The sequence below is a fragment of the Capricornis sumatraensis genome, chromosome 23 (genome assembly GCF_032405125.1).
Source record: "Capricornis sumatraensis isolate serow.1 chromosome 23, serow.2, whole genome shotgun sequence".
In the NCBI taxonomy this organism is placed as follows: domain Eukaryota; kingdom Metazoa; phylum Chordata; class Mammalia; order Artiodactyla; family Bovidae; genus Capricornis; species Capricornis sumatraensis.
The window spans coordinates 14,156,975-14,285,228 of record NC_091091.1 but is presented as its reverse complement, the minus strand read 5'-3'; the positions used below and the strand labels follow the sequence as shown (position 1 = coordinate 14,285,228).

General features: G+C 39.8%; 2 protein-coding genes and 1 non-coding gene across 3 annotated transcripts; 1 reads left to right on the top strand and 2 right to left on the bottom strand.

Moving 5' to 3' along the window:
- The first annotated feature begins 15,552 nt into the window (after nt 1–15,552).
- Nucleotides 15,553–16,329, top strand: FGFBP3 (fibroblast growth factor binding protein 3). The gene has a single exon (XM_068961199.1). The coding sequence runs from the start codon at nt 15,553–15,555 to the stop codon at nt 16,327–16,329; it is 777 nt and encodes a 258-aa protein (XP_068817300.1).
- A 24,737-nt stretch (nt 16,330–41,066) lies between these two features.
- Nucleotides 41,067–104,177, bottom strand: TNKS2 (tankyrase 2). Its single transcript, XM_068961214.1, has 27 exons — nt 103,979–104,177; nt 87,370–87,594; nt 84,575–84,670; nt 82,916–82,952; nt 82,676–82,751; nt 82,215–82,309; nt 80,652–80,718; nt 79,177–79,363; nt 78,018–78,139; nt 75,512–75,603; nt 75,345–75,423; nt 72,241–72,412; nt 70,140–70,219; nt 67,430–67,575; nt 66,561–66,726; nt 65,805–66,024; nt 62,737–62,846; nt 61,860–62,048; nt 59,551–59,803; nt 58,623–58,705; nt 57,891–58,011; nt 54,321–54,418; nt 53,413–53,487; nt 50,975–51,080; nt 46,703–46,889; nt 43,995–44,151; nt 41,067–43,146 (listed from the first exon to the last, which is right to left on the bottom strand). Exons 1-27 carry the CDS (start codon nt 104,175–104,177, stop codon nt 43,084–43,086), a joined length of 3,501 nt encoding a protein of 1,166 aa, XP_068817315.1. The 3' UTR covers nt 41,067–43,083.
- On the bottom strand, nt 46,984–47,126 carry LOC138070604 (small nucleolar RNA SNORA79). The gene has a single exon (XR_011144171.1). It is a non-coding gene; the product is annotated as a small nucleolar RNA SNORA79 (small nucleolar RNA).
- Nucleotides 104,178–128,254: the final 24,077 nt, after the last annotated feature.

Below are 128,254 nucleotides of genomic sequence, written 5' to 3'. Positions count from 1 at the left end.
TCGGCACGCCGGACTGAGCGTCAGCGCGCCGGAAGTGACGTCAGCTCACCGCGAGGTGCTCCGCTCTGCTGTTGAGCCGGAGGAGTACGAGCCGCTGCGGCCTGGCAGCACGAGCTGCCAAAAGGGCTGTTTGTGCTCTTCCGGAGGGGGTCGTTAGTCTTCAAGGACTTCATTTTCATAGAAGCAAAAAAGTCGATCTAGCTGAAACTCTCAGAGTTCAAAACCTTTACTTCTGATTCTTCATCGACCCGATTCTCATCTCACCAGACTGCTCCTAGAGAAAACAGAATCCACAGGGTCCATAAGATGCTCTAGTCCAGATGGCGATCCCAGTGGGAGGGTGAAATCCACAAAGATGTGCAACGGCAGTGAAGACACGGCTCAAATGTTTGCCATGTAACCGCCCTATGTTCTGCATAGGTATTAGAGGGAAGAACTTCTGCCAACCATTTTGCAAAGTTTGGTATCTTAATTGTTTAAGTTGTTGGTACCATCATTTTCTCAACCGTATTTGAAAACTTTCAGCCGTTTGTGCCTTTTTTTGCCCTGTAGCTGTTCAGTCTCTTAATTTGTTAGGTTTTCAAACGTTCTCTGTCACCTAGTGCATGCCCTTATCACCTTAAACTAGATTTTTATGATAGTAGTCAAAGTAATACTTCTCCAGCTTCTTCAATTGAGCCCATCTTAAAGGCCTCCAACAGATGAATCTTCAAGAAACACTGCTTTCATTTAGTCACCCCTCTGCTTGTAAAACTTGTCCATTGGCTTGTCATTACCCGAAGAAGCTTTGCCTCAGCCCCCGAGTCTTTTTCATCCATAAAATAAGACTAATGAGAAGTACTATAGAAATAAAATGAGGTCATGCGGCTAGAAGAGCTTCCCAGAGTTTACAAAGTGTAAAGGGAAAGAAATTTAAAAACCTATGTGCTAGACATTTGGCATGCATTATCTTATATAATTTGTAGGCTAATCCTGTAAAGTAAGTTTTAATCATCACTTTATAGGTTAGAAAACTAAGCTCAGGAAGGTTAAGAAATTTGCCAAAGAGCCAAGCTACTAATAATATATACTGTTCATTCTTAAGTACTAATTTGGCCCCTGTTCTATGCCAAACACTCCGTTACGCACTATTTGTACTATTAGACAAAAACTGATGTTTAAATGCCTTCATATTTCACCAGCTCCTTCCACCTGCCTTCTCAGTTCATCTACCACCACTGAAACTAACAAGCAGCTACATTTACTGATCATACACTACATTAATTTATTCAGCCAAAATTAAGTACCTACCACATGCTAAACTCTATACTAGAGATTAGGACTTCAAAAGAAAGCAAAGCAGATAAGGTGCCCACTGTAGTTGAACTTACATTCTAATGGAAGGAAAGAGAGTGAACAAGTAAATGAAAAAATATAATGTTTATATGCTATGTAAAACAGAATGATAGGATACAGAGCATGATTAGAGACTCCAAACTGGATAATTAGGGAAAAACCAAGGAGGAGCTTAATCTGAGGCCTAACAGGAGGGAGTCAGCTATGTGAAAACCTGGGGAGTCTTCCAGGTAGGGGATACACCTCAGGTAAAAACCTAAAAGAAGCTGGCTGTCTTGGAGAACAAGATGGGAGAGGTAGAAAGGCGCCATTGGAGGAATTTGGATTTTCGTCTAGCAGTAGTGAAGTAGGAGATAGGCTCCAGGTTAGACGTTTACAACTGGCCTCCTGTTTCCATTTCATGGGTTATGAAGAAGTGGGTTTCAGACTGGATATTTAAAACTAGCCTCTTGTGTACATTTCCTGAGACAAGATAGAGGGGCTCTAGTTGAGGAATTTACAATCAGCCTCTCCTTTGCCCTCCAAAATGGAACTAACAACAGAGACAGGGTAAATAACCAGTCTTTCTCTCTTGTAAATACCTTAAGGTAATAGTCGTGGCAATAGCCAAGGTAATAATCATGGCAAGGACAGTTCAGTTCAGTCGCTCAGTTGTGTCCAACTCTGCGACTCCATGGGCTGCAGCACGCCAGGCTTCTGTGTCCATCATCACCTCCCGGAGCTTGCTCAAACTCATGTCCATCGAGTTGGTGGTGCCATCCAACCATCTCATCCTCTGTCTTCCCCTTCTCCTCCTGCCTTCAGTCTTTCCCAGCATCAGCGTCTTTTCCAAGGAGTCAGTTCTTCACATCAAGTGGCCAAAGTCCTGGAACTTTAGCTTCAGCAACAGTCCTTCCAAAGAATATTCAGAACTGATTTCCTTTAGGAGTGACTGGTTTGATCTTGCAGTCTAAGGGGCTCTCAAGAGTCTTCTCCAACACCACAGTTCAAAAGCCTCAATTCTTTGGTGCTCAGCTTTCTTTATAGTCCAACTCTCACATCCATACATGACTACTGGAAAAACTGTAGCTTTGACTATATGGACCTTTGTCAGCAAAGTAATGTCTCTGCTTTTTAGTATGCTGTCTAGGTTAGTCATAGCTTTCTTCGAAGGAGCCAGCGTCTTTTAATTTCATGGATCAGTCACCATCTGCAGTGATTTTGAAGTCCAAGAAAATAAAGTCTGTCACTGTTTCCATTGTTTCCTCATCTATTTGCCATGAAGTGATGGGACCGGATGCCATGATCTTAGTTTTTTGAACGTTGTTTTAAGCCAGCTTTTTCACTCTTCCTCTTTCACTTTCATCAAGAGGCTCTTTAGTTCTTCTTTGCTTTCTGCCATAAGCGTTGTGTCATCTGCATATCTGAGGTTATTGATATTTCTCCTGACAATCTGGATTCCAGCTTGTGCTTCATTCAGCCCATAGCAAGGACAAACAGGGACAAATCTCTGTTTGAGTAAAGGATTAAGGGATCTCCATTCCCCCCTTTTGGGGACAAGGGAAACACTACATATGTGCAGAAAGGCTCACTGGGGTCAAAAGTCAGGGGATAATTCCAGGCCATAATGAGTCTTGCTCCTCCCAGAAGCCTGCACTTTGAGGACCACCTTGGCTGAGGGGTGCATGCACACCTCAGGGGAAGGTCCTGAGACAGATTAATCCATGAGGGGTGGGGGAACAAAGCAAGATGATTGGCCTGAAGGAAGACAAAGACCTGGAAAACTGTCCCCTAAAGGATTTAAACTTCCCAAAGGCATGAATCTCTTCTGAGTTTGATCATACTTTTCTTTTCAAATAAACTTTTAACTTACTCTTTATCTTCTGCCTTCTTGCCTGAATTAATTCTTTATTAGGCAGGCACGGACTAGGGCCTCTAGCCCTAACTGCTGGTCCCTGTGGTCCAGTGGTTAGGACTCCCAGTCTGGGATACTAAGATCTTGCTTCCAGCTACTGCTCGCTGCAAGCTGCCAATTACTGCTGCATGCATTTGAAATCAATAGGAAGTCATAGGAGGGTTTTAAGCATGGGAGTAAAATGATCTGATATGCATTAAAAAAAAAAACTTACTCTTTAATATCCAAGAGGTAATTAGATATGATCTGTAGTTCTAAATGACATATAGAAGAGAGGTGTTACAGACTGGTAAGGCATAGTGTAATAAATATATTGAAGTCAGAATAGCTTGTTTTTAAATCCTTCCTTACCACATTTAATATTTGTGTGTCCAGGGAAGTTGTATAACCTTTCAAAGCTTCAACTGCTTCTTCTGGAAAATGGGGACAATAATAGCACCTTATAGGGTTGTTCAGTTCAGTCGCTCAGTCATGTCTGACTCTTTGCGACCCCATGGACTGTAGCACACCAGGCCTCCCTGTCCATCACCAACTCCCGGAGTTTACTCAAACTCATGTTCACTGAGTCAGTGATGCCATCCAACCATCTCATCCTCTGTCGTCCACTTCTCCTCCTGCCTTCAGTCTTTCCCAACATCAGGGTCTTTTCAGTTGAGTCAGTTCTTCACATCAGGTGGCCAAAGTATTGGAGTTTCAGCTTCAACATCAGTCCTTTAGGACGGACTGGTTGGATCTCCTTGCAGTCCAAGGGACCCTCAAGAGTTTTCTCCCACACCACAGTTCAAAAGCAGCAATTCTTCAGAGCTCAGATTTCTTTATGGTCCAACTCTCACATCCATGCATGTCTACTGGAAAATCCATAGCCTTGACTAGACGGAACTTTGTTGGCAAAGCAATGTCTCTGCTTCTTAATATTCTGTCTAGGTTGGTCATAACTAGACCAAGGAGTAAGCGTCTTTTAATTTCATGGATGCAGTCTGCAGTGACACTGTTTCCATTGTTTCCCCATCTATTTGCCATGAAGTGACGGGACTGGATGCCATGATCTTAGTTTTCTGAATGTTGAGCTTTAAGCCACCTTTTTCACTCTATTCTTTCACTTTCATCAAGAGGCTCTTTAGTTCTTCACTTTCTGCCATAAGGGTGGTGTCATCTGCATATCTGAGGTTATTGGCCAAGGTTTAAAGGAAATAATGGATATAAAGCATTTAACCAAGTGACTATAACTTTAAGCACTCAAAAATGTTATTAACTCCATTGAGTAAACTTTTTGTTAACTATGCAACCTTAAGCAAATGACTTAAATTCTATGTCTCAATTTCCTCAGTTGTGAAATGGGGATAAAAATAGTACTAGTACACAATCTTTGGGGTTTGCCTGGTGGCTCAGTGGTAAAGAATCCGTGTTCCAAGGCAGGAGTTGCCGGTTTGATCCCTGGGTCGGGAAGATACCCTGGAAAAGGAAATGGCAACCCACTCCAGTATTCTTGCCCGGGAAACCCATAGACAGAGGAGCCTGGTGGGCTACAAGTCCACAGGGTTGGAAAAAAACATGACTTAGCAGCGACTAAACAACAACACCACAACCCTTTATCTGAGACCTTGGTTAAATGGTTTTCTGAATTTAGAATGTTTTAGATTTTGAAAAGCAATCCAATGCGTTTACCTTGTTGCACCCCAAAAGCTTCTAGGGCTGCACCCAATAATCAAGAATATTTACAGTTCTGCAGCAAAATGTATGAATAGCCATACTAAGAGGACTAAATAAGAGACTATATATAGCTGCACGGCAGGGACTTTCCTGGTGGGCCAGTGGGTAGACCCTGTGCTTCCAATGCAGAGGGCATGGGTTCCATGGGGAACTAAAATCTCACATCTCACATGCCATAAGGAACAGCCAAATGTAAATAAACAGAAAATATCTTTAAAAAACAACAACATAAATAAATAAATAGCGGCATGGAAGTTTAGGTCAGGTTTTGCTCCCAAATGAATTTTTTTAAAGTATCGTGTTATGTGTTTTTCAATTCCAGAATTGTAAATAATGGATCATGAACCTGTACTTTATAAAGTAGTTGTAAGGATCAAATGAGTTGATACATGATATGCTTAAAAAATACTAAGTGGTAAATAAATTTTAGCTATTATTATTTTTTTTATCACCAGAAAGGTGGCTTCAAAGATCAAAGGCAAAAGAACTATTAAATAAAGAATGTTGGACCACTGGCTCTCCATGTGGAGGGGAAAATCAAATCCCTACTTCATATCGTATTCCCAAATAAATCTTAGATGGATTAATGTTCTGAAATTGAAAGTACAACTTGGAAACTATTAGGAGGCTATGTTGAATATTTTTACCTCAGGGTAGAAAAGGATTTCTTAATGCACAAAAAATCCTTAACATTCAGGAAAAAAAAACATAAACTTGAACTGACTAAACTGTAAAATGTGTATATTGCAAAAGAAAAGTATCCAAGGGAAGGGGGAGGAAGATTGACTTTCCTTGAATCTCTTTTAAGAACAGGGAAAAACTTTCCCAGAAGCTGACTGCAAACATGGACAAAGCATACAGAATTGTGTTACACCTAAAACTAAACCAACCTTTGGCAATGGGGACGGAGTTATCCTTAGACCATCCAGGAGATGAGAGTGGAGTCAGCTTCCCCTGAGATAACAGCTCTACTGGAAAGATGAGCTGGAAAGATGGCTCCTTTGCTACCAGGTGTCATACATCCAGAAAGAAGAAGGAAATGGAGTGGTGCTTGTTTCAAGAAAGCAGAAAGCTTCCACCAATTCTTAACAGAATTATATCTCATGACCAGAACTGTCTTATATGGCCACCATAACTTCAGGGAATTCTAGGAAGATAGTGTAATGATACTTCCATAAACTTTATACTTCTCATAAGATCAAAGAGACTTTGATATGAATATTAGAGTATAAAGTGTCCAGTTGTATTATTTAGACTATTATGTCAAAGTCATTAGATTTACAATTACATTGTTGTCTCATGCTAAAAACAAAAGTATATTTTAGATAAATAGGTTAAATTTTCAAAATAAAAATTTAATATAAAACACATAAATATTAAATTGTATGCATAAAGCAGCAAATGAAAGGTGATATGGATGAGAACTACGCTTTTCTGTAGTCAGGTGAGAGAAGGGCAATTGTGAATGGAGGTGGAAAAGGACAACCTACACAGCATCCAACCACAGGCCTAGACCCAGGACTGCTTGAAATAAACATATGGAGGAAAGCACACATATGGAGGTTGAAGATCTTGAAATTGAGTTTTAAAAATATCAACTTAGGCCTAAAAACTTCTTGAAAAGTTTTTGGTATTCTCAGGAGTACACACACTGCAGTTTAAAGATCACCACTCTAGGGAACACTCCTGTACACAAGATCTTGTTCACTGCAGCGTTATTTATTCAGAAAACCTGTGTTCTAAGTCGCTTCAGTCATGTCCGACTCTCTGCGATCCTATGGACTGTAGCCCGCCAGGCTCCTCTGTCCATGGGATTCTCCAGGCAAGAATACTGGTTGCCATACCCTCCTCCAGGGGATCTTCCCAACTTAGGGATCAAACCCTCATCTCTTATGTCTCCTGCACTGGCACGAGCACCACCTGGGAAGCCCATTCTTTGTAGAGTGGTATCCAAATCACTTGGAAAGCTAATCTGCTTTGAATGTCTCATTAATTATCACCAGGCAATTGTTTTGACTTTTGAGGAACACATATGCTGCTTCCAAGAGTCTCCTCTGCTTCTTTTCTTTCTTTATCCTCCTAATACAGTCTGTATATCTTGTCAAGAAAGATTTATAGTAAGCAGAGTCTGTTGCATAAAACTGTATTGATAATAATATTCATGGAAATGACCTAAATGTCCATCAGCAGAGTGATGGCTAAATTGCATGTGATATAGTTGTATGACTGGATACCAAGAACAGCAATTAGATAACCAGATCTGTATATACCAATATGGACAAAACTTAAAACCATAAGCTGAATTTTAAAAAGCATGCTGCAGAACATTTACACTATCATATGATTTCTATAAATTCTAAAAACTATATTTACAAAGCTATACTGTTGTATTTTCAAATTATGAATTATTTCTAACATACAGAAAAATACAACAAATAAATCCCCATAGGTACTCACTGCTCAAGTTGAACAAATGTTAATGTTTTACCATATTTGCATCAAATAAATTTTCAAAAACTAAAGGTGTGACTGAGGTCTTTTACTCCTTTCTAATCACATTCCCCTCCCTACCTTCCCAGAAATGACTGTTGCTGTAAAGTTTGTGTGTGTACTTCCCGCCCATGTTTTTATGTGTATCCATTAACAATAAAAGTATAATTTATAAGCTTGCTTTCATTAATTAACATTGTTTCCAAGATCGATTGCATCATATGAAAACCCATAGCTTATTCATTTCTCCACTGATTGACATTTAGGTTTTTCCAATTTTTCATTATTATAAATGAAGACACAATGACTGTACTTGACATTAGCTTTACATACATGCATAGACAAGTATAAAATTTTTACAAGTGGATTGTAAGAATACACTCCAAACTTATGATAAAATGCTGATTACCCCTGGGTGGAAGTAGGGTGGGGAGCAAAATGAAATTTGTGAAGGGTAATGGAAATTTAAGAATTACATGACCTTTGTTTCGTTTAAAAAATTATGTAACGCAAATCTGAAAAGATACTAATATACATTAACTATAGGAATGATAGTTAATTTTAATGGTAATTTCAAAATAGTTTTATTTTCTATTTCTATTTTTTCCAACATTTATCATGGAATTTTTTTTTAAATACAGAAAAGTTGAAGAAAATTATGCAGTCAACACTCATATAACTACCACCTAGATTCTACAATTAATATTTTACTATATTTGCTTTATCATATAACTCTAATACTCATTTCTGTCTATTCATATCATCCATATTAATTTTTTACATGTTTGAAAATAAGTTGCAAATATAAGTATCAGTTCAGTTCAGTCGCTCAGTCGTGTCCAACTCTTTGCAACCCCATGAATCGCAGCACGTCAGGCCTCCCTGTCCATCACCAACTCCCGGAGTTCACTCAGACTCGCGTCCATCGAGTCCGTGATGCCATCCACCCATCTCATCCTCTGTCGTCCCCTTCTCCTCCTGCCCCCAATCCCTCCCAGCATCAGAGTCTTTTCCAATGAGTCAACTCTTCACATGAGGTGGCCAAAGTACTGGAGTTTCAGCTCTAGCATCAGTCCTTCCAAAGAACACCCAGGACTGATCTCCTTCAGAATGGACTGGTTGGATCTCCTTGCAGTCCAAGGGACTCTCAAGAGTCTCCTCCAACACCACAGTTCAAAAGCATCAATTCTTTGGCGCTCAGCCTTCTTCACAGTCCAACTCTCACATCCATACATGACCACTGGAAAAACCATAGCCTTGACTAGATGGACCTTAGTCGGCAAAGTAATGTCTCTGTTTTTGAATATGCTATCTAGGTTGGTCATAACTTTTCCTCCAAGGAGTAAGCCTCTTTTAATATCATGGCTGCAGTCACCATCTGCAGTGATTTTGGAGCCCCAAAATATAAAATCTGACACTGTTTCCACTGTTTCCCCGTCTATTTCCCATGAAGTGATGGGACCAGATGCCATGATCTTAATTTTCTGAATGTTGAGCTTTAAGCCAACTTTTTCACTCTCCACTTGCACTTTCATCAAGAGGCTTTTTAGTTCCTCTTCACTTTCTGCCATAAGGGTGTTGTCATCTGCATATCTGAGGTTATTGATATTTCTCCCGGCAATCTGGATTTCAGCTTGTGTTTCTTCCAGTCCAGTGTTTCTCATGATGTACTCTGTATACTTCACCCCTAAACACGTTAGCATGGATATAAACAACTTGGGTTTAATAATTGTTTAGAGGCTTGGGGTTGTTCTTTGGGAAATTTTTCATACAATGAAATATACAAATCTTAAATGTAACCCAAGCCTCTATCAAGATATAGTATATTGCCATAACCCCTAGAAGTTTTTTTTAATCCCTTCCTGGTTAATGCAAGCGTCACTCATGCCCTAGAGGCAGCCCTGTTCTGATCTTTTCCCATCATTGATTAGTTTTGCTTGTTCCTGAAATTTATATAGATATAGAACTTAAAATAGATATGGTGGCTCAGCCGGGAAAGAATGTGCCTGCAATTTGGGAGACCTGGGTTCGATCCCTGGGTTGGGAAGATCCCCTGGAGAAGGCAAAAGCTACCCACCCCAGTATTCTGACCTGGAGAATTCCATGGACTGTGTAGTCCATGGGGTCACAAAGAGTCAGACAGACATGACTGAGCAACGTTCACTTTTAATATGGGCTCTTTTGTGTTTGGCTTCATTTGCTCAGCATTATAGTTTTGAGATTAATCTGCTTAAAAATCCCTTTTGTGCATCAAAAGATACTATGAACAGAGTAAAAATGCAAGCCACAAAATGGGAGAAAATATTTGCATAATGCATCTATAAGAGGTTAATATCTAGAATATATAAGGAACTCCTATAACTCGATAACAACAAAAAACAACCTAATTGAAAAACAAAGGATTTGAATAGACATTTCTACAAAGAAGATACACACAGATGGCCAAGAAGCACATGGAAAGATGCTCAACATCGCTAATCATCAGAGAAATGTAAATTAAAATTACTTCACTCCCAGCAGAGTGGCTATTATAAGACACACATGCAAACACACACAAGATAACAAACAAACAAAAAAAGTAAATAACAAGTATTGGAAAAGATTTGGAGAAATTGGGACCCTTGTGCCCTGTTGGTTGCAATGTAAAATGGTGCAGCCACTATAGGAAACAGTTCAGAGTTTCCTAAAAAAGCTTAAAAAAAAAATTAACCTATGATCCAGGAATTCCACTTCTGGGTAGATGACCAAAAGAACTGAAAGCAGAAATTCAAACAAATATTTGTACACACATATTCATAGCAGCATTATTCACGATAGTGAAAAGGTGGAAGCAACTGAAGTGTCCATCAGCTGATGAATGCATAAGCAAAACGTGGATTATACATGCCATGGAATATTACTCAGCCTTAAAAAGGAAGGACATCTTGACACACGCTACTACATCGATGAAACCTGAAGAAGTTAGACTAAGTGAAATATGCTAGTCACAAAAGGACAAATGCCTCTGAGCCACAACTAGAGAAGCGCACATACCACAGCGAAGGCCCAGCGGAGCCAAAACAAGAACAAAACCCAACAAACTAAAGGACGAATGCTGTACGACTCCACCTGCATGAAGTACCTACAGTAGGCAGTTCATGGAGACGGAGAGTAGAATGAAGGTTGCAGGGGAGGAGGAAGGGAAGAATGAAGAGTTAGCATTTGATGGGTACAGAATTTCAGTTTTGGAAGAAGAGGAAAGTCCTGGGGCTGGATGATGGTGATGATTGCACAACAATGTGAATGTACCTAATGTCACTGAATTGTACACTTAAAATGGTTTAAATCATTAAATTTTGTGTTTTGTGTATTTAATGACAATTTACAAGAAATTACCCCTTTCTGACATGGCAGAGCACATCTATGTGCCCCCTCTGTTCTGCAGGCAAAGTTTCTGACAGGAAGAGTGGTCGCAGATATCTATCTCCCTTAATAATTAGGACTTTTCAGTAACAAACTTTTCATTGTAATTAGTGAAAAATGTCACAAGATGTCACTCTTTAGCTGAAAAATTATTCCTATTTGGTTCAGTAGCCAGTAACTATAAGTAATACCAGAGCATCAGGTAAAATCCTGTATATAGTACTTTGCTTGTACAAATAAGGTTTTCTGGGAAAGAGAATCCATTTTACATCTGTGAAATGGATTAATAAGCTACTATTTATAAAATCTATATTAATATTTCTTAACTTCATTGGTACTGTTTAAATTGAATTGATGTAATCAAGACCTAACTAACTTTGCAAGTGATAGCAGTGAAATCTAAAGGTGAAATGTAAAGATCTTTGATCATTTTAAAGTCAGGTGGCTTCTGGCTTTAACACTAAATGATGTGTGACATTGGGTAAGTCCTTTAATCTCTCTCATTTCACCAGAGTGGTAGAAATGTCCTTCCTTGGGTCAACATACACTATTGGATGTTTACTTTGTGCAAAAACATATTTAAATACATTCTAATACTAAAATATTCTGATTTTTATAGTAGTAATCAAATTGCAACTGTTGAGATATAATACCAGTGGAGTTCAGCAACAGAAAATACTGTCCACAAGAAGACATTAGGAAGTACATTGAGACTTCTTGACCTCCTGAAGGAGTATTTCAGGAAAATACGTACTTGTATCAATTAGTCAGAGGCATAAACTCTTGAATTAAAAAATATCACATGTATTACTGAGAACAGTTTTAAAAAGATAATGGAGTATCCTGAAATGTAGAAAAAAGTGCTTTGTTTAAATGTAAATATTTTTAAGATTCAATAACATGTTAATTCTTAATATGTATACCTACAGCTGATTCATGTAGAGGTTTGGCAGAAAACAACAAAATTCTACAAAGCAATTGTCCTTCAATTAAAAAATCAATAAATTAAAAAAATTAAGATTGGAGAAAGAAAAAAAAAGAACATGTTAATTCTTAAAGATTAATCATTTGAATTAGTAATATTATACTATAATAACAATTTTTTAAACTTAAATGCAAAAAAGCAAAATGGCTGTCTGAGGAGGCCTTACAAATAGCTGTGAAAAGAAGAGAAGCCAAAAGCAAAGGAGAAAAGGAAAGATATAAGCATCTGAATGCAGAGTTCCAAAGAATAGCAAGGAGAGATAAGAAAGCCTTCCTCAGTGATCAATGCAAAGAAATAGAGGAAAACAACAGAATGGGAAAGACTAGAGATCTCTTCAAGAAAATTAGAGATACCAAGGGAACATTTCATGCAAAGATGGGCTCGATAAAGGACAGAAATGGTATGGACCTAACAGAAGCAGAAGATATTAAGAAGAGGTGGCAAGAATACACAGAAGAACCGTACAAAAAAGATCTTCAAGACCAAGATAATCACAACAGTGTAATCACTCACTGGAAAACTCAGCAGTAGCTGCAACAATAAAGAGGTCAGTTTTCATTCCAATCCCAAAGAAAGGCAATGCCAAAGAATGCTCAAACTACTGCACAATTGAACTCATCTCACACACTAGTAAAGTAATGCTCAAAAGTCTCCAAGCCAGGCCTCAGCAATACATGAACCATGAGCTTCTAGATGTTCAAGCTGGTTTTAGAAAGGGCAGAGGAACCAGAGATCAAATCGCCAACATCTGCTGGATCATCGAAAAAGCAAGAGAGTTCCAGGAAAACATCTATTTCTGCTTTCTTGACTATGCCAAAGCCTTTGACTGTGTGGATCACAATAAACTGTGGAAAATTCTGAAAGAGATGGGAATACCAGACCACCTGACTTGCCTCTTGAGAAACCTGTATGCAGGTCAGGAAGGAACAGTTAGAACTGGACATGGAACAACAGACTGGTTCCAAATAGGAAAAGGAGTATGTCAAGGCTGTATATTGCCACCCTGCTTATTTAACTTCTATGCAGAGTACATCATGAGAAACGTTGGGCTGGAAGAAGCACAAGCTGGAATCAAGATTGCCGGGAGAAATATCAATAACCTCAGATATGCAGATGACACCACTCTTATGGAAGAAAGTGAAGAGGAACTAAAAAGCCTCTTGATGAAAGTGAAAGAGGAGAGTGAAAAAGTTGGCTTAAAGCTCAACATTCAGAAAACAAAGATCATGGCATCTGGTCCCATCTCTTCATGGGAAATAAATGGGGAAACAGTGAAAACAGTGTCAGATTTTATTTTTTTGGGCTCCAAAATCACTGCAGATGGTGATTACAGCCATGAAATTAAAGTTTCTTACTCCTTGGAAGAAAAGTTATGACCAACCTAGATAGCATATTCAAAAGCAGAGATATTACTTTGTCAACAAAGGTTCATCTAGTCAAGGCTATGGTTTTTCCAGTGGTCATGCATGGATGTGAGAGTTGGACTGTGAAGAAAGCTGAGCGCTGAAGAATTGAGGCTTTTGAACTGTGGTGTTGGAGAAGACTCTTGAGAGTCCCTTGGACTGTAAGGAGATCCAACCAGTCCATCCTAAAGGAGATCAGTCCTGGTTGTTCTTTGGAAGGAGTGATGCTAAAGCTGAAACTCCAGTACTTTGGCCACCTCATGAGAAGGGTTGACTCATTGGAAAAGACTGTGATGCTGGGAGGGATTGGGGGCAGGAGGAAAAGGGGACAGAGGATGAGATGGCTGGATGGCATCACTGACTCAATGGACATGAGTTCGAGTGAACTCCAGGAGTTGGTGATGGACAGGGAGGCCTGGCGTGCTGCGATTCATGGGGTCACCAAGAGTTGGACATGACTGATCTACTGAACTAAACTGAACTGAAACTTCTAATTTCTGTAAGAAGTTAAGTTTGATTTATAATACCTAAAAATAATCAAAAGATCAATGCTCACCCCTGGGTGAAATGCTGGACAATATAATAAGTCAGTAAACTAGGATATTACATTTTTATCAGTAGTAATAGTTATTAGGATTAATATTATTAGGATGAGAAAAATGATTCAAAATGGTGGGTGAAAATAAAGAATTCAGAATGATACAAAAATCAGAGTGTAAACAGTGCCCAGTTTAGGCTATTTACAGTCGTTTTTGCTTCATTTCATTTTATTTAACTCTTAAAACTCAGATCTTTCTGTTTTAACTTTCATTTCCAAATGATTAAATATGTAAAAGGAGAGCGGGTATAATAGCTAAAGGGTACGGGTTGCTTTTTGTGGTCATAAAAATGATCCAAAATTAACTGTAGTGATAGTTGCACCTGTGAATATATTAAAAACCACTGAATTTTACACTTTAAATGGGTGAACTGTGTAAAAGGGCTTCCCTGGTAGCTCAGACAGTAAAGAATCTGCCTGCAGTTTGGGAGACCTGGGTTTGATCTCTGGGGTGGGAAGATCTCCTGGAGGAGGGCATGGCAACCCTCTCTAGTATTCTTGCCTGGAGAATCCCCATGGACAGAGAAGCCTGGCAGTCAGTAGGGTGGCAAAAAGTCGGACACGACTGAGCAACTAAGCACAGCAAAATGGTAAATAAAGCTGTTATTAAAAGATGAAGGAAGCGCTATTCAAACATTTTTTTTCTATTACTGCAAATATAGTTATGAATGCCTATTTTTAAAAGAGTACTGAGAACAACTGATTTGGAGGGAGGGATAAATTGGAAGTATGGGATTAACAGATGCACACTACTGTATATGAAATAGGTATACAACAAGGGTTTACTGTAGATCACAGGGAACTATATTCAATCTCTTGTAATAAACTATAATGGAAAAGAGTTTTTACAAGGAATATCGCTATATATGTATATCTGAGTTACTTTGCTGTACACCTGAAACTAATACAGTATTGTAAATCAACGATAATTCAATTAAAATAAATACAGTTCAAGTAAGAAAAAATATGTAAGAGGAAAGAAAAGAATGACGTTAAAATTCGCGTGATTAAACCCTGGAATCAAAAAAGATTTATATTTCATGTTATATCATCACTTCCATCGTGTGTGTGTGTGTGTGTGTGTGTGTGTGTGTGTGTGTGTGTGTGTGGGTGGGTGGGTGTGTGTGTGGGTGTGTGTGTGGCGCGGTGATGGGAAATCTCCCAGTGAAAGAGAAGTTTGGGAGGGGCGTAGTGGGGGAGGCCCCTTCTGTTCCATTGATAACTCCGTTCATTCACTGGGAGTCGGCTAAAACAGACTAATCCTTCACGCAGTAATTCGTTCTATCTTAATAAGGCCCTGCCACCTCTCCCAGAATTCGGTAAGTTCAAAGTGCAGTAAAAGTGCATTTTTCCAAAGAAAAATTTGAAACGATTTTGTATATAATTACTGGAGGGTGGGAATGGGTGAAGGTGGTAATTACCAGGCGTCGCTTTGCTACAGTATTTGCACTGGGGAGATAACCTCAATGCGCAAATAGTTCCAAGAAGATTGTTTAGATAGTAATTGGCTTTTTCCCAGGAAAACTTTTCAGAAGGGCCTTTAGCAAGCTCCTACTGCCCCCTGGAAACCAGCACCCAGGGAGTCTGGGGAGGCGGGTTGGCAGATGCCTGTACTGTCAGTAGCCGTCTCTGCCTCTGTCCCCAGGACCAAAGGATGCTGCTCTCCTGGCCCCGCTACCGCTGAAGCGCCCAGGGGGTCCCTGGAGAGCCGACCTGAGCGCAGACACCACAAGCCATGAGTCCTCTGAGGTGGCGAGCGTCGCTCTCGCTTCTGCTGCTGCTGGGCGGCTGCCTCCTCGCGGCCGCCGGGAGAAAGCAGGGGGCGGCCGGCGTCGCGGCCGAATCGGCCTCGGGCTCCGCAGGCGGCTCCTCCGGCCGCTTTGTCAGCCCCGAGCGGCACACGTGCAGCTGGCAGCTCCTGCCGCCCGCCCCAGGGCCCGAAGCCGGCAGCGAGCTGGCGCTGCGCTGCGAAGGCCCGGACGGGGCGCGCCACCAATGCGCCTACCGCGGAGAGCCCGGGCGCTGCGCTGTCTACGCCGCCCGCCGCTCGCACTACTGGAAGCAGGTGCTGAGAGGGCTGCGCAAGAAGCGGCGGCCCTGCCACGACCCCGCGCCGCTCAAGGCCCGCCTGTGCGCCGGCAAGAAGGGCCGTGGCGCGGAGCTGCGCCTGGTGCTCCAGGCATTCCCGGTCGTCAACCCCAAAGCGGCGGCGGGCTTAACCCGGGATCCCAAGCCCCGGGCCAGGAGCCGGGGACAGCCCCGAGAGCCCGCGTTCCGCCCGGTGGCAGGGGCCCCGCCTCTCCCGAGCGCACCGCCCAAATTTAGGAAGCCCTCTGAGCAGAAGCCCAAAGGGGGCAAGAGGAAGGCGGCCTGGGACCCAGACGAGGAGCGACCACTGGGGACGGGGCCTGATCCCGATGGGCTGGACGAGAACGCGAAGCTCACGGACACCTACTGTGCTGAGAAGTGGCACTCTCTCTGCAACTTCTTTGTCAATTTCTGGAATGGCTGAGGATGAGGGCCTGGGGAACCCTGGGGAAGAGGGGTGGGGGGCGAGGGAGGGAGGGTCTATGCCCAGCCAGGGAGGGAAGACTAAGGGCATCCTAGGCCAGGAGATGCAGGAGAGTGGGGGAAGAGTACCGGTTCTAGAAGGGGACTGGGGGTAGAGTGGGGGTGGGGGTGGGGGGCTTGGGATGGGAATGTAAAGGGTATGGACAGTCCCTGAGACAGCAGAGAAGTTAAAAACTATTGAGTCGAGCCTGATTAAGAGCAGAAGAAACAGTGGAAACAGACTAAGTAGGCATACCTTAAATGTGCAAAAATTGTAGACTGGGGAGAAAGATGGGTACAGAGAGAGGCTGAAAAAAGGAAGTGGGAAAAAGTGACTAAAATGCTGTGACTCCTGTGGGAAGCAGGATACAACGTACACTATTAAACACATTTATATTACAACTGATGACCTGAGCCAGACTGATTTTCAGTGTCTTCTCATCTACTCATCTATTCGACTGACAAGGTTACCAACTTTTTCTCTCTTTAGGAATTAGAATGAACTTGGGGGCTGTCTCCAGTCATAGATGATCCCTATAGGGATCAAAGCCAATGGGAGCTCAAACTTGACTCCAGTGAAAACATTTTCCAGATGATTTGCCTCTGAATTCTTTTAGAAGTATTGCTTTTAAACAGAGTGATGCCTGGTATTCTGAAACTTCCCCATTAACCTTCCAAATTCAGAAGTGAATTATAGAAGTTGGTTTTAAAAAACAATTCTCTTTGTTTGATCGTGTTTTTAAAAACAGCTAAAATGTAAGCACACATCTCAGAATGGAAGTCATATCTGTTTCATGTAATTGTTAACATATTCCATTTAAAGTAAGACGTAATAATAGACTTTGCACACATTAGGTGCTCAATAGAAATTGTATGGCTAGATTTAAAGAACTGGCAGGACAATGGAAATTTTGATTGCATTTGATCTAGTTCTGACTAAACGTTGAAGTTAAGTTCCGAAAAATATCTTGAATTGCTGGGGGAAGACAAGAAGTCTGCATAAGGGAAAAATCACAAACTGGCAAACTTGGGCCCTATCATTTCTCTGTTTGCCCTACATGTCGTTATAGCATTTTTTTGCTCTTCCTCCCTTCCTCCCAATTGGGATTTGTTGCCAGCATTGAAAATTAAATAATTTCATATAAAAAGCCAGATGTTTGAATTCTTGTGTAAAATTAGATCTGACAACATTCGACACACCTTTCTACATGGCAACGTGATGCTGAAGTTGGCTGCCCTCTTTAGATTAGATATATTTTCCTTAAGATTTATTTATTTCATTACTTTTGGCTGTGGTGGATCTTCGTTGCTGCCCACAAGCCTTCTCTAGTTGTGTCTAGCAGGGGCTACTTTTCATTGTGGTTCAAGGGCTTCTTACTGTAGTGCCTTCTCTTGTTGCAGAGCAGGGGCTCTGGGCTGCAGGAGTGTGGGCTTCAGTAGTTGCTACAAGTGGGCTCAATAGTTTTGGCTCCCAGGCTCTAGAACAAGGGCTCAGTAGTTGTGGCGCCTGGGCTTAGCTGCTCCGCAGCATGTGGGATCTTTCCAGACCAGTGATCAAACCTGGTGTCCCTTGCATTGCAAGGTGGATTCTTAACCACTGGACCACCAGGGAAGCCCTTAGATATATTTTCCTGAGTTTTTCCACTGCTCCTGCACATCTTCTCAGTTGACTTTATTCATTTATATTATAGGGCTCAACCTCTGAGACATTTGAGCCACCACCAGATAGAAGGGTTTTTGGCTGACCTAATTGTGAGAAGAATTGTAAATGCAACAATCTGGCAGATACTGAATATCTCCTGAACTTCTCCCTCCTTGAACAGCCCCTAGAAAATGTAAGCTTTTACCTGTTCTGTACATTCTTCACATAGTTGAACAATCTCAAAACATTGAGATTGATGAGATGTCTTTCAATGACAACAACTTGAAAGGAGATGAGAATGTTTCTGCTTTTGGAGGCTTGGGGACCACAGCTGCCCTCCCAGCTCCATGGCTCTCTTACAACTTCAAAGAGCAGTTCTTACTTCCCACCGGATGCTTATGGACTTCAGAGTTTGATGAACTTACCCCAAGTTCGTCTCTCCTGTGACCTGTGACTCACCACATTCAAACTCTTCCCCATTTCAATCGTTAAAAACAGGCTCCAGAGCTCTCCTTTCCCCTTTGTAAAGCAAGACAGCTGCTTCAGCCATATTAAAATTATTCAGCGGTCATTATATACAGACAAGAGCACAGCTAAGATATGTAAAGTGCCACTAATAATGACTGCTGCTGCTAAGTGGCTTCAGTCGCATCTGACTCTGTGCGACTCCACAGACGGCAGCCCACCAGGCTCCCCCGTCCCTGGGATTCTCCAGGCAATAACACTGGACTGGGTTGCCATTTCCTTCTCCAATGCATGAAAGTGAAAAGTGAAAGCGAAGTCGCTCAGTCGTGTCCGACTCTTCGAGACCCCATGGACTAGAGCCTACCAGGCTCCTCTGTCCATGGGCTTTTCCACGCAAGAGTACTGGAGTGGGGTGCCATTGCCTTCTCCGACTAGCCAAGGCAAAATACCTTGGGCTTCCTTGGTGGCTCAGACAGTGAAGAATCTGCCTGCAGTACAGGAGACTTGGGTTCAGTCTCTGGGTTGGGAAGATTCCCTGGAGAAGGAAATGGCAACCCACTCCAGTATTCTTGCCTGGAGAATCCCATGGACAGAGTAGCCTGGGCGGTTGCAAAGAGTTGGACATGATTAAGTGACTAACACACACACATACGGTAAAATACCAAAGAATAAACTCAAGAAAAAATATGCAAAAGCTACATGTAGAACACAGAAATACACTTGAGGGCAGAAGAGAAAGACCTGAGTAAATTAAAACATATATGGATTGTGATTATGACTATTATTAAAGAAGGCTTAATATTTTAAAAATGTCACCTAATCTACACATTTAAACATGGTAACGACAAAATGCCAAAAGGATTTTGTGGTGTGAGAACTACATAGACTAAAGTTCCAAAGGAAAACCAAAATGAATCTGGGGACTGGACGGGTGCAGGGTTGTATGTTTCAGAGAGGAAGAGAAAAAAAGAATGCTTTCATTAAGGATGCAGCTTGAAATGGCTAAATACAGAATCTCCCAAAGGACTGTCAGCAGCACAGTGCAAAACAGTGTAAATGACGTGAGGGCATGGTTTCTAGGTAACCACAGGGACTCTCCATAAAAGGCCAGAAACTACCAACCAGCACTTCAGTTGACAATTGCCGCCTTTGAGCTGGGCCGTCATGAGATCCTGGCTTGATCCGTATGTTCTCTTGTTCCCACGCATAATGATCACAATGAGGACGATTCTTCTCCACATGGAGACAGGGAGAGGGCCCTTATGCATTGATTTTAAGATGTAGGTAGAGAGGTTGAAGGGAAGATGACTAGTGTGGGATCCCCAGAAGGGTGAGAGGTCACAGTTTACATTTAATCAAGTGTCAGTACTCCTTGGGAGTGTCACAGAATGAAATATTTTCCAGCATTTAGAGGCAGCTCTTTACCTTCTCTCTTTCCTCCCTTCTGATTATTGCTCAAGGCTTGGGAGGGCTCTCAATGATATTTAAAAATGCAAAGCAAAAGAACATACAACTCAAAAGAATACACACACACACAGGATTGGAGTACTTTCACAACTTATTGCTGCAGTGTGCCTCAGAGGAGGAAGCTGGTTAGGACAGTCGCATCTTTTATTCCTGAGCTCACACCAACAGTCTCTACCATGTGGGTAGGCAACCAGCTTCTTAGATGGCTTTGGATATTCCTGCAAAGCCCTGTTAAAATCCACAACATAAACCCTCAGTAAAATCTGGAGGGTGAAATCATTTTGAGTAACTGTGAATGGCTGGCACCTACACCGTTATAAAAACTTTGAGTGAGTCACTGAGAATGAAGGAGGACCTCAGTGCAAGATGACAGCATGCTTGCCTGAAAGCAGGTTGGCTGGCTTAGGAAGGCTGGGGGCGGACTGAAGTTGGGAGAGCTGAAGTTATTTGCAGGAGGGATAATTAGCCTCATGGGACCAGCTGGTAGCATGTAACAGGGCAGGGGCTGGAAGTGGCCAGCAGCGGCATTGGACTGCACCCTCAAAATCTGGCTACTGTTTAATGATAAATTTGTTCAAAATAGTAGAGGAGGCCTTCTCTTTTAATAGCCATGACATTTCATTTGCCATTTAAATAATAACTATAGTTTAATGTCAATGATCTTCTTGAATTTTGAAAATAACTTAGACATAACCATTTAGACAGGCTGCTGCTGCTACTGTTAAGTCGCTTCAGTCGTGTCCAACTCTGTGCAACCCCATAGATGGCAGCCCACCAAGCTCCTCCGTCCCTGGGATTCTCCAGGCAAGGATACTGGAGTGGGTTGCCATTTCCAGGACTGGTGTGTTATTTTGGTAATGAATGCGGTTCACAAAATTCTGTATCAATAGCATAAAAGTTTCTTTGTTTGTCATTCTATTGTTTAATCTCAAAGTTTGCCATTAGATCCTAATTGAAATTCATAGTCTTTCCTGGTCCTTGTTAAATACTGAAAGTGAGAGCTCAGTTCTAAGAGTGAGAAGGGTTAACGAGTTTGTGAACTTGTGTTGGTGGCCTGTTCCCAAGTCTGAACCCAGCATGTGCTGGGGAACAATGGTTGCCTATTAACCTCCCAGGTGAACAGCTGGTGGGGATCAAAGGCATCCTGCACTGTGTGGTTTTTGCTCAAACTGACTTCCCACTTAACCCCCAGGAAAAGGACCCTGCTAGGTCCCCAGGGAGTGGTAGGCTGTGCTAAACCCAGAAGCACATCTGCAGGAAGGTCTGTCCCACTAGGGTTTCTTTGGGAATGTGCCAGGGGAGGCTACGGGGGGTAAAGAACTGGCTCTCAGAGCTGTGAAAACAGGGATGGGAATACGAGGATTATTTAGGCAGAGACATCACACCAAGTAGCACTTCCCTCTTCAGGTCCTCCTCCAACAGTTGCAGAGTCTGGAGCAGGAGTTCCAATGGAGGGAAGTCCACTTATCGTATGTCTGAATAGTAAATAATCATGACACAAGCTAGTAAATAGCCTATCCTCCTGTCTCAACTATACCTTTGAACAACAAATGTTTTTAATATATACATATGGAAACTATAATTTTTATATGATTCAAAGTTGGTAAGTATCAAAGAAAGTGAATTCACATATATGTAGGACTTTCCTGGTGGTCCAGTGGTTAAGACTGTGCTTCCACTGCAGGGACACAGGTTCGATTCCTGATTGGGGGACTAAGATTTCCACATGCCGAATAGCGGGGCTAAGACAAAACAAAACAAAAAGGAACTTCCTTGGTGGTCCAGGAGTTAAGACCCTGTGCTTCCAATGCAAGGGGTGAGGTTCAATCCCTGGTTGGGGAACTAAGATCCTACATGCCATGCCAAGAAAATAATTTTTAAAAAATTAAGTTTAAAAAATGTAATGCAAGGAACATCTTCATGCTGGAAAGATGTAATTGTCATTTTCAAGGATCCTTACTCCCCTACAACCCCAAAAGTTCCAAGGGTCTCCTCTTTTTCATCTAGCTTGCTAACTTCATGGATGTAATTTTCTTTATCAGGTAATAGTCCAAAATAGCATTTGAGGTTTTGATTTGTGATTTAAAAGGGACAATTCTTTAAAATTTTTAATTGGTTTGATTAGTCATTACTTCTGCACTTAGTAGTTAAATATTCATTAAAGAATTTATATATATATATTTTCACATTCTGTATGGTCTTAACCTATAGTTTAGGGTTTAAAAAAATAAAAAGATTGCTCTGAAAATGTTCTATTTCCTTTTTTCCTTCAGTTTTTTTCCTGCTATGAGTTCCATTTGATATTTTCTCTCACAATCTTGACTAGTAATTCATTCTTAGTGAAATGAGGGATTAAAAAATAAAGTGTAATATGGATAAACAACAAGGCCCTACCGCAGAGCATACGGAATTATGGTCAAGATCCACAGTGCACTGTTGGGCACAGTGCACAAATTTAAACTGCAGAAATATGCCAAGGAGGTTGAAAATAACAACAACTGTATAACATAATTACTGTAAAAAGAAAAAGCAAACGCAAAACATGAAATTTTACTGGATTTTGGATTTTTAAAAAATTTAGTTTAAAGGTATTTTGTGAACAATCGAGAAATTTTAAATATGGCCTCTATTTTAAGTGGCATTAGTGAAGCAGAGTTAATTATCTTAGGCGTGATAACAGTATTGTGGTTATGAAGAAAAACGTCCTTATGGCAATTCCTTCATGTGAATTATTTCAGGGCAAAATGTTAGATCTGAAATTGTAAGTAATTCAGGAGAGAGAAACCTCTATGCAGATATAGGATAAAGCTAATGGCAAAATGCTAACAAATGGTAAATGCAGATGAAGGGTAGAGAAACGTTCATTTGTCTTGTATTACCTTTTCAACTTTTCTAACCCTAACCCTAATCTAGCCCCATGATTATCTTAAATGTTTTCTAAATTATTTGAACTGCACTGAGAAAACGTGGTCCTGAGAAATATATCTATGGTGATTAAATGATGAGAGTGGGGGAAAAAGGCGGCAACACTAAAAGAGCCACGAGTATATCTAGAGGAAAATAAATTTAGCAAACTAAAGTACTGTGCATGGTCCTTGGGAGCGAGAGATGCTCCGCACCCCGGGTGCATGTTGTGCGTGTCCGGCGATGCTCCGCGCGCCTGGGAATGCTCCACCGCGGGCGCGCACAGGGTTAACTGCAGGCCGAGAGGCCCGTGCATCCTATGCCCGCCCACATTCCGCCACTGAATGGAGGCCATGGTCTGATTCCGGTGGGGTGATGTCACCGCTCCGCACACAACCTTCCCACTGGCCAGGCCCCCAGCCCCTCCCGGGGCGACCCTGCGCTCCGCAGTCACGTTATCTTCACCACCATTCACGCAGCCCGACGGGGGTTACAAAGCGGGACATTAAGAAGTCTGAGGACGTCCTCGCAGAATCTAGAAATGCTGGGCTAGAGACGTGGAGACAATTACCGGGGTTCTGAAGGCCCCCGTCATCGACCAGCCTAGTAATCTAACCCCTTCCGTGATGTGACAGGGGGTCCTGTGTTTGCAGATCTGTTCCTTTGCCTGAATTTTGGAAAGAAAGCGTGTTACAATTTAAGAAATGTGTGTTTGTGTGTGCTTTCATTAAGTCCCTATGAACCAAACAAAAGAGACCTTTCTCGATTTGCCCTTGTCTAACTTTACAGAGCACATCTCTGCTGCTGCTGCTGCTAAGTCACTTCAGTCGTGTCCGACTCTGTGCGACCCCATAGACAGCAGTCCACCTCATAAAATATAAACTTAAAAAAAAATAATAGAACCGGTTTTTAAGTCTAGAGAGACCTAAATGAAAATAATATATTATGATCATATATCGTGCTCCACCAAATCTAATAATTATTCTTTTTGTAATAACCATATTTTTGATACCATCAGCTGGGTATATTTCCTAAAATATTTTATAGAATATATAAAACATAAAATAATGTGAATGCTTCATTTTTATCACCTATCCAACAACCATGAAAACTAGAGAAAGTGTGATTAAGTGGCAATACAAAGTGACATTTATTATCACTAGAGAAAGTAAACTGGCATGTACAGAATGAGTAAAAGGAAATGTCCAATTCACTCCTTCAATTAATAGAGAACCCACAAGGCCCCAGGCTCTGGCGATTCAAGAGTGTGTGGGACACCCTTGCCCTTCAGAGTATGTCTTGTGCTTCAGAATCTCCCAGTATTCCTGAGGAAGAGCACTGAATGAGGGGGCCAGAAATTAAAGAGTTAAGTACCAGGTGCTGCAGGAGCCCATGGGAGGGACATACAACTGGGTCAGGCTCATGGATGTGTGCGGAGGTGACAGAAAGGGGGAATCAGTGAAGGCTCCCTGGAGGAAGAAATACTGAGCTGAAATCTGAAGAATGAAGTTGGGCCTGTGGGTCCCTAACTTTGTGGACATTAGACTCACCTGGAGAGGGACCTCCTTGGTGGTCCAGAGGCTGACTTCAGCTCCCAATGCAGGGGGCCAGGTTCCATGCCTAGTCAGGAAATTAGAGCATCTAAGTATCTCACATGCCTCAACTAAGACCCAGAGCAGCCTCTGCACGCCCCCTCCCCAGGGGGGAAAAAAAAAAAAGTCATCTGGGGAGCTTCAAAAAATCCCTGTTGTCAAGGTCACACTCCTATTAAATCAGAATGTCTAGGGGTGAGAACCTGGCAACAGTGTTTTTAACAAGTATTTTAAAACCCAGGTAACCCCAACATACAGCAAAGTTGTGGGAATTACTAAAACAAATGGAGGGAAGCTGACATTTTTCAGTTTCCTGAAGGAAAACGTTTGCCCAGCAGGCATGTAGTAGTTGTTACTCATTGTTCTTGCTTCCAGCTTCTCCTCTGTACCGCCTGCCTCTAGTACACATTTCAGGAAATGTTTATTGAAGTTGGAGAAAAAGCCAATCAAAATCTGGATGTATAAGAAAACCAGGCACTCCAAAAGAATGCCAGCTGTCACTCCTTAGGGTCTGAAACTTACAATGGTAGGTCCTCCCCTAAAGACAAGGTAAAATGCAACATTCTGACAACTAGGGGGGGGGGAAATGTGTAATTGTCACTTCATAGGCAAAGGCAACCCACTCCAGTATTCTTGCCTGGAAAATCCCATGGACGGAAGAGCCTGGCAGGCTACAGTCCATGGTGTCATAAAGAATCAGAACGGACTGAGAGACTTCAGGCAGCAGTTGGGCTTCCCTGTGGCTGAGAATCCACGTGCAATGCAGGAGACCTAGGTTTGATCCTTGGGTCAGGAAGATCTCCTGGAGAAGAGCATGGCAACCCACTCCAGTATTCTTGTCTGGAGAACCCCACAGACAGAGAAACCTGGTGGCCTACAATTAGTGGGGTTGCAAAGAGTCAGACACAACCGAGCAACTAACACTTTGACTTCAGACAAGTTACAGGATTACTGTTTCTATCTTGAAAATGGCTGTCCCCTTTTTAAAAAAGCACCACATCTGCTGTTATGGGTACATTAATCATGAACTGTCAAGAAAAACCTGAGGAAGAGGCCACTGGAAAGAATATTCCTCCAAGTGAGTGGAGGTAAACCATGCGGAGCAGAAGCTAGGGCTCTTCCACCCAGGGGCCACTTTCTCTGCCCACTGCTCCAGGAGCAGGATCTGCCCATCAAGCTCTCCTAGTTAAGCATTCTCTGAGATGCTATTCTGCCTGGGCATGAAATAGCCTCTTGGAATTTACCTCTTGTTATATAAATGACTTGGAAACGAGCAGAGATCAAACCAGTCAATTCTAAAGGAAATCAGTCCTGAATATTCATTGGAAGGGCTGATGCTGAAACGCCAATATTTTGGCCACCTGATGTGAAGAACTGACTCATTGGAAGAGACTCTGATGCTGAGAAAGACTGAAGGTGGCAGAAGGGGATGACAGAGGATGAGATGGTTGGATGGCATCACTGACTCAATGGGCATGAGTTTGAGTAAGCTCTGGGAGTTGGTGACAAACAGGGAAGCTTGGTGTGCTACAGTCCGTGGGGTCGAAAACAGTCAGACATGACTGAGCGACTGAACTGACTGACTGATATAAATGGCAGTTCCATGCCTGCATGCTGTGCCCGTGTGCTCAGGTGCGTGGGACTCTCTGCGACTCCACTGTACTGTAGCCTGTCCATGGGATTTCCCAGGCAAGAATACTGGAGTGGGTAGCCATTCCCTTCTCCAGGGGATCTTTCCAACCCAGGGATCGAACCTGGATCTCTTGCATTAGCAGCTGGAATCTTTACTACTGAGCTGCCTAGGGAGCCCAGGGCACTTTAAAAGGCGGGGGGAAAGAAAGTGTCTTGTAATCCAGACTGAGGCAGGCGGCGTTTTCAGTAGATCAGTTACCACAGAATATGAACTTTTTTTTTTTCCTGAGGGGCTGGGTGTTATTCCATTCCCCCACCCATCCCCCCACCAAGCACTGGTTGCAACTGTGACCCCATGGGATTAAAAATCCCTGTGACCTAGATTCAAGCCACAAAGGTGCTCCTCAATCAGGGCTGGGAATGGTCTGGAGAGACAGCACTCTTTTCATTAGTTGTCCCATACGTGATGCAATAAAGAGACCAAGTCTCTGAAACCAACCAATCAGCATAAATCTGTGCAAAGTGGAAGCTGACCTGAAATGAAGCCAGTTCCAGGCAAAGCCCAGGGACAGGGAAGGAGAAGGAATGGAGGAAAACAAGTGTGGATTTTGCAGCAGGCTTCCCAAGGGTAGCCGGGAGCTGTTGCTAAGCCCTGAAAATCAGTCAGTCAGGCTCTTCCAAAGATCTTTTTTCTCTTGAGCACAGTGAGGGAACACCTCCTCCCATCTATATGCAGCCTGTAATTTGCCAAGTGTTTTCACTGACATGACCTCATCTGAGCCTCACAGCCACCCTGTGAGGTTGGCAGGGCACGCATGATCTTCCACCCGCCTCTTCCCTGCCGCCCACAGTTAACATTGTGAGAAACTAAGGCTTAGGGTGAGTGCCCTGTAGGGAGCAGCTGCCCCTGAACCTGACTTACAGTGCTCTTTCTATTCACTGTATTTCTTCAGTACCATTAGTATTGGGTATCAGGCTCACCATCAGTAGCTCTTTTTAAACCACCCTCAGACCTCATGAAAAATACGGATTTTTAGACTTCACTTGGGTCTGGGGCAGCACTAGGAAGACTATTTTTAACCTGCAGATTGCCCCGGTGATTCTGCTAAGAATCACTTTTGGTAGCTTGTCACCCAGACAAGACCCAGGAGGGTTTCACTTTGGTTCGCAGTTCCTGGGAGCTCTTGGGTCTAGTGTTTCCTTAGTCTTGCACCACAAACTAAACAGTTCATGTTTTAAAATGAATGAACCTATAAAAATTACTCCTTGGCTTCCCCCTCCTTTATCCCAGCATGGCCATTATGGTCTTGGTTCTGGGCCAGAACAACTCTTTTAAAGAAGGCAGCCCTTGGGCCTCCCTTCATCCTTTCAAACAGTGATTTGCAGAAAATCCAAGGCAGCGTCTCTTTCCTCTAGCATCCTAGTCTTCAGAATTGTCCCATGCTATTTATCCCTTTCTCTTACCTACCGCCCTTACTCAACTCTCATCAATCTTCCTTGGGCCTTCCCCCAACTGCTGGAGCCACCAGAGCTGATTTACAGCACAATTTCGTGCTTGGAATTATAGGAAACCATAAGCACAGCTCTACACATGGGTGTCTCAACAGCTCCCTAGGCTTGGCCAGCTTCTTTCTCAACTGCAAACTCTTAACTGGCCCCACAACCCACTTCCTTCATACAGATGACATCCCAAGTCCTTCAAGGGATAAATAATTGCCTTTCACATTGAATCATTCTTCTCGAACTCAAGGTTAGCTGAGCCTGCCCCTAATCCTTGTTAAAACCCCCCGATACCCTGGTCACCTATCATGTGCCATCTTCACCTGCTTCCTCCAGGTACCTCCAAACTTGGCTCAAACTGTCCGTCTAGTCAAAGCTATGGTTTTCCCGTAGTCATGTACGGATGTGAGAGTTGGACCATAAAGAAAGCTGAATGCAGAAGAACTGATGCTTCTGAACTGTGGTGCTGGAGAAGACTCCTGAGAGTCCCTTCCTTGGACTGCAAGATAAATGATCCTACAGGAATCAGTGAATCCTAAAGGAAATCAGTCCTGAATATTCACTGGAGGAACTGATGCTGAAACTCCAACACTTTGGCCACCTGATGCGAAGAACTAACATTGGAAAAGACCCTGATGCTGGGTAAGACTGAAGGCAGGAGGGGACGAGAGAGGATGAGATGGTTGGATGGCACCACGGACTTGATGGACATGAGTCTGAGCAAGCTCCAGGAGATGGTGATGTACAGGGAGGTCTGGCGTGCTGCAGTCCATGGAGTCATAAAGAGTCGGATGTGACTGAGCGACTGAACTGTACTGGGTCTCAGAACCTTCAGCATCCCCCCAAAAATCCACTCAGGCCTTGAATCAATGAACTCTCAGGGATATCACTGCACTCATCTCAAACATATGTCCATGGCATTGGGCAGGATGCTGGAAGACAGTCATGAATAACACTGATGTGGTTCCTATCTATATGGAGTTGGTAGCCAATTTGGAAAGGCAGTTAACAAGGGATCAAACATCGTGGCTGTCAACTCCGGATGCACATTAGATCAGGGTTTATCCATGAGATGGGATGAAATATCTTGGTGGCAGTTCTGGGGAATCAGGAAGTATTCTCCAAGCTTCTTAACTCACAGGGTTATTCTCATAGCATTTCTTGCCTTCCATCCATTCCTTAGAGGACTCCTGTGGAATTTCAACTACACAGATAACCTTCTGCCATTCCTTGTCTCTATGGCTGGGGCCTGAATGGGTACGAGGTGCTGCGAAGTTGACTGCAGTCAGTGGGTCTCACAGTGCAGAGTATCACTCCCCGCACACTCTCACCAGTGGGCAGCTCTGAAGACTTCAGAAGGCAAATGAAGAACTGTGAACAAGGGTTTTCCTTTAAACTTTATTTGGGGGGTGGGGGTGGGGGCTAATGCTTTTATTATCTGTATTGGGGTCTAATCAGGTCAAAAGAAAAAAAACAACACATGGGAACTAGCATCAGAACAATGAAATACATACAGCTGACACATATTTAACTCCCTTTCCTCATCTATAAAATGGGATCATTATAGATAAAACCTCAAGGTCTGCTATGAAAATTAATGGTTACTTCAGTAAAAAGCCGGTTATGTAACACCACACAATAAGCGGCATTTATTATTTCTTTTAATCTCTGAAAAGGCTGGAAAATGCTGTTTTATGATTCACAGATCTACAAATAAATCTCCAGAGAGGTTGTACCAATGCACACTCCCATCTGCAGTCCACAAGAATACCTATTTTTAGCTCCTCCACCACAGAGCATCATTCTTAAAACAAAAGTTGACAATTTGATAGATAAAGCTGATATAAAGTTATTTTAACTTTCATTTTATTCTTTCATTTTATTAATTCTAGTGAACTTTCTCCCATCATATTTCTATTTTGTCTATATTTTGTCTAAATCTATTTTTTACATATAAAATTAAAAATTTTAAACATAATTGTCTTTTGATTTACAACTTTTGCTTTTATGCTTGAGATTATATATTCACCTTTATCACCTTTAGTTCTGTTTCTAAAAAGTATTTTTTAGATCCACATGGAATTTAGACTACGGTGTAAAATATCTAATTTAATTTTTCCTTAGTTAATTTCTACTAGGAAGATATAATTCCTTCTATATAATTCTGTATAATTCATTCTTTCCCTATTGATTGGAAATGCCATTTTTCATTCTTTCGATGACTTTAACCATCTCTTCTTGTAATAACAGCACGTTTAATTATCATAGCCTTGTAGTGTATTTTAGTGTCAGCTAATGTGAATTCACGGGGGAAAATCTTGATACTCCATCTTGTTTGTGTGACACACACTTGTTTGTGCACACTGTCGCCTCAAGTACAACACACTACTTTGGGTAAAGCAACCTAAGTTGAGATACTTTATATGATGAAACAGAATGCAGTCATTAGAAAGCTTTTCCAAGAGGAGTTATCCTTCGGCTATAACATTAAAAGATTCAGGTTAAATAATCTGATCTGACTGTTAAAACCAACAAATTACCTGTCTGTATGCATAGAAAACAGATTGTAAATAAATACACTACAATCTTAGTGGCAAGCTGTTTATAAGTAACAGGACGGCAGACAATTTTTAGCTGTATTTTAGCTGTATCTTTCAGCCTTTCCCAAATTTTCTACAGTGAATGTGCTTTACTGTTACAAGCAAAACAATTAGTAATTAAAATTACTGACATGTTTTAAGGTCCACCCCCAGTACTGGTCAGGAAGGTTGGAGTCGTCAATCCCCCTCACCTCCACTCCCAGATGATACTGGCTCTCTCCCCCAGAGGGAGTCACAGACGGTATCCAGCCCTGAAAGAGCGCAACCTCTCGATCGGAGAGACGCTGCCATTACAACACATTAAATGCCAAATAATAGCATCTAGAATCTCCCCATGATCCTCTGTATTGCCAGCTGGGAGAGGGCTGCGGGTGTCACCTCCTACTCCCCTCTCCGAACCCCACCCAGGAGGGCTAGGCGGACACAGAGATGGTGCACTGCATCAGGGAGGTATGCAAATACTGGCATGCCTCTGACCTTCTAATCCTATCAGGGATGCTTAGGGTGGTAATTTGACCATGTTTCACAGCTCATAAATCTAGTTGGGGGCAAAGCTGAGCTGCCAGATGCCATCAAGCAAAACGCCTTCTGAGGTTGGCAGTTGGGAGTAAAAGAGCCCAGACCGTGCCTCAATAAAGTCCAATAAAGAGCTTTGTATGTGGGGGACTGGAAAGTAGCGTCTCACGTTTTGGTACAAAGGAACAAAACTGTGGGAAATGTGCACTTCTGATTATCTGGACTGGTGGTCTCCCCCATGCCCCGCCTGCCCACTGAGCCATGATCCTCATTCATTCACTATTCTTTGCACACAGATGGATCTATCTTGTTCCCAAACAACTGCTTGCAGAGACTCCTGTCAGATAAAATTTTTTAAATCCCTGTCAGTAAACACGAGCTAATTTCGCTACCAGGGAATCTGCTCGCCTTTTTATATTGAAATCTACTAAACTTCAGGCAGGTCGTTTCTGTCTAGATTCATTCTCCCTTTATTCAGTTTTCAGAACAGAAACATTCTCCTCTTTCTGGGACAGAACACTGCCCCAGAAGAGATCCCCCCATTTTCTCTTTACAAAGGTAGGGAAGAAACTAATAAATCAGTTTCAACCTCCGGATTACAGCTTCATCCAGAATTCATCTGTTCCTCCAACTGGTCAGTTCACAATTGGGCTGATTTGAAATTCTAAGTAAAAACATCCTTTCCAGTGTCTGTCTCAAGAGGGGAGGCAATGAGGCAAGCAGTTAGAATTTCAACTTCCTTCTAGGTCCAAGCCTCTTTGAAGGCATACTGGCACAGTTTTCTGCCTTCAGAGTTATAAAGCTCCTCTGACAGATTCTGCACATCAACTAGGGTGAGGAGGAGAGCTGGTTCCAGGAGAGGCACAAAGCAGTTAATTCCCCTGAAACTTACAAAGTACCAGCAAAGACCTACCCGCTCTGCATCTCCACATGGTAGAAGCAACCAGTGATATTTCCAGAACCTAGATGAGAAACTCCTGTCTCCCCTGGGCTGATTTACTGGCTGCCAAGAGCACAGCACCTTTGGAGGGTTGCAGAAAACAGGCGAAAGGAAATCGGAAAAAACTTACCAGCCATGGTTTTGGGCAAGTTTAACTCTGGAGCTCCAGTTCCCTTCATGTGGGATTATCTGGTTTATGATGCAGACATTTAATACATGGTAACTGTGGTTACTGGTAGAACTGATGGTGAGTTGATAACTGTGATTTCTGGTATTATTATGGGTGGTAAATTTAAAAAATGATAACTATGATTATTGTTGTCAGTAATGGATTTGATATATAACTTGTTATTGTTGCTGCTGATAATGCTACTACTAGCCATTTCTTCATATAATGGTGCATGCTAAGCCACTTATAGTTGGGTCTGACTCTGTGCGGCCCTACAGACTAGTATGCCAGGCTCCTCCGTCCATGGGATTTTCCAGGCAAGAGTACTGGAGTGGGCTGCCATTTCCTTCTCCAGGCAACTCACTCTAGTATTTTTTAAAAATAAAGTCTTTACTGAATTTGTTACATTTTTTTAATGTTTGGTTTTTTGGCCCCAAGGCATGTGGAATCTTAGCTCCACCATCAGGGATCAAAACCTCAACCGCTGCATTGAAGGCAAAATCTTAACCACTGAACCGCCAGGGATGTCCCCACTCCAGTATTCTTGCCTGGAGAATTCCATGGACAGAGGAGCCTGGCAGCCTACAGTCCATAAGGTCAGAGAGAGTCAGAAATGACCGAGCAACTAACGCACATACAATACAGACTTAACAGAATGAGTGAAGATCATATAAGCCAGTTCACTCACTTCGCAACTGTGTTTTGGGCCCATCTATGTGCCAGGGACTGCTGGAGGCACTGGTGCTACACTGACGGAATCCACCCTTGTGAAGTTTACCTTTCAGTGTGCGGAGACCAGGAATAACTGTTAATTACATCATCCAGAATGTCTTAGTTTAACAGGGAAAACTAGAGCAGGGTGAGGAGGATGTGGAGAGAACTGGGGGAGAAGGGGGAGCGTGCAACGGCATTCCAAATAAGGTGGTTCTGGAGACACTTCCTGAGAAGGTGGCATCTGAACCACCAGGAAATAGGGGAAATGAATCATGGGAGAATGCTGGGGAGTTGCAAAACGGCCCCTGCCAAGGATCTGAGGGTGGGGACACCCACGCTAAGAAGGCTGGAGTGGCCAGGAACAGAGTGGGAAACAGCATCACAGGGGTGCAGCAGCAGGCCGCGAAGGGCCAAGCTGGGCATTTCAAGGACTTCAGCTTTTTACTCTCTGTCACATGGGGAGGCACTGCAGTTTTGTGACACAGCTGACTGACGCTTCAACAGGATCACTGAGGCTTCCGAACTGCAAGACTAAGAGATGCGGGGGTGGGGTTAGGGAGAGGTTGCTAGCCGACAAGGGTGAAAAGCAGGGAGGCCAACTGACTTGAAGCAGGCAGTGAGGGGAAGAGGACGCCCGGCTTACAACTAGAACGGAAAGGGCTTTCATTGTGAAGACTGATGGCAGAGCAGGTTTGAGGCATTTTCTAAATTAATTTGTATGGAGCACAGTTGCTTTACAATGCTGTGAGTTCCTGCTGTACAGCAAAGTGAGTCAGTTACACGCACCCATACAGCCCCTCTTCCTTGGCTTTCCCCTCCATTTAGGTCACTGCACAACACCGGGTTCCCTGTACTATACAGCGGTTTCTCATCAGTCGTCTATTTCATACATAGTAGTGTGTATATGTCAATCCCAATCCCCCAATCCATCCCCATGTCTTGGGGGGATTTCCTAGTTCTCTTTTGGCCACACTTTTGCAGACTTACACAGCTTAAAAAAAAAAAAAAAACACTTAGATATTATTTAACTCAAATCTTTAAACAAAATTTTTAAATGAGAGCACAAGTACAAAATTCTAAAATACAAGATGGAAAGTTCACTCTCATTCTACCCCTAAATCTCCTGCCACTCAGATCTCTTCCTCAGCACAAATATGCTTGTGTTAAATATTTCTTCTCTATATTTTACATCAGTAACTTACTACCCACAGAGTTCCGAACCTTTTCTTTTTTCCACTCCATAATCTATCTTGATCAGTTCACGTAGGTCTGGCTCATTCTCTTCATGATTCCAGACATTCTAGTCTACAGATGCGATGTGCTATTTATAACTTTGTCTTTCCAAGTAATGTGGCAATGTATTTCCTTATCACAGGTCCTGTTACTCAAAGGGTATACCCATTTAAAATTTGGACAAGTATTGCTCAACTTTCCTTCTAGATGATGTTTCTCAATGAAGCAAGAGACATGTTCTCCACCACCCATGGAACTCTACTAGTTGCTATCAGCATCCTTCTGTACCCACTGGTAACTAGCTGCTGGCCCCAATCCCAAGGGCTTTTTTCTCACAGAAAAAAGAGAGAAGTTCCTCCACAACTTGCCCAAATCCAGCAACTAAAGGACTAACACCAGGCAGAAGCAGCAGTTTTCAGTCAGTTGACTGGCCAGTGCCTCAGTGTTAAATACTCTGAATATTCTTCGCTGTCTACTAGTAGGAGAGGTGAAAATTGGTCTTGCAGTATATAGTTAAGCTGTATCTCTCTTCTGTAAATGCTGTTTTAATTTTCTTTATACTGCTCATTTTCTATTAGGTTGTTGGTGTTGACTGCTGATTTTCAAACATTTAATGTAAATAAGAAAATTCCTTGTATGTTGTAAACATTTCTTACAGTCTGCCATTTATCTTTTCACTTTGTTTGCAGACAAAACTTTTGTGAAGCTGGACTTCATCTCTCTCTCCAGAACTTCTGGATTTTGTTATAACTGAAAGGCATTACTATATCAACAGTGTTGTATGTTTTTCCTCTTGTAATTTTGCAGTTTCATTTTTCTATCATTATATACTTGACTCAACTGAAGTATTTTGGTGTTTAACAAGGGTCCAACTTTATTTTGTCCAGATGGCCCCTCGCTGGTTGCCAAGACAATTATCTTTCCCAGTTTCACAATATCCTACCTTTACCATATACTGTAGGTTTCAGATCATTTCTGGATTCTGTATTTCATTTCAATGATTAGTTTATGTGCCAGTATTACTGTTTTAATAAGTCTTAAAATATTTTTAATAAGTGATACGGCTAGCAGCCTTTCAGAAATCTTCTCAGCAACTTTTTATAAGAATCCTTGTACATTTCTTTTCCACAGTAGCCTTACAATCAGTGTGCAGTCTCCCACCCTTTCCCTCAAAGGGGTTATGTTATTTTTTAGATTAATTTTGGAGTCTAGTTGATTCACAATGTTGTGTTAGTTTCTGCTGTACAGTGAAGTTAATCAGTTATACATATATGTTAAGTGAAAGTGAAAGTCACTCAGCTGTGTCCGACTCTTTGCAACCCCATGGACTGAAAACCATGGAATTCTCCAGGCCAGAATACTTGAGTGGGTAGCTTCTCCCTTCTCCAGGGGATCTTCCCAACCCAGGCATCGAACCCAGGTCTCCTGCACTGGAGGCGGATTCATCAGCTGAGCCACACAAAAGAAGCCCAAGAATATTGGAGTTGGCATCCATTCTGTTTTTTATTCCATTTCCATATAGGTCATTACAGAGTACTGAGTAGAGGTCCCTGTGTTATAAAGTAGGTTCTTATCATTACTAGTTATCTATTTTATATATAGTAATGTGTATATGTAAATCCAGTATGTTATTGACATTGAAGTCACTCAGTCGTGTCTGACTCTTTGCGACCCCATGGACTGTAGCCTACCAGGCTCCTCTGTCCATGGAATTTTCCAGGCAAGAATACTGGAGTGGGTTGCCATTTCCTTCTCCAGGAGATCTTCCCAACCCAGGGATCGAACCCGGGTCTCCCGCATTGTAGGCAGATGCTTTACTGTCTGAGCCACCAGGGGTCATATGTTATTGCTGCTGCTGCTGCTGCTGCTAAGTCACTTCAGGTGTCGTATTAAATCATGGCAAATGTATATACTTCTTTAAGGAGACCCAAAATCATTATAATACTAAACTTTTCTGCCCAGGAATGGCATATAGCATTCTATTTGTGCCAGTCTTATTTTATCCCTACATAACATTATTTTCAGAGAAGGCGATGACACCCCACTCCAGTACTCTTGCCTGGAAAATCCCATGGACGGAGGAGCCTGGTGGGCTGCAGCCCATGGGGTGGCCAAGAGTTGGACACGACTGAGCGACTTCCCTTTCACTTTTCACTTTCATGCACTGGAGAAGGAAATGGCAACCCATTCCAGTGTTCTTGCCTGGAGAATCCCAGGGACGGGGGGAGCCTGGTGGGCTGCCGTCTATGGGATCACACAGAGTCGGACACGACTAAAGTGACTTAGCAGCAGCAACATTATTTTCTTTTTGTTTCCTCTTCATATACCCAGAAGTAGACTCCTTCATTTTACTGGTAATGTCAAATTGTTTTTCAAAGCTCTCAGACCCACAGCAGTAAGAGATCCACATCCTCTAATACTTGCACTGTCAAATTTTTAATTTTTGTCAATTTCAGCACGTGTAAAATGGTATTACATGTTACCTAATTTGAATTTCCCTGATTACCAATACGTCTAAGCATTTTTTTGACTGCTCAGTAGCCACTAGGGTCTTCCATTTTGAGAAATGCCTGTTTCTAACTCACTTTTTCTGTAGTTTAATATATTCTGGATATGAATCCTTTGCCCTTTAAATGTATTGCAAATATTTTTCTCCCACTTTGTGACTTGCCTCTTTACTTTCTTTACAGAAATCGTTTGATAACAAGGATGTTCTTAATTTTAATATAGTCAAACTTATTATCTTTTCTTTTAGGATGACATCTTTTTTGAAGCTCAATTAAAAGCTCTTTGTTATCCCCAATCAGGAAGTCTTCTATATTTTCTTAACATTTAAAATACTTCGATTTTCGTTATCAAGCCCTATATAAAATCCATCTGGAAGTGATTTTGTGTATGCATCTAGATATACACTTTTTTCACCATATGCATAACCAGTTGTTTCATAACAATTTACTGAACAGTTCCTTCTTCCCACATGATCTGTAATGCTACCTCTGGCGTATACAAAAACCCCATTCATTCTCTGCTCAGTTGGTCGGGTGTGTCCCTGCACCATTATGCTTAATTACTACAGCCTTAAAGTTATTCTTGACCTCTGGTCCTCCTGGTTGTCTTCTTACTCTTCAGGAAGGTCCTGCCTATTCTTAGCCCTTTATAGATTATTTCTTACTCATTCTAGATTCTTTCATGTTTTGGGAGAGGAAAACGTACGTCACTTAAGATCCCCGTTTTTGTTGGAGTGCTCTTTTACCTTTCTTCCCCTGCCTTTCCAGTTCTATTTCTACTTTAAGTGACTATAGTCCTGCTAGAAAACTCAAAAAGAATAAAAGAATATACAGTTAAAAAGTCTCTTTAACAAACTCTCCCCTGGTACCCAGGTGTCCTCCCAATAGTTTGTGTGTATCCTGCAGGCATTTCATGCATAAAGCAGCTAATGTACATTGTACTTTTTCCTATTTTATACAAACGAGAGTAACAAATCAAACACAGTTGCCAACTGCTTGCTTCTTCATTTATTGTATCTTGAAGATTATTCCGTATCAGTTAATAAAGTTCTTCTCGTTTTACACAAGTGTAATTTCAGTCTGTCCACCAATTTCTTTGTTCACCATGCTTCTTGCAGTCCATTCCTTCCTTTCTGGATTCAACTGCCTTTTTTCCTTAACAACAACCCTGAGTTCTTACAGCAAAATCTGAAAATGTGTTTTTCAGCCTCTCTTTTGAATGCTAACTTATCTCTGTATGGAATTCAAGGCTATCACCCATTCTTTTCATCACTTATAACTTATTTTGTTTCCTTCTGGTCCATACTGCTGCCACTGAGAAAGCCTGCTACCAGTGCAACTATTCCTTTGCAGATAATGTCTTTTTAGTTGCTTTTAGATTTTTCTCGTCTTTTGCAATTGTACTATGTTTAGAAGCATACTTGTTTTTATTCACCACTTTAAATATTTGTTATGTCTTTTCATTTGAAGATCTGTATCTCTTTTATAAATTCTGAAAAAAAAAAAAATCTTCAAACCTCTTCTCTCCCCTATTCTTTATGTTGGATCTTCTCATCCTGTTCTCCATGCTTCTTAGCTTTTTCCTATTCCCATCCCCTCCTCTGTTATAACTGGGTACTTTCTTGATTTATCTTCTAGTTTACCAGTTCTCTCTTCACATATGCCCAATTTGTGGTTTAATCTGTCCACCAAGCTCTTTCACTAATCACACATTTTTTAGTTCCAAAAGACTTAGTCTTTCAAATCTACTCTGCCTTTTTTCAGTGTCATCTTTCCTAATGGTTTTTATATTTTCCTCTCCCAGTCAATCATTTTAAATGCTGTTATGACGCTTTTGACCTGTGGTGTTGGAGAAGACTCTTGAGAGTCTCTTAGACTGCAAGGACATCCAACCAGTCCATTCTAAAGGAGATCACCCCTGGGTGTTCTTTGGAAGGCATGACACTAAAGCTGAAACTCCTGTACTTTGGCCACCTCATGGGAAGAGCTGACTCATTGGAAAAAACTCTGATGCTGGGAGGGATTGGGGGCAGGAGAAGGGGACGACAGAGGATGAGATGGCTGGATGGCATCACCGACTCGATGGACGTGAGTCTGAGTGAATTCCGAGAGATGGTGATGGACAGGGAGGCCTGGCACACTGTGATTCATGGGGTCGCAAAGAGTCGGACACGACTGAGCGACTGAACTGAACTGATTCCCTAATTATCCTATATTAAGTTTGTAGAGGGGCTAAACCTCTAAGGTCGTTATCTGCTGACTTGTACTCACAGTGGACTGTTTCGGACTTCTAATCATGTGAGCGGAGTTTGTTTCTTCTGTACTGTAGCAATATGATGCAGTTAAGATTGTGGGTATGTATTCTTTCCCCAACCAGGCTCCTGTACTGTCTGTGTGCTTTTGTGAGTCATTTTCAAATTAAGATCTTCAGCCACCTAGTGACATACATACCTCACACTGTGAGCTTCTTAAGGTTTCATCTGAACAAAGATGAAAAAAAAAGGTTTTCATCTGAACCAGTGGCTAATCAATTTTGTTTGTTTTAAAATTCTATGTTCTGTAGCTCCATGACAAGTGAAAAACCCCAACCAGCGGTCCTGGGAATTCAGGGAAATAATAATAATATAATTACAATAACCAGCTTTTGCCAGTCACAGTACTTACTAGTACATACAGAAAATCATTTAGTTTCCTCAACAAACCTATGCCTGCCTGCCTGCCTGCCAAGTCGCTTCAGTCGTGTCCGACTCCGTGCGACCCCATCCCTGGGATTCTCCAGGCAAGAACAATGGAGTGGGTTGCCATTTCCTTCTCCAATGCAGAAAAGAGAAAGTGAAGTCGCTCAGTTGTATCCGACTCTTCGCGACCCCATGGACTGCAGCCCACCAGGCTCCTCCGTTCATTGGATTTTCCAGGCAAGAGTACTGGAGTGGGGTGCCATTGCCTTCTCCGCAACAAACCTGTAAGTACTGTAATTTGTTCAAGGTTGTACAGCTGGTATGGAATAGGCTAAAATTCAAATCCACATTCATCTGACTCTAGAGCCCAATCACTTAATAACTCTTCACTCAAGTAAAACTTATTTGAGGAACTATTATGTGTCAGCATGTGCTAAGTGATGGGTCTAAGGGGTAAAGCAAACATTATTTTTCTTCTACCTTTCAAATTATCTGTGAGGGACTAGAGTTTCTGTTTTCCTCTTAGTTTCCAGTTTGTTGCAGACCAAAATCTTAGGTAAAGAAATTTAAGGGACTTCCCTGCTGGCCCAGTGGTCGACTCTGTGCTCCCAATGCAGGGGGCATGGGTTCATTCCCTGGTTAGGGAGCTAAGATCTTATATGCTGCATGGCGCGGCCTTGAAGAAAAGAAAAAAGAAAGAAATTTAAAACACTGCATCAGTGTCAAACTGCCATCAAAGTCTCCTCTCAGTTTTTGTTTTCATCTCTGCACGGGCTGGAAACAAACAGTCTGCAGGCCACTTTCACGCAGCACTGCTCTACAGTGTACTGGAAGACCATCTGGAGGGCTCGGTGCAGACTTTGTGATGGTGATGACAACAACTGTGGATGGGTAACAAAGTGGAGAGGACACTTCTGACAATGATGGTTTGTATGTGGACAGCAAGAACCTTCTAAGAAGCTTTAACTGAGATTTTAGGTCACAGTCTTCCTCAGCTAGTAAAGCATGAGGAGGAGGAGGTGGGTACAGATTCAGTAGGCTAACTTTATACAAATCTGACCGTTCTCCTGGTGAAGAATGTATACCACCACTTGCTTCCTCTGTTACTCTACTCCTCTGATAAGACAGGACAGTAGGAAAAGGGCCAGTCAGGAATACTAATCACAAAAGCTTAGGGAAATTTATTGCAAATTTTCTTTCCTCATCAACGTGCAAAGAAAAGGATCGCACATGCTTAGGAACTAGCACGTGGACATGTTAACATTATCCCAACTCAAGCAGTGAGACAGCTGCTGAAAAGCATTTCACAGCTAAATGACTTATGAGTTATTTGCACCACTATTCTCTTACTATCGAAAGCAGGGAACTGATCATACACACAGACATTTAGCGTTTAAGAGTAATAAATACCACTAACTTTAAGGTTTGTAAACTCATAAATTTTCTATATGATACAGAAGACAAAAATATATTCCTATGCCTCTTTTAAAAGTTAAGACAGATTTCCCGGGGGTATTCCCTGGTGGTCCAGGGGTCAGGACTCTGCTCTCTCACTGCTGAGGGCCTGGGTTCAATCCCTGGTCAGAGAATTAAAATCCTGCAAGCTGTACAATGTGGCAAAAAAAAAAAAAAAAGAGAGACAGATTCTCCAGGAAAGAGCTTGAAGGTTTGCCAAAACTTATGCTGGGTGGACTAAATGTCTAAAAGCATATGACAGCTACTTTCATCTTAAAGCATCTGAGGAGGCATGGTCACAGCGTTCAGTATTTCAAATTTTAAACTGCAGTCTCTATCACTAGTAGACTCAAAACTACATTATTTTCCTGCAATTGTGGTTTATTGTAATCTTAATCCATTTTTTTCAAAGACCATTCAATACATTTATACTATTCCAGTAATTACCATGCTACCAAGAAAAACAAGTGAATAGTTTATTAAGAATTAAATGAGGGTATGGAATGTGATACAGTACAAGACACTCAAGATGGATACAATAGTACTACTCACACAAAAAGTTAAATCTCTTAAAAAAAAAATCATGACAGAAGAAAAAGCAATTCCATCATCATAAAGTATTTCATGCAAAAACTTCAAAGAAATCCCCAGTGCCCCCCCCACCCCTAAGCTCCTAACAAAAAGCTATCTGAAATATGCCATGCTAACATATTAACCACAATATAATCATTCATAGAAAAGCAACACACTAATTAAGAAATGAATTAGATGAAACAACACAGGCTGCAAAATCGTAAACTCATAGACCACGATGGTTTTACATGATAAGCAATTCCAGATTCACTCATAAGGTGAGCAATATGAGCTAAATGTTGAGAGAGAAGGTATGTAAATATAAACTCCACTAACTCATCTCATTATCTTCTAATTATAAAACCTGGAAGCTTCCAGAACCTGAAAAATTATATAAAATTTGGCATACTCCATTTGTGTTTCAAGAAACGAGTTTAGGATCATATTTGCAATTATTAGAGAGCTGTATAAAAAGCACTTTATGGTCAGGAATTGACCTCTTAAATAATGATCACAATTTACATCAACAGAAACAACTCCAGATATGCATTTACTGTGAATAACTCTTACGCAAGATAAGAAACATGATTTTCTAGCACTTTATGTACAAATTACTGCAAAGGCCCAGTTAATTTAGAGACTGAATAAAATGTAAAATAAATGTGAATTGGTACAGAGTGTGAATAGGAACAGCCTCATTAACAGAGGTTTAAGTGGGTAACAATCTTGCCTTGACTTCCAAGAGAATGAGAGTCAACAAATGCCAAGCTGTAACTCATGTCTCTATAGCAAGATGCATTAGCATATTTCGTGGAAAAGTAGTTTTCCCTTAAAAAGTAGGAATGGCATTTTATGGGATGGTATTCCCCTCCACAGCTGCCAAACAAGCCTGGTCACCAGGCGATGCACAGAGTGTATTTCCAAGTGGGTGTAACATGTCACAATGAGGCAACCCAGAAGCGGAAGCACCCATCTCATGGCACCTGCCTATTCAGCAGACCAGGAGAGAACTGGGACACCCATGTGTCAGGGTTTTGGGTTGAGCTTACCTATGGTGTATAAACTGGTTATACATGAAACAGTAAGGCCAAAGAAAAAGAACAGGAGAAAAACTGCCCACTCCCAGCTGCTATTTTTTTCCCTTTAAATTTAAGGTAATTAGAACAGATTCAAAAATTTCAGGATTACCCTTCCCACATCTGAAATTCAACCTCCTATTTACATTCCATGAAAACAACACTGTAATTGTTCTCTAAAAGACAGAAGCTGTTGCTCTAATTTTCGCAAAATAACATGAGAAAAATTTTCCATGTGAAACCCAGACTGTGAGGCTTGTAAAGAAGTGTCTGTAATAATCAGGACCGTGATAGTTAAGAGCTCTTTGGAATGTGTGTTATACATACAAAGTTATCACAAATTAAACTCCCAGAGTATTTATGAAACAAGTTCTTAAATGGGAAAGATTATCTATGAGAGATAAATGCTTCCATCAGCAAATTAAATCTGAGGGATCAATCTTTCCAAGTGATAAGGTGTCTGCTAACAATTCAACACAGCCTCTGGAATCAAACATCAAAGATCACTCAATCATGATGATTCAAGATGAAGTACAGATGAGCAGTACATATGAAAAAAATTTGTAAACCGCTGCCATTCTAAAACAGTAGATTTATATTACAAAGCAATGTAAATAAATATTGGGCTAGTACAAAAGCTCTTATTTACAGTTTTACAAATGAAACTGTATTCAGTGTAAATGCTGTGCTTTGAAGAACACAGTACTATATTAGTAAAATGAGTTCTGTTGAGGGGAATAACAGTTTCTGTTAGAATCAATGTATAATGTATAAAAGATTCAAGTTAACTCTGTTTATAATTTAGTACAGACAAACCCAGTTTAACCTGGAATGGCATCTGTTAAAGTGCTGAAAAACAGGAAATATTTAGAAAACACTGTACATTATTAAAGCTTTATCAAGTCAGAATGTTAAAACCCTTTCACATTTTTAACCTTTTGCCACAGGGTTGTGGACAAGATGATTTTTCTCAGCAAAGGAGTAAAACTTACGAGGCCACCAGCTGCTTAGATGATTTTAGGTTCGGTGGTGCTAGTTTCCTAAAACAACTATTTACCCATCAACCATACCTTCAGGCCTTACAATCTGGTAAGTAATTAAATATTCAGGATAAGCCTGGAAGAGAAAGATTAATTCAAAAATTGGTAAATAAAATTTTTGAATGGAGACTTATTCTAAGGATTCCTTATCTTTAGGGAAGAAGCTCTAAATTAGTGGCGTAGATCAGAATCAAAGGGCCTCTTCTCAAAACAGTTTTACGTGACTGCAATCCCTTCGATTCTCAATCAGCAGGTCTAGGATGACTACTGAGCATGTGTTTGTCTTTAGGAATTGAGGTTATCCTGATACATATCCCCAGTACATAATGCTGCTCTAGAGATGCTTCTGACTGCATCTATGCCACTAAGAGCAAGCGGGAGTGACACATTTCTTTGCTACAGAGAGGTTAACTATTAAAATAAATACAGGATTCTAATTAATTATATTTTACAGAAGCTTAAAAAAAATTCAGAATAGCTGGCAAAATCTGAATAAGGTATGTAGGTTAGATTTACTACACCAATGATATTTTCCTGATTTTAACAATTTTAAGACAATGTCCTTAAAATTAAGGTATATTTAGGAAATACATCCTGAAGTATTTAAGTGTAAAGGAAGATGTTTACACCTTACTTCCAAGCAGCTCAGGGAAAAAAAAAAAAAAGGATATACACATACAGTAGGAAGACTATGATAAAGGAGAGAGAATGCTAAAGTACTAACATTTTTAATAACTGGGTAAAGGGTCTACGGGAATTCTCTTTACTATTATTGCAACTTTTAAGTCTGAAATAATTTACAAATAAAAGTTAAAAAGAAATCCAGTTTATAAGGCACTCTACCTTGTTAATTTAAAAGATTAGTAAAAGGTTGAAGTATAGCTCTAAACTATTGCTGAAAATGAACAAATAAAACTGAATTACCTGTTCTCCTCTGTAAATAACATACTCAGCTAATGCCAGGCCATTCACACTAGGCCGACCAGTGACGGAGTGGTGCCCTGGAGGAGAGTGCGCCATTTTCATTGCACTGAACTGCAGGAAAGACTTTCCCAAGGTTACACGGCAGAAGAGCAGCTGCCTATAACACGTGAGAAGGAAAAGATTTCCCTGAGACAAGGCCACACAGGACAGTTTTATTTATGTACACTATATAAGCTTTTGAATGCATTTATACATAAACACAATTGTTTTCATTATTTTACCCTTCAAAGAGTTTTTAAAGAATATTTTCCACTACTCTAATGAAATAATTTGTCACTTTAATTAATCCTCATTGTAACTATAAAATACTATCTTAGAGAGATTATAATAATCTTTAAGTGATACTGACTCTGCCATCCTGCTTGTATCCCGGCAAAAGTACAAATCATAGCCCAAGTGAGGAGGAGGAGGAAGAGGTTTTAAGGGACTTCCATGAAGTGTCTTACAAAGCTGAACATTTATCCAGATAAGTCCTATTGATTCCACTTTCAAAATATACCTTTCCTCTAAATTCTACTGTCGCTATTAAGGCCAAATTGCCCAAATTTTCACCCGGACTATAACAGTGGCCTTTGAGCTACCTTTTCTGTTTTTACTCTAATAAATTATTTTCCATCTAAGCTACTGGTGATTTAGGGAAAAAACAAAACAGCAAAACCGTAAATCAGATGACACTACTTTTCTACTTAAAACCTTTTAGAGACTGTTCACTGTGCCTAAAAGAAAACCCAAATTTCTTATAATGACCCCAAATTCTCCAACTTTACTCCGTGTTCATTACACCTAGACACATTAGTTTTTCTTCCTGCAGGCCAAACTTTCTTGCCCCAAGGCCATCAGACGCGCTGTTTCTTTTACCATCTAGAATGATATGTCCTACCACTCTTCAACTGGCTAACAGTCATGTTTCAAGTTTAGCTGAAATGTTTCTTCTTCAAATATGTCTTTCCTCACCAGAAGTTTAGGTTGTACTACTTTCTCACTCCCCAAGGGCATATGATTGGCCTTCCTTAGGTCCAATGAACTGTTTCTCTAAGCTAATTTACTTTTTACAGGAGAAAAGGGAGATCTGATGGCCTGATGATTCTGTCTCCAAAGAAGATAGGCTATATTTTTTATTCTAAATATGCTCTTTGCAAATTTTCTTAGCATTTCTAATAGAGTTTCTATTATAGTCACAATCAATCCATGATAATTCAGCACACAGAAATCTTAAGTTAATACATTTATTTCCAGACATACAAGCATTGTACTTCAAAGACAACTGAGAAGAGGCACTAGAACACTGCTTACTATTAATAGTCAGAACTATTTAGCCTCCAGATGATATATGACAAGTAAAGATAGCAGTGTCCAATTTACAGACTCTCAAGAAATTACAAGCCTCCTAGCCATTCCAACCTATGATCTTAAGTAGAAGCGGGTGGGAGTCATACCTAGGAGGTCTGGCTTTGGACACCTACATGAGTCTAAGTTTAGGGGGAAAATAGTAAGAACAAAACATAAACAGATAGTCTTTGTCTCCCTTTAGGACTTCAGTCCTTCACTTTGGCAGCCCTTCAGAATCAGCTGGGAAGCTTTTAAAAATCCCATGCGCAGACCAGACCCCCAGGTGAGAATCTCTGGCAGGCAGGACACAGTGAGTAGTTTTAAAGCCCTCAGGTAATGCCAACGTGCTGCCACAGCCAAGAACTACTGCCCAGGTGAGAATCTCTTGCACGCAGGACACAGTGAGTAGTTTTAAGCCCTCAGTAATGCCAACGTGCTGCCACAGCCGAGGACTACTGCTCTGGGGTTTCTAGGCCTGTGACTAGAAGCTTGAGCATCCCCTAGGAACTCGGCAGAAATGCAAGTTCTAGTGCCCTAGCCCCAGACCTACTAAATCTATCAGGAGGCATGGCACAGGAATTTGTGTTTTAGTAAGCTTCTATGTGATTCTGAACTTGCTAATGTTTGATAGCTACTGTTCTAGGTCTTTGTAAGCAGTGCTCTAACCACAGAATAAATCTCAGTAATTAATCTTGATTTTTCAAATGGTGAAGATTATTTACCTACAAGGATTTTATCAACTAGGGCCAAGTCATTTGAATGATTTTAATAACTAAGTTCCACTAGGGTAACTAAAAGTAGGAAAAAAAGAAGTACAAAGTAATTCTTTGATAATGTGCTTTCTAAAAGGACATGCTGATATGCTTTATTATAACTTTTTTCTGGGTAGTAATATCACAAACTGACAATTAAAATCATACCACACTGGAGGAGAGATTCTCTCATCCATTACCATGAAATGATCAGGTGTAGGAAATAATGCCATTTTATTAATAGCATTTGAATACTAGATTTTGAAACAGTCCGCAATAAAATCTCTTTCATGCCCAGCAATATTTTCTACTCCATATTCTGAAAGCACTGTGTTCTAGTGATTGAATGATGTGAACAGATCAAATGCTTATAACTGTGCTTGGCTCTTACAAACCATTTAAAAAACACCAGCTACTATTAGAACCAGTGAGAGTGCCAAAGCAACGTGAACTATACCTCATTTGGATTCCTAGAGTTGTCCAACATAATGTCTTACCCGAAAATTCAATATGAAACCAGTTCTTATCTGATTCTTATCAAAATAAATGAGAAAAGCGATCTCTTACCTGTGGCAGATGTAACAAGATCTGTCTTTATGTACTGGACATCCAGTACCTCCTCCAATTCCATATACATACTGATTGCTTTTGGAAGAGTTTTCAGCAAAATAGATCCCAGCTCCAAACATGCCACCTATGTAGGCATGCCTTTCATCAAAGCCCTTATGGATAATCGCATTCACAAAGGGAGACCCTAAAAATACATATAAATAGGTTAACATTTTTAAATCACAAGTAAAGGAATAAAAGCTAAAGCATCTTAGAAGTTAAATTCTTTTTTTTTTTTCAATTGTTTGACTCCACAAAAATCAGAAGGCACTACAGCCAACCCATTCCCATGGTGCCCCGAGGGAAAACAAGTCAGCTTAGATACGTGATGGACTAAAATCCCACTACCTAAGGCTCCAAGCAGTGAAAGGAACAGACATCAGAAGTTACATTCTGAACTGTCATATATATATCACCACCATGATAAGCAAAACTGAAACACAACTGTCAGCTGGCTCACTACTTTAGAATAGTTATTTAATAAGAATTGGCAATGTGAATGAATGTTTTTAACAGGGTGGTGGTTCAGATGCCAAAGTAAGGACACATACAGATTCAACTAGGAAAAACGTACAGATCACCTGAAAGAAACATCAATGCTAGAGTTATCAAATTCCCGGCTCCAAATTCATACCAACCCAGAATCAAGAGTCTCATAATTGACCTCCCATGGCCAGGCTGAATGCAACTAGGTCATGCAATGACATCCACATCCGTGTACTTTTCTGAGATACCCAAAGTGGCTAAAGTGATCTTTTCAAGTTCATGCTTTTCTTTATACTTCTATCCTATTCTTCCGCTTCTCTGCCTTTTATCACTTGCTAGTACCAGATTCCATCTGCAAATGTGGTGTGTTCCTTCATTCCCTACATGTTGACTTCTTTCTCCTCCTTCTTTGCATACATGCCAAGAAGGAGCTCAGCCAAAGACCAGGAGGTACTAAGCATGGAGATCAGGTCAGGGAATGCAGTGAGGCTGGGGCTTGGGCAAAGTCAATATGACACAGCTAACTGATTCATCAAGATTGGTGTCCCTTTTCATAAAGGGACAAGGGAAATACACTGAATTCCGCTTTAACAGAAATACTAAAGAATAGAATAACTCATTTGAATTAACTTGGAAAAACCATTTCTATTATAAAATAGAAAAAATCATACATTACAACCCTTAAGTCAATACATAAATAAATATCATGTTCCGTGCCAAGAAATTATCATGACAATTATTAGGGTGTTGAAATGAGAAGTACCATTTAGATATTATATACTAATTCAGTCTGCTATAGCCATTCTTCCAGGGGATTGTGGAATTTAAATACTGTGTTCTATAGAAATTTACCAAGTCTCTCAAAATTTTTTGCAATCAAAGCCAATTGAAGGAACAGATTGGAACTATCATGGGTAATGTGCTTAAGACTTAATAAACACTACATTAAAATCTATATTCATCTTTGCTATAAACTGGAAAGATCAACCACCACCACCTGCCATGTTGCAACATAAATAGGAAATTTCAAAAATGACAAGTAATAGTGCTCTCAATAAAACTTCTCAGAAAACTCCACAGGCTCAATGACAGTTATCTTTTTGCACCCTTGACACTTAGAAGCACAGTCACAAGAGGATGTACATATTCTTCTGAGGCAATTTTCAGATCTTCCTTTAATCCGATCAACCAGTTAAAAGTAACACACATCAATTTTCCAGAACAACCCTAACACATAAAATCAACTACATACATAAATACATACATCAGTTCAGTTCAGTTACTCAGTTGTGTCTGACTCTTTGCAACCCCATGAACCCCAGCACGCTGGGCATCCCTGTCCATCACCAACTCCTGGAATACACCCAAACCCATGTCCATTGAGTCAGTGATGCCATCCAACCATCTTACCCTCTGTCATCCCCTTCTCCTCCTGTCCTCAATCTTTCCCAGCATCAGAGTCTTTTCAAATGAGTCAGCTCTTTGCATGAGGTGGCCAAAGTATTGGAGTTTCAGCTTCAACATCATTCCTTCCAATGAACACTCAGGGGTGATCGCCTTTAGGATGGACTGGTTGGATCTCCTTGCAGTCCAAGGGACCCTCAAGAGTCTTCTCCAACACCACAGTTCAAAAGCATCAATTCTTCGGTGCTCAGCTTTCTTTATAGTCCAACACTCACATCCATACATGACTACTGGAAAAACCATCACCTTGACTAGACGGACTTTTGTTGACAAAGTAATGTCTCTGCTTTTTAATATGCTATCTAGGTTGGTCATAACTTTCCTTCCAAGGAGTAAGTGTCTTTTAATTTCATGGCTGCAATCACCATCTGCAGTGATTTTGGATCCCAGAAAAATAAAGTCAGCCACTGTTTCACCATCTATTTGCCATGAAGTGATGAGACCGGATGCCATGATTTTAGTTTTCCTGAATATTGAGCTTTAAGCCAACTTTTTCACTCTCCTCTTTCACTTTCATCAAGAGGCTCTTTAGTTCTTCTTCACTTTCTGCCATAAAGGTGGTGTCATCTGCATATCTGAGGTTATTGATATTTCTCCCAGCAATCTTGATTCCAGCTTGTCCTTCTTCCTCCAGCCCAGCGTTTCTCATCATGTACCCTGCATGTAAGTTAAATAAGCAGGGTGACAATATACAGCCTTGACGTACTCCTTTTCCTATTTGGAACCAGTCTGTTGTTCCATGTCCAGTTCTAACTGTTGCTTCCTGACCTGCATATAGGTTTCTCAAGAGGCAGGTCAGGTGGTCTGGTATTCCCATCTCTTTCAGAATTTTCCACAGTTTATTGTGATCCACACAGTCAAAGGATTTGGCATAGTCAAGAAAGCAGAAACAGATGTTTTTCTGGAACTCTCTTTTTCTATGATCCAGTGGATGTTGGCAATTTGATCTCTGGTTCCTCTGCCTTTTCTAAAACCAGCTTGAACATCAGGGAGTTCACAGTTCACGTATTGCTGAAGCCTGGCTTGGAGAATTTTAAGTATCACTTTACTAGCGTGTGAGATGAGTGCAACTGTGCAGTAGTTTGAGCATTCTTTGGCATTGCCTTTCTTTGAGATTGGAATGAAAACTGAACTCTTCCAGTGCTGTGGCCACTGATGAATTTTCCAAATCTGCTGGCATATTGAGTGCAGCACTTTCACAGCATCATCTTTCAGGATCTGAAACAGCTCAACTGGAATTCCACCACCTCCACTAGCTTTATAGTGATGCTTCCTAAGGCCCACTTGACTTCACATTCCAGGGTGTCTGGCTCTAGGTGAGTGATCACACCATTGTGATTATCTGGGTCGTGAAGACCTTTTTTGTACAGTTCTGTGTATTCTTGCCACCTCTTCTTAATATCGTCTGCTTCTGTTAGGTCCCTACCATTTATGTCCTTTACTTAGCTCATCTTTGCATGAAATACAGTCAGCAAAAACACTAGGAGCTGACTGTGGCTCAGATTATGAACTTCTTATTGCAAATTCAGACTGAAATTGAAGAAAGTGGAGAAAACCACTAGACCATTCAGGTATGACCTAAATCAAATCCCTTATGACGATACAGTGGAAGTGAGAAATAGATTTAAGCGACTAGATCTGATAGACAAGAGTGCCTGATGAACTAAGGATGGAGGTTCATGACACCGTACAGAAGACAGGGAGCAAGACCATCCCCAAGAAAAAGAAATGCAAAAAAGCAAAACGGCTGTCTGAGGAGGCCTTACAAATAGCTGTGAAAAGAAAAGAAGTGAAAAGCAAAGCAGAAAAGGAAATACATACCGATTTGAATGCAGAGTTCCAAAGAATAGCAAAGAGAGATAAGAAAGCCTTCCTCAGTGATCAATGCAAAGAAATAGAGGAAAACAAGAGAATGGGAAAGACTAGAGATCTCTTCAAGAAAATTAGAGATACCAAGGGAACATTTCATGCAAAGATGGGGTCAATAAAGGACATACATACGTACATACATACATACATATATATATATATAAAGAGAAAATATGAATAGTCAGTATTATCATTTCTACACTTTTTCTGTTATGGTAATCTTATTTATAAACTATATCCATTCAAAACATACAAATTCAGAAGATTGAAAACACAAATATAAATGCAAAGATTTACAGAAATAATGTTTGTTTTTTAAAAAATGATATGAGAAATATACAGATTCATTATTATCTCAAACCTGACAAAAAATGTGGAGGATGATGGCAGGTAGGGGGAGGGGAATCTTACCATGAAACAGCATTCTTTCGTTTGCATGGTTGTGGTTTTCTTCAGAAACTTCTTTTCTCCTGTGAGTGTATCTTTCCCATAGCTTCTTGTTACAAACTTTCTGAATCTATAAAAAGAAACCAGCAAAATAAAATCTCTGGATCCCAATACTTACTTACCTACTGGTTAACCTTAACCAAAAACGGGCTACACAGGACCAGAAGAGAGGCAAAACTTCTCTCTGAAATAGATTAACAAACTTTGTCACAACTGTAAAGATGAGAATATATGCATATTTTAGAAATCAAAAACTACAGATGTGAAAAAGTTACATATGGCTATATGTAAAGGTCAAGAGTACTATTAATTGATTAAAATACTTCTATTCTCACTTTAGAATTATTACTAAAACATCTCCAAATCAGACATGCTGAGTTCTGTATGGAAGTGTAAGAAAGAAAATACTGTCTTTCCCCCAACTGCTTTTTCTGGCTCAAAGTACCATCTTTATCTGTTTTTAATTAAAATATTTGAAACAGCCACACCAAACAATCACACACACAGACACACACCCTAACATTTCCTCTATTGTCCCCTATCCCTCCAATTCCTAAAACTTTTGTTTGGAGAAAACTTTTACGACGGATGTTGGTTTCACCAGGAGTTTTTCTAAGGTCAAAACCCAGCCCTAGTGCTGCTTTTCAGCTGTATTTAAGGGTGCTACAGCCCCCTGCTGGTCCTAGAACCCATCTGGGAGCTGACGGTTTTAGTCTAGGTTCAAATTAACTCAAAACACCATCAAAGACATAATCAAAGCACACAGACTGGCATAAACAGAGCTCATTAATGATTTTTTAAAAAGAGAACAAAACCAAAAGTTTTATCAGTGAGAACAGCTGTATTAGATACTGTACTAAAATATCTTTCTAGAGAAAGAAAACAGCATACCTCCCAAATTCAGTAACTCTAGAAATGAAACCCATATTCTGTTCCTTGCCCTCACCCTTAACAAACCTTAGTGCATTTTGTTACTGGTTGCATACAAAATGCCCTTGACTAAAATCTACCTATAATAGGAATAATTATTTGTTATAGTAAATATTATTATACATGAGTTCATGAAAAGAAAACTCAAGATGTCACTCAGGTCATACCATGATACGAACTAATAAGATACAGCTCCTGAAAGAACCCTTGCACCTGAATAATGTGTACTTAGTTTATGTCATCTTATTTCTAAATGGACTTCCCCGGTGGCTCAGATGGTAAAGCATCTGCCTACAATGTGGGAGACCCAGGTTCAATCCCTGGGTCAGGAAGATCCCCTGGAGAAGGAAATGGCAACCTACTCCAGTATTCTTGCCTGGAAAATCCCATGGACGGAAGAGCCTGGCAGGCTACAGTCCATGGGGTCGCAAAGAGTCAGACACGACTGAGCGACTTTCTATCTTGATGAGTAACTCTAAAATATGAGATCTATTGGTATACTCAGAATACTGTATTATTGTGAGACAGTAATATAACACAACTGGAAGATTTCATACCATTCACCTTTCAGTTCAAAATTTAGGTATCAGAGATACTTGCCACATTGTAACTCTAAATCTTGTAATGATTAAAAATAGTTAACAGAAAATCATTATGCATCTCAAGTAGAGTATACAGTTTGGTTGCCATACAGCTTTTAAAAACACCAAGCAAATTAGCAAAGCTGAAAAGGCCCTGAGAAGAGTACCTGATATTAATAAGAGTCAGTACTCTCTTTAAGATATTTTTTTAAATGACTATTTCTGGAAAGATGAAAGGTACAGAGGGAGCACTACTAAAATCACCAAAAAATGGTGTTATGTGTGAGGACTCACAGAAACCTGGAACAGACACAATTAGGACAAACTAGAGACAAACAAACCATGGTGTAACTGTAAAGATGGGAGTCCTTCCATGAGCCATAAAAAATTCAAAAGTACTGAAAAAAGTCAGCAAGAGTACCTTAATAGTAGTGTCCATATTTAAAATCCTAAGCCTACAGGATTTATCATCCAAGAATGAGAAGTCATAAAGCTTACTAACAATGGAATGCTTATTCTAATCCATAATAGATTCCTTAATTCAGCTATGAATTTGTCATATTTGCTGAATGTCAACAGTTAAGATAATCATGTATCTTGCCATTTAAACTTATTTAAGTTTAAAGATTAAACTTAAATAATCTTTAAGTTTAGAGATTATTTAAAGCATAATCTCTAAATTTAAATACGTTCAACAGAGGCTGAATTAGTGGTTAGTACAGAGATTTGAGGATCTTAACCTGCCAAAGATATATTCTTTCCCAAAATACCCCTGATGCCATGTGAAAGACTTACTGGGCTGGACAGATGATGTTCTTATGAAAGTTAATCATGGTTTCAGGCTTTTGAAAACTATGGTCACAGTGAACATTATCTTCCCTAACTTATTACCTTGAGAATATTGTATCTGTTGAAGATCCCACCTGCGTGCCCTCCATCTCTGTGCTCTCGGACTGTACTCTGCATCTGACGGAAACACATTTCAGAAAGATGTGCATTAGCTTTTATGTCTTTTCTGATTTAGGGAACACGGTTCTTGACTCATATGACTCTTAAGACAAATTAGGTTTTTACTATTTTTGTTGTTTAAGGAATGAGTTCTATACTACTTTCGAGAGACAGTGCATAGTTGATACAATCAATCCAGAAATACCTACAGGTGAAAATTATATAATGCAAACTACTGGAACAAAAGGAAACAAGCAAATGCACAGGTGAGCCAAACACGCAAAGCCAAGCAGCTGACACGCTAACAAACAAAACAGAACAATGACTTATTTGTTCCCATTCGTTTTGCTCTCATCAAGCACAATTTATATTTTACTGAGAGTTGGAGTTCCCTGAGATTTAGAACTAAGCCTCACTGAACTTTGTATCTTTGTGCTCAGCTCACACATATAGGGTATGGTGTTCGTCAAAGCGCAGGGCGCCATTTTAAGACTTTGGTGGATACAACAGTTTTATGGAAAGAAAGTTAGAAAAACATTTCCTAGATAAGTAGCATCCACATGTTCTGGGTCTTGTCTAAGATACAGGGCTTTGCAATTGCCTTCATCAAGGAAGGGAATATTAGCCACCTCTTCTCCAACAGAATTCTGTAGTATATTAATTGAAATGCTGAACCAAATTATCAGAATTAAAGCTTACCGAGATAGTGTATTTTAGATGCTGATTTTGTAAGTTTTCAGGTGGTCGAGTGAGGGACAATTAAAAACTCCTGCTACACACATGTTCAAATAGAGCTGGGAACTTCTGGAAATTCAGCTGCTGACCCAACATTTGTAAGTGTATGAACATACCTCTTCCTCCACAGACTGAAACTCTTTATCTTCAGCAGACAGATCAATGAGAATTGTTCCACTTCCAGAGGTGTTCAGAGTTAAGTATGGGTTAAGACCTATCAAATGAAATTCAAAGGTTAAAAAAAAAAAAAACGAACTTGCCAGAACCCTCCTCCCTGCCTCCAGCCCACAATAAACATCAACCCAATACAACCACCCCATTTATCTGATGCTTATTACTAGTTCTTACAAGTTTTTTATTTTGGGAAAGTTTAAATTTATAGGAAAGCTGAGAGCACTGGGAGTTCCTGCGTGCCCTCACTCGACTCTCTAAAGTCACCATCAGGAACATTAATGTTCCCATTTTATACAATCACTGCACACTTATCAAAATTGAGTAAATTACAGACTTTGTTTGAATTTCACAAGTTTTTCCCCACTAATGTTCTTTTACTTTTCCAGGATCCAAACCAGAAAATTACACTGCATTTAGATGACTATTTTTTTGACCTTACAAGTCATAAGGGTTTTGTGAGAAAAGCTCCGAAAATCTCTCTATTCTTTATCTCATATGTGTCATATTTTTTCTTCTTCAAATTATTTCCTTTATTAACTAAGCAGCCCTTTCAGCATTTGGTCCCTTTATTTTTTGTAAAACTGAGAAGAAACTAGCATGGCTGCACGTAATTTTAAATTATCCAAGAATAAGAAGTCATAAAGCTTACAAATGATGGAATGCTTATTCTAACCCATAATAGATTCACTTCAACAATGAATTTATCCTATTTTCTGAATGTCAACAGTTAAGATCATATATACTTTCGTATTTTTACTCTCACAAAAGCTTTTAAAATGCAATCTTACCCAGGACTTTCTAACTTCTTTGTTGTATCTGTTAACACAACTCCCCTGTTATCTCCAAGATCTCCAGAGCTCACTGTTTTCTCAGGTAGGACTCGAGTCCTCTTTTGTTGTTGCTCAGTCACTAAGTCGTGTCCGACTCTTTGCGTGACCCATGGACTGCAGCATGCCAGGCTCCCCTGTCCTTCACTATCTCCCTCTCCCGGAGTTTGCTCAAACTCATGTACACTGAGTCAGTGATGCCATTCAACCATCTCATCCTCTGTCATCCCCTTCTCTTGCCTTCAATCTTTCCCACCATCAGGGTCTTTTCTAGTGAGTCAGCTCTTCGCATCAGGTGGCCAAAGTATTGGAGCTTCAGCTTCAGCACCATTCCTTCCAATGAATATTCAGGGTTGACTTCCTTTAGGATTGACAGGTTTGATCTCCTTGCTGTCCAAGGAACACTCAAGAGTCTTCTCCAGCACCACAGTTTGAAAGCATCAATTCTTTGGCACTCAGCCTTCTTCACAGTCCAACTTTCACATTCATATATGACTACTGGAAAAACCATAGCTCTGACTATAGGCACCTCTGCTGGCAAAGCGATGTCTCTGTTTTTTAATACACTGTCTAGGTTTGTCATAGTTATTCTTCCAAGGAGCAGGTGTCTTTTACTTTCATGACTACAGTTACTGTCTGTAGTGATTCTGGAGCCCAAGAAGATGAAATCTGACACTGTTTCCACATTTTCCCCATCTATTTGCCATAAACTGATAGGAATGGATGCCATGATCTTCATTTTCTGAATGCTGAGTTTTAAGCCAGCTTTTTCGCTCTTCTTTCACCTTCATCAAGAGGCACTTCAGTTCCTCCTCACTTTCTGCCATTAGAGTGGTATCACCTGCACACCTGAGGTTGCTCACATTTCTCCCAGCAGTCTTGACTGCAGCCTGTGATTAACCCAGCCTGGCACTTCACGTGATGTGCTCTGCATGTAAGTCCTCTGCTGCCGGGTTAATGCAGGGCAGTTTCCCTCTGGAGACTAAGAGCACTGTTCTGGTCTGAACAACAGAGCTATCACAAACATGCCAGACCCTAATAACAATGCATAGGTATGGCTGCATTATAATATCTATGGGAAGTATGGCAACTATACAGAGGAGGCCATTTTATAGGAAAAACACTTAACAGAATAAAGTCTGTGACAGACACTGGACTAAGGCATCTTCGAATGCCCCAAGAAGATATTCATAAGTGCTAAAAGATCAGAACATGTAATCTGTTGACTTGATGCACTGAATAATACCTAAGGCTGTCAGCAAGGTAAGAGACAGAAGTTTGCCACTGGTTCTAATTTGCAAACTGGGTATAATGCCGGTATTATACAGACTCCTAGCTGCAAATGAAGATAAGGCAGGTGGTAACTTTATGTAGAAAAGTGACCCTGATGTGCTAGATCAGACACAGTCATTCTGTGTTGTTGTGGTGTTTCTCCTCCACGTAGGAATCAATGTTCCTACTCAATGCAGCTGGATGTCATCAGAATGACCAGAGGGCCAAAGGCAACAGGGAGGGACGTACCTCTGCCACTTGGAGGCAGTGTATCTCTTTCTATCATTGTTTCCTGAGCCTTTAAACAGTCTTAACTGCCTCCCTACCAGATTCACAGTGTTTTCTAGTTGAGGCACAATGGCAGTCCAAAACTGAGGGTTCCAGTTCCTCTTCATACTAACATTCCAAAAAGCCTTGAGTCTGCCCTCTTCTTTATCTTATAAAATTTTGTCTTCTATACTAGCAATATCTAAGACTATCTCACATTTTAAACGCTTTGCCCTAGTTCCTATCAGGCAAATAAAGTGCGTCTACCTTTAATCAATCCCAATCCAGAATTTCAGTTTAAAGCATTCCTTAGCTTGAATCACAGAACTTTCAAAGTTCTCTTTTTGTTCAAGAGATAGACCCTATCCTGGATAGCATATATTCTTTCCTCAAAATTCCCTCAGTTTTGCTAATGGAGGTTTGTCTTTAACCCCAGGTGTATAGCCAGGTCTTCAATTATAGGATGTCTAATCTCAGGGTATATCACTCCCTCAGCTGAACAAGAAACTTAAAATGTGGTCTGACAACTAAAATAACTCATCTTTTATACCAAGACCTGATATACAGGAAGTGTGAACATTTGCAGAACAAATGCAATTTGCATTTTCCTTATGTATCAACATTCAAGAGAAATAAAATATTCTTCAACTTGGTTTCACTACGTTTCCTTAGTTGCAACATTACTGTTTCCTTGTACTTTTACAGTAAGTGTTTAAAATGTAACTATTTACAGCAAAAAAGATTTACAACATTATTTTATGGGCAGGCCTGAACACCTAGCTGTTACCTATTATATTACCATATGAGATATCCAAGTTTCAGATCTTTTAGAACCATATAATTTTTGAGCTACAATAACTTTAGAAATGAGCGAATGGAAATAACAGAAAAAACTTCAGAGCTAAAATAACACCCGTATTTCTGAATGGCCCAGACACTTCACTTAGGTTCACAGAGTTAGAGGTAGCAGTTCAGAAAGCCTAACAGTGGCAGATTCAAGATTTGACCCCAGGTTTCCAGAATCCTCATTAGTACTCTTCTTATCAAGTGGACTATTACAGATTTTAAAATTATCCTTTAGGAAGTTGAGGGCTGCCTTAATGCAAGCTGTTAAATTGACTATAGCAATGACTTAAAATGAAATACCTTGTTGTCCAGAGATAAGTCTCTCAACTCCTTTAATTAGTTTGTGTCTATGTCCATAAGCATTGATTCCAATCTCTTTTAACTCCTTGTGTCCCATCTCAACTAATACATCCAACGTGATCTTACAAAAGAGAATGAAGCTGTTTAGAAGACTTGTTTGGAAGACATTCATATACTGGTGTTCTCACAATGTTATTAGACTTATATATTTATTTCAAATGACTTCTGAACACAACACAGAAATGAAAGCATACCAGCTATTAAACTAAAACTGAAAAGTTGCAGAAAACTTAAATTAGGACTATTCAAGAAAAGCCCAGATATATAGTTTGTGTGTCTATATAGCTTCCCAAAGTGGTTAGCAACGTGTCAGGCTTAGAGTGGGTAGTGACTGATGTAAGAGAATTGAACAAACTGAGGTCAAGGATAACTTACCTTTAAGAAATGCATAAGCTAGATTTATTCAAGACAGCTATTTTGTTACCACACAAAAAACAATTTTTACGTGCTAATAAACTAAACATGACTTAGTGAGTAAACAACAAGAGCAACAAACTAAATGGGAAAAAAACAAGCCAAATTAGAAGAGGGATTGATTTCCAGTCCTTAAAAAAAACACACATCCTTTTCAGTCCTCAATATGTTCAATTGTTCAGGGCATTTCAAAAGTTTCTATTTCTCCCTTGAGGTTCCCCAAAACAGCAAACCAAGTGAAACAACTCGTGTACTTACCTGTTCTCGCTCAAATATATCCATTAGGTGTTCGAGCCCAAGATTTCTTACAAACTGAGTTATGCTAAAATCTATTCCTGGAACTGGAAAAAAAAAAAAAAAAACAACACAGAATTTCACATCGGAATAATGTGTTTCAACATTAGAACAGCAAAGTTTTGTGATATTATATGTACAAAGAATATAAAGATGAAACAAAATATAACAGCCATCACAATATAATATTAAACTTAGTATCAAAATTACAAAGAGGACTTCAATGGGGGTCCAGTGGTTAAGACTGCACTCCCAATGCAGGGGGCACAGGTTCAATCCCTGGTCAGGGAACTAAGAGCCCATACATGTGCTGCCACACCAAAAAAAGTGAAAAAAGGCATGAAATGTCATCATTAGAAAGGGCTAACCAAGGAGGCATGCACATGTTACAAAAAAATATTTTCTTAAAAAAAAAAATTATTTTTAATTGTATCTTTAAAATAAGTTTCCATACAGCTTAAACTAATATAATATGTCAATTGTATCTGAATATAAAAATGAAGTTTCCCTATCTTAAGGTAAAGAGACTGTAGGTATACGTGTCTTTTTTTTTTCTTTCTCGGCAGCACCATGTGGCTTGAGGGATCTTAGTTACCCGATTAGGGACTGAAACAAAGCCCATGGCAGTGAAAATGTCAAGTCCTAACCACTGGACTACCACAGAATTCCATTCCTTTTCAAAAAATAAAAAAAAAACTCAAAATTATAATACAATGGAAGAGATAAATAAAGGCATAGTACTCAACCAAAAGGACTTCTATAGCTTTCAAAAAGGTTGGAACCTCATCAAGTCTGAACTTGGGAGGGAGAAAGTTTCATTAGAACTCCAATAATAATATTAAAAATGACTTTTCAGCAATCCAATATCAGTTATTTCGGCTGAATGCCTCACCCTCCTTTTTTTCCAAACTGGAAGCACCCTCTGTTCCACTTGAACTGACTACTGAAGATAGTTCAGAAAAACTGCCAGTTAAGTTGTCGAGACTGCTGGCTGCAGAAAGGCTTGATGGGCTGGATGGACCTGAAGACAGAGCATCTGCGGTAGCTGCTGGGCTTCTCATGCCATTGAGCACTTGAGGTTTATAACATGAAGGCAAAGCAGAAGGGGGCATGGCTGCTGTCAGGAGAGCACTGACATCATCTGCCTGGAGTAGATGTCAGAGAGAGAGGAAATCCGTAGTAAGTAGGTTGTAAAACTCTACTATACCCAACAGGATGCATTAAAAAAAAAAAAAAAAAGACAAAACCCTAGCAGATTTGCACTACAATTGCTTATATAAAAACGATTATTTTAAAAAGTGAAGCAAATAAGTGATATTCAGCTAAACTGTTATTAAATGTAAAACGTAATATAGAACATATACTCTGAGGCATACAAAATCAAAGTGTAAAATGTGGTAAAGCAAGAAAAAAAATCCTAAGACATCATGATTGAAAAGTACTGAAATTAATTTTAGAAATATAAACTTTAAAAAGATCTGAAAACTTTTAAAGGCATTCTGAAGTAATTTGATCTATGTAGAAGTTTAGCAAACAGAATGATCGTTGATTTTTTTGGGAAAAATTTCAGCAACATATTTGTTTCTCAAAATCGAACATTTGGAAGGGTAGGGAACAAGGATATAATTTTAATCAAATATGCCAGAATGGAAAAAATCCCCAAATTTACTGGTATATTAATTTAATTAGTAACAAATTCTATTCTTTCGCTGGCTCAGTAGTAAAGAATCCGCCTGGCAAGCAGGAGACGTGGATTCGATCCCTGGGTTGGGAATATCCCCTGGAGAAGGAAATGGAACCCACTCCAGTATTCTTGCTTGGAAATCCCATAGACAGAGGAGCCTGGTGGGCTATCGTCCATAGGGTCCCACAAGAGTCAGACATGACTTAGCAATTCAACAACTATTCTTTTACAATGCTCAATTAAGACATCAAGTAATTAACATTTAGCAAGAAGTAAATCAGTACTTGTTTTCATGGCTTGTCATTTATACTGCCTTTTCAATCCTCACCTTCTTTCCCTGAATCTGAGGACTCCCATGACACTCATAGTCGGTATGTAACATTTAAAAATAATAATAGCACAATTTATTGGATGCCTCTTATGTACCTGAGAGCATGAGGTACATCCCCTCATTTAATTCTCATATTAACCAAATACATTTTACCTCCATTTGCAGATTAGGTAACTGAGGCTTTGAAGTTAAGCAACCTGCAAAACCATACAACTGTTAAGTGGTAGAGCTAAAATTCTAAGGCGGGTCTGTTGGACTCTAAAGCCCAAGCATATTCTCTAGGGCATCCTGTTTCAATGTCACTTAATTATATCTAGTGGACTAACACATGGGTGGATTGAATTAAAAATGTTCACTTCTAAGTTAGTTTGGAACTGGAAGGACATTTCCCTTAAGAAATAATCTTGCAAATACAGTTGAGCTGTCAGCCTGCTTGGAAAATTCTATCCAACCAGCTGAACTAAATTTCAGTTTCTCAATGTAACTTGCAACCTTGGAATCTCTCAGTAGAAAGCAATCTGCAGGACAGACTCTCCTTCTCCATCTCAAGAAGAATTTCCTCTTCCTTTCCCTCTACTGCTCAGGGTCAGTGTCCCCAGTGGCAGAGGCAAGAGAGGCACCTGCCTCACAGTGGCCACAGCAGAGGCTGGAGGCCACAATGAAGACACCTATAGGGATTTTCTCAGGAGAGGCAACGGAAAAAGGACTTCCCGCAGAAAACTGGAGCAACAAACTTGTTTCATGAACGGTTTTCGCGGGGTATGTAATAAAACCTTTGAGATGAGACAGTATTTGGAGGGAAGAAAATCTCTATAAACCAGGCTCTGCAGCTGCATGCTGAAGGCAATGTTCCCAGCTGGTAGTTCATAAAGACCCCTGGGCCCATACTATCTTGTGCCCCATGAACGGCATTCATGAAGCACCCTGCCTGCGTGTTTCCCAACTAACGTAAGCAGTATACCTTACACTTCTTTCTCCCATTTCTAAAAGTACTCAGCTCACAATAACTGATAATTCTACTATTTACTTATTATATTTTAATACCAAAGAGATCCAAAATTTAAACCAAGCTAAACGCCAGATTTTGCCACATTCACCATGATGACATTTTATATATATATACACCAAGGGAATTTTCAAAATGTCAGGAAAGCACTGAGATTTTTCAAAAATCCCAATCACTTACTGAAACTAAATCTAAAGGTGTTTGTCCTTCCTGATTTTTAAGAGTTGGATCAGCTCCATGGGCCAACAATAATGCACAAAGCTGTGTTCGTCCCTTCTGGGCTGCCTCGTGCAAAGGTGTGAAAGCCCATTTGTCCGTAGCATTGACACATGCATTATATTTTATTAGCAAAGCTGCTACATCTACATGCTGTAAAAGAAAATGAACCTGTTATAGTCTGAATTATTACTTTATTATACTGTAGTTCTTAAAAAGACACTAGCTATACTCTAGAAATGAAAAACTGTGTTTTTTCTCCATCAAAATTTATGGGCTATTGATTAGAAATTACAGTAGTAGATATTTATATAACTTGAGAAAATATCTAGAAAATAGATACTACTACTACACAGAAAGAAACTAAACTAATGGAACTTTAACAATATCTCATTTAAGTGTTATAACTGCTAAACATCAATTTATAAACCTGCAGCCTTCCTTAACTAATCAACTGAAGATGGTCAATACTGATGATTAATATTCAAGGCTATTAAATATAAGTCTGAAACAATGCATCTGATCTCAACAGATTTATATGAATCCCAGTGGATTTTCTGGGTACCAACAAACAAACAAAATCACTAACATCTCACTGAAAATAAGAGATGTGTGCTAAGGAAGGTAAAATAACAAAAGACAAAATGTTCCATGTTACACAGCAAGCTCCCAGCAAGCTACAACTGCCTGAGCACTGAAACTTAGAAGTTATTTAATCTTTAGCGCTCGTATTTACTTCTCTGTAAAACGAGAAAGTCAAACTAAATTTCCCTTGCATTGTAATACTGATTTTCACTGAGAAAACTTCCGACATTTTAAAAGCTAACATGAAAGAACTTACGCCGTAAGATGCTGCATTGTGTAAGGGAATAAGTCCTCCTTTGTCCTGAGCATTCACGTCAGCTCCATGCTGTAGGAGATACTCCGCAACTTCTAAATTATTATAACCAGCTAGTTTAGAAAAGAAGTAAAATTATTTTACTTGTTAATATAAAAATAGCTACATATATGTATATATCTATTTCTAAAAGATAGGATTTTTAAAATATGAGATTTTATAGAAATCTGAAATTCTCCAATGGAATCTATTAAAGATTTGGCTTATGAAAAAAAATTGCCCACTGGCCTCAAGTTGGAAGTTTTCAGAGATGAAATTCATTTCTTTTTGAGATTCTAAAGTTATATTGGTTGATTTACTTAAATCGTTTCTTTTAAAACCTTCTTACCAAAGTCCCTGCCTTCATGGTTATTGTATATACAACTTCCTGAACTCAGGTAAATGGTCTCGAGGCTGCAAGCAAAAGGCATCCAATCATACAAAAACGAAGTTAGGAACAGAAGTGGCTGGCAGAGCAGAAGACAACACATCAGTGGGTCTCGGGGCCCCATTTCCTCAGAAGATCACAAAGACATGCTTTTTGCCAGAGAGAATGTAAGGGAACACATCTCTATGGGCAGCAGAATCCACTGCTGCTAAAGCCATGAAGTAGTAACGCTGAGTATTTTATAAATGTACTATAATCGCCCAGCTGTCATCTGGGGAACCGACAGCTATCTTAGTTACGTGTTCTTGGTTAAAAAAAAAAAAAGTATGTATTGATATATTGTATCTGACACACAATCATAGTTTGAAAGCAAATCTGGAATTTAACTTTGCCAACATAAAATCAGCTATCACTTGAAACTTTAAAATAGTTCAAAATATATAATTCATTCACTTTTACTGAAGTTTTCAGCCTTTTGCTGAGACATCTAAAGCAAAAAAAAAAAAAAAAAAAAATTTCAGTAAGATCAAGAAAAACAAAGCTACCATAAGCTAAATACACCAAATCCAAAAGTCCTTCCATGTCTCAAAGCGTAATACTACATAAGTGAGAAACGTTCTGTGTGTACAATGTATTTGTCACTTACAAAGATAACACAGACTTACAAAGTAATACTCAGTGTTCTAGATAAGCTATAAAGATTCAAAGCCTATGTAAATAACTATGCACAGCGCAATCCAAATCTGAGATCAGGCCCATTTTCTCTTACATGGACTACTAACTCCTGATTGCCAGAGGAAGAAAAGTCTTACCTCACTTTGTTAGCCTTTGTGGTTTATCACTTCCAAAATGCTCTACAAGACACAGAGATGGAATAATTCTTTCCCTTGGCCTGTGGGGTCCCAACTCACACAGGGTCATAATTTAAAGGTCTAAACCATAAACACTAAAATGATCTCTTATGGGATTTAGCTGGTGCAAATGGCTGGGACTCTGTGCTTCCATTGTAGGGGGCCTGGGTTTGATACCTGGTTGGGAAACTAAGATGCTGCATGCCACACCAGGCATGGCCAAAAAATAAAAAATTCCCTAGGAACATAGTTGCTCACGATGTGAGACTGAAAGGAAGTGAGAGAAGAGTACTTCCCACATTACACAAAGTGGCAGAAACACCTACATTCCTTTTTTCTCTCTTTAAACCATGTATATTTATATGAATCTCTATGGGTCAAACATGCCTATGATGCAACTTCACTAAAAGACTGGTAGCTCAGTGCTTTTAATGACCCATTCCCTAGCAACTTTTTCTTCTTTTTTTAAAGGTTTATGAATTTTTATTTAAAAATTATTACTATTTTTTGGCCACGAGGCATGTGGGATCTTAGTTCTCTGATCTGGGACTGAACCCATGCCCCTGGAGTGGAAGCACAGAGTCTTAACCTCTAGACTGCCAGGGAAGTCCTGCTAGCACCTCCAGTGCCGCTCAGAAAGCTATACTGAAATCACAGTGCTGCACTACACGCAGGGAAGACAAAGACAGACTGTGCCAGTTTCATGGGTGAAAACTCAGAACAAAAGTTAGGTACTCAACTATATCCCCCAAATTTCCCATGGTGAAGCTCTAATCATTAGTACCTTAGAATGTGACTGTACTTGAAGACAAGGCCTTTTAAGAGGTAATTCGTTAGAACAGGGCTGTGAGGGTCAGCCCTAATTCAGCATGACTGCTGTCCTTATAAGAGGAGGAAGTCAGGACAGAGAGACACCAGGGATGCACATATACACAGAAAAGGCCATGTGAGGACTCAAGCAGAAGGTGGCCATCTGCAAGCCACGGACTGAGGCCTCAGAAAAAACCGATCCTGCCAACATTTCCAAAGCTGAGCAAATACATTCCTGTTGTTTAAGCCACCTAGTCTGTGGCAATCTGTTAAGGCAGGCCTTACAAACTAATACAAAAAATAACAAGAATTTTATGTAACTTTTGGAAGTCTAAAGACTTTTTTCTGCTTCCATTTAACAACTATCATTAGAAGAATGGAAAATTTTAACTTCCCATCAGGAAGGCTGACTCAAGCAGGCATATTTTTAAAGCTTCTACAGTGAGAACACATTCACCAAAGATGATTCAAACAACATGATGATTTGGAATAAAGGTTCTAAAGCACATGCTGCTGTTGCTGCTGCTGCTAAGTCACTTCAGTCGTGTCCGACTCTGTGTGACCCCATAGATCCCCTGTCCCTGGCAAGAACACTGGAGCGGGTTGCCATTTCCTCTCCAATGCATGAAAGTGAAAAGTTAAAGGGAAGTCGCTCAGTCATGCCCGACTCTTCACGATCCCATGGACTGCAGCCTACCAGGCTCCTCCGCCCATGGGATTTTCCAGGCAAGGGTACTGGAGTGGGGTGCCATTGCCTTCTCCTCTAAAGCACATGGAGACTGGCAAAGCCTCTTTCAATTATTCTTACTAAATGCAAATTGCTATACTAAAGAGAACACGGGCCTGTACAAACACGCTAGTGTATAATGGTATTAGAAGACGTCTGACTTGAATCTTTCAAATTTACTTACAGGAAATATTTTACTCAGGTAAAATGAATTTTAGATGTACCAGCCTAAATCTGTGACACTTCATTCACCTACCTGCTAAATGTAAGGGTGTTGAATGTCGGCCTTGTGTATCACGGCAATTTACATTATCTGGTGAAGACAATTTCTTTACTCTGGCTAAACAACCCTTCTTGGCAGCATCCAATAAAGCTGCATCTCCCCTAAGTAGATCTTGAATATCTGTATCTCCTTCTTTAACCAGATCCAAAGGAGTATTTCCATCTCTGTTTTTCTTTGTGGGGTCTGCACCATGCTGGGCATGTGAAAAACAGAAAGGGAAGGTTTGGCTTAAGTTTGCCTTTGGATCATGAGAAAATTCAATCTATTTTATACAGAGACTCTACCTTAAAGGTTAACAGGACTGTTAATAATGCTTAATACACAAAAAATTACAATAAAAAATATATACTTAAATGTTACTGAGCTTTAATAATGCAAGAATATAACCAAAATTTTAAACTATGTTCAAAACAAAGTATTTCATTAAAAATTACCTTTCACATATGCTATTTTTAGTTTTCACAAACATTTCAATGTTTGTATAAAGTATAAATTTAACTACAGTTTTGTTTTTACTGTAAAATACCTACACTGGTGCCAGTGCAGATACCAACGTACTATCAGTTTCATTATTGCTAAATAAACCTGGCTTATAGTGTTTATGACATTTATTCTGAAGTCTAGGTACAGAATAAGTTCTGCTTCCTATCCCTTTACTATTAAAGTTTGGAGTTACAAGTAATATAATATTCTACATTATATACCCTGTCCATAAATACTTAAATATACCTGAAGCAGAAGTTTGCAAATTTCATATTTTCCTTTGGCTGCAGCTTCATGTAAAGGTGTAAATTTCCATAAGTCAGCTACATTAACTACTGCTCCATGCTTAACAAGAAGTTCTGCAACTTCATAATGTCCATAAGAACATGCATTGTGCAAAGGTACAAGGCCTCTGAAATGAAAGTTAAACAAAAAACACAACACAAAGATATATTTTAATTTAAATAACTACACAGAGATGATAAATTTACTGAACTGTACAAGAAATTTTACTGATTTTAATGTATAGAACATAAATTTATTGGAAGCAGAAATGGAATTACTTTGACAGGGGCAGAGAGGAAATTTTTAAAATAGTTAAAATTGCAGGGAACATAACAAGCATCTATTTTGCAATATCTAGGATTAAGAATTATATATTTTAATTTATTTTTCTCTTTTGGCCACATATCAGTTATGGGATTTTAGTTCCCTGACCAGGGACTGAGCTGAACCTGGGGCCATGGCAGTGAGAACCACTGAACCAACAGGGGATTCCCAAGAAGTATTTTTTTTTTAATTAATATAAACTGGAAGAAATCAAGTATCCTCAATGCAAACTAAAATATTTACTACATTAAAAATCAGTATCACACTACTGTTGCATTCTCCTTGGCTATTATAAAGTAACAAGGCATTAAGCAACTAAGTCTTCATAAAAACGCTACTTCATAAAAATCATAAAATCTTAACAGAAATTAAGAAGTATATTTAAGCCAATGTTGGAGAACAGACTTCTCTGAAAATAAAAGAACCACCATCTCATAAAAATGTTTTCAGATTTTCCTAAGGTCAGATAAAGGCACAGAAAGGCCACAGCAATGGCTAGTACTTGCCCTTTATCTTTTGCGTGCACATCAGCTCCGTGTTGGAGCAGATATTCCACCACAGACACCCGATTATAGCCAGCTGCAAAATGGAGCGGTGTAGACTGACGCCCTTCAATGTCTCTGCAGTTGACACTCTGAACAGTACACAGTTTCTGTAGGACGCAACACAGTATACACATGATGCTATATTCTGACTGCTTGTTTTCATTCATCTAGTAGAAATTTCAAATCCCTGATTTATTTCATCTCATCAAATTTCTCAAGACACTCTCTGCTATTTATTCTTATTTCATCTTGTCCTTTATTGGCAATCCCTCTGGTCCTCTTATCTGGAATCATCTTCTTTTGCTAGAGCTAGTGAGTAAATTTTATTATTATGATTACTACTATTTACATAAAGGAAATGTAAGTACCAGTTAGCAACAGTAATTTCCATTTTGTGGCAAATATATATACAGACACAATGGATCACAGAAGCACTGGCATCACCTGGGGACTTGTTAAAAACTCAAGATTCTCAGATGCTCTGACCTACTGAATCAGAATCGATATTCTGACATGATCTCCAGGTGATCTGTAAGCACATTAAAAGTCTGAGGAGGACTGTTCTAGAACAGTGGTTCTCAAATTTTCATGTGCATTGGGTCCAGTCTCCAGATGTCTGGGACTGGGCCTAAGAAGTTGCATTTCTAACAAGCTCCCATATGATGCTGATGCTGACTGTCAAGGAATTACACCTAGAGAATTATACTGCACTATATGGAATGAATGAATTAATAGAATGCTATTGGTTATGTACCATCCTTGGGAGAATTAAGAAAAGTCCCTCTGAAGTTTTTATGCTTTTTTGGTTGTTGTTTAGATGAGGAAGCTTGGCTGAGAAAAGCTGTAACACTCAAAATACTCAAGGGTATTTTGCATGAAAAGTATGAATATCTGAGGAAAGAAAGAAGCAGATAATAAATCATGGTGTTTAAAAAAAAAGTCAAAAGAATATTTTAGAATAAAAGAATATGAGTAAAAATCCTTTCTCTTTTTTATTAGCTTACCCTAAAAGCAGAGATAAGCTAAGCCTAATAAACCAAAGGAGCCAGGATCAGCGGTTTTACCTCAATGGGTTTAATAACAGGTCTGATAAAGCTATTCAGTGGCTTTCCACATGAGAGCTTGTTAGATACACACACTCCGTGTTCTATCACCGAGAAAGGGTGTTTTGTGGGTCTGAAGTCGGCTCTAGGGAATAAGTATTTTCAACACGTGTAAAGTGCTGCTGCTAGATTCAGTAGTCATCACTGGCCACTCTAACTCCCTAGCTCTCAAGTTTAATTCTGTCCATTCAGAGAAGTTCTCTAACAGTCGGTGTCTAAGTATCTAGCCTGACAGCTCACCAGTAAACAAACATACCCAAGCACATAATTAAGTGTTCACTGGGAAATATGCAGGTGGCACTGTCTCAGTGATGCACAAGGAACAGAAAGGTTGACGGAGATAAACTTCCAGTGAGTGGCTTACAGCCTAATGCCTATCACAGGGAGAGAAGGTCCTCCTCAATTAAATGGCATTATTTCATTCTCTAAGTACAATTCCTGCACCCAGTCTCATCCTCACTTCATCTGTTTCTTCCTACAGTGTTCTTTTATCTTTATGAAAACAAAGTCTGGTTTTTAATAGTAGGTGTGCTGAACATAGTTTTATGCTCTTTAATATATATGAATGGATGAGCATTACAATTTATCATCACCTCCACCCAACACACATAAAAATCAGCTACCTGACTTTAACTCCACCTGCCCATCTAACACAACTTATCATTTCCTCCAAGAACAAACAGCTCACTAACCTTAACTTGAGTGCTTTGTTTTTCTATAAGTCATTCATTAGCCAGTAAGAGAAACAAAATCCCTCTTTCAGTACCATATTAACCTCCTAATTAAGGGCATGAGAACATAACTACAAAACAAGTCAAATAGTAAAACTGCATAATAGCATTTTTCTTGAATGAAATCTGAGTTACCTGGAGATGGCTGTACTATCTACACAGATAAAGCAGGAGGAAAACAGCACATGGACCTTTAAAATCAACTTTCAGAAATCTCTTGATTTGAAAGCGCAGTGAATAAATATCCTCAGAGCTCAAGTTCTGATGAGACCATTAATCACATCGTTTCATTCTCAAGAAATCTAAAATTTACTTTGTGGGGTAGGTCTACTCAGGATTAAGAACACCATAGAGAAATATAGTGAAACTGCTTCAAATGGAGACTTCTGCCATGAATCAAATCAATAATTTTAGCTTTTAATAAAACTTATTACCTATCAATGCTCCCTCAAATAGGACCAAGCATTTTTTTCAAAGTCTGTTGTGGGAGGAGGACACAACAGGGCTTCTTCCCTCCTACTAGCTTTGGAAATTGAAATTAACATTGTTTTATTAAAGAATTATTTAATCATGAAACATGTTGTAAACAAAACGAATTTCCATAAACACATCATTATCTAAATTTATAACTGTGATATATTTACTGAGATGGGTGTGATACTAAAGTTTCTTTCATTACTCAATGATCCTTATTTGCAGAGCAGAATTAACATTATTTACCTTTTAAAACAATGCACATATAAATAACTAGATTGTTTCATTTTAACAGTACGGATTCATTAAACACTGTCAAAATAAAAACCCAATGTTTAGAAAAACCATAAGATCATGTCTTACTTTTACAGTTTCTACATCTCCAGCCTTTGCAGCTTCCAGCAACTGTCTGTCTGCTTCTGAATTACCTAATGGGATACCCTCTAAAAATAAAAAAAAGAGAAGGAAAGAGTGATTAACTTCTATTTGGAAGATGGGACCAAGTTTTAAGGGAGGCATCTTATCTCAGAGTAAAGTTCCTTTTACAGTTTGATGGCAGTTATGTAGGAAATCTCCATAGTAGTATGGGAAAAGCAGTATAAATTTTTTGGAAACATCACATATGTGAAATGTATATGAATAATTAACTATAAAATGAGATTTAGGCAATATAATGGAATATAAAATAGGTAACAGAAGATTACTCTATAACGAAGTCAGTGACTGGTGGTAAAGTATTAAATAAGGAGAGCAACAGCTAGACATCTCCCCATGGTTCTGCCATTGACTAGCTATCTGAATTGGAACAAGTCATTTGAACTTTCTGGGCCTCAGATTGTTCCAGTTCTAAAAAGACAAAAGACGTTGGATTAGAAACAAGTCAAGTTATTTTCAGGTCTGACACTCTGTTTTATAGCTCACTTTAAATCTCATAAGAAAGGAAGAAAACATATACCTTGTATCATACAACAAATAAACTTCAGATGGGTTAAAGATGCTACATATGAAAAATTAAACCTTAAAAATATTTTAAAAAATAGGTGAATATTTATCTTGAAATAGAAAAGCATCCTAAAGCAAGTACATCAAAGGCAGAACCAAAACTGATTTGGAAAAATATGTCAGACAACAACATAAAACTAAACAAAATTATAGGCAAAGAACAAAATTGGAAAAAATATTGCAGCATACACGTTAGAAATGCAAATTAAAATCATATACTAGGCTTTTCTTTCATCCATTAGTGGACAAAGAGCAAATGAAAGAGTTACACTGTCAATACTTCTATAATTTGCATTTTAAAAAGCACCTATTACTTCTGTAATACAAACATACACACAATCACTCACACACACTCACCCAAGGAAATTATAAAGAATCATAATATCTGGGGCTGACAAGGAAAACAGGTCCTGTCATAAACTATTAATAGGAATGTAAAATGGTACATATCAGCCTTTCTAGGAGATGATTTAACAATTATGTTAACCTTGACTCAGAAATTCCACTTTAAGAAACTCACTGGAAAGGTAATATATAGCATGTAGCATAAAATTAGCAAGACTGTAAATGTCCATCACCAGGTAACTGAACAGAACTAATGCTATTACCCTCAACTCTGACACTGAAACACATGCATGGTAGATGGGAAAGTAAAGGCAATTCTGAGAGCAGTCTTGCAGTTCAGAATTTTAGAAGTTCCCAGGAGATCTTATTAATCTGCCTTCATCTATTCAAGCAGTGTTTTCTCAAAATGTGGCTTCTAAACCACAGGCATAAGGATCATCAAGGGGGACTATTAAAGGTACAAAACACTTGGTCTGTTACATTTCTTCTCATTTGAGCTCTGAGGTGTCAAAGATGTTTTATTAATGTCTAGTAAAATACAGAGATGTAGGCAAAGACACTTTGAAATTATGGGACCATATCTTTAATTGGAAGGGACCGGAATTCTAGGCTGAAATGTTTAACCTATGCCAAATGTGTAGATATTGAATATAAGTTGACTTGAATTTAAAATGCAATGAATATGAGTGTATTCAAACATAAGTCAAATAGTTGGTTACCGTGTAGATTCTATATGCCTTATGTGAAGGATCTAGAGGAGTGAACAGGCAGGACTGGTCTCTAAGAGTACTATTTATAGCTCTGGTTGCTCTACTAGGAGATAGCTGCCCTCTTCAGTTTTCCTCTCTTTAGAAAGAAATAGCAACTATTGCATCTCACTCTTAAAACCTTTCTATATAAAAACTTAAGAGCCAGCTATTTACTCAGCAAAGATCAGTAGCAAACACTACTGGGAAAAAGACTTAACAACATGGAGGCACTGACTACAATGAGCTGATCAAGAAGAAATAGCAGCCAATAATTTTGAAAATTTTTCTTTTTACTACCAACTCCTACATGATATATGAAAAAATTGAAAAGTTAATTGAAAATATAATTTCATTGAAGTATTCAATACCTTGAAGAAGTTGCTGCACATTTTCATTTCCCATCTGTAAGGCAGTAAAGCCCTGAAGGGATATAATGTTAGGATCACACCCATAGCTCAGGAGTAAGCGGCAAGTCTGCAGATGACCACAATGTGCAGCTCTGTGCAGAGAAGTCTGACCGAGATTATCCAGAGCATTAACCTTAACAATCAGAAAAAATGGAAATTAGCCTGTGGTACAAAATTTTAAATGCTCTAATTATGGGTTCAGGTTCAACACTTGTTACTAACTTAAAAATGCCCAAGTATTCTCTTATAAAGACTATTATCCAGTGGCAAAGAAAGTATTTTCTCTCAAATTTAGAGTACAAATTCACCAATTCATGACGGCTGACATCAGGAGACCCAATTTTGGATTAAAAGTTTAAGATGTTGAATAATAGTTGTGTTTAGCATTAAAGCATTCATAGATTCATCACATTTACAGACATTGCCTAGGAAGTCTAATGCATATATTTTTAAGGATCACTAAGGTGCAGAAATGTGGAGACTAACCCCGAGATAACAGATAACAAAGTCAGACACTAAATTAGCATTAAAATACTTATTCTATTGGCTTAATCTTCTATCTTGTTTATCATTTAAAATACAATCTGTACAAAGACAAAGACACTACAGTATATTCACACAATGGAATACTTCTCAGCAATAAAAAGAATTACTGTTACTGCTGAATCGCCTAAACATTAACCTGAGTGAAAAAAAGTTTGACAGAAAAGAGTCAATGAATATTGTACAATCTCATGGACAAGAAGGTCCGAAGTAGTAAATTAATCTACTGTAGAAAAAATCCAAATGGCTGTTGCCTCTAGGCAAGGAGACTGCCTTGGATGGGACACTGTCTCTGCCATGTGGTTATGCTCTCTATCTTCAAGAGGTTTGGTTACACAGGTGTTTGCACTAGGCAAAATTCAGTAAATGTACATTTAAGAGCTGTACATTTCATTGCATGTAAATTCACATCCAAAGAAAAACGGTGAACAAATATTGACCTCTAGCTGATGCCTATTAAAAGAATTTAGGGAGATGTATATAGTAACTTGCAAATTACTTTGAAGTGTGTCAAAAAATATAAGATACTGATAAGAGGGAAAAATCGATGGATATGTAAGGAAACAATATGGTAAAAAGCTAGTGGTAGAATTTATATAGCAAGTATATAGTTATACTCTGTAAAACTCTCTCAACTTGGCTGTATTTTTGAAAATTTTCATAGTAATAATAAAAAGATCACCTTCTATCTCATTCCCAACCCACCAATTCCCTCCCCTGCCACCCTGGAAAATAATTCTTCAAAACATAACTGAAAAATAAAATTACTCAGTAATTATGTGACCACTAGTGTGTTTTGAGACACTCACTATCCAATTCACATTCATGGAACTGGAGAACATCTAAACAGGATTATATAGTAAGACTGTCTCAATAATTCTAAAACTAACCTACAAAAAGCTAGTCTCCATGCTTACAGAATCAGAAAAATCAACTTAAAATGCTCAGAGCAACTTATCTATTTATTCATGAACTCACATTCACTGAAATGTGAACTATATCCACTTGAAAACTTTATTTGGTTGCCATTCTGTGTCAATATTAGGGTGACCAACTTGTCCTAGTTTGGCTGGGATATTTCTGGTCTTAGCACTTAAAGTCTTGTGTTCCCAGAAATCCCTCAGTTTGAGGATTAGGATGGTTGGTCACCCTAGCCAAGATTTTTCACTGAGTTATGCAACTCAAATTTAATATGCATCCAGATAGTCTTCAAGTAACACACCACATGTAAGAAAAGAAGCAATCAACAAAAAGTTATAGAACAGACAGACAAATGAGATATGCCAAGCAGTCAAGCAGAAATAAACTTTATTTTTTAAATACTTTACAATAGGAAAGATTGAAATTATACATTATTAAGAATTCCCCCAAATAAGAGAGAAATTAGGACACTGAGAGGCGACATTAAAAAAAAACTGAAGAATTTGAAGTGGTTCCTTGAGTGGAAACCCAAGAAAGGACAGCTTAGAAAACCGTTGTGCAAAGTTCACTTAGAGAAGAGCCTCAGGGGCCCCCAAGGGGTAAAGGGATCTCTATTGCTGCTTTCTTCTCCCTTCATCAGAGCAGCTCAATTCTATTATATAATGTATTTCTACCAAGATTTTGTTTGAAGACAAGGATCTGTGGCTAAGAAAACTGAAAACTGTTGAATTAAATGACTGTTCTCTCTTCCAATCTGGGATGCTATGTTTATTGTTTATTGAGAACATTTTTTTAAAGTTCCTGGGTAAGAAATGATGACTTTTAGCCTTGATGAAAACCTAACTATTCCATGAATAAAATGCTTTGTCTTCTTTAAGTCTACTTAACTTTTTTTGGAGGTACAGCTGATATGATAGTATCTAAGCTTACGGTGTCCAACACAGTGAAATCAACTTGACTTTAAACTTAAGTATACCACTTCTATAAATAAAAAAACAATATTCTCCTAATAAAAAGTGTAACTCTTATAAAGAAAACATTTCTCTCCTGAATGCTCTGGAGTGAATGACTTTTGTGATTGATTTTTTAAAAAATGCTTTTTGTACAAGTGTCAACTATAGCATAGCAGCTTCACAATGTGAGCAGCTATCTTTTTAGTCAACTTATTTAAATAATTTATTTCCTTCTGTTCCATGTTCTCTGGCAGAAATAACAAGACGGTAAGAGAGACTGTGGCTGGGGTAAATCATAGGAGTTATCATGGTAAGCAAGGAACAGAAGATACCAGAAGAGAATTCCAGAATAAATATGTCTGGCTAGGGATACTCTTAAGAGTTTACTGTTAGAAAAAGAAGAATAACTTGACCAGTGGGGTGTGATTAACAGGAAGGGTGAAGGAAGGATATACAGGAATAATGTTTCTTTGCGTAAATCCACAGATTTTTCTGGCAAAAAGATACAGAAAAAAGTATCTGCAGAACTATTTTGAGGGAAAAACTAATACTTAGGAGAGAGTAAACAGTTTAGGAAATCAGGCATTCTATCTACAAAACCAGAAGCAACTCACTGGATCACCAAGAATCACCGAAACTGAGGCGTACCTTCGCTTCATGCTTCGCCACGACTTCGACCACGTCGTTATGAGCCTTCTCGGAAGCCACGTGCAGAGGAGTCAAGAGTCTTAAAGAGAAAAAGTCAGCCCGACAATGAGTGTATTTTCCAGAAAACAAGAGAGTCAATAATTTTTAATTATTGAAAGCAAACTTACTCTTTAGTCTTTTCGTTGATGTTGGCTCCTTTTCTTAGCAACAGTTCACATATTTGCTTTCTTTTGGGATATGGAGATGCGGCAGCACAATGCTAGATAATTTAAATGGCAGCATTAATCAAGGACTATACAACTGACTTTTTTAAGAATATTCGTGTTTCCAACCAAAAATAATCAAGATGTTAGTTATTTCATGTCTTTGTTTCACTTTTGACTTAACTTTGCTCTTCAAAGACTTTCTATTGGATAGAATGTGCTATGATTACCAAATTCTGACAGGGCCTGAAAATCCTATTTACCAGGTGATATGTTATGAAATATTTTGATCAAGCTTTATAGTTGCCCTACATCTCTGCAAAAGCTACCACTGCTGTGATGAAAGCCTTAAACTGTGGTCAACAGTCCTTTCAAAACTGTTCCCAAAGAGCATGGTGTTTATGTTATTTTTTAAAGGTTAATAAAACACTCCAAAGGTCGGGATTTCTTTAATGAAGAAATAGCACAGTGCCTGTCAGCTCTGGATTCTGCTTGGTAAAAACACTGCCGGAATAGCTGACAAACTAGGTGGTATTTCTTTCTCAATGAGTTGCTCTAGCAGGACCTTGGATTACCTGTTTGGTAACATTGGTGGTGGAAACTGATACAGTCTGACCTGGAGGCTTCAGGATCTATGTCTATGATGCATCAGGGAGGAAGGGAGACAGGAGGCAGGGATTCGCCAGTCATAAACCCAGTAAAACCCTCATGGTCATGTCGCAGATCTTTATCTCCCCAACATCCAGGATTATACTCATACACAACAGGTGTTCAATAAATGTCAGTGAGTGAATGACTTAATCAATGTATGAATGTTAAGTTAAAACTGAAACCTGAGAATTCATGGAATAAAACTTCTGGATAACTGTCAAGGTAACTTGCACATACCTCTAAACACAGTATACATGAATGTGTCTGACTTTAACTTGTTGCTAATTATAAAGCTTATCTGATCTTCATGGCTTTGCTTCAGATTCATTCTGATACTGTTGCTATCACCAAACTCATTCCTTTGCCCTTAGTAACATTATTTCTAATTGGTGAATACAGCTCTTTCGGTATGTTTTGAATAAGCATCCCAGGACATCTATCAAGATGGCACAGAGAATGGAAAATAGTTTCTATTCAAGAATTCTTGAGCTTATCCATTTCAAATTGCACCCTCTCTCTTCTGCCTCATCCTTTTACCGGCAGGGCCTGGGACCTCGAAACTCAGAAGACACTGCCTCTGCAATACAATGTCTACCAACAGTTAATTCCTTGTATTCTAAGGCTAATTACAAAAATGAGCAGTTTATTAGCAGAAAGCTTAAGGGGAAACAAAAATGTAGAATTAATTCTTCAGACGGGCAAATTTCCCATGTCAGTTTTCCCAAATTCCCCTGTACTATCTTGATGCTGTTATGATTTAAATTTTGCACTGTTATTTCTTATCAGTCTGCAACTATGCTGTGTTTTTTTTTTTTTTTTAACATGGATTTCTGTTTTTTGGTCAAGTAGCAAAAAGGCCTAAAATGCTTTATAGATAGGTTCCTAAATAAACTTCATGCCCTGTATCATGGCATAAAGATGAACATTAGCCATAAAAGGTGAGGAAGCTACAATTAAATCTTCCCCAAAGACATTAATTTACTTATTGTCATCTTCCCTCATTGAAAGTACATTCTGCGACTCACAAAGCTTTGCTCCTTTTAAATTTCTACTTCTAAAGTAGCCTCTGATTACCACATTCTCCTTCTGATCTTCTAACACTTATCTTTAGTCACTTCCATTTTTTTCTTACTGCTTTTCCATACACTGCCCAGTTCTCATCTACTTTGTTACAGAACCAGAAAGCTGACATTACCTCCATCAGGGAAACTGACTCTACTCACACAGATAGTTTATTCACAAGTATAAAGGGAACATATACAGACTTAGATCTAATTCTGAAAAAAAAAAAAAAATTACAATAACAAAAGGAGAACCAGGTGGTTTTTATCTTGACGGCAAGATTAACTGTTCAGTGAGTTCCAAATTTTCAATCATAAACACTTATGCTTTTTATAATAAAAAAAGTCACATATAATATATGCCAGTATGTGATAAAATTTTTGTCGAGAAGGATGCACAAATGAACAACTGTATTGCCTTTTGAGGGGATGTATTAGTCGCTCAGTCATGTCCAACTCTTTGCAACCCCATGGACTGTGGTGCACCAGGCTCCTCTGTCCATGGAATTCTCAAGGCAAGAATACTGGAGTGGGTTGCCACTGAGGGGATGAGGTTGTCTGTTTTTCTGCATTGTTTGAAATATTTCTTTATATATCCAGAGGCACTAATTCTTAAAAAGCACAGATTTTTAGAACAATACTATTATTAAAAGTAGAACATTATGTCAGTTATCCAGTATCACCAAAAGCAGGGCATTATGATTAACTTAGAATGTTTCTGGCTATTTCATTTTAAAGACTTAAATCTGAATCATTACCAATGCTGTTTCATGTGTTTGAGGATGCTTAAAGTTCACCATTTCCAGAGAGAGATGTTTTTTGATTCGTGTAACATCAGCTTCCCGTGCCGCCTGAAGCAAGGAGTGGCCTTTAAATTCATCTAGATGAAGAAGAAGCATTTAAATTGGCATAAAAATGATCAAATTTATGAAACTCACCTTGTAAAAAAGACATAGTATTTTTCTTAAACTTATTTTCAAAATTATCTACCAAAGTAGCCAGACTGAAGCTTGAAAGATAGTCTCCAAATATAACCCTTGGAAAGGGAGACAGTGGTACTCCAGTGCCCCTTGGTTATGACTCAATTCATTCCCATGAGTATACAAGATGGCCAATTCAAAGTCTATTTTGGTCTGGTATACGGATTATTGCAATATATTCCCAGAGCAGAGTTGTGAGAATTTTCCAAAAGTATAGAATTTTTCTCAGTAAAGAAATAAAAGAAAAGGAGATCACAGTCCCCATATTAACATTACAGCAACAGCAGATGGTTATGCTCACACACTGGGGATTCAACAAGCTGGATATTTCTAAGAGCCACTTAGAAATGAGGCATTTTCTCAAGATTCCTCTCTTTTATTCATCAGTCTTGCGAAACTACCCATTCTCTTTTATTATTCCAGAATAATTCCAGTTTAACACAAGTTTCCTATTCATGTATAGTAATATATACCTGAATCAGGTGGTTATTTCTCACCACTATCTCTACTTCAGTTATAAACAGAAAAGCACAGAATTGTCCAGATACCAAAGAATATTAGATGGTACATTCTGGGGACTATGTTTACAAGATAGAAATCCTACAAGTAACACCGAAAAACTTCATGACAGATAACTAGAAAGTCACATCAAAGACAGGAACAAAACTCAAATTCTTTCTTTCCAAAAGCCTGCCATCTATAAGACTAACACAAAAACCATTTGCCTTGAAAAAAGCAAATACAAATATACTTTCCTTTCACAGCATCTTAAGAGTTAATGATTAAATATGCTAGTAAGAACAACGATACATACCCATGGCTAAGGAAAATAGCCTATGATTTAAAAATTCTTCCCCCATAAAAAAAACCCAAGAAGCAAAAAGTTTTAGGTTACTGGTGTAAGAGTTTAGCTGAACATTCATCATTTTATACTTACATGCTAACCTTTCTTTTAACTGTGGTGTGGGAGCCAAGTCTATAGCACTTTTATTGTGACAATTCAGCAGTGTTGGATCTGCGCCGTAACTCAGGAGAAGAGAACACACTTCAACTCTGTTCTTGGAAGCAGCCTCATGGAGAGGAGTGAACTGCCACAAGTCCATTGCGTTTACGCAGGCACCATGCTAGTGGTGGGGTGGGTAACGCATGTATTTAGTGCTCAACTTTTAAGAGAACTTAGAATATTAGTACTGTGTAATTTACATCATGCAAGCTTAAAAAGGTTATGTCCCCAAAGGTTACTTTTCAACCCAGTTACTTCAAAAAGAGAATACATTTCTCTCCCATAGAAAAAGAATCACTAGTTGCTAAGCCTACTCACAAGTACCTATTTAACTCTTTTATTGTTAAAAAACAGTTACAAATGAAACTTCAGATTTAATAAGAACTGTTTTTTCCTTTTCTGAGGTATACTTTATATATGGCAAAATACATAGTTCTTAAGTATATAGTTTGATGAGTTTTGACAAATGTATATATCCATGAGACCATCGGGCTTCTCTGGGGGCTCAGCTGGTAAAGAATCCACATGCAATGTGGGAGACCTGCAATCTATCTGATGCTTCATTCTTATCCACAATAACATTCCAAATATTCTGTTGAGTTCAATTCAGTTTTACAATAAACAAAAGCATTACTATTAAACGTATAATAATATTATGGTCACATTTATAAAGGCTTATGGACCATTTAGAGTATCTAATTACTATAATTAAGTTGTTTCTGTGGGAAAATATATTTAGTGGTAGCACATGCCCAAGAGGAAGCATAGAGGTGTTGGAAACAAAGGTCCTTCCCGTGACAGCTGCTGACAGAATGAGGAAAAGTTTCAACGGCAGAATGGATGCAGAGAGAAGACTAAAGAATGTGGTCAAATGCATACGTAGAGATTAGGGGACAAAAAGAAACGGGTGCGAGTAACATCCTTGAATCCACTCTCAAAAAGAGTATGTAGCCTCCATTCTCATCCAACAGGGAGCTAAACAAGAAGTTTTTTGCCAGTTCCAGGAACCTGTCCGTTAAACAATACCGCCCGTCATTCTGCCCAGTATACTGGAAGAAGTGAAGTTTACCAAGTGAGCCTGTTTCAACACACCTAGGCAAGCCCTGCAAATCTAACTAGTGGTTGTAATAATATATGGTTCACTAAAAATTGCTTTCTGATATTTTCAAGAACTTTGAACTGCACTTTTAGCTACAAATTAAAGAACCACTTAGTCTGACATTCACAAAACAGGAAAGCTATTTTATATTTAAAAAATTTATAGTGTTTTAAAAATCTCAAAGCAGTCAGATGACCTATCAATAATCCACAGTTTATAATGATTATAAATACTTCTTCTATATCTACCAAGCACTAAAAACACAAAGAAAAACATATACACACTGTAAGGAAAGTATACAAGAACTAACCTTGACCAGAAGTTCAGTTACTTCATAATGACCATAGGAACAGGCATTGTGCAGGGGCACCAGATCTCTATAATACGAGAAGGGGAAAGAAAAACCCTGCATTATTACAGATTCCCTATGCTTTAGCTTACATACTTAAATTTAAATAGCAAATGGCTTATGTCACCTTCTGGGCTTCCCTTGTGGCTCAGCTGGTAAAGAATCTGCCTGCAATGAGGGAAACCTGGTTTCAATCCCTGGGCTGGGAAGATTCCATGGAGAAGGGAAAGGCTATCCACTCCAGTATTCTGGCTTACAGAATTTCAAGGACTGTATAGTCCATGGGGTCGCAAAAAGTAGGACATGACTGAACAACTTTCACTGACTTCCGTATCTTTTCCAAACTCAGAACTCAATCACTGGGTCTTCTTTGAAACTTTTTCTTTTAAAGATTCTGTAAGGTAAAACTGCTATATTCCTTAACATAAACCCAATTCCTTCATGATGGCAATAGAGGAAGAATTTTCTGAACAGGAAGGTACAACAGAACCTTAAAATCCTGACATATCTTTAAGCTGCTCCACCTTGGGAATCACTCACTAATCACCACAGAAATCACCATGATGTCCTTTGTTAAGAGACGGCCACTCATGGCTACGTCTGTCTGATTCTATCAGAACCCTCCATCAAGTCTCACAGTCTTCCTCACCATTTTGATTATATGATTTCTTACCTGAGCCCTATCTACTAGCTAACGCCACCTGAGTTTCCATCATCATCTCATAAAACCAAGACTTCTAAAAGTGAACTCAATGGTTTCCCCCACAAACAACTTTCCTGAATTTCAGTATGTGTACCATTGGGTCTCATGCATTGGGCTTCAGAAGATGAAATGTAATGGTCTCATTTATTCTATCTCATCATATCCAGATATTCAACAAATCTTACACTCTTACCCTGCAGGATCTCCTGCATCTCTGCCTTCTTTTCACTCCCACCTCCCCCACTCACCACCACTGCAGATCTCGTTACGCCCGGACCCCCACAATGCTCACTCTCACGTTCTTCGGCCTCTAGTCTCCTTCTTCAATCTATTCAACACAATGCTGCCAGAGTGCTTTTCTCAAAACTCCTCTTTTAGGAGAATCATTCCCCTTGCTTAAGATCCTTCATTCTCTTGCACAGAGTGATGTTTCCTAAACTCTCTGTTTTCTTGAACTGAGTCCAGGTGAAGTATCACCTTCCACAGAAAGATTTCTCAACCACTGCACCCAGCACTAAGCATTCTCTCCTAAAATCTCCTATAAGTACTAGCCCTTTCTGTTTATCACCTCACACTTACGAGAGAACTTATATTATTAGGTGTCTTTTCATGCCTCCTAAAACATAGTATAAGCCCTATGGGTGGTGGCCTTAATGGTTTATAATTCCCTGTTCTCTCAGAGCAATCTGCATATTACAAAATCTCAATAAATGTTTATGGTGTTTAGTAAAAAACATGATTCTTACAAGATTATTACAGAGATTATCATGAGGACAGAAACATTTAAAAAATTCTCATTTTTGTTCAAATGCTTGATTTACCCTTTATCTTTAGCATGAACATCAGCTCCATGTTGCAACAACAGCTGTACAATCTTTACTCTGTTGTAACCTGCTGCCAAATGCAATGGAGTTGACTGAAATAGTAAACAGACAGATTAGTGAGATTCAACAGCTAAAAAACGTACATAAAAAGGTAAAAATCCAAATATAAAACCAGAAATTGAAAAAAAACTTTATAACTTACTTTATAACTTATTACTATCTAAATGACAGTAATAATTTGGTTTTACAAAATCCAACATATATACCAAAGCACAGTATACAAATTTATAAGTTCACTATTGCAAACAGGAAGCTAACTAAACATTTATTATTAACAAAGTTTTACTAAGATTAAGAACCCAAATTATTGCTTAAAAGGAACATTTTCAGCAAATGTTTTAAGTTAAAAGACAAACATAATTTCATGTTACACAAAACTTAGTTGCAAAAGGAAGTACCTTTCTGCCATCACTTGCATGACAGTTGACATTTAATGGTGTAAGCAGAGCCATCATTTTTTCCTCATTGCCACTCCTAGCATACAAAAAAATGTATTAGCAATTTGTTTTCTTCATCACATCCTATTTGGAGACATGTATGTGACCATTAAAAATTCATTCTCTTTTGGAGTTTGCTTATTGTAAAATAAAATAATTAGTTATATGGTAAAATATTTATGGTACATATTTATAACACACCTGGCACTTTCCAAGAGTTCATCCTTCTTATATTCACCTGTGAAGTAGAAGAGCAGAAATTAAAAAAAAAAAATTAATTACAAAACTAGTATCAGTTTTATGTATAAAGATGCTCACTGACCTATGTCTAAAGTATAAAAATTTGGAAATAAATTCCAATAAATGAAAAATGGTTAATCAACAGAATACACTGCAGTTTGCTCTGAAAGTGAAGAAAAAAGATTCAATGCTATATAATGAAACATGACTACAACTATGTGAAAACAATATACACAGTAAGAGCAAAGCTAAGAAGGAAATAAATAAAAATTTTACTAAAGTGTGTCTTAGGGGATTGACTGTGGGTGAAAGTTTCCTTTTCTTTTTACCCCTCAAATTTCCTAAAACCAGTACTATTTGTTTAACAGACAAAATGCCTCCACAACTTCCTTCAAAATAAAAACAGAACAAAATCTGTATAAAAATGTAACAGTATCAAAGAAATTTATAAATAAAATTAAAATCAGGACTAAATATGCCTATAGCTTTTATATTTACCAATGAAAACAGGCAAAAACTTTAAAATCAATATAATTTAAATTAACATAATAGTGTTTATTTATTCACTTAAATGAAACCCAAACTGGTGTCCACAATATGAACTGTACACTGATTGCTGTGCAAGGCTTTTTTGGTGCCCCAAGATTAAATTTAACAAAAATAAAAGCATATAGGGAATAGCATGGAACAGGGAAGGAAGAAATAAATATTGAATTGTCAGTTACAGTAATAGCTCACTTTTCTAGAACTTTTTGGGGGGACTAGTCTAAATTTTCTCAGTAATACCAAAATAAATATCACAAAGCCCAAGCACAAAAGCTTACAGCAGAGCCCCTCAGGCTCTTGACTATTAAACATAATTTTAATGGTAATCACACAGTAAATAAGAGTCCAAAAATTAATATGGCAGAGAGTTGCTGCTTCAGAGGAAATCTCTGTTAAGGGAGAAATGTGTGAAGTAGATGAAAAAAAGGTGAAAGTGTTAGTGCCTTAGTCGTGTCCAACTCTTTGCAACCCCATGGACTGTAGCCAATCAGGCTCCTCTGTCCATGGAATTCCTCAGGCAAGAATACTGGGGTGGGTCGCTATTCCTTTCTCCAGATCTTCCTGATCCGGGAATCGAACCTGGGTCTCTGGCATTGCAGGCAGATTCTTAATCATCTGAGCCACCAGGGAAGCTCATATTACTACTCAAAAAAGCCTGACAGTCTAAAATAAACCTAAACCAGGGGACTACAGTCTTATATATCTTAACAGGTTCCCAGGACATCAATATGTCCCAGCAGAATACAATAATTGCCATTCTTCAAGGTTCTAAAATTGGTGAACCCAGAACCTTGTTTGAAAATGCAAGAGAATGGTTAGTAACACACGATTATCTACCACCTCTGGCCCCAGTAAAGGTAGGAATCACAAAATTTAAAAGCCATTAAAAAAAAAAGCTTTATTTTTCTTAGACAAGAATCAAATGTCAACTATTCAGAGAAAAGAACAGCAACTGAACTGACGCTATCTAAAAAATCTAATGGAGATCAGTAACTGCAAGAAACTGAATGTCCATCTAGGAAGCTCATGTGTCACACTGTTCCCGGAAAACCCAAAGAGAGCTTGCACACTTACCAGTCAGCACTGCTTTGGCAGACGGGTCTGCTAAATCCAATGCTGTCCTTCCATCTGTATTTCGAATGGTTGGCTCAGCGCCATGCTGTAAGAGCACTGCAAAATAGAAACACTATTTTTCAAAATGGTAATTCTGACAATATGATTTTAGTAAATCATTTTCTCAAAAATTTTGGTTCCTACCAGGGAAGCCCTAAGACATCTCAAAGTTATTTTAAGACTTTATATATCCTGATAGTAGAAAAATGCTGTATTTTAAAGATAAAACTATATAAAATATTCCATTATTTAATGTATTAAGACACATTAAATATCTGTCTGCTGAGTTTAATGTCAGATTCTCCTCTATCAAACAAATGCCCAAGGACAGATAGAGAATTAAAAGGCAAGTTTACTTGAAAGCTTGTTTTCTGTTTTCTCATATCAAATGAACACTGCTTAAGTCAGAAAGATTACTCATAATAACAAAAATGAATTTTCTAAAGCTATGAATAGCCCAAGAATAGGGATTTGTGGAATTTGAGAAAGAAGGAAGGAAGAAACGGAGAGAGAGAGGCAGGAAGCAACGAGGGGAGGGAGGGAAAGAGAAAACTACTCTGTAGGGTTAATGAGCCCCCAATCAAAGCTTGCCACATTATAACTCAAAGCACATTAAAAAGAGAAGAGTTGTGCTATACTCTGTACATAATGTTATTCGATTATATAAAGATACTCCAGCACACTCTATAAAAAAAGCTGGGGAAAGACAGGCAAATACATGCAGAAAGGGAACCTCAGCTCCTGTTCATTCCACTGTCTCCTATCTCTAACAGCAATGTCCAAAAGAAAAAAAAATGTGAGCCACATATGTAATTTAAAGTTTTCTAGCATTCAGATTCGGAGAAGGCAATGGCAGCCCACTCCAGTACTCTCGCCTGGAAAACCCCATGGACGGAGGAGCCTGGTAGGCTGCAGTCCATGGGGTCGCTAAGAGTCGGACACGACTGAGCGACTTCACTTTTACTTTTCACTTAAGGAAATGGCAACCCACTCCAGTGTTCTTGCCTGGAGAATCTCAGGGACGGGGGAGCCTGGTGGGCTGCCATCTATGGGGTCACACAGAGTCAGACAGGACTGAAGCGACTTAGCAGCATCCAGATTATAAAAACAAAAAGAGGATAATTTTAACGTCTTATTTAAGTCAATATACCCCAAATATTGCTATTTCAATATGTACATTAATACTGCAATCCACACAAAATTGAGGTAACTTCGTATTCCTTTTATTCATACAAAGACTTTGAAATCTGGTATGTATTTTCCCCTTATAGTACATCTCAATTTGAACTAGCCACATTACAAGATTTCAACTACCACATCGGACATGTGTGCGTATGTGTTAAGTAGCTCAATCATGTCTGACTCTTCGCAACCTTATGGACTATAGCCCTCCATGCTCCTCTGTCCATGGGATTCTCCAGGCAGGAATACTGGAGTGGGTTGCCACACCCTCCTCCAGGGGATCTTTCCAACCCAGCGATCAAACCTGCATCTCTTATGTCTTCTGCACCGGCAAACAGGTTCTTTTCCACTAGTGCCACCTGGGAAGCCCACACCAGACAGTGCAGACACATCACTGTATTTGAAAAACTCTACATTATTAAAACTAAGTATCAATAGGCCTGAAACTCACAGAACAGAAAAGGATTCTGAGCAGAGGACAGATAACACAAAAGATAAAAACAAACCAGAAAAGGTAACACACAGGAAAGGAGAACTGGACAGACATTACTAGGTAATCTTTTTCTTATCTTTATAAATTATCTAAGCTAATTCAAACTAAGCTCATGACTTTCGTATAAAGTGATTTGAGGTTGGGTTGGAGGGGAGAGAGAACAAAATAGGTTCCCTAGACTTTTCCTAGTGCATGGAACTGACTTTCTAGATAGAAAGGATTTAAAATGTCCCTGTTTTGCATCAGGAAATAGAAGTAAGGTAGCAGAGTCCAAAATCTCTGACTCTTTAGGCTCAGAAAAGTCAATACTGGGTTAATGACAACTCTCAAATAAGCAGTCTTCTCACATGTAACTTTTTGTCAGTGATTAACCTGTTAGGCAAATTCTATTTCATTAAAGTATCCTACATGACTGACAATTTTTCCTCCAAACACTTCTTTACTTATGCTACCATTTCTACTCTCCCACAACCATCCTAGTTCATGCCTTCATCCTTCTTCATGTGCATTATTGTACAGCTTCCTAGTCTTCCTAATGTCATGCAGCCCACTCAGCCCTCTACCAAATCACTCTTTCTAAGTATACTGCTCTCATCACACTGTCCCCTCCTTAAAAGTTATCAATGATTCCACACTATCCACACAAAAAGCTCCTTAATCTGGAATTCAAAGCTCCTTATGAAGTAGTCAATACACTTCCCTTTGGAACCTTTCTCCCCAATACTTCCTAGGAAGACTTATAAAGGAGTGACTCAACTCTAGCCCATTCACTGCACTATTATCCTCTAACACTCTCGGTTCACTTCCACCATGCCTTCATCTGGTTCTTTGTGGGTATCAGTCCCAAGAGAATCCACACTTCCGAAGAAGAGAAATTCTGTACTACTCTATCACCTAAAAATTTTAAGCTCAGTACCACATTCAAAAAGACACTCAGTAAACAGTGACTAGGTTAATCATTAAGTCTTCCTAAAGATTTAAATTCAGTCTGGTAAAATTTGATCACATTAACAAATAAATTCAATTTAGATTCAGTGTTACAAACTATTTCTGAAAAATTCTGGAATGTAAACAGTCTTACCGATGCAAACATCAATCTTCCCTTTAATTGCAGCTTCATGGAGAGGAGTGTAATTCCAATTATCACGAGCATTTGGGTCTGCACCATGTCGCAAAAGGAGATTGACCACTTCCGCATGGCCAAAAGAGCATGCGTTATGAAGAGGAATAAGCCCCCCATCATCGCGTGCTTGGACGTTTGCGCCATTCTGAAGCAAATATTCAACTACATCTTTCCGACCAAAACCTGGAAGAAAGTAAATCATCCACATTTAAGTTCTCCAAAGAAAATATACCAAGACAGAAGCAATAAATACACGCCATACTAACGTATTTGGCGGTGCAAAACATTAACAGGTACAAAAATTCACTGATGAAATACATCACTAACTAATCTTAATGAGAAAGCCAAAGGGTCTCTCTGATGCATTAGGCAGTACTACTACTAACTTCAGAGGAAGGTTATGTAATTAGTCACTGAAAGCCCGAAGTTCAAATGTTTCCCACTCTACAACAGCATTCCTAATTGCAAATAACGGGTTCTGCATATTCTGTTATGTATTCAAAGTATACACTGACCAACTCTTGCTAGACTCCCTTTCCCACATCCCATCTCATAAAACGTTTCTACTGAATTGGGGGACCATGAGAAAGCAACAGAAAGTTTGTACTGAAGACAGAGAGAGGTGACACTAGGCAAAAGTGTGACAGGAGTATCCTTGAAGGAGCGCCTACTCTGCCACTTGCACAACACAAGCAACTCTGCCTAGCAAGAGGCCTCCTTTAAAAACCCAGGTCCCATAGTTCTGCTGTAACTGCCCCCGGAACAAAAAAGCCCGAAGAAGTCTGACAACTCGCTTATATTGGTTTACAGGTTTAGTACCGATGAGTTTCAATCTCTTACATATAATAGCACCTAAAATCTTTTTACAATTAATTGTTAAAGGAAAAGGACTTCAGATATATGTTAAAGCAGATGGGAAGATATATATGAGTATTGGGAGAGAGAGAGAGAAGACCTTTTCACTCATCTGAAATTTTACCAGAATATTCTTACAACTATCAAGACTGAATGCAGTCCTTCTAAGACCAAAACGGAGTTGAATGAGAAAGCAAAAACATATAATCTTTCCAAGGGGTACATCTGGGACTGGTCTGGCTGTAGCTGAGGGAAAAGTTAGATGACTGAAGACATTAACTATTTTGTTTTGTCTAAATATTGCTAAGCTCTATGTCAGAGACATCGATATCTTTGATTCCCCCTATTCTCAGTCTTTGACTCTTCCTATCCTCAGTTCAGCTCAGTCGCTCAGACGTGTCTGACCCTTTGCAACCCCATGAACCCCAGCACGCCAGGCCTCCTTGTCCATCACCAACTCCCAGAGTCCACCCAAACCCATGTCCATCAAGTCAGTGACGCCATCCAACCATCTCATCCTCTGTCGTCCCCTTCTCCTTCTGCCCTCAATCTTTCCCAGCATCAGAGTCTTTTCCAATGAGTCAGCTCTTCGCATCAGGTGGCCAAAGTACTGGAGTTTCAGCTTCAACATCAGTCCTTCCAATGAACACCTGGGACTGATCTCCTACTTTCAAAGAGCTTACAATTTAGGATGTGGAAAAACCATTAGAACTAGTAGTTTCAGTATACTATAACTCATAAAAGAGGTATATATAAAATGCTACTAGAGCTCAGAGGAGACTATCTAAATTAGTGGAAAGCAAAGAACAGGAAGGACGATCCCAGAGAAGAGTCCAGTGATGACACCTGAGCGGAAGGCTTCCATTAGAAATGAAGAGATCACTAGGAGAATGAAGAGAGAAGAAAGGTGAGAAGAGAAGAGAGGTTAGGAGAAAAGAGGGAGTAGGAAGAAGCTAAACAAGGGAAGAACACAGCAATTCAAGCAGGAGAAACAGAATGTACACAAGCGTGAAAGAGCAAATCATTATAGCGGCTAGGACAAAGAATGGCCACGTAGGCAGAAGTCAAAAAAGGAAGAATCTTTTCGGCCACACTAAGGTGGTACCTGGATTTTGTCCTACAGACTACAGTGTTTCTCAAGCTGCTTTCAGGCAACAGACTTAAAGGAAATCTTTTTTTGCCTAGGAAAAAAACTGAGACATAATTAACATATAAGGTTATATTAGTTTCAGGTGTATCACATAATGATATGATTTGTATATACTGCACGCATGCATGCATACTAAGTCACTTCAGTCGTGTTCGACTGTGCGACCCCATGGACAGCAGCCCACCAGGCTCTCTGTCCATGGAATTCTCCAGGCAAGAGTACTGGAGTGGGTTGCCATTTCCTTCATGTATATACTGCAAAATGAACACAATAAATCTAGTTAACATTACCACCACATATAGGTATTTTTTCCTGTGATGAGAACTTTTAAGATCTACTCTCTTAACAACTTTCAAATATATAACGCAGCATTATTGACTATAGTCTTCATGCTGTATATTACATCCCCAGGATTTAACTTCACATAGCTTAATATCTGAAAGTCCATCCATGCTATTGCAAATGGCAAGATATCAATTTTTTTTCCAGCTGAATTATATTCCATCATGTATGTACACCACAATTTCTTTATCCATTCATACCTGGACAGGCACTTAGGTTTTTTCCCCATGTCTTAGCTTTTGTAAACAATGTTGCAATGGCACTACTTACAATAGCCAAGACATGGAAGCAACTTAAATGTCCGTCGACAGAGGAATGGATAAGACAAATATCAAGCATCACTTCTAAAGCATGGTATGATAGTGGAAGACAGAGGAGTATGGAGTGCTATGCAGTTCACTGGGGTTGCAAAGAATTACAGACTCACAGACAAAGAAAACAACTTATGGTTCCCAAAAGGGAACTGGGGGGATCAATACATTAGGAGCTTGGGATTAGCAGATTCAAACTAGTATTTATAAAACAGATAATCATCAGGGACCTATTGTATAGCACAGGGACTATATCAATGTCTTGTAATAAATTATAATGGAAAAACAATATGAAAAAGAATTTATACACACACACACAAAACCAAATCACTGTGCAGCACACCAGAAACCAGCACACCACTATAAATTAACTATACTTCAATTTTAAAAAACAGGAAGAAAAGAAAAAATGCTGCAGTGAACATGGAGGTGCATAAGCCTTTCTGAGTTAACACTTCCTAATGAAATCTTATATAAAATCCCAATATGTGTCTTGTTTGCTGCAAAAATACCCAACGCCTGGTACACAGTTGGCACGCACAGAGTTGCAAATTAACTGAATTCAATTTAAAATAATACTATTCAGGCTGAACCTGCCTTCTTCTCCTCAAAGACCCAAATGAAATTATCCCTCTACTTCAGAGGCATCTCAAAGAAACAGTATGAAAAACACTGCTGTAAAATATGAATGGCCACTGAAGGACAAGCAAATTGCCTACTAATAAGTATATTTTAAAACCTTGCTTTGCATCTGCCTTTTAAAAAAGCTAATAATATCCTACAAATCAACTCTGATAGCCACACATTTCACTGATTGCAAGTATCAAAATTAAACTAGTTTTAGGGCATCACCAATGCAATGGACACGAACTTGGGCAAACTGGGAGATGGTGAGGGACAGGAAAGCCTGGCGTGCTGCAGTCCATAGGTCGCAAAGACCATGACTGGGCAACTGAACCAAAAAAAACAATCAATTTATAAACTAGTTCTTTTCCCATGAATCTTCTTCCAGATCTGCTGACATACTGAGTGCAACACCTTGATGGCACCATCCTTTAGGGTTTTGAAGAGTTCTACTAGAATTCCGTCGCATCCATTAGCTTTATTAACAGTAGTGCTTCTAAAGGCCCACTCGACTGCACTGTCCAGAAGGTCTTGCTCTGGGTGGCTGACCACACCATCGTAGTAACCTGGTTCATTGAAACCTTTTCTGTGCAGCTCTTCCATGAATTCTCTCCATCTCTTCAGTGTCTACTAGGTCTCTACCGTTTCCGTCCTTTATTTTGCCCATCTTTGGGCAAAATGTTCCCTTGATATCTCCCTTTTTCCTGACGAGCTCTCTAGTCTTTCTTCGGTTGTTTTTAGTTTTATACACTGCTCACTGTAGAAGGCCTTCTTGTCTCTCCATGCTGTTCTTTGGAAATCTGCGTTTGGTTGGATGTGCCTTTCCCTTTCTCCCTTGTTTCTTCTCTTCTCTTCTTTCTTTAGCTGTCTGTAAGGCCTCCTCAGATGCCACCTTGCCTTTCTGCTTCTCTTTTTCTTTGGGATGGCTTGGTTGGCTGCCTCCTGTACAGCACTACGGACCTCCATCCATAGCTCTTCAGGCACACTACTTACAAGTTCTAATCCCTTGAATCTTTTCATTATCTCCACTGCTGGAAGACCCAGCAGTGGCCACAGGACTGGAAAAGGTCAATCCTCATCCTAATTCTCCCAAAAGGGTAGTACCAAAGAATGCACTCACCATCAGACAATGGCACTCACCTGCCACGCTAGCAAGGGCATGCTTACACTCTTGCATGCTTGGCTTCGGCATTATGCAAACCAAGAACTTCCAGATGCCCACGCTGGGTTTAGAAAAGGAAGAGGAACCAGAGCTCAAACTGCCAACATTCACTGGATCACAGAGAAAGCTAGGCAATTTCCAGAAAAACATCTACCTCTATTTCATCGATTACGCCAAAGCCTTTGACTTGTGGATTGTAATACACTGTGGAAAGCTCTTAAAGAGATAGGACTACCAGACCATCTCACCTGTCTCCTGAGAAACCTGTATGTGAGTCAAGAAGCAACAGTTAGAACCCTATATGGAACAACTGACTGGTTCAAGATCGAAAAAGGAGTATGACGGAGCTGTCTGCTGTCATTCTGTTTGTTTAATCAAAATGCTGAACACATCATGCGAAATGCCAGGCTGGATAGGTTACAAGCTGGAATCAAGATAGGCAGGAGAAACATCAACAACCTCAACCTGCCACTCGAATGGCAGAAAGCGAAGAGGAACTAAAGAGCCTCTTGATGAGGGTGAAGGAGGAGAGTGAAAGAGTCGCCTTAAAATTAAATATTAAAAAAAGTAAGGTCATGGTATCTGGTCCCATTACATCATGGCAAATGGGGGGAAAGGTGGAAGCAGTGACAGATTTCCTCTTCTTGGGCTCTAAAATCACTGTGGATGGTGACTGCAGCCATGAAATCAGAAGCCGTTTGCCTCCTGGCAGGAAAGCTATGGCAAACCTAGACAGTGTGTTGAAAAGCAGAGACATTACACTGCCAACAAAGGTCTGGACAGTCAAGGCTATGGTCTTCCCAGTGGTCACATATGGTTATGAGAGCTGACAGTAAAGAAGGCAGAGTGCCAAATAAGCAATGCCTTCCAACTGCGGTGCTGGAGAAGACTCCTCTGAGTCCCTTGGACAGCAAGGAGATAAAACCAATCTTAAGGGAAATCAACCCTGAATACTCGCTGGAAGGACTGATGTTAAAGCTGAAAACTCCAGTATTTTGATTATCTGATGGGAACAGCTGACTCATTGGAAAAGTCCCTGATGCTGGGAAAGATTGAGGGCAGAAATAAAAGACGGCATCAGAGGATGAGATGGCTGGTTGGATGGCATTACTGATGCAATGGACATGAGCTTGGGCAAACTTTGGGAGATGCTAAGGGACAGGGAGGCCTGGGGTTGCAAAGTATTGGATATGGCTGGGCGACTGAACAACAATCAAAATTAAACTAGTCCCTTTCTCACGAATAGTTGGGTTGTTTCTACTCTTTTCCTATTACATACAATGTTGCCAGGAGTAACTAAAAAGAGAAAACTGACAGTATCTGGCAACTTCTTTAATTTGGGGAAAGAAGATGACAATCGGACATCCAAAATATAAAGGAAAACAGGATATTTACTAAGATAAGATTATTTGTTTTTGGAAATGCTTAAATGCTTTTGGACATCTGTTTGAGGAACAAACGTCCAATAAGTAGAAGGTTCTGTGTGTTTCTAACTAAGGAAATTAGTATGAACTGACAACTGACACTTTGAAGTCTTGACCGTAAAGATGGTGTTTGAAGCCATGCAAGAAAATGAAGCTGACTAGAGAACACTAGTTTTCTGTTCTGTTGAAAGAAGTATGTTTCGTATCAAAGATCAATCCCTTCTCCTCTTACACTTTCTCACCTTCTCAAGGTATTCCTATCCACATCAATCTCTCCCTCTCCGCCAGATCATTCCCAACAGTGTGTAAGCATGTTCTTTACGTTCCATTTTATTAAAAATAGTCTCCTTGAATTCACATGCCCATTTCTCTGCTCCCCTGCATATTCAACCCTCTAGGAAAGTGAAAGTGAAGTTGCTCAGTTGTATCCAACTCTTTGGGACACCATGGACTGTAGCCTACCAGGCTTCTCCATCCATGGGATTTTCCAGGCAAGAATACTGGAGTGGGTTGCCATTTCCTTCTCCAGGGGATCTTCCCGACCCAAGGATCGAACCCAGGTCTCCCGCACTGTAGGCAGATGCTTTACCATCGGAACCACCAGGAAAACCCTACAGACTGTCCCCAATTCTCTATTTCGCATTTACTCCTCTTTCAAATCCAGTCTGGCTTCTTCTTTATGACTGCTTTCATCGAGGCCACCTACAACCTCCATGTTGCCAAACCCAAAGGACACACGTCTGTTCTCATTTGACTAGATCTCTCAGCAACATTTGGCAACTGACTTGACAACTGACTAATCCCTCTCTTGTGAAAAATATCTCTGATTTTCCATGACATCACACCTTTCTGGTTTCTCGTGCCTCATCTGTTCATTTAACAATTGATCAGGGAGGGATTTCCTTGGTAGTCCAGTGGTTAAGACTTCACTTTCCAATGCAGGGGGTGCAAGTTTGATCCCTGGTTGGGGAGCTTAGATCCCACAAGCCTTGAAGCCAAACAAAAACAAAATGAAAAACAAAAATAATATTGAGACAAATTCAATCAAGACTTAAACAAAAAAAGAAACCAAATGATCAGGGAATCAACCATGTGATGACACTTTTCGGGGTGCCTCTGACTTACGAGTGTACAGAACAGACCAAATATCTGCCTTTGAGGAACTTCCATGGAGGTGGAGGAGATGAACAACGAATGCACAAAGTAAGTATGTTAGAAGGTAATTAGAAAAAGAGAAGACGTGGTCGGGGATTCCCTCATGGCTCAGCGGTAAAGAATCAGGCTGCCAGCACGGAAGACCCAAGTTCAGCGCCTGATCCAGAAGGGCCCACATGCTGTGGAGCAACGAAGCCCGTGCCACAACTATCGAGCCTGTGCTCTAGAGCACAAAAGCTGCAGCTACTGGAGCCCAAGGGCCCTAGAGCCCGCACTTTGCAAATAGCCACCGCAAGAAGCAGCCCGAGTACCACAACCAGAGAAAGGCCCGAGCAGCAGCGAAGATCCAGCAAAAAAAAAAAAAAAAAAAAAGTGATCAGAGTGTGTATATGGAGGGGGTCATAAAGTACAACAGCGAGGTCACCACAGGCCTTGTGGAGACGGTGACATCTGACCCAAGACTTGAAGGAGAGAGAACGAGCCCTACGGACCGACACAAGGCTAGAATAAATGGAGCTGAACAAGGGGTAGCAGAAGAGGAGGTGAGGTCAGAAGTAACGAGGACCAGCTACAGAGGCTTGAGGACCACTGTAGGAATTCTGGCTTTTTTACTGTGAGGAAAAAGGGAGTGTCATCGTAGGATTCTGAGTTGGTAAATTACATGATATGACCTATCTGAAAAGTACCCTCTGGCTGTTGGGTTGAGACAATATTTAAGGGGTTTAGGTTAGAAACCAATGAAAGACCATGGTAGTTTGGACCATAACGTGGTGGCACCTGTCAGAATATGAAGTGGCAGGTTCTGGGTACTCTGAAGGTAGAGCCACCATAGTTTGCTCTCAGACTGGATGTGGGGTGAGGCTAAGGGTGAGAGGGTGAGGAGGTTAAGAGAAGGTGGGGGCAAGGGAGGAGTCACGGCTGACTCCAAGGCTTTTGGACTGAGGAATGGAGGAGTGGGGTTAGCATCAACTGGGACAGGAAGGTTACAGACTGAAGAGCTCTGTGGCAGAAGGTGAGAAATCCAAGTCTCGGCCATGTCCTGCCTCCTTAGGGGCTTCCTGCTTACTCCACCTGATTTTTAAATGCTGGGACTCCTCAAGACTCAGTTTTCTTCCCTCTTTTCCCCTCATCTTCTCCTATGGCTTTAAATACCACCTAGATACATGACCTGCAAACTGAAATCTCCAGTCTAGACTTTTCACCTGAATTCCAGACTGTTTACTAGACATACCTTCACCTGGGTATTTCGAAGGCATCTCAAACTCAACACGTTCCCTAACTTCTCTTCATTCCACTGACACTGCCCAACCACCTCCCCCCCCCACCCCCCCCCACCAAGCCCAAATGTCTCCAGCCTGAACCACTGCAAAAGTCTCCTTAATCGGGCCTCACATTTTCACTGTCCCCAGCGACCTTTTAAAAACAACCCTCATATCATACCCCCATTTAAAGTAATCCATTGGCTTCCCACTGACACTCTTAGAATAAAATTCAATCCTGCTACCATGGCCTACAAGGCCTGCTGCCTGAACTGGCCCTCACCTACTTCTCCAACTTCATTTCAAACCACTTTTCCCTTTCTGAACCGAGATCCAGCTTTCTTTCGGTTCACCAAGTGTACTAACCTTACTTTAGCATATGCTGCCTGTCTGCTTGGCCTCCTTCTCCCATGTTCTTTGCATTTCTATTCACTGTCTAATGTTCCCACCTTAAAGAGACCATCCCTGATCATTCTATCTAAAGTGGTCCATTCTGCACAGTCATACAATCAATTCAGTTGGTTTCCCCCTCTCCTCCATTAGAACTCAAGCTCCAGAAAAGACACAAGGGTTTTCCCTTTGCTATTCACAGCAGTATCCTCTGGTACTTATTAAAACTTGTAGTTACTGTTCAGTACTAATCTCCTGAACTCCGTAACAAGAGGGTCAACGTCTATCTTAATTCATCCCTACTTCCCCAGTGTCCTGCACACTGCCTGGCACACAGCAACCAAAAAATCTGTTCATATTTGCTGAAAAAATACATCATGGTATGAGAAAAGGAGGCTGAGAAGTACAACTCAGAAAGAATACCACTGCAAAAGCCAAGAGGGAAAATTTCCAGGAAGAAAGGTCTCTGACCCGAATATTCCTTATCGTAGCCTGGGCACTGCTGATCACACTGTCCTCCCAAGTGAGCCGCCCCCAGCTGCCCCAATCAGTGGTTCTGCTATTTCAGCCACTCAGCATCCACCTGGAAGAAAAGCTTTTATTAAAGACTTCAGTTGGAGAATAAGAGAAAAAGAATCAGAATAAAGAAAAGTTAGTAAAGATATCTCTTTCTTTGGGAAGGTACTTGATGTACTCAAGGACCTTGAGAAGGATCCCTATTTCTTCAGTGGTAATGTTGTCTGAAGTAGTCAAAATGGTGACTCACAGAGTAACTTCCCAAAAAAGGGGTGTGAGGTGGGCACAGAAATAGCTATAGCAGAACATCTGGCTGTTTTATGAGATAGTGTCAGGAAGCTATCTGTTACAAAGGATTAGTGATCAAGCTGAACAAAGGTCAAGAGTAGCCTTTTGTTAAAATACCACTGAGAAAAGACGATGGTTGCTTCAAACCGGAGTTAACAAGAGAGAATCAATACTGATGTGTTTGATTAAACACTGAAACTGAAGTTTTAGCTAGGGAGGAGATACGGGGAGAAAGGGTTAAGGTGATTTCATCTACATAATTACCAACAGTCCAAGACACGGATGAGGACTTTCACCTCAACAACTGTATCAACATGATTTCCTAGCCATTAAGAGGTCTGAAACCCATCTGGAGGCTGACAGAGAGATCAGCATGTTTTCCAAGTCACAGTGTAAAGGCTATAATATGTGTATAGAGGTCATGCTGCTATTCTGAGAGTAGATAAGAGTCTGAGATTTAGAGTGTTTGAAGTCACTTCTTGAAATGAAAGGAATTATTTAGAAGGGGTCAGTAGGGAGCTATTTCAAATTTTAAAATCTACTTTTGGAAGTTTGGTGAAACCTTTAGATTTTAGTGGCTTCCCAAACTCTAAGAACTAATCCCTGATACAATCCCCATTCTTACAGTCTCAAGAATAATTCAAAGCATTTCTGTTATGTACTCATTTTTTGAAGAAAAACAGTTTTGCAAAGTATGTTCTGATCACGCTCTCACTGGCCAGGTAAAACATGAATAGGAATATCCTTAAGAGTCGATACCCAGCTCCATATCCTAAGGATCTCTTTACAAAGGAATCAGAAGCCTACAGTCAGTGGTTGTAGCTGCTCAGGTTACACTGCGATTTTATTTTACAATTATGTAACAGCACTCATCTTCAAACATGAAAATCCTGATGAAATCATACACTGAGTTTGAATCCACTATAGAGCCCTGACAGTGAAACAAAACAGGCTTACTTGGAAACTAAACTTGCTGATCAATAAAATGGCTAGCAAGATGTCCTGTTCATTTCTGTTCACTGGACAAGGCCCGTACTGGATATATAGCAGGACTTGATAAACATTTATTTAGTGTATAACTGATACTTTGGCTGGAACAGTAAGCAAACAACCTCCACAGAAAAGATGAAGTTAATGATTTGTGACAACTAAGAAAGTAGTCTATTCAATTTCCCTTTTGTTTCATTACCATCCAGATGCCATTAGTTTCTGCAGTCCTAGAAACTGTCTTGCCAACCATGACTACTGTTAACAGTATCACATTTTCCTGCTATACTGGAAACATGCTTTCATCTGAATGGCTTCCAAAAAGTTGTGATGCACTGGAAGTTGCTACAGAGAAACCAACTTAAGACTCAGGAAATTTCACTGAGAGCCCCCATCTCTCCCTTTTTACAGCCTGAAGATAGAATAAGCCACTGATGATACAGCTGGTCCAATATGCAATGACGGTTATGTGTTGCCAACCCAAGGCATCACACAGAGCTTTGTCAGAAGGAAACATTAAAAAAACAGAAAATATCAACAAATGCCATGAAAGAGAGAAGGCTCCTGTGATCCAGAAGATGGGAATGTTAGTCAAGCAGCCTTCAGCTTGACTTACACAGCCAGGACTCTTGTCAGATTTTTTAAAGGCTATCATTTTATACTTCTCATTTACTATTATTAGATTGGTTCAAAAGTAATTGCAGTTTTACATTGCTGAACTTTGCCATTTGATAGTGGTATACATTCTTAAATAAATGTGGTTATGTTATACATCATTTTAATGCACATATCTTCTTTTATTTTTTTTGCTAATGACTTACTACTTGCTGGTTATTTTATATTTACTTTAAACTACAGAAATGATGCTAGACAAAAAACTAATTTGAGTAATTTTTTTATTCAAGTTCAACATGGGTCTGGGTCATAAAGCAGTGGGGACAGCTCAAAACATCAACAATGCCTTTGGCCCAAGAACTACAGTGCAGTGGTGGTTCAAGAAGTTTTGCTAAGGAGACCAGAGCCTTGAAGACGAGGAGCGTAGTGGCCAGCCATCAGAAGTCAACAACGACCAAGTAAGAGCAATCATCGAAGCTGATCCTTTCACAACTACGCAAGAAGTTGCCAAACAACTCAACGTCAACCATTCTACGGTTGTTTGGTATTTGAAGCAAATCGGAAAGATGAAAAAAAAAGTGGGTGCCTCATGAGCTGACCGCAAATAAAAAGAACAACCCATCACCGTGAGGAGTTTTCTTCTCTTACTCTACTCAAAAACAAAGAACCATTTCTCAATCAGACTGAAAAAGTGGATTTTAAATAAGAACCGGAGATGACCAGCTCAATGACTGGACTGAGAAGAAGCTCCAAAGCACTTCCCAAAGCCAAACTTGCGCCCCCAAAAAAGTCATGGTCAGTTTCATGGTCTGCTGCCCGTCTAATCCACTACAGCTTTCTGAAACCATCACATCTAGGAAGTATGCTCATCAAATCAATGAGATGCACCAAAAACTGCAATGCCTGCAGCCGGCACTGGTTCAATTGAAAGGGTACAATTCTCCGTGACAACGCCTGACCACACCTCACACAACCAACACTTCAAAAGTTGAATGAATTGGGCGACAAAGTTTGCCTCATCCGCCATATTCACCTGATCTCTCGCCAACTGATTACCACTTCTTCAAGCATCTCAACAACTTTTTGCAGGGAAAACACTTCCACAATCAGTAGGAGGCAGAAAATGCTTTCCAAAAGCTCATCAAACCCCTAAGTATGGATTTTTACACTACAGGAATAAACTTATTTCTCACTGGCAAAAATGTGTTGATTGTAATGGTTCCTATTTTTATTAATAGACATGTGTTTGAGCCTAGTTATGATGATTTAAATTTCATGGCCCAAAACTACAATTACTTTTGTACCCACCTAATAACTTTACTAAGATCCAGAAAGAAGTACTTCCTGCACGTATTTATTGAGAATGAGGAATACACAGGAGAAGGCTTTGTCTAGTTCAACTTGGGACAAATAGTCTGGTCAGAGTAGGAGAAACTTTGGAAAGGATGCCGTGGCCTCTGGGGTGATGAAAGTCTAACAATCTGAATGCAGAAATATTGAAACAAGTACTCCAAAGTGGTTGCTACTGAAGGCTACTGCCTATCTCTAAATCCACCAACAGCTAAGGAAAAAAATGTAACTCAAGTCTTGATAATATACTATAACAAGAGATCCGGTAGTAAAAAAAAAAAAAAAATCTGGTCTGAAATAGACTGGTCTTTGATACAGGGGTTGTCTACTGATACAGGATTAAATTATCCCCCACAGCAGAAAACAGTCTATAATTCTAGCCCTAGGTAAGAAATGGGGGTACTTTTTGTGGCTCTCCCATAATTATGATGTTGGCCTACAGCCAAAAGAAGGAAATGCTTTTGCAACATTAATGGACGGCTTCAATAGCACCACTTTGGGAAAGGGTATCAGTGGTAATCACAAAAGCTATTATGTCTTTGGCAGCTGAAAGTAAAAGTGTCAGTTGCTCAGTGTGTCTGACTCTACAATCCCATGGACTGTAGCCTGCCAGGCTCCTCTGTCCACAGAATTTTCCAGGCAAGAATACTGCAGTGCGTAGCTGTTCCCTTCTCCAGAGGATCTTCCCGCCCCAGGGATTGAACCTGAGTCTCCTACATTGCAGGCGGATTCTTTACCATCTGAACCACCAGGGAAGCCCCTTGGCAGCTAAGCTATTAACATCTTCAACTGGAGAAATCATCTCACTTTCTTATACAAGTCAGATTCTGACCTACCAGTCCAATTGCCTTCCCTAGACAGAAATCCTTTCCACACCTCTCAAAGGGCCAATTCAACCACTGTAAGGAGGCTCCCAGACAATCCCACAGTTCAGTAGATTGTTAAAGGCAGCCTGACTCCTTGTAACCTTTCACCTACTAGCCCCTAGCTTTGACTGCAAAGGCCACACAAGTCATATCCTCTCACTTTGTCTACTTAACTTCTTCCACATATGTGGATAGCAACATTGTTCAGCCTTAGTCTTCTTTTCTCTCTAGAATAAGTAGGTTTCCGATTGTAAAATAAATTCCAGGTGCTCTAGTTCACACTTGGTGTGGGGAGTGGGAAACCTTATATGCAATTCATATGCATACTTTATACATAATTGAATGTAGCAACTGAAGTCTGACTAGCCCAAAGTACATGGCTGAGCAGCATACTATAAATACAGAAAAGTAACATACTAAGTACAAAACAAAACTTACTTTGTTTAACTAGAACTCTAACAATGCAAGTTATTTTTCAACTTGTCTTCTCCAACTACAACTATATCCATACATATATATCATCTCTTTCTACCATCTCTATACCTGAATTCTTTGAACTGAATGTTATTTTACATTTTTTTTCCATTGAACAATTCTCTGCACATCTTAAAACATATTTAAGATTCTCAAGCCAGAAAATTCTGTTCTGTTCTAAGATTCTTGAGAATGCTGTGTATTTCTTTCTTTGGCTATGATGGACAAAAAGATGACCTTCTCCCAAAGATTCTGGCCCTCTTCATTTTTTCAGAAGCAAGTTCAGAGACGCAATCTCCTTTACTGAAACCTGCTTGTTTTCTAGGGGATTATACTGTCAAGAATTTCAGATCTTACTGCTTTTAGCAAAATCAGAGCTGCAGCTTTCCTACCACCAACTTGCCTCTACAAGTTTTGTAATATGTCACAAAAAACTCATTCACATCCTGTGTGTGTGTGGAGGGGAGGGGACAGGTAAGGGACCGGTGGCAGGGGGATTGAAGAGGAAACTTCTGACAAGCAGTGACTTCTTGAAGCATACTTATTTAAGAAATGGAATCTAGTCTGATAATATAAAAGTTACTGTTTATCTGATTATTTTTTCCATTTGACACAAGAACTTAACTCCTTTAGGGCTAGCAATTATTCTTTAACTGAACTAAATATTTTAGATGAAAATACAGACCCAATTTTCTAAACTGTTCTATCGTGATTCATTTTCCTTTGCACCGATCTCTCATTCCTGTTCCTTGGAATTGAAACAAAAAGACAAAATCATACCTACCCACCTCCCATAAAATGTCCAAGTTTTAACGGGCTTAAAAAAAAAAAAAATGTTCCCCTACAGCTTACCCTATAATGTACTAACACAGGACACTGCTCCGTCAGGCTGTTACATAATCCCACCTACACTGAACTTCCAATGACATGCTGACGTGCATGTTAACATAACTAATAACTCACTACCTACAAAGAGTTTATGAAATATATTCTCCACATATTAAGAAAAAATGCAGCTGGATGCATTTATTTAAAAATTTGACCAAGAAGGCTCTCTCTCATTAATCTTAATAACTCAGATTGAATTTACAGAGTTAATTAAAATTTCTTATACACCTGGGTTTAAATGCAGAGCTTTAAAACTCTGGTTTAATATAGACCATTAGTAATTTTTATTACTTTTATATCTCAAATTCTTAATCTTATAAACTGTACCTGATAATTTGGGTAAATTGTGAGGCGTAACTGGTTCCTAAAATAAGTTTTCCATTTCAGTTTGAACAAACCACAAAGTTTTCCACTTCAGTTTGGTAAAAAGTGCTCTGATGTTGGGACAGAGCTCAGGGTGGGATGGTTGGGAGGAACAAGGTCAATAGGAAGCTAATCCATAACCTTAAGTCTCTAAATATTACTATTTTCAGATATGAACTCATTAATACAACAAATTCTTGAAAGGTAGCAACTAAGATCTTTGGTTATTTTTATCCCACAGATCAAGCAAACAGAATCTGAGTAACACTACCCTTTGGATTATGTATCAGTCGGTTATGACAGTTTCCCAAATCAGTTGCTTAAATGTTGACTACACGGACAAGCAGGACAATTCAAGTCAGAGACAGCGGTGATCATCAAAATTTTAGGCAAACTAGCTAAACGTGAGATGAGACTTGAGTATTCTTGTCTTCCCTTTCCACTGCCCACAGGCTGTTTCTAGTTCTCCCACCAACGGTCCTCCAAACCTTCTCCAAAGCTCCTCAATGGGAACCCAACAAATTTGTAATTGACAGAGAAAGCATACTTCCCAGTAGTATTTACATTCTAAATCAGGTACAGGTTAAGACAAACACATTTCCCACTGAAAGCATAAAAGCAATGCTTGTGAACAAGGAAATCTTTCTTGTTTCTCGGCTCATCATTCCAGAGTGCAATCACAATCCTACCAAGAGAAAACTAAATGCTTCATAGAAATAAGCTGTGTCCCATCTCTAGTTTTTATATTCTTCAATTAAATTTAATACACCTATCATAAAATGAACCTAGTAAACATATATAAAAATATGTGTGTATGTGTGTAATTCAAACGATCTAAATCTCAGGATGAGGCGAGATTACTTCCGATTTAAAATCTAGACCCAAGCTAGAGTCCCTGCACCATCTTTGCTGGCATTATACTACTTTCCATCCCAACTTGTATCTGGCAGAGACTACCCTCACGCATCCCGCACCCAGCCTAGGTCAGACCTCAGTTCTTCCAAACTTGACTATTTCCAGTCCGTCTCCAGAAACTTGCCAATGAGTGCTACCCACGTAAACCCATTAATGCTAATGTGTCAATGGGCCATTAAGCTGATCCTCCTAAATTACATCCCTGCATTTGACACAAGCCTCAAGAACGTAACACAAAGGACTTTTAAGAGTTATAGTGGAAAGTGCAAGAAAGATAGGTTTGGGAGATAACTGGCCTTTAAAATTCACAAGGTTTACTTCGTCCCCTACTCCTTCTAGCCTCTAGAGGCCTTTTAGGGTTGTAAGACCGGAAGTGGGTACAGGTATTGTCGAAACAAAACAAAGCAAAAAACAAACAAACAAACAAAAACAACAACTTCCAGTGACTGTGGCACACTCACCCCCTAAAACCTAGGGAATTGCTCACCTCCCATTCGACGACATCAAGAGAACCGGGACCGGAGTCCCAAGGGGAAAGGCCGGGGGGAGAGAAGCAGTGTCTGGTTTCGGGCCTGCAAACCCGGGTGCGCAGGTGGGGTCTGGGCGAGGCAAGGCGGCGCTGGTCCCGCTTACCTGCGGCGAAGTGGAGCGGGGTGGACTTCCTGCCCGCCGTGTCGCGGCTGTTCACCTTCTCGGGCGTCACCAGCCTCTTAACTCGCTCCACGTCCCCGTTGCGGCAAGCCTCGAACAGCTCGCGGGCGGCCGGCTCCACTGCCTCGGCCGCCGCGCCCGCGCAGGCCGCGCCCCCGCCGGCGCAGCGGCGGCCCGACATTATTCTGGCCGCCGCCGCCGCCGCCAGCAGCAGCGCCAGCAACGGCAGCAGGAGCCCCGGCCCCGCGAGCAGGAGGGCGAGGCTCCCCGGAGGAGACGCGCTCAGGGCCCGGGCCTCTCGGCTCCCTGCTGTCACCGGGCTCGGCGCAGTCCCATGGCCGCGCCACCTCGCATCCCTCGATCGGCCTCGCGACCCCCGACTGCCCCGCCGCGGCGGAGGCACCGAGAACCCGCAGCTCGAGCTCAGAAGCGACGCGGCGGCGGAAACTGGCAAGGCCCCTCCCGCCAGCTCCGCTGAGCCCTGGGAGCGCACGTGACGTCGCGCCGCGCGTGCGCGGTGGTGGGAGGCAGGCCGGACAGGTTTTGGCCAGCGGGCCGCGCCGAGGGGTTTGTGGGAAATGTGAGGCGAGCGCCGCTGGCCGCGGGTGGAGTAGGGGCTTCGTCTCATCGCCATGTTTGTGGTGGGTTTTGCTGAAGTTGAATGTTTTGCTTAATGTCTTTATTAAAAAATGGATTTCTTAATCTGAACTTCCTTATTGCACAGAAAAGAACCTTTGAGAGTTTTCCCCCAATTTTGGATGTTATTTTGGACTTCTTACTGTGGACATTTTCCATGTTTTCAGCTCCCACAACCCCTTTGTCCTGGAGGTTTCTCCCTGCCATTGTCGCTTCCCTTCCCCGCAACTGCCGTTTTTTTTTTTGTGAGCCACTTCTCAGAAATGAATGAGTTGCTTGATGGGAGGTTTGGATGAGTTGCCCCAAGATAATGTGAAGAAAATTAGGAAAGCACTGAAAGTTTGTTCCAATTCTAAATAATTGAGAGGTATGGCTTACATGAATTACTCTTTCCATAGTTAATAGCTTAGGACTAAAGGACCCATCATGAGTCTATATATTATGCTGACTTGGCTGAAGTGTGGATATACTGGGTATACACATCGCTGACAAAGTTTAATGACTTGTGATTTCTTTTCTTTTTGCCGTGAAAGCAAGAAAAGCACATAATTAACTCTCACGCCTAAGGTAGTGAGTGATAACAGCTGTTCATGATCATTTCCTAACCTATGCCCGGGGTCTTAAGAAACTGTTTAAAACTATGGTTACATACATGTGGAAAAGACCCTGAAGCTGGGAAAAATTGAAGCAAAAGGATAAGCTGGCGGCAGAAGATGTGATAGCATCACCAACTCAACGGACATGAGTTTGAGCAAACTCCAGAAATAGTGGAGGACAGAGGAGCCTGTCATGCTAAAGTCCTGGGGTTGCACAGAGTTGAACAGGGCTTAGCAACTGAACAACAACAAATGGTTACCTAAACGGGTACATGTGACCCTTGGCATGCAGACAAGCATCTTCCCCAGCTTGCCTCCCGCCTGTGTTGTCTTAACTTCTTAACCTTTTTTTTTTTTCAAATTCAGTGTTTGTTCGTTTGTTTGGGATCATCAACTCACTATTGTGCTAAAAGGTAGAGGCTTTACGTGGATGGGGGCATTTTTATAAATGTGTAAATTACATAATTATATATGCACACGATAAGTATAGATTTAAAATATGCTGCATAATGATAAGTATCTGTGAATCCGCCTAAAGAACTGGTACACCACCAATGGTATTGAATCTATCATTTTTCCATGTTTCATCTACTTGCTGCTGCTGCTGCTAAGTCACTTCAGTCTTGTCCGACTCTGTGTGACCCCATAGACGGCCTCCCACCAGGCTCCCCAGTTCCTGGGATTCTCCAAGAACACTGGAGTGGGTTGCCATTTCCTTCTCCAGTGCATGAAAGTGAAAAGTGAAAGTGAAGTCGCTCGACTGCAGCCTACCAGGCTCCTCCATCCATGGGATTTTCCAGGCAAGAGTACTGGAGTGGGGTGCCATCATCTACTTACCAAGTGTATTCCCTAATTTTCTTATTCTCTAATTATTAATTTGTAGTTAGTAATCCCTTACTATATGTGTATTCCTCAGCAGCATATTGTTCACCTTTATTTGTTCTTGAGCTTTCTGAAAGTATCAGTCTGTGAGGTCTTTTTTCACTTGTGATGCTTGTAAGTCTCAAGCAGTCATTATTGTTGTATAGAGTTGTCTTGTGAGTATACCACAGACTTACAAGTCTACTGGTTATTTGATTTGTTTCCAAGTTTTGTTCTAAAGTACTGCTGCAAACATTTGTATACATTCTCCTGGTGCATACGTGCAAAATAAGAAGTGTTTGAACTTTCTGACCACTGTTCATAGCATAAGAAAGGTGATTGCTGTATTCAACCAGTAAACATGCTCACATATATAAAACAAAAGTTTCACAAAATAATGAAATGATATTTACCTCTTCAATGTTTACAAAAATGCTAGTTATGACTCCCAGTTAAGTGATCACAGAACACACAAATGAGTGGTGACAAAAGGTTTGAAAAACACTGCAGGAGTAGAAATGGACTACCCATGAGAGCAGTCACTCAGTCATAGGCAGCAAATGCTCACTTCACAGAATAAAGCCAAATTGTTTTCCAAAGAGATTGTTTATAATGTACGTGGCTACCAGGAAAGTGTAGGACTTTTTAAAATCTCTGTCCTCATTAACCCTTGGTATTGTAGGACTGGGCTTCCCTAAGCTCAGTTGGTAAAGAATCCACCTGCAATGCAGGAGATCCCAGTTCAATTCCTGGATCAGGAGGATCCACTGGAGAAGGGATAGACTACCTACTTCAGTATTCTTGGGCTTCCTTTATGGCTCAGCTGGTAAAGAACCCAACTGCAATGCGGGAGACCTGGGTTTGATCCCTGGGTTGGGAAGATCCTGTGGAGAAGGGAAAGGCTACCCACTCCATTATTCTGGCCTGGAGAATTCTATGGACTGTAAAGTTCATGGGGTCACAAAGAGTTGGACACGACTGAGCGACTTTCATTGTCTGATTAATTTTTCCATATAGTGAGTGTAAGTGGTATCGCAAAGAAATATTAGTCGCCATTTTTAAAAAATACAGAATTTCTAAATTTCTGTTAAGGAAATGGAAATCAAAACCGCAGCAAGATATTACCACACCCTGATAAGGATGATTCAATTCAGTTTAGTCGCTCAGTCATGTCTGACTCTTTTTGACCCCATGGAATACAGCACGCCAGGCCTCCCTATCCATCACCAACTCCAGGAGTTTACTCAAACTCATGTCCATTGAGTCGGTGATGCCATCCAGCCATCTCGCTCGCTTGTCGTCCCCTTCACCTCCTGCCTTCAATCTTTCCCAGCATGAGGGTCTTTCCAAATGAGTCACATCTTCGCATCAGATGGCCAAAGTATTGGAGTTTCAGCTTCAACATCAGTCCTTCCAATAAACACTCAGGACTGATCTCCCTTAGGATGGATTGGTTGGATCTCCTTGCAGTCCAAGGGACTCTCAAGAGTTTTCTCAAACACCACAGTTCAAAAGCATCAATTCTTCGGCACTCAGCTTTCTTTACGGTCCAATTCTCACATCCATGCATGCCCACTGGAAAAACCATAGCCTTGATTAGACAGACCTTTGCTAGCAATGTAATGTGTCTGGTCTTTAATATGCTGTCTAGGTTGGTCATAACTTTCCTTCCAAGGATTAAGCATCTTTTAATTTCATGGCTGCAGTCACCATCTGCAGTGATTTTGGAGCCCCAAAACATAAAGTCAGCCACTGTTTCCACTGTTTCCCCATCTATTTTCCATGAAGTGATGGGACCAGATGCCATGATCTTCGTTTTCTGAATGTTGAGCTTTAAGCCAACTTTTTCACTCTCCTCTTTCACTTTCATCAAGAGGCTTTTTAGCTCCTCTTCACTTTCTGCCATAAGGGTGGTGTCATCTGCATATCTGAGGTTATTGATATTTCTCCCGGCAATCTTGATTCCAGCTTGTGTTTCTTCCAGCCCAGCGTTTCTCATGATGTACTGTGCATAGAAGTTAAATAAGCAGGGTGACAGTATACAGCCTTGATGTACTCCTCTTCCTATTTGGAACCAGTCTGTTGTTCCATGTCCAGTTCTAACTGTTGCTTCCTGACCTGCATACAGGTTTCTCAAGAGGCAGGTCAGGTGGTCTGGTATTCCCATCTCTTTCAGAATTTTCCACAGTTTATTGTGACCCACACAGTCAAAGGCTTTGGAATTGTCAGTTTTTCTGGAACTCTTGCTTTTTCTATGGTCCAGCTGATGTTGGCAATTGGATCTCTGGTTTCTCTGCCTTTTCTAAAACTAGCTTGAACATCTGGAAGTTCAAGGTTCATGTATTGCTGAAGCCTGGCTTGGAGAATTTTGAGCATTACTTTACTAGCATATGAGAGGAGTACAATTGTGTGGTAGTTTGAGCATTCTTTGGCATTGCCTTTCTTAGGGATTGGAATGAAAACTGACCTTTTCCAGTCCTGTAGCCACTGCTGAGTTTTCCAAATTTGCTGGCATATTGAATGTAGCATTTCACAGCATTGTCTTTTAGGATTTGAAATAGCTCAACTGGAATTCCATCACCTCCACTAGCTTTGTTTGTAGTGATGCTTCCTAAGGCCCACTTGACTTCGCATTCCAGGATGTCTGGCTCTAGGTGAGTGATCACACCATCATGATTTCGCAATGCAGCAGATAACGATGATTACTATCAAACCCCAAAAGCAAAAACCAAAATAAGAAGTGTTGGTGAGGACGTGAAGAATTAGAACCCTTGTGCACTGCTGGTATGACTGTAAAATGGTATAACTGCTAAGGAAAACAGTATGACATTTCCTCAAAAAGTTTTAAATTGAATTAGTGTGATTCTGGAATTCTACTTCTGGGCCTATGCACAGAAGACTTGACAGCAGGGTCTTGAACAGATATTTGCACACCTATGTTCATAGCAGCAATATTCACAATAGCCAAGAGGAGGAAGCAACCCAAATGTTCATGAACAGATGCATGGATAAACAAAATGTGGTATTTACATACAAGAGAATACCATTCAGTTTTATAAAAAGGAAACCTGTCATATGCTATGACAGGGATGAACTTTGAGGACCTGATGCTAAGTGAAATAAGCCAGTCACAAAAAGAGAAAGACTATATGATTTCACTTCCAGCCTTTTTGAGGCTGGAAGAATTTTTAAGTGCATCTTAGAAAAAAGCCTAGATAGCCTTGAAGAGATGGTTGGTAGAAAAAGAAGTAAAACATAATTCTGATGAATGTCCAAAAGGAAGAGAACCCTATAGAGAAAGCTTCTCTTCTCTTAGGGCATACAGATATCACTAACAGAATGTTATTAGAAACATGAATGATAGAATCGTTCTGGTGAGGTCCCGGACATAAATGAGGAATGTGTTATAGAACACTATAGGAAAGGTAATCCTTATAATAAAGCAACAACAAACTTGGCTGAATTATGTTCTGCTATTGAGTGAAAATAATTTATAAGAGATGAACTTGGGGCTACTCTGGTGGCTTAGTGGTGAAAAGTCTGCCTGTCAGCGCAGGAGACGTGGGTTCCGTCCCTGGTCTGAGAGGATCCCACTGCCATGGGGTGACTAAGCTGGTGCACCGCAATGACTGAGCTTACACTCGAGAGCACAGGAGCTGCAATTACGGGAGCTTGCATGCCTAGAGCCTGTGCTCTGCAGCAAGAGAAGTCACAGCAATGAGAAGTCTGCACACTGCAAGTAGTTGGTAGCCCCCACTTGCAACTAGAGGAAAAACCCATGCAGCAACAAAGACCCAGCACAGCCAAAAAAGAATAAATACATAAAGAAAATTTTAAAAAAGAAAAATAAAAAAATTTTTAAAAAAGAGGTGAACATGAGTAGATTTCCAAGCAACAGGTAGAAAGTGGAGACATGTTTCACCTTTTCACTTACAGAAAATAAAAGAGGGGCTTCCTGGGTGGCTCAGCAGGTAAAGAATCTGCCTGTAATGCAGGAGACACGAGTTCGATCCCTGGGTCAGGAAGATCGCCTGGAGGAGGGCATGGCAACCCACTTCATTATTCTTGCCTGGAGAATCCCATGGATAGAGGAGCCTGGTGGGCTACAGTCCATAGGGTCACAAAGAGTCAGACACAACCGAAATGACTTAGCATGCACACACACAAAATAAGAGAAGATGTAAATTTGAGACATAAAAGGTTAAGGAAAACAGAACCTGCAAATGATGAATTGGAAAATTCTTAGTCTACCCAGATAGCATACTCTGGAATAGGGCCAAGGGTGTGAGTGGACAACACTTTGCTACAGCAGTCAGGTGTCTGTGACTTATGGACCTTATCAACCATCTCAGCAGCAACCAGCAATAGAGACAAGGTTATCCAGGAACCCTTGTGTTTGATGGATTCTCTTGACACTCATGGAAGACTGACAAGGTTTTGGAGAATTTTGCACCAACAGAAACACTGCCAGCCTGGACAGAAGGGGACAGAGACAGGATGAAGGAAGGAAGAATGCCTCTGAGAGCAGAGCTGTGAATGCAGAGGCCAGCGAGGGTGGGGCTGCCACCTAAGAGGGTTGAGAGTACAGAACGTCAAGCCAACAGAGGATTATTCTTAAGCCTTGAAACCTAATATAATTTGTCTTTCTGGGGGTGAACTGTTTTAGAGAGGTAATCTCTGTACTCCTAATGTATTTTTTTCCCCTAGTTTAGGAATGGGAATTTCTACCCCATGACTGTTCCATCATTGTATTTTGAAAGCAGACAGTTTGTTTTCTAGTTTCATAGGTCTGTGGACAGAAAAGGATTTTGTCCCATGATGGACCATACCCAGAGTGTCACCCATATCTGATTTAGATGACAAGATTTGGAATCATTATGAGTTGACAATATTTTGGATTTAGATTTAATGTTGCAGTGAGTTAAGACTTTGGGGACTGTGGGATGGGTGAATGTATTTTGTACACGGGATGGATGTAAGTTCAGGGGAACCAGATGACAGACTATACTGATATATTCAACCTCAGAATGTGACCTAATTTGGAAATAGGGTCTTTGCTAATGTGATTAAGTTGAGGTCATATTGGATTAGGATAGGTGGCTCAGACAGTAGAGTCTGCCTGCAGTGCAGGAGACCTGGGTTCGATCCCTGTGTCCAGAAGATCCTCTGGAGAAGGAAATGGCAACCCACTCCAGCATTCTTGCCTGGAGAATCCCATGGTCATGGGATCGCAAAGAGTTGGACATGACTGAGTGACTTCACTTTCACCTTTCACTTTAAATACAATCACTGAAGTCCTTACAAGAAAAGATGAGGACACACAGACACAGACCTCCTTCACGGCTGTAGTTGAAGAGCCAGTTGAGGAGTAAACATTTTTGGGGGATTACGTAGTTTTCTCAGCCTGCTTGCAGCTATGTAAACTTGAAAACTGTAAGGTTGAAGACTAGAAGAGTCAATGCTTTTTGCTGTTGGTTTTTAGTTGCTAAGTGTCTGGCTCTTTTGTGATCCCAGGCAAGAATACTGGAGTGGGTTGCCATTTCCTTCTCCAGGGGATATGGGATTCTCCAGGCAAGAGTACTGGAGTGGGTTGCCATTTCCTTCTCCAGGGGATCTTCCTGACCCAGGAATTGAACCCATGTCTCCTGCTTGGTAGGCAGATTCTTAGCCACTGAGCCATCTGGGAAGCTCTCCTTCAAAGCATTTTTAGTAGATTCTATTTTTAACTCTGTTTTTGGTTCTAGACAAATAATTCCTTCCAAAACATTATAGGTTTCTGGCCAATTTGCTTCTAGTCAATTGCTTGGGCCTATAAGCACAGCTAATTCTTTCACGGACGTAATTCTCAATCTTAATTTAGTTTCTGCTTTCTTGATGCCGTGCCTCTTTCTCTTAATATAATTATAGCTACATTAAGGCCATAAGACTTGAGAAGGAGAACCACCATCTTAATTGATTCTCTGCTACCTGGCCAAGTCTTACCTTGGTTCCATAAGAGTTTCCTCAATCCTATTTCCTTCTGTCTAGCTTTTGTAACCCTCCTAGGCCCCATATTCTGGGTTCTTTTTATTCATTTTTATTTCTGCTTGAAATTAGCTATTTTTTACCTGAGATCATTTGTTTTCTAATAATTTGCTAAATATAATCAGTAAGAACTGTAACATTCAGTTAACTTTTTGTTTTCCCAATGTCTTCCCCTAAGCTATGGACCTCATAGATACCTGGTTTGTCTTTCAAGGTATCTCAGACAGTAGTTTGCCAAATATTTTGCTATTGCTTATGCGTGTGTATGTTAGTTGCTCAGTTGTGTCCTTCTCTTTGCAACCCCATGGACTGTAACCCACCAGGCTCCCCTGTCCATGGAATTATCCAAGCCAGAATACTGGAGTGGGTAGCCATTCCTTTCTCCAGGGATTCTTCCTGACCTAGGGTTCAAACCCAGGTCTCCTGCATTGCAGGCAGATTCTTTACCATCTGAGCCACCAGGGATCCCACCATTGCATGAATGGGATATCCACTCCCCCCAAATCATAGTATTTTCCTCACTACTTCTCCACGTTTAAGCCAATGCCATACAATTTAGATTTTCTTTTACAACACCCAACTTCCATGTTCTAATTTCTATATTCATCAGGGATACAAAACAACCAAAATTGCAGTGGCTTAATAGAAACTTATTTCTTACATACATAAATTCTATGTGATTAGGCTGTATGGTGGAGAAAGGAATGGCAATCCACTCCAGTATTCTTGCCTGGAGAATTCCATGGACGGAGAAGCCTTGGTGGGCTATAGTTCATGGGATCGCAAAGAGTCAGACACAACTGAGTGACTAATATACACAGGCTGTATGGAGGGAAGGTTTTTTTTCCCCCCACATGGTCATTCAGGGATCCAGGGTAATAGAAATTAGAAATTCTGACTTTACATTGAGTTTCTTCTAAGGTTGCCCTTAGCTAGTTTGAATTGATATGTGCCATAAACCTAAAATACATCTGCATAAATGTATTTCATTAATATTACATGTTAAAATGAAAATATTTTGATATATTAGGTTAAAGAACATTTATCATTAAATTAATTTACCCAGTTTCTATTTTACTTTTAAAATGTGGTTACTAGAAAAATTTAAACAACAGACTTACCACTTTATATTGATCAGAATGACAGAAGTAGAAAGTTCAATGTGGGAATGATATGGAGAAACCAGAAACCAGAATCCTCTTGCACTGCTAATATCATATGGGACTTGTTCAGTTTTTACTGGGGCACAGTCATGCCCACTCATTTATGGCTTGTCTGTGGTTGCTTTTGTGCGTGCGTGCATGCTAACTTGCTTCAGTCGTGTCTGACTCATTGCGACCCTATGGACTGTAGCCTGCCAGGCTCCTCTGTCCATGGGATTCTCTTACCATAACAGAATTGAGTAGTTGCAACAATCTGAGTATCTGGGTTTTTATAGGAAAAGCTTGCTGACCGCTGGCCTAGTTGGTAAAACCTTGTTGTTGTTGACATTACAAATATCTTCTGCAAATGGGATCCCTGGGTGTTTAACTTTTCTATGGTTTTCTTATTTTTAAAAATCCTTTATTTTAATGTAGTCAGATCCTTTCATTTTTACTTTAAGATTTGTGCTTTTGGGGCCTTTTTAAACAAGTTTTTCTACTCTCAAAGATCATAGAGATATACTCCTTCATTCTGTTAGCATTTCACACTTAGGCCTTTGATCAATATCAAATTTACCTTTTTAAAAATTGATGTGAAATTATTATCAAAACTAATAGGATAAACTATTTTCCCAATAGCATGTATTAAATAATCCATTTCCCCCACTGTATTGTGGTATTACCTAGAATTCCGATTTCATTCTATAATCTTATGCAAGTTCTATGTTTCAGCTGCCTCTTCTGTAAAATGATGATAATAATAGCACTTACCTCATGAGGTGACTGGGGTAAGTAATTAATTGTGTTGTTACAACTAAAGCGCTTAGAACAGTACCTGGTAAATAAAAAGTCTATAGTAAGTATTGGTTATTACTATTTGTGTTAGCTCTTTCTGTGATATGTGTATCATCTGTGTGCGTGTTTCATGGCAGGCGGCAGATATACAAGAGAAGCCAAGCCATGAAACACATGTAAAGCCTCTGCTCATGTCACATTCACTCACATTCCATTGACCAAAGCAAGTCCTATGGCCAAATCAGTGAAAGAAAGTGAAAGTGTTAGTCACTCAGTTATGTCTGACTCTGTGACCCCATGGAGTGTAGCCTGCCAGGTTCCTCTGCAGGATTTCCCAGGCAAGAATACTGGCGGGGGTTGTTATTTCCTCCTCCAAGGGATCTTCCTGACCCAGGGATGGAACCCACGTCTCCTGTGGCTCCTGCATTGGTGGGCAGAGTCTTTACCACTGAGCCATCTGGAAAGCCCCAGTGAAACTATAAGTAAGTAAGTAAGTGTTAGTTGCTCAGTCGCGCCTGACTCTTTGCGATGACCCCACGGACGCAGCCCACCGGGCTCCTCTGTCCATGAGATTTTCCAGGCAAAGATACTGGATTGGGTTGCCATTTCCTTCTCCAGGGGATCGAACCTGGGTCTCCTGCACTGCAGGCAGATTCTTTGCCGACTGAGCTACAAGGGAAGCCCAGTGAAACTATGACAAGGGCCAAAATGAAAGGAAGAATTGTGACAATATTGTCTTCCATATGTTCTTGTTATTATTATTTTCAAAATTCCCATATACCCATGGTCTGTTTTTTAATTTCAGCTCTCTTTCAATGGTCTATTCCTGCAATAGAAGCAGCTGTTTTTATTATTGTAACTGTGTAATATACTTTCATATCTTGTAGGTTAACTTTCTTCTCTTTTCTTTTATAAAACTGATTTTTCTATATGTGGAATTAATTTTTCTACATATATATTGGGGCTTCTCAGGTGGCACTAGTGATAAAGAACCCACTTGCCAATGCAAGAGACTCAGGAGACGTGGGTTCAATCCTTGGGTTGGGAAGATCCCCTGGAGGAGGGCGTGGCAACCCACTCCAGTCATGCCTGGAGAATCTCATGGACAGAGGAAGCTGGCGGGCTATGAAAATGTTTGTTTCCTCAAAAAATCTGGAATTCTAATTAAAATACCTTTTATTGATTAATGATTGGGAGAAAGGCTGGCATTTATGATGTGAGTTAAGATGAGAGATTGATGTATATTCATTAGATCATCAGATAATATTAGGAGCAGGTGGAAATACTAGGAAACTGTTTATGGTGGGGTGGTACAATGCTGCTGTTCTAGAGAGTGGACTGTCAATATTCAATAAAGTTAAATATGTATATATGCTATGATGTAGCAGTTCCTTTCAGGAGTTTTTACCTAATGCACAAATCGACATGCTCAGAATGTTCTCTGCAGTTGCTCATGGTAGCCAAGAGCTGGAGACAACTTACGTGTCCTTCATAAGGGAATGGATAAGGAAAATATATAAGCATACGATTGAATATGATGTGGTGACCAGAAGGAATGAACTGAATTTTCATGGGGCAACATGGATATACCTCATAAACAAGATTGTACAAAAGCTGAGAAAGAGTGCAGCTGATAGCATAGTTTTGTGTTTGTAATTTAACAAATACACAAAATAGTACCACATATTTTCAAGGACAATACATGTATGGAAAGTAGACCATAAGGCCATACATTATATTAATACATGAGGGAAAGAGCTTATGATGTAGAAAGAAAATAGAATTGGAGACTGGGGACAGAAATAAGGGAAAAAGAGAATAAATACATTAAAAATGTTAATTAGGCTTAACTTAGATGGATAATGATAACTTGCCATGAAAGCAATATTAATTCAATTCTATATCCCTGAGGTAAAAAAAGAAACCTCTGTTATTAGTTTACTAAGGTATAACACTTTAAAAAGTATTCTATTTTTGTTTTATAAATATTTTAGTTTATTTATACCAATATGAATAAAATTAACATTTTGCTTTTTTTTTAAACACCGATTGAGTACCAACTGTATAGTTTATTTATTTTCCATTTCCATGAAAACCTTGCCAAATTCTCTTTTTGCTTCAATCTTGAATAAAGTTTGCTTTCAATGCCCTTTATTAATTATGTTTGTTTTTATTTTGTATATTTATTTTTCTTACTTGTTTCTTGAGAAAATAGTCCAATGAATATTTCTCTTAATTAATTTAAATTCACATTTTGCCAAAGGACACACTAATTACTATACAGTTAATTAAATTTAGAGACCATCATATATCTGATTTAAAAAAGAGAGAGAGTAACACTCTGTTATTGAGCAATCTAACTTTCTAAAGCATAATCCATAGCTTCACTGAAGGGGAAGCTCTTAAACTCTGGTTGGAGCTTCTACTTTTAGCATGATAGAGTAACTTTGGCAGAAAGCATGCATTCTTTCTTTTTATGGCATAATTTTATTGTAATTTATTTCATAGAATTTCTATTGATAGAATTGATTGCTCTTTTTTAACTTCATTTCTCTTAGATTTAATTTTTTTAAAGTTAGTTTTAATTGAAGGATAATTACTTTACAATATTGTGGTGGTTTTTGCCATACATCAAAAAATGCATTCTTTTAGAACAACTAGAGAGAAGTTGGATAAAATAGCAACAACAAATAAAATCTTTTTATGGGTATTGGGAAAGGTGGTAAGCCAACTTAGAACTTGAGAGGTCAAGATTCTGGAGAGGGAAAAACCATGGATAGTTGAACTGACATTGTGCAGATATGTTTTTCCAAGGGATATTTCACAATTCTGGTCTCAGGGAATGTGGCTGAATGTGCAATAAAAGTCTTGGGCAAAGAACAGCTGCTGCAAGGCTGAGAAACCAACCATCTGAGTATTTGGTAATCCTGGGCATCTAAAGAAACAAGTTAGAGCTGGAAGGGGCAGAAAACTGAATCCAACTGGTCAGGGTTTTTTTTTTTTTTTTTTTTTTTAAAGCATTTTGTTGAATTCTGAAGCTGTGAAGTATAGGAGGCTGAGAAGCTGGGCAGACCGTTTCCAAAAAGCAGAGTGGAGTTTCTGACTGCCCTAGGCTACTCAGCAGTCACGGATTAGAGTTCAAGTCATGGAAGAAGGACTCTGGGGAACTACCCAAGCTTTTAGAGGGAGTTCTGACCGGTGGCTAAGTTTCTCCCAGTCCTGTGGAAGTTCTGTAATCAAATTCTGCCAACGTTCCAAGTCAGATTCCCTGGGGATTACCAGTCCCTTTGCTGGATCCCCAGGTTGAGAAGTCTGATGTGGGGCCTAGAACCTTGCCAACAGTGTGAGAACTCCTTTGGAATGATTGTTGTCCACTTTGTGAGTCGCTTGCCTGGCGGCTCTGTGGTAGGTCTGCAGGCCCTGTGGTGGGGCTGATGGCAGCTTCCTCCAGGAGGCCTTCTGCCACATGCTGTGCCTCCCAGGACTGCTGCTGCCAGTGCCCCTGTCCCAGCAGCAGGCCACTGCTGACCCACGCCTCTGCAGGAGACTCTCAAACACTCAGGTCTGGCTCAGTCTCTTGTGGGGGTCACTGCTCCTTTCCCCTGGGTCCTGGTTTTGTCTGTGCTCTCCAAAAGTCTCTGGTGAGTTTGGGGTTTGATTTTAACCTGATTGCGGCTCCCCTACCATCTCGTTGTGACTTTTTTGTCCTTGGACCTGGGGTATCTATTTTTGGTGGGTTCCAATATCCTCCTGTTGATGACTGTTCAGCAATCATTGTGATTTTAGTGTTCTCACAGGAGAAGATGAGGGCACATTCTTGATATATATTTCACATGCTAGCAAGGTAATGCTCAAAATCCTTCAAGCTAGGTTTCAACAGTATGTGAACCAAGAACTTCCAGATGTACAAGATGGATTTAGAAAAAGCAGAGGAACCAAAGATCAAATTGCCAGCATCACTGGATCATAGAAAAAGCTAGGGAATTTCAGAAAAACATGTCCTTCTACTTCACTGACTATGCTAAATCATTTGACTCTGTGGATCATGACAAAATGTGGAAAATTCTTAAAGAGATGGGAATACCAGACCACCTGACCTGCCTCCTGAGAAAACTGTATGCAGGTCAGGAAGCAACAGTTAGAACCGGACATGGAACAACAGACTGGTTCCAAGTAGGAAAAGGAGTACGTCAAGTCTGTATATTGTCATCCTGTTTACTTTACTTATATGCAGAGTACATCATGTGAAATGCTGGGCTGGATGAATCACAAACTAGAGTCAAGATTCCCGGGAGAAATATCAGCAACCTGAGATATGCAGATGATACCACTTTAATGGCAGAAAGTGAAGAGGAACTAAAGAGCCTCTTGATGGAGGTCAAAGAGGAGAGTAAAAAAAAGCTGGCTTAAAACTCAACATTCAAAAAATGAAGATCATGGCTTTCGGTCTCATCACTTCATGGCAAATAGATGGGCTCCAGAATCAATGTGGACAGTCACTGCAGCCATGAAATTAAAAGACACTCCTTGGTAGAAAATCTATGACACACCTAGACAACATATTAAAAAGCAGAGATGTCACTTTGCTGACAAAGGTCCATGTGGTCAAAGCTATGGTTTTTCCAGTAGTCATGTACACACGTGAGAGCTGGACCATAAAGAAGGCTGGGCACTGAAGAATTGATGCTTTCAAACTGTGGTGCTGGAGAAGACTCTTGAGAGTCTCTTGGACACCAAGGAGATCAAACCAGTCAATGAAATTAATGGAAATTTGGTTTGGAATTCAATGCTGAATAGAAATGGAAGGACTGATATTGAAGCTGAAGCTCCAATACTTTGGCCACCTGATGCTAAGAACCAACTCATTGGAAAAGACACTGATGCTGGGCCTCAGTTTGAGGGCAGGAGGAAAAGGAGGAGACAGAGGATGAGATGGTTGGACGGCTTCAGCGACTCAAGGGACATGAATTTGAGCAAGATCCGGAAGGTGGTGAAGGACAGGGAAGCCCAGTGTGCTTCAGTCTGTGGGGTCACAGAGTAGGACAGGAATAAGCGACTGAACAACAAAAGCAGCCTGTGCCCTCAGGTGGGAGTGATGAAGGAAGAGCTTTACTAAAACTGCAGCATCAGCTGGCACTAGTGGTAAAGAACACGCCTGCCAGTGCAGGAGACATAATATACGTGGGTTCCATCCCTGGGTTGGGAAGATCCCCTGGAGAAGGGCATGGCAACCCACTTCAGCCTGGAGAATCCCATGGTCAGAGGAGCCTGGCAGGCTACAGTCCTTTGGGTCACAAAGAGTCAGACACGAATGAAGTGAATTAAAACAGTAACATGTGATTGGATTAAGGAGATCAGTCCTAACTCAGCCTGCCTAGCTGAGGAAACCATGAACTCTCTAGAGATTGCCTCATCATCCAGAAGTTTTACAACTTCTCAACACAATGTCTGACCATCAACTAAGAGTATTAGGCATGCCAATACAAAGGACACAATAACCAAAAACATAAGGGAAAAATCAGACAGGATCAGACAGGTGATTCAGAATTATAGATACTAGTAAAAAATTTTAATATTGTATTGATAAATATAGTCATAAAAATAGAGAAAAAGAAGGAAGAACTAGATTAAGAAAAGGACAGGAGACTTCTCTGGTGGCTCAGGGGCTAAAACTCCATGCTCCCAAGGCAGGGGCCAGGTTCAATCTAGTTCCCTGGTTAGGGAACTAGATCCCACATGCTGCAACTAAAGGTCTTGCTCTGGTGCAGCCAAATAAATTAAAAAGATTTTTTTTTTTTAAAGAGAGAAGGATAATTTCACCAGTGATAAATAGGACATAGCCAGTTCAGTCACTTAGTCGTGTCCAACTCTTTGCGACCCCGTGAATTGCAGCACGCCAGGCCTCCCTGTCCATCACCAACCTCTGGAGTTCACTCAGATTCACGTCCATCGAGTCCGTGATGCCATCCAGCCATCTCATCCTCTGTCGTCCTTTTCTCCTCCTGCCCCCAATCTCTCCCAGCATCAGAGTGTTTTCCAATGAGTCAACTCTTCACATGAGGTGCCCAAAGTACCGGAGTTTCAGCTTTAGCATCATTCCTTCCAAAGAACACCCAGGACTGATCTTTAGGATGGACTGGTTGGATCTCCTTGCAGTCCAAGGGACTCTCAAGCATCTTCTCTAACACCACAGTTCAAAAGCATCAATTTTTCGGTGCTTAGCTTTCTTCACAGTCCAACTCTCACATCCATACATGACCACTGGAAAAACTATACCCTTGACTAGACGAACGTTTGTTGGCAAAGTAATGTCTCTGCTTTTGAATATGCTATCTAGGTTGGTCATAACTTTCCTGCTCAGGAGTAAGCGTCTTTTAATTTCATGGCTGAAATCATCATCTGCACTGATTTTGGAGCCCCCCAAAATAAAGTCTGACACTGTTTCTACTGTTTCCCCATCTATTTGCCATGAAGTGATGCAACTGGATGCCATGATCTTCGTTTTCTGAATGTTGAGCTTTAAGCCAACTTTTTCACTCTCTTCTTTCACTTTCATCAAGAGGCTCTTTAGTTTCCTCTTTACTTTCTGCCATAAGGGTGGTGTCATCTGCATATCTGAGGTTATTGAGATTTCTCCCAGCAATCTTGATTCCAGCTTGTGCTTCTTCCATCCCAGCGTTTCTCATGATATACTCTGCATAGAAGTTAAATAAGCAGGGTGACAATATACAGCCTTGACGTACTCCTTTTCCTATTTGGAACCAGTCTGTTGTTCCATGTCCAGTTCTAACTAACTGTTGCTTCCTGACCTGCATAAAGATTTCTCAAGAGGCAGGTTAGGTGGTCTGGTATTCCCATCTCTTTCAGAATTTTCCAGTTTATTGTGATCCACACAGTCAAAGGCTTTGGCATAGTCAATAAAGCAGAAATAGACGTTTTTCTGGAACTCCTGCTTTTTTGATGATCCAGTGGATGTTGGCAATTTGACCTCTGATTCCTCTGCCTTTTCTAAAACCAGCTTGAACATCTGGAAGTTCACGGTTCACATACTGCTGTACATATAGGACATAGTACATAGGTGTAAAACATATATAACTGTAGTTCCATCAGACTAAGGGAAAAAACAAATGCTCCAAGATGGAAAAGAAAATGCAAGAAAAAAGTGAAAGGCAGTGAAAAAGCTAAGCACATGGATAAATGAATGGATTATGTGTATAAAACAATAGCCATGTTGTTTACAATTGAAAACATGTGGAATTAAATCCATGGTAACAATAATACAACAGACAGGAAATGGTAGATTGAGTTAAAGTGTTCTAAAGGCTTAGCATTGTCAGGGAAATAATAAAAGTAATAATTAATTTTAGGCTGTGTTCTGGGCTAAATTGTGTTTCTCCAAAAAGATATGTTGAAATGCTCACTGCAGATACTCAGACTGTGATCTTATTTGGAAATAGGGTCATTGGAGAACTATGAGTGAAATAGAGATAAGGTCATACTGGAGTCAGTAGAATCCGATCCTAGTACAGTATCCTTGTAAGATAACAGCCATGTGAAGACCCAGAGCCATGAGAAGAATGTCATATGAGGATGAAGGTAAAGATTGGAATGATATATCTACAAAGTAAGGAATGCCAAGGATTGCTGGCTATCACCAGAATCTAGAGGAGAGGCGTGGAATAGTTCTCCCTCAAAGGCTTCAGAAAGAATCAACCCTTCTGGCACCTTCGTTTTTAGACTTCTAGACTCCAGAACGATGACAGAATACATTTTTGTTGTTTTAAGCCATCTAGGTTGTAGTACTTTATTATGGCAGCCCTAGGGAACTAGTGCATACTGTAATAAATTACAATATTTAGGCTAACCACTAAAAGAATAGCTTAAAAGTATAAATAACTAATAGATGGAAAATATAGTGTTATTTAATACTAAAAATAATATAGCATTGCTTGACTAAACCAAACGAAAATAAGAAATGAAAGATAAAACCATCTGGGTGATATATAAAACAGCAAAACAAACCTGCAAAAGTAGAAGAGTACATAAAGATAAGAGCAGAAGTAATTCAATATATAACTAACGCACAACAGAGAAAACCAACAGAGCAAAAAGTTAGATCTTTTGAATCACCTTAGAATTTCAGCAACTCTGTGAATTCTGGTGTTTCTTAAGATGGGGAGAGCATAGAACTAAGTTGGGAGACTACGTCAAGAGATATATGGGGTATGTTAGATATGATAAGTTATAAAATAGAAGACATCATTATATTATGTATTAATTATTAAGAGTACATTTAATTACATTAAATATAAATGAACTTAAAGGTTCCAGTGAAAAGATTGTCATAGTGGATAGGAAGCAAAATCCAATTATATGCTGCTTAAAAGAAATACACCTTGATATAAGAACACAGAAAATGTGAAATTAAAAGATAAAAATAATTAATGAAAACTGATGTAGCTGTATCAATATCAGACAAGAACACATTACAGCAAGAAACTTTACTAGGAATAAAGAGAAACAGTTAATAATTTTAAAGAGGTGAATCCTTCAGGAAAATATAATTTTAGATTTATGTATACTCAATAAGATGGCTTCAAATTATCTGAAGCAAAAATTTGACAGAACTAAAATGCAAAACAGCAAAATCCATAGTCACAGTGAAATACCTTAACAGGGATCTCTTAATATTGGTTAGAACAAGCAGACACAATATCAGTAAGTATATAATGTGATTAACAAAACAACTAACATACACAGAACTTTACACGTGACAACATAACACACATTCATTTCGAATGCATTTGGAACACTTATCAAAACTGACCATATGCTGGATTATAAAGCTTACCTTATAAAAATTTCAAATAACACACATTCATTTCAAATGCATTTGGAACACATCAAAACTGACCATATGCTGGATTATAAAGCTTACCTTATAAAAATTTCAAAGGTTTGAAATAGAGTGTTTTCTTTGACCATAGTGAATTCAATTAGAAATAAGAAACTGTTAACTACAGAAACCCTACTTTAAGAAATTAAACAATATAATTCTAAATAAATCATGGATCAAATGAAAATCATAATGGAAACTAGTAAGTATTTTGAATTGACTGATAATGAAAATATTATATGTTACTATCCATGGCTACTACTAAACTGCTTATAGGGAAATATATAATTTTAAATGCATAATCTAAAAAGAAAGACTGAAAATGAACAATCTAAATATTTATCTTGAAAAATTAGAAAAAAACAGCAAAACAAATCTATAAAAGTAGAAGAGTACATAAAGATAAGAGCAGAAATAATTAAATATATAACTAATGCACAATAGAGAAAACCAACAGAGCAAAAAGTTAGATCTTTTGAATCAAGCTTGGAATCTCAGCAACTCTGTGAATTCTGGTGTTTCTTAACACATAGAACTAAGTTGGGAGACGACGTCAAGAGATATATGGGGTATGTTAGATGTGATATAGGTATCTGATATCTGTGGAGAGATACCAAGTGTGCAGTTGTTTGTAAAAGACCAAGGCTCCAGAGAGACGTAGGACTGCAGATACAGATTTGTGAGTCAGCAGCACATGATGGGCTGAAACGACTCACCGAGAAAGCATACAGATGAAGGGATGAGAGACCAGCAGCCCCAGGCAGCTTTGAAGAGGGGAAAAAACACCGAGTGAGATTGGAGAGAAATAGATAAGGAAGTAGGGAAAAAAGGTTAGTTTTAGAAATATCTGCTATGTCAGAAATGAGTAAGATGAGAACAGGGATGTGACCATGGGGTGTGACAATATAGGGTTTATATGAGATGCTGACAAGTATTGTCCTGAATTGGAGAAAGCATGGGCCACTGGTAATCCTAGAAGCAAAGTTATTTTATCATAAATGAATCACATTAAAAAATAGTTGGATCTTTGAAAAGACTAGTAAATTTGACAGACTTCTATCAAGATAAGTCAAGGAAAAAAAGATAGAAAACACAAAATTTAAATATCAGGAATAAAATAAATTCCTACAGATCTTATAAATATTAAAAATATAATAAGATGATGTATACAACACATGTTGTATAGTCTCACATCTAAACAAGTTGATTCGATAATTTAAAACCTTCCAATAAAGAAGTCTTTAGGCCCACATGGCCTTATGGGTGAATTCTCCCAAATATTTAACAAAGACATACTATTTTATACAACTCTTCTAGGGAAGAGAAAAAGATGGAACACTTCTAACTTACTTTAAATAGAAAAAAAAAAAAAGTGAACTGAATTGACCTTAATTGAAAAATACAAATCAGGGCTTCCTTGGTGGTCCAGGGGTTGGGAATGTGCCTGCCAATGCCGGGCACGCAAGTTAGATCCCTGATCCAGGAAGATTCCATATGCTGTAGGGCAGCTAAGCCCATGGGCCACAACTAATGAGCCCATGCTCTGCAACAAGAAAAGTCACCTCAATGAGAAACCCATGCATTGCAACAAAGGGTAGTCCCTGCTTGCCATACTGGAGAAACCCTGTGTGCAGCAACAAAGATCAAGATAAATAAGTGCAGCCAAAACTAAATAATAAAATATAAATAAATAAAATTACAAATCATTATTCAAAGAAATTTAAAATGATCAAATTAATAGAAGTCAATATCATGTTCATGAATTGGAAGACTCAATTTATAAAAATGTTGTATCAATCAGGGATCAATCGGAAAAGCAGAATCACTAAGATGATGAATAAATACACACATATTATATATACACACGTGTATCGATGTTTATGTGTATATATGTGAGATTTGTTATAGAAATTTGACCTTACATGATGTGGAAGCTGATTAAGGAGTCTCTGTAAAGCTGTTGTCTTTGTGTCTCATGCTGGACCTTGAAATCTCTATGGAAGAAGGGAGGATGTCTATAAGTGGGTAGAACAAGGACAAGCTGGAACACATGAGCACTGGTGTGAACTCAGCTCTCTCTGCCTCTAACCTTGATGATGTGGGCATCCTGTAGGAGATACTGGTGCCCACTGCCAAGGAGTCAGAGAAGCTGAAAGAGGATTCAGAGGAAGTTAGAGTAATCACAGGCTGAACTGCTGTTTCCACCCCAGCAAAATGAGCCAAGGGATAAGTGGTATTGTGCATGAGCTCTAAAATGCCCACTCTGGAATTTTGAACATGAAAAATATGACTGCTTCACTTCTGCCGTCCAAGTCTCAGGCCAAAAAATGGGTCTTCTGTGGCTCTCTCCCACCAAAAAGCAAAGCAATCAGGGAAGGGAATTCTGGGAGATATAGTTTTTTCTTTAAAAACTTTAAAAAACTGGAACAGTTTATTTACAATGTTGTGTTAGTTTCAGGTGTACAGCAAAGTGAATCAGTTATATATATACATATATACACACACACACACATATATACACACACATATCCACTCTCTTTAGATCCTTTTCCCATATATGCCATTACAGTGAAAGTGAAAGTCGCTCAGTCACGTCTGACTCTTTTCAACACCATGGACTCGTCCATGGAGTTCTCTAGGCCAGAATACTGGAGTGGGTAGCCTTTCCCTTCTCCAGGGGATCTTCCTAACCCAGGGATCAAACCCAGGTCTCTCACATTGCAAGTGGATTCTTTACCAGCTGACCCACAAGGAAAGCCCAAGAATACTGGAGTGGGTAGCCTATCCCTTCTCCAGTGGATCTTTCCAACCCAGGAATCAAACCCAGGTCACTCACATTGCAGGCAGATTCTTTATCAACTGAATTTCCAGGGAAGCCCTATGCCATTACAGAGTTACATGTAAAAGAATGAAACCAGAATACTCCCCAACACCCAAAACAAACAAACAAACTCACAATGGACAGAAGACCCAAGTGTAAGGTTGGGTTTTCCTAGAGGAAAACATAAGCAGAATACTCTGACATAAATTGCAGCAAGATTTACTTTTTACTTTATTTTGTATTGGCGGTATAGCTGATTAACAAACAATGTGACAGTTTCAGGTGAATAGTAAAGGGATTCAGCCTTACATATATCCATGGGAGATGTAGTTTTTGTTTACAAATACATTGACATATTCAGTTCAATTTGGTTCAGTTGCTCAGTCATGTCCGACTCTTTGCGACCCAACGAACTGCAGCACACCAGGCCTCCCTGTCCATCACCAACTCCCGGAGTCCACCCAAACCCATATCCATTGAGTCAGTGATGCCTTACAACCATCTCATCCTCTGTCGTCCCTTTCTCCTCCTGCCCTCAATCTTTCCCAGCATCAGGGTCTTTTCCAATGAGTCAGCTCTTCACATCAGATGGCCAAAGTACTGGAGTCTCAGCTTCAACATCAGTCCTTCCAATGAACACCATCTCCTTTAGGAAGGACTGGTTGGATCTCCTTGCAGTCCAAGGGACTCTCAAGAGTCTTTTCCAACACCACAGTTCAAAAGCATCAATTTTTCGGTGCTTAGCTTTCTTCACAGTCCAACTGTCACATCCATACATGACCATTGGAAAAACCATGGCTCTAACTAGACGGACATTTGTGGACAAAGTAATGTCTTTGTTTTTTAATATGTTGTCTAGGTTGGTCATAACTTTTCTTCCAAGGAGTAAGCATCTTTTAATTTCATGGCTGCAGTCACCATCTGCACTGATTTTGGAGCCCCCTAAAATAAAGTCTGACACTGTTTCCACTGTTTCCCCATCTATTTGCCATGAAGTGAGGCAACTGGACGCCATGATCTTCGTTTTCTGAATGTTGAGCTTTAAGCCAACTTTTGCACTCTCTTCTTTCACTTTCATCAAGAGGCTTTTTAGTTCTTCTTCACTTTCTGCCATAAGGGTGGTGTCATCTGCATATCTGAGGTTATTGATATTTCTCCTGGCAATTTAGATTCCAGCTTGTGCTTCTTCCATCCCAGCGTTTCTCATGATGTACTCCGCATAGAAGTTAAATAAGCAGGGTGACAGTATACAGCCTTGACGTACTCCTTTTCCTATTTGGAACCAGTCTGTTGTTTCATGTCCAGTTCTAACTGTTCCTTCCTGACCTGCATATAGGTTTCTCAAGAGGCAGGTCAGGTGTTCTGATATTCCCATCTCTTTCAGAATTTTCCAGTTTATTGTGATCCACACAGTCAAAGGCTTTGGCATAGTTAATAAAGCAGAAATAAATGTTTTTCTGGAACTCTCTTGCTTTTTCGATGATCCAGCAGATGTTGGCAATTTGATCTCTGGTTCCTCTGCCTTTTCTAAAACCAGCTTGAACATCTGGAAGTTCACAGTTCACGTATCGCTGAAGCCTGGCTTGGAGAGTTTTGGGCATTACTTTACTAGCGTGTGAGATAAGTGCAATTGTGCAGTAGTTTGAGCATTCTTTGGCATTGCCTTTCTTTGGGATTGGAATGAAAACTGACCTTTCCAGTCCTGTGGCCACCGCTGAGTTATATATATATATACAATGGACTATTACTCAGCCATTACAGAGAATGAAATAATGCCATCTGCAGCAACATGGATGGACCTAGAGATTGTCATACTGAGTGAAATAAGTCAGACAGAGAAGGAGAAACATCATTTAGCATCACTAATATGTAGAATCTGAAAAGAAATGATACAAATAAACTTACTTACAAAACAGAAAGAGACTCACAGAATTAGAGTGTGAACATAATTGCCTGGGAGAAGGATAGGGGAAAGGGATATGTTAGGGAGTTTGGGATGGACATGTACACACTGCTATAGTTAGAATGGGTAACCAACAAGGATCTACCTTATAGGACATGGAACTCTACTCAATGTTTTGTGGCAGCCTGGATGGAAGGATAGTTTGGGGGAGAATGGATATATGTATATGTATGGCTGAATTCCTTTGCTGTTAACCTGAAACTATCACAATATTGTTAATTGGCTATACTCCAATATAAAATAAAAGTTAAAAAAAAATAAAGCCACCAAAGATGTCAATTTTCTCCCAAACGGACTTATTGATTTAATCCAATTCCAAAAACAATCCCAGTAGCTGTTTTTATTCTCTCTGTAGTAATTGACAAGTTGATTCTAAAATTTATCTGCAAATGTAAATGACCAAGAGCAGTCAATAGAACCTAGAAGAAGTAAAACAAGGCTTGGGGACTTACACTACCAGTTATCAAGACTTGTTTTATTGTTACAATAATGAAGATAATGGGCCCAAGGAGAGAAAAATAGAA

Coding starts and splice junctions, on each gene's coding strand:
- FGFBP3 (XM_068961199.1), top strand. CDS start 15,553: ATGAGTCCTCTGAGGTGGCGAGCGTCGCTCTCGCTTCTGCTGCTGCTG.
- TNKS2 (XM_068961214.1), bottom strand. CDS start 104,177: ATGTCGGGCCGCCGCTGCGCCGGCGGGGGCGCGGCCTGCGCGGGCGCG. Junction 82,953..84,574: donor TGCCAAAGCAGTGCTGACTG/GTAAGTGTGCAA, acceptor TCTACTTCACAG/GTGAATATAAGAAGGATGAA. Junction 46,890..50,974: donor CGAAAGAATGCTGTTTCATG/GTAAGATTCCCC, acceptor ATGTATTTTTAG/GGTCTCCCTTTGTGAATGCG.